The sequence below is a fragment of the Oryza brachyantha genome, chromosome 2 (assembly GCF_000231095.2).
Source record: "Oryza brachyantha chromosome 2, ObraRS2, whole genome shotgun sequence".
NCBI lineage: Eukaryota > Viridiplantae > Streptophyta > Magnoliopsida > Poales > Poaceae > Oryza > Oryza brachyantha.
Window position 1 is genome coordinate 21376636 of NC_023164.2, and position 120899 is coordinate 21497534.

The 120899-nt window shown below is 41.5% G+C and overlaps 15 protein-coding genes across 21 annotated transcripts; 6 read left to right on the forward strand and 9 right to left on the reverse strand.

Moving 5' to 3' along the window:
- Window positions 1-7553: 7553 nt before the first annotated feature.
- On the forward strand, window positions 7554-9532 carry LOC102721807. Its single transcript, XM_006647653.2, has 3 exons — window positions 7554-8694; window positions 8793-8840; window positions 8921-9532. Exon 1 carries the CDS (start codon window positions 7659-7661, stop codon window positions 8244-8246), a length of 588 nt encoding a protein of 195 aa, XP_006647716.1. The 5' UTR covers window positions 7554-7658; the 3' UTR covers window positions 8247-8694; window positions 8793-8840; window positions 8921-9532.
- Window positions 9533-12412: 2880 nt separating this feature from the next.
- On the reverse strand, window positions 12413-15279 carry LOC102722089 (chaperone protein DnaJ). The gene is made up of 6 exons (XM_006647654.3): window positions 14974-15279; window positions 13468-13545; window positions 13315-13390; window positions 13150-13223; window positions 13001-13071; window positions 12413-12701 (listed from the first exon to the last, which is right to left on the reverse strand). Exons 1-6 carry the CDS (start codon window positions 15004-15006, stop codon window positions 12668-12670), a joined length of 366 nt encoding a protein of 121 aa, XP_006647717.3. The 5' UTR covers window positions 15007-15279; the 3' UTR covers window positions 12413-12667.
- A 4608-nt stretch (window positions 15280-19887) lies between these two features.
- LOC102722370 (ubiquitin carboxyl-terminal hydrolase 21) lies at window positions 19888-25494 on the forward strand. Its single transcript, XM_006647655.3, has 14 exons — window positions 19888-20061; window positions 20836-20919; window positions 21057-21110; window positions 21209-21271; window positions 21921-21995; window positions 22167-22241; window positions 22523-22600; window positions 22701-22821; window positions 22919-23029; window positions 23336-23508; window positions 23590-23925; window positions 24013-24132; window positions 24215-24704; window positions 25016-25494. Exons 1-14 carry the CDS (start codon window positions 20005-20007, stop codon window positions 25294-25296), a joined length of 2118 nt encoding a protein of 705 aa, XP_006647718.1. The 5' UTR covers window positions 19888-20004; the 3' UTR covers window positions 25297-25494.
- Window positions 25495-27115: 1621 nt separating this feature from the next.
- Window positions 27116-29795, reverse strand: LOC102722648 (uncharacterized membrane protein At4g09580). The gene is made up of 4 exons (XM_006647656.3): window positions 29448-29795; window positions 28063-28333; window positions 27744-27914; window positions 27116-27658 (listed from the first exon to the last, which is right to left on the reverse strand). Exons 1-4 carry the CDS (start codon window positions 29606-29608, stop codon window positions 27494-27496), a joined length of 768 nt encoding a protein of 255 aa, XP_006647719.1. The 5' UTR covers window positions 29609-29795; the 3' UTR covers window positions 27116-27493.
- An 11989-nt stretch (window positions 29796-41784) lies between these two features.
- On the reverse strand, window positions 41785-50440 carry LOC102722930 (ABC transporter B family member 2-like). Its single transcript, XM_006647657.3, has 10 exons — window positions 50125-50440; window positions 49935-49989; window positions 49642-49817; window positions 45935-46135; window positions 45582-45841; window positions 44557-45483; window positions 43822-44482; window positions 43473-43720; window positions 42980-43392; window positions 41785-42878 (listed from the first exon to the last, which is right to left on the reverse strand). Exons 1-10 carry the CDS (start codon window positions 50407-50409, stop codon window positions 42319-42321), a joined length of 3786 nt encoding a protein of 1261 aa, XP_006647720.1. The 5' UTR covers window positions 50410-50440; the 3' UTR covers window positions 41785-42318.
- Window positions 50441-62270: 11830 nt separating this feature from the next.
- LOC102722653 (F-box/LRR-repeat protein At3g59190-like) lies at window positions 62271-64440 on the reverse strand. The gene is made up of 3 exons (XM_015833215.2): window positions 63275-64440; window positions 63045-63197; window positions 62271-62943 (listed from the first exon to the last, which is right to left on the reverse strand). The coding sequence occupies exons 1-3, from the start codon at window positions 64265-64267 to the stop codon at window positions 62653-62655; spliced, it is 1437 nt and encodes a 478-aa protein (XP_015688701.2). The 5' UTR covers window positions 64268-64440; the 3' UTR covers window positions 62271-62652.
- Window positions 64441-65655: 1215 nt separating this feature from the next.
- LOC102699375 (histone acetyltransferase MCC1) lies at window positions 65656-69555 on the reverse strand. Of its 2 annotated transcripts, none has more exons than XM_006647658.3 (5): window positions 69036-69555; window positions 68742-68886; window positions 68576-68675; window positions 68267-68495; window positions 65656-66115 (listed from the first exon to the last, which is right to left on the reverse strand). In XM_006647658.3, exons 1-5 carry the CDS (start codon window positions 69140-69142, stop codon window positions 65932-65934), a joined length of 765 nt encoding a protein of 254 aa, XP_006647721.1. In that variant the 5' UTR covers window positions 69143-69555; the 3' UTR covers window positions 65656-65931. The 2 variants fall into 2 exon arrangements, with proteins under 2 accessions (XP_006647721.1, XP_015689504.1); XM_015834018.2 differs by having other exon boundaries at window positions 65657-66082; window positions 69036-69553.
- A 4415-nt stretch (window positions 69556-73970) lies between these two features.
- Window positions 73971-77959, forward strand: LOC102699380 (E3 ubiquitin-protein ligase RNF14-like). Its single transcript, XM_015833589.2, has 7 exons — window positions 73971-74374; window positions 74985-75059; window positions 75145-75676; window positions 75772-76154; window positions 76770-76996; window positions 77079-77238; window positions 77634-77959. Exons 1-7 carry the CDS (start codon window positions 74153-74155, stop codon window positions 77766-77768), a joined length of 1734 nt encoding a protein of 577 aa, XP_015689075.2. The 5' UTR covers window positions 73971-74152; the 3' UTR covers window positions 77769-77959.
- A 197-nt stretch (window positions 77960-78156) lies between these two features.
- LOC102699841 lies at window positions 78157-81448 on the reverse strand. 6 transcript variants are annotated; one of them, XR_001549510.2, is made up of 12 exons: window positions 81239-81448; window positions 80553-80681; window positions 80405-80462; window positions 80224-80304; window positions 80052-80123; window positions 79741-79985; window positions 79581-79652; window positions 79375-79489; window positions 79191-79272; window positions 79052-79098; window positions 78801-78882; window positions 78157-78629 (listed from the first exon to the last, which is right to left on the reverse strand). XR_001549510.2 is itself a non-coding variant. In XM_015833354.2 (12 exons), exons 1-12 carry the CDS (start codon window positions 81406-81408, stop codon window positions 78540-78542), a joined length of 1251 nt encoding a protein of 416 aa, XP_015688840.1. In that variant the 5' UTR covers window positions 81409-81448; the 3' UTR covers window positions 78159-78539. The 6 variants fall into 6 exon arrangements, 5 of the variants coding, with proteins under 5 accessions (XP_015688840.1, XP_006647723.2, XP_015688841.1 ...); XM_015833354.2 differs by having other exon boundaries at window positions 78159-78629; window positions 78801-78894; window positions 79379-79489; XM_006647660.3 differs by having other exon boundaries at window positions 78519-78629; window positions 79379-79489.
- An 848-nt stretch (window positions 81449-82296) lies between these two features.
- Window positions 82297-83629, forward strand: LOC102699663 (mitogen-activated protein kinase kinase 10-like). Its single transcript, XM_040521338.1, is given in 3 exon segments — window positions 82297-82873; window positions 82875-82971; window positions 83017-83629. Coding segments are annotated over 3 exon segments (1008 nt in total). The 5' UTR covers window positions 82297-82393; the 3' UTR covers window positions 83448-83629.
- Window positions 83630-84523: 894 nt separating this feature from the next.
- Window positions 84524-86018, reverse strand: LOC102700119 (myb-related protein Zm1-like). The gene is made up of 2 exons (XM_006647661.3): window positions 85519-86018; window positions 84524-85418 (listed from the first exon to the last, which is right to left on the reverse strand). The coding sequence occupies exons 1-2, from the start codon at window positions 85785-85787 to the stop codon at window positions 84623-84625; spliced, it is 1065 nt and encodes a 354-aa protein (XP_006647724.1). The 5' UTR covers window positions 85788-86018; the 3' UTR covers window positions 84524-84622.
- A 13833-nt stretch (window positions 86019-99851) lies between these two features.
- On the forward strand, window positions 99852-101255 carry LOC102700404. The gene is made up of 2 exons (XM_006647662.3): window positions 99852-100215; window positions 100978-101255. Exons 1-2 carry the CDS (start codon window positions 99966-99968, stop codon window positions 101034-101036), a joined length of 309 nt encoding a protein of 102 aa, XP_006647725.2. The 5' UTR covers window positions 99852-99965; the 3' UTR covers window positions 101037-101255.
- A 194-nt stretch (window positions 101256-101449) lies between these two features.
- Window positions 101450-105620, reverse strand: LOC102700683 (binding partner of ACD11 1-like). Its single transcript, XM_006647663.3, has 5 exons — window positions 105468-105620; window positions 103961-104073; window positions 103804-103879; window positions 102726-102809; window positions 101450-102645 (listed from the first exon to the last, which is right to left on the reverse strand). Exons 2-5 carry the CDS (start codon window positions 104065-104067, stop codon window positions 101806-101808), a joined length of 1107 nt encoding a protein of 368 aa, XP_006647726.1. The 5' UTR covers window positions 104068-104073; window positions 105468-105620; the 3' UTR covers window positions 101450-101805.
- Window positions 105621-105769: 149 nt separating this feature from the next.
- LOC102700961 lies at window positions 105770-106188 on the forward strand. The gene has a single exon (XM_006647664.3). It carries the CDS (start codon window positions 105842-105844, stop codon window positions 106109-106111), a length of 270 nt encoding a protein of 89 aa, XP_006647727.1. The 5' UTR covers window positions 105770-105841; the 3' UTR covers window positions 106112-106188.
- A 259-nt stretch (window positions 106189-106447) lies between these two features.
- LOC102701236 (oligopeptide transporter 4) lies at window positions 106448-112304 on the reverse strand. The gene is made up of 6 exons (XM_015833846.1): window positions 111724-112304; window positions 111516-111613; window positions 108013-108591; window positions 107679-107931; window positions 107400-107582; window positions 106448-107298 (listed from the first exon to the last, which is right to left on the reverse strand). Exons 1-6 carry the CDS (start codon window positions 112231-112233, stop codon window positions 106678-106680), a joined length of 2244 nt encoding a protein of 747 aa, XP_015689332.1. The 5' UTR covers window positions 112234-112304; the 3' UTR covers window positions 106448-106677.
- Window positions 112305-120899: the final 8595 nt, after the last annotated feature.

Genomic DNA, 120899 nt, shown 5'->3' on the forward strand with positions numbered 1-120899 from the left:
TTATAATTTATTTAAGATTGCAATGACAATTCATTAACTACGCATAAAGATATCTGAAGCTAATGTTTCTAGTGGCTAGCATAAAAAGTATCTCTCAAGCTCACAGGAACCTAAGCTAATGTTTAGTCTTAGTGTAATTTTACCGTCCTTCAGAAACCTCTTGTTACCTAGGTATTAGGAGGTACCAAATTTTACGTTAAAATTTTGGTACCTCTGAGTAACTACTCAAGGATTAAATCCAAAATTTATGGTATTCTAAACACCTACTAATACTATATATAACTGACGTATTGGTCGGCCGGCCGGGCTGACATCCAAGCAGGCCGAACAGAACATGGGCCAAGTCAGAGCCAAATCAACATGGGCCAGAGTAGTTTTTTTTTTTTTTTTTTGCCCCTCTCCTGCTGATTAGCCTCCATCGCTCATGTGAAAAGCAGAACTCCAAATCTCCAAGTACATCTTGAATTGACCAATGAGCATTACATGTACTCTCCATCTCACTCAATAAGAAAACTTATGCCTGCTTCTTCTTCCTGCCTCCATGTTGAGCTGAAGTTCTAAAGCAATATGTTTGCCTTAGTAGCCTATTTTGACAAACATCATACTGTCAGTTTAGGTTTAGTAGGATAGTACTAGTACACTACGACACTGATAAAATAACGACAACCTTGTTCGCGAGTGATGATTCACTCTAGATAGCCTTGGTCGATGATTCGAAAAATACGACATCTGTTTTGTATGTTTTGTATGGTAAAGCTTTCTACTTTTACCTAAATTTATTTATTGATAAATATATATAATTTATATATGTGTCTAGATTTATTAGTATAAATATAAATTTAGTTAAAGTTTTACCATATAAAATAATGGAAGGAAGAAATAAATCGTGCTTCGTGCTATTATAGTCGACAGATTCGTTGCAGGACCAATAAAGAAATCGATACGTGTCGTATATGCCCATGAGTTCTCTGCTTTTTGGCTTTTCCCTTGTGTTTATCGGCCCTCGCCATACAATTTTTTTTGCCGGTTTTCGCTGGGAGCATTGTGCCACGTTTATCAGTTCCGTGGAGTGAAAAATAGGCGTCTTCTCTGGGCTTTCTTCCATGAACCAAAAGCACATGTGGCCTCGGTACTCACACGGTCATACGTCCCCAATCCGGACTCGACGTGCGCCGTCGCCATCCGTTACACTCACCACTCCCCTTCGCGAAGTTGACGACATTGAAACATGAGAATCAGCGCATGTGGCATTTAGGATAACAGAGAGCCACAGATGGCTGGAGTGGCAATGGGTAAATCTATAGTATTACTACCCTTCATTTATACCCACCAGTAAAATTTAGTACCGTCAAAACACTCGTACTCATATCCACCTGGGTAAATTTTACCTGTCGGGTTACCTATATAACCACAACAGTTTAAACGATCTAAATTACGTAGTTTTCGTGTAATATATTACAGTAGACACTAGATACTTAAGATCACATATTCCTACAGTATGGTGAAAAATAGATGGATAGCTTAAATATCTAAGGTTTGGTTAATTGGGATGAGCTAATTTGGTATGGAAATAGCTTAGCGTACAATACTTTTCATACAAACCGTGTACGACGCGAACCAAAGGAAGCAACGTATACGATTTGTTTCGGCGTTGGCGTGGACGGAACAAGGACGCGCATGCTACTCGCTACACGGATTGTACGAGGACTTTCATACATATATCAAGACTCAATTTAATATTGGGTTAGGACGTGTATTTAAACTTACGGGTATTTATTATCTATGGTTAAACGGGTATAGGGATTATAGGTACATCCCCATACCTATGTATCCGTGGGTGAAGAAATTTACCCGAATATCTACCCATAGGTAATATATTTAGTTCATATCCGTACCCTAATAGAGTAAATACTCACTGGGTCTCGGGTCATAGATCTCCATTGCTATCGTCGTAATAAGATGGTACAGTATTTAGCTAGCGGAGTACGTCCTCCGAACCAAGACACTCTGTCCGTCTCGTCGTTTTCATTTATTTATAAGCTAGAATACCGAAATCAGGCAGAATGAGAATATACACCTCTCGATGACCGAAGAACCAAAAGAGATGCTGGTATAATATTGGGTCTCCCCCCTCGTGCGGGATAAAAAGGGCTGTATTAAAGTTACAGTCGGTGAAGTTGAATTTAATTATTTTCATCATTTTTTATTTTTTATTTTTTACTTTTAGATCGATATAAACACATATATAAAAATATTTATTTATAAATTATTTTTTTACAAATATGTTGTTTGGCTCATTCATAAGAAAACGAAACGATGACCTTATAAAGTTTTAGCAAATTTGGTGTACAGACATTGAAGTGCTATAAAGTTTTAAAACTTTCGGATGATATAATAGGTAAAAAAGCAAAATATTGTATGAATATTTTTGAAACGTAGAAAGTTACATTGAATTTTTTTTTCATCTTCATAGACGTTCATATACATTGGCGAACGGCAAGTAGCAGATATCAGATCATGATGAGGGGACTGGACCGTGCGTGGACAAGCGGCGGCGTGCACGGATTGAGTACAGCAGCATGGATACTGGTCCATGGTTCGATTCTGGCGTGTGCCGTGACGCAACGCAGCAGCTCGTCAAAATTCTACCGTGGGCTCACCTGGTGTACCTGGTCTCTCTCATCATGCCGTGACTGCTGGGCTACCGGCCTCTCGGCGAGCTTATAGATGGGACTCGGTTATGCACCGTTGGGCCACTCAGGGTTTGTTACGGGCTCATGCATGGTTCAAGTCTTGAGGCCTGGTAGCAGTGTGAGACGTGAGTAATTACGGCCTACAAGCTTTTAGAGAGGAAAACGTGCACTTTACCTCCCTCATCTATGTATCGGGTTTGATTCGCGTTCTCATCCTCAAAACCAGGTACATAGTGACAAAAATTAAGTGTTCCAGATAAATTGAGTCCCTCAACAATTTCACCATACATGGTATCCATATGGCATTGAAAAAAAATACAAAACTTAATAGGACCCACATGCCAGTTGAGTAATTAAAAATCATTAAGCCCCTATGTTAGTTAATGTGCTCTCTCTTCTTTTACACTCTCCACTTAAAAGTAAATCTATGGTAGCGAAGGTGTAGGAATCGAGGACATTGAGGCTGTCACCACGTGGGTCTAATCCATTGTCCCTGACTTAGCCTCACCCGATCGACAAGTCATGATGCCCACAAGGCAAGATAGGAGACATGGTCCACTGGTGGCACTGTGGCACCAACATGATAGAGGATATAGGGATGTCATGGTAATTAGGGAAGTAGCAAGTGATACGATACTTGGCATCCACTGGAATGCAAGACTAGAATGCAAGGTGATCCTGAGGAGGCGATATCTTTAGCTCAAAGGTCGGGGTGGTCAACCATCACGCGAAGGCATGTGTAGAGGCGGTGAGTCAAACGGTGAGACGATATCGATATTTATGGATTGGCAACAGGTACAATGGCTCGTACGATATTGGCACCATGGTAACTAATATAAAGAAATAATTTATTTTAGATGATTATCTAAATAGTAATATGGATGATTAAATTTAGATAAACTATGGAAAAGCTCTGAGATAATCTTGTTCAGCATCTTCAGTTTGTCAATCCGTGTTTAAAGCTATCGATGCGATACCAGCCCGAAGTTTTTTAGATCGTCCCAGGCCTGATGTCTGCATGTGGCTGGCAATATCAAGGACAATCAGCCACCGTTAGGAATGTCGAGAGGATAACAATTAAAGTGTTGCCTAATCGCTGCCTAATCATCGAATCTCCCGGTGGTTAAGCGGCTAAACCACAATGTGGGTAGTCCCCCTAGTAATGCTAGCGCCTCCGTGCGAGCTAGACGACAGGCAGCAGCGTACGTGACGACGAGATTAGGGGGGTTGGATGGTTGATTAACTATCGAGAACGAAGGTGAGCCGGGATTAGACTAGTCGTCGATCCCCGTCGCCGTCGCGGGGTTATTTGACGCCGACGGGCCGCCCGGCGGGGCCGCTTGGACGTTGCGCCGTCCCGGCGGATTTTGAATATTAGCCGTCGCCATGTGCCGCGCGGTGCCCGCGCCGCCGCGCTCGCGTACCAGGCTGCCCAGCTGAATACTCTACACTACAGTAGCCAAATGATATTGATACCGCGGCGTCCGTCCATGGGCGGGCTGACACAAGCAGCCGCTACCACGGTGGTGGTTGGCTCTGGTTAGGTGGTTTGGTGGTCGCTGGTGCTGCCTGAAAGCCTGCACTTTTAAGGATTTGCATGCGTGTCTCTCTGAACTGGCAGAATTCTGTTACATTAGCGGGTGTTTAGTTGGTGAAATAAAATTTTTTGCATGTCACATCAAATATTTGAACGTATGTCGGAAGGGGTTTTCGGATATGAATGATAAAACGAATTTTACGGCTGGCCTGTAAACCACGAGACGAATCTTTTAAGCCTAATTAATCCGTCATTAACACAGGTGAGTACTGTAGCACGTATGCTAATCACGTACTAATTAGACTCAAAATATTCGTCTCACGATTTCTCACGTAACTGTGCAATTAATTTTTATTTTTATCTATGTTTAATACTCTTTTTAGATGTCTAAAGATTTGACGTAATGTTTTTAGGTGAAAATTTTTGGGAACTAAACAGCCCCTTATATGGGTGTTCCGTGTTCGCTTATCCATTAGCTGGTGATGGGAACAAATCGAGCTAGTGACTCTGTTGGTTGGTACAAATGGTAGCAAGGGAATGCTAGCTGAGTGGTGAGAAAGGGACGCGTTCTTGCTCTTGCGAAGTTTGAATCTGCACGTCTGGCATGATGGATAGCAGGGAAGACTTTGTGGCTTTCAATCTGCCGACGTTTTTGGCAACTGTGGACTGAACCCTCCGCATCAATGACAGTGTACACTCTCTCTGGTGGTGTACTGTGTTGCGGAAGAAGTTTTGGGACTAGTCCCTTTCGGGGCAAACTGGATGGTTTTGGAGGCAAGATCCAGCACTGAAGAGCAAGTCGATATATAGGCCATTATCTGAGAACGAAAGATGTTTTGCTTCTCCCTTTTTGTTTACCCTTTTCTAGTGTTTGCCTGGTACTAGTATAGCTAGTTGAATTTGGAAATACGGTGGAAATAAACATAGATGAATACTAGTGTTTGCCATGTTTAGTTTCCAAAAATTTTCTCTTAAAAACATCACATCGAATCTTTAGACACTTAAATAGAGCATTAAACATATATGAAACAAAAAAAACTAATTGTACAATTAGAGAAGAAATCTTGAGACGATTCTTTTGAGCCTAATTAGTCCATGATTAGTCATAAGTGCTACAGTAACCCATAGCGCTAATGATGGATTGATTAGGCTCAAATGAGTCGTCTCACGGTTTTCTAGGCAAGATGTAAAATTTGTTTTTTTATTCGTGTTAAAAACTCCTTCCGACATTCAGTTAAACGTATGACGTGACACTTAAGAATTTTCTTTTCCCCAAATAAACACCCTTATCGAGAGAGAGGAACTCTTACCTTCCGCGATCTGTACCTGGGGCAGGAGCAGAACTAGTAACTTATCTCGTCTAGGGCTGGTTTAGCATGTGGTTTACTATTTTTAGAATTTACATGATCAATTTATAAGATATAAATAGAATTATAATAGCTAAGACCAGTGCTTAAGCCCTGTCTACCCAACCTCCGCCTCCTCCTTGGGGGCACACTACAAATCGGGCATGTATCTTGTAAGAAACAATCCAGCTCAATTTCATCCCATGTAAAAAATACTTCATTATTCGCTGAAGAAATATTCTACCTATTAAAATGATGAAACACAACTAAAACATCACACCGAAACAACATATATTATTCATCAAAGAAAAAAAACATGGGAACATTTTGACTTAACATAAAGGGCATCAAAAAATTTTCATTACAGTATAGGAAAATAAACAAAAAATCATTTCAGATCTAGTTCTTTCTTTTGTTTATTGGCCATGAAACATCATCAATATACCCAATGAAATATCTTAATCCAATACAAGAAAACATCTGAAACATCAGAATCGCGAAATATACCGTGAAATATACCACATTAGTGCCTCCCCCACTAAGACACTAGGTTATCTCCCTACTCCTTCCACAAGATGTTGGTGTCACAGCTCACCTTAGGGTCTTCTCGTCCTAACCCGTCCACACCGCCTCCAATACCTCACCACGGCACCACCTCCGAACAACATGGGGCTGTCATGCCCTCCCGCGGAACCATTTCCTCGAGAGCTAACTCGTGATCGAGGTAGACAATTATATCCTCACGTCGAGTGATGCCGCTGTAGCTAGGGTAAGCATAAGGGCATCGTGCAAATGCCCTCCAACATCATCTGCTATAGCTATGACACGTCGCTACGGACGACGAATTCATGAAGATGCCACTCACATGTTTTTTGCTTTGGACCAAATTAAGATGGTTACGTGTACTTTAAATTTAAATTAATATATATATATAATAAAAATAAATAAATTATAGCTAAAAAATTCTAAACCATGTCTCTGAAAACCCCTAGCGTAACACAGCCCAACCCTGGCTACATTGACCCCGTCACTTTCGAGTCGTTGTACTACTTTAACCAAAATTTTGTCCGTGCCCGTACCCGTTGTCGTCGATCGCCAAGTTGCTCTTCTCGTCTTTCCATGAACGAGGCGGTGAGGTGGTGAAACATCTATCTCGTCGAAACGCAACCACGCACGTACGTAGGCGTACGCGGCTCGTCACAGCCGTGCACGCTTTGCACGGCTGGCGCGAACGACGCGCGGACGCCGCGCCACGGGACGGGAGACCGTCAGCCACACGTGCAGCACTCCGCTAGCGCTAGTGAATCCACGCGACGCAGCTGCTGCAACCCTCCCTCCGTGTACGACGGGCACGACACCTCGTCTCCTACGAGTGTGTGCTCGTGCGCCGCGCAAAAAGCCGTCGCAACTCCTCCCTCCGCCGCACGCGGGCGCTGGGCGTGGAGATTTGGGAATAATTAACTTTTACCATCCTTTAAAATAATAATAGTATATTTATCACCAGGAATCACATATCATAAATAACAGATAATAAATATGTTAAATAACATTTATAAAAATAGCAAAATGTTAAATGCACGGAAGAGTTGGGAAAGGAACCAACAAACAGCATCGGTCCCGTCCTAAAAGACCGACATGCGGGGCCCATGTAACTGACCCCGACACGCCTCATTCCCACCCCCGCACGTGCGCCGGCAGCCTTATCTTTCACTTCCCCCAGCCCCAGGTCCAGGATTCTCTGCGGCCAGCGACCCTCGTTCGCCTTCCACTCTACACGGTTGGGAGAAGTACAGCGAGTAGCCGCATAAGATCTTCCGGTTACGCAGCTAGCCGCCAGATCTACCGGTGGGCGATGGCACAATCGTGAATAACCGAGAAGTAGGTGTCCGTTTGGTGTGCCCGCGAAACTCACAAGCCGTTAACCTCCCCGGTGGCGCCTTCGTTTTATGGACTTCTCGTTCGCTCTATTCCATTCCGCTCTACAGCGACGCCGGTAACGCCTCCGCTCTCTCCTCTGAGAACCGCGGCGAGGAGGAGTTAAGAGAGGGAGACAGGGCAACCAAACCGCACGGAGTTGAGGGGATGAAGGCCGAGAAGGCAGCGGTCGCCGTGGCGGTCGGCGGCGGCGACGAGTGGCGGTGCCGGAAGCACCCGGTGGCCAGATCCGGTGGCGGGGTGTGCCCGCACTGCCTCCGCGACAGGCTCCTCCGCCTCTGCCCCAACTGTGCGCACGTGCGGCCGTGCCCGTGCACGTGCGCGTCCCCTTCCTCCTCGTCGTCGGCGTCCGGCGACGCGGTCGGCCGGGTCCACACCCTCATCGAGCGGGAGCACCGGATTGCGCGGTCACGCTCCGTCGCCGCGTCCTCCTCCCTCGGAGCGGCCTCCACCGCGTCAGCCGCTGCCGGCGCTGTCGGGGGGAGGCGGAAGGCGAGGGTGTGGGGGTGGCCGCCGTTCTGGAAGGCCGCGGCCAGGGATGGGGTTGCTGCGGCGGAGGACGAGGAGGAGGAGGAGGGGCTGGGGCTCGCGAGGTCGAGCTCGGTGTCCGCGACGGTCGTGGAGGCCAAAGCGGCGGCGGCGGCGGCGAAGGCGCGGTGGGGGTGGCATTTCCCGAGCCCGCTCAAGGCATTCCGGCACCGGAGATCGTCGGTGAGCATACCGGAGCGAGGGTGAGATAGCTCGGCATGGCCGGGAAAAGCGATCCGTAGGGATGTGTGTTGCGCTTTACTAGATGATTAAATTAATTAATTAACTAGACGGGGGATTACAGGAGATTTTTCCCTTTTTTTCCCTTTTTTGTGGCTCGCGTGCTAATCTTCTGATTAAATTAGACCAAACTCCAAAAGCTGTGATTTGGGCGTAATGTGTGCATATACCACTGGTGTTGTTCACTTGTTCTCTTCGTGTTGTAGTACTAGTTTGTAACCATCAGGAATTTTAAGGTCGCCGATTTGATCTGCACGGGAAATTCTCCTCCTTTTTTGACATTGACGGAATTTGTAGACTGCGCGTTGTTTTTCTTGCATCTTTCGTTTGCGTAGTGCCACAAGATCGGAACAACGGTGGAAACCCCGACTGCCAGGTGGGCCCATCGCTCCCATGCTTGCCCGCAGACACTGGTGTTAGTATTGTACTGAGCGCACTAGTAAGATTATCTTGAAAGAACTAGCAGCGTTAGCGTGAGGCTGATCACTTCATTCATTCGTTCAATTTATGCAGGACTAGTTCGGTTTGTCGTGCTGCGCTACCGATCTGGGAGCAAAAGCGGTAGACCATCGACGCCTCAAAAATTCCCCGTCTAAATCGAGATCACTGTTGGTACTGATGCGGTAATCATTGACCAACAGCCCAAGCTTTGTCCGTGGAATCTCTCGGGGGGAAAAAGATTGGCGACGCTCTGCTCGGGCGCCATCGCCGCAGTGGGCGTGTTACTGTTGGTAGCTGTTCAGCAATCAGTAGCCCCGCTCGTGCGACACACTCGCACACGCTCGTCTCGCCTGCGACGCGACGCGAGGCAGGGCTGGCTGCCTGCCTGCAGAGTGCAGAGGCGGCAAGCGTCCGAGATTGGGAACCCTCTGGAAGATCGACGCGGCCGGCGGCCACGCCCTCGTCCCGATCGGTAGGCGCCCCGTCATCTCAGGCGTGCTTGGATCCTTGCGGCCCGCTTGGGCCGAGGCCGCGTCGTTTCCTTCTGTGCCTTTGCGTTGTGCACCCTTCCAGCCTTGAAGTGGCAGTGCTGCAGGGGAGGGCGCGTCGCATGGTCGGTGCGGCCGCGTCTTGTTTCGGTGAAACTGATGTTTTCTCTAGCGCGCGACACTGAAACAGCACCAGCAACCGAAACAGCGCGTGTGGCTTCTGCTCTGCCATATTAATTACTCCCTCCGTCCCAGAACTTAAAATTTTATCTCTTTACAGCACTAATTGTCTTATAAATTACTTTTTATTCAAGACATTTTCATTATCAACCTATATTTTCTTGCTTATAAGCTAAAATTTAATTTTTTAACTTTAATTTTAGAGTTGATTTTGAGTTTTTTTATCATAGTTTATTTTTCAGTATTATTATTTAGATCGCTAAGAACATTTATATATAAATTATTTTCAAAAAGTATTTTTTATGTACAAATATGCTATATCCTCCGTATCCTCCACCAACTATTCTACCTTTATTTATTCCTCATTAATAATTAGCACTATAGCTCTTCTTTCTTCTTTAACTCTCCTGCTAAATAAACTACTAGCAATCTATAAATGATTAAATTCTGGAATGGGACGAAGGTAGTTTTTTTTTCTTTCGATAATCAGGTACGAGGGCCATGATTGTCTCAGCGACATTAAGGTGGTGTTTAGTTGTCAAAATTTTTTTATAAAAACATCACATCAAATGTTTGACCGGACGTCGGAAGGGGTTTTCGGACACGAATAAAAAAAGAATTTTACGACTAGTCTAGAAACCGCGAGACGAATCAAAGATTCGTCTCAAAATTTCTTTTACAACTGTTAGTTTTTGGTTCATCTATGTTTAATGCTTTATTTAGGTGTCTAAAAATTCGATGTGATGTTTTGGGACATAATTGCGCGGCCGAGGTAAGGAGTAAGTGTCCGCGCTCCACTGTAGATGCATCGAGTGCCCACTGACCGCAGCCGGGCGCCTGGTCCAGCGTCCCTGCAAGCAAAATGGACCGATGCAGCTTTTGTCCACGCAATGCACTGCATGCATGAGCAGGCATTCAATTACCTCACCCTCCCTCCCGTAGAGAGGAGAAACACACATTTGTGCAAACACGTTTAGGGGCCGTTTAGTTTAAAAAAAATTTTTAGAAAAAGTGTCACAGGAAACATTTTTTAAGCATACGGGTGTACCTATACCTGTGTGCTTTCATGTCATATAAATAAAAAATTTGATAAAATAGATTTATATGATTTATATCACTCCACAAACATGCAAGTTTAAATTCAACTTCTACAAGTTATAGAAAAAACAAACAAAACTAAAACTAAGTATTCACATATTTATAATTGTTTTTGTTATTTTTGTTACAACTTATAGAAGTTGAATTTAAACTTGCATGTTGGAGTGATATAACTCATATTAACTATCTTGTTAAAAATTTTTATAATTGTTTATGACTATTTAGATGGCATGCAAGCAACAGGTGTACATACACCCGTGTGCTAAAAAATTGTTTTCGAATTGTCATGTTAAATATTTAACCGGACGTCGAAAGGGGTTTTCAGATACGAATGAAAAAACGAATTTCACGGCTAAACTGAAAACCACGAGGACAAATTTTTTAGCCTAATTAATCTGTCATTAGCACTGGTTACTGTAGCACTTATAGCTAATCATGTACCAATTAGGCTCAAAAGATTCGTCTCAAAATTTCTTTCGTAACTGTGCAATTCAAAATTTCTTTCGTAACTGTGCAATTAGTTTTTTGTTTTATCTATGTTTAATGTTTTATTTAGATGTTCAAAGATTTATTGTGATATTTTTTAAAAAAAAATTTGAGAACTAAACGAGGCCTTAAGCTAGGTAGGAGTAGCATGGACAATTCCTTTCTGACACCAGCATGATGTTGCCTTGCTCATCCAGTGCTGTAGTACGGTAAAAGCCCACGGGCACCGTCCGATCCTATCAGCCGTCCATTTCCACTCGATATCGAGGCCCTACAAGCCATGGGCCAAGCGTGGAGCAGGTAACGTTGCTCACTAGTAGAACAGTGCGATTTATGTTTGATTATTTCAGCTGGGAGACAAAAGCTGGTACGGCATAAACACCGGCGTCACACGCTAACACGCTTTACAGGTCAAGGAATTGAAGATCATGGCCAGACCTTTTAAATCACAAAGGAACCGCTTCATGATTGCCGTTCCTTTTTCATGAGACGCAGGATGATTGCAGAGTTTAGCACGGCGGACTTGCCAGGAGGCCCAGGAACGACCTGAACTGCTTACAGTTTGGAAGAAAAATATGCATCCCTTTCTAGTTTCCTTCTGCCACTGATGACAAACAAGTATAGCTACAGAGAAAAGAAAGTATTCCCTCTAAGAAGTTTAAACTATGACTAGATTCATTTATTGATTAATATATATTATTTATATATGTATATAGATTTATTAGCATAATATAAATCTATACAATACTAAAAAAGTCTTATACTGTGACTGTGAAACGGAGGTACCAGGAGCACTAGAGACTGAGTGATTCCACCTTCCGTGTGACCAGTCTATAATCACACCAACCATGTTCTGCTACTACAAAATAATTGTACTGCAGGATGCTGTGTTGTACCGTTGTTTGAATAAATGGCATACCCCTAAAAAGGGTGGCTACAGGATCGAAATTTACATAAAATTTCCTCCTGTCCTTGGCCACTTGATAATATATGGTACTTGGATAGAGATTTTTGAGATACCAACACAAAGTGAAACTAGCATGATCTGGACTGAGCACCCTATATCTCAGCATAAACATCACCACAGATCTGTGATAGCACTGGAGCTCTCTTATTCTACTACTATGGCTGCGTTCGGTGGAGATGGGGATTATCCAGCGCGAAAAATATAGTAATAGATTAGTACATAATTAATTAATTATTAACTATTAAAAAATAAAATAGATTAATACAATTTTTTTAAAACAACTTTCCTATAGAAAATTTTTTAAAAAATACACCGTTAGCAGTTCGGGAAGCGTGCGCATGAAAAACGATAGAGAAAAGTTAACTTATAGCCTTGCCAAACGCGGCCTATATATATTAGTGCGTGGACTACATGTACAAAATATGGGAGGTTATATTTAATCAGAAAAGAGACTGTCATCTACTTCTGTTAAGCCATGTTTCATGAGAAAGGATAGGTTTAATTTGTATTTGTGAGAAGTTAATCACCACAACGGCACAAACCATATAGCTCATTTTTTGTGAGAAGCCAAAATACGTCTGGAAATTGAGTGCATGCATTCTTTGCAGCAAAATTACACTGGTATACGACAGAATACATTGTTGTGTTACAAAGAACAGACACATACCCTGTCGTATCCATGGTTGTGTTAAAAAAACAGCTAATGGACAAATATATGTACCTGTAGATCAATGAGGCTCCAATTCCCTCAAATGTCGGGCCCTGGAAAATGAAACCACAAATACATCGACAGCAACATCAGCTATAAACGGAACTTTTCAGTGTTCACACTACTAACAGGAATCATGACATGAAGTATTGACAATATTAGAAACAAATTACTACCTCCGTTTCACATTATAAGATGTTTTGGCATTTTCTATATTCATATGGATGCTAATGAATCTATACACATTTATAAAACATATACATCGATCCATTTATGAATATATGTAGGGGCAAAACATCTTATAATATGGAACGGAGGAGGTAATCATCAAGCTCAAATGAAATGTCTTTACCATTTTGAAGAATGGTCTATGCCGAGGCCATTGCAGGTAAGTATCATACCCTTAAATCTTGTAAGGTACTCCTAAAATTGAGGAAAAAACTGGCAAAAGTCATCACAGAGCGTGCAACGTGGAAGGCCAATTATAGAAGAAAACCTTACACGCAAAGTATATCGATTTAACTCGTAACAGCCAGAAAGGTCATATTCAAGACGCTTAGCCGGATCACTTAGAACTGAAAAAAAATAAGATGTTACCATATTTATATATAGAAAGCAGAGGGTAATAAGATCATCTGTGTCTAAACAGTCAAGAGTGGAAATAACCTGTGTAGGCTTCATTGATCTCCTGAAATTTAGCTGTGACATCATTATCCCCCTTATGCTTATCTGGATGCCACTTCTGTAGATGAATTACCAGTTACACCGAGCCAATTTATATTTATGTGCACACCGAAAAAATGTCCAATAACAGCATACCAAAGCTAATCTTCTATAACTCAATTTGATATTGTCGTCAGATGCATCGTAATCAACCTCCAGAACTTTGTAATAGTCCTGCCGTTCCAAATGAATATAAAAAATAAGACATATTGAAAAAATAACCAAGTGTACATGTGCAAAAAATAGTATAATGATTATGGACACTTTTCAGAATATGAATGCCATAGTATTCCACATCATTGGTATATAGATGATGCACTAGGCATGTTAAAACGTGCCCATATGATAGTCCATAAAGTGGATGAATTTTAGATAGGCACAACATTTTAGGAGTAAGTGCCAGCACGGCGCGTGCATAGCACAGGTGAATTGCATATCAACAGAGAGTGCTACAAACCATATAATAACACAATGAATTATCATATGTTATAGAGGCATACAGCTGGCAGGTAAATAGGACCAATGATATAGGATTAAATAGCCTAGCAACTTCGAGGTCCTCTAATAAAGATACACTCAATTGCATTCTGAGTAATAACTTGTTTGATTGTTTCACATCCTTTTAAGTTTCAACCCCCACAAGGCCACATTCTATTAAAATAATTTTCATATAGGAATTTTTGAACAAAAATTCCTAGTCATGAGTAGATAGCATTTTCTGAGAGGAGTAATTCAGACAAAGCAACACGATCGTTGAAACCTACTTTGTAGAATTCATAGAATTTGCGTTAAATGATATAAAGGACATCAAGACAACCAAGTTAGTATACACAAAATATAACACCACCAATGCATTGATCAGAATTTTAATGCAAATGAGTGCAAAGTTGAGTTAAACAACCAAATTCTTAAAAGGAAACAGGAAACCTATTTCCTATAAAATTACAATACAATGAGACCCGATAGACCGTTACAATACAACGGTGACACAGATTGAGCCTACAGAGTAAGGAGTCCAGTCTCAACCCCTCAATGGGAGGTTTGAACTCAAAGGCTGAATTCACCAGTCAAGAAACGTAGGGCAAAAGTTGATCTTGTGCAGAACCTACAAGCATTTGCGCCAATGTTGTGCAGGAAGATTAGCCGAAAGCTACAAATATGGAACTAGGCCACTCGCCACAGTTGAGCTTGACTAAATTTGGCCACCAGCCAAACAATCATATGATCTCCACTAGTGAGACCGCCGGCAAAGCAATGCTACTCTAGCCGCAGTGCAGTACTATTTGTAGCCATCACAGTATCAAAACGCTCCTGAAAAAAAAAAGGGGTTCGGCCCAGAACCAACCAACAAATTATTGGAAGGGCCTATCCGCCTTTTTCCTGGCCATGGTGCACGCCCGATAGCCATCAGCCCCTCCAATAATAGAACCGACTGGTTCGCGCAGCCGCAGCACAGCTCTCGTTTCTTCTAGACAACGCCGCCGCAGAACCAAATCCAGCCATAGACGCACGAACTGAAGCTCAAACGCTCCCGTCATCCCTTCCGCGGAAATTGACGGGATAATACAACCGGAACCGCGGGGGGGGGGGGGGGGCGCTTACCTTGTGGGGAGGCTTCTCGCTTGCTCCGTCCATACAGCGTAACAATTCATCACCCCGAGCTGATTCCTCTCTTCGCGGTCGCCTTGTTTTCCTTCCGAGCGGTGGAGGGGCGCGCGGCTCCCGTGCTTGGCTTTGGCTTGGCTTCGTGGATCCGGGAGGAGGAAGCCGAGGAACGAATCGATCGGCGGTGAGGAGGCGAGAGCGAGACCGGGGTGGGTGGGATCGGAGGAGCCGGAGGGAGTTCCTTTTCTTCCCTCCCTTAATTTTCTTTTTTTGTTCCTGTGTTCTTTTCTTTTTCCTAGTTTTCGCCCCCATGTGAATGGATAATAGGGCGAGGAGATGACGTGTATCCGACCCGGACACCTGTCCTTTGGCGTCACCGGAAGCGCTGCGCATCGCGGCGTCGCCTCGTCCCGCCACCGGAAGAATGGGGCTCCGTGGGCAACCGTCCAATGGGCCTGGTTGCAGGAAGTTTTTCGTGGGCCGAACGGAGGGTCAAGTCCTCTGCGTTTCTGCGCACAAATTACGCGAGAGATTTACATAGTACCACCTCCGTCCAAATTTGACTGCGTCGGTAGATTTACGTGTTTAACGTTTGTTCATTAGTTTTATTTTTAAAAAATTGACTTAATAATAATAAAAAATATTAATTTTATTTTTTAATAAGAGGAATGGTTAAATGTTAAATATAAACAGCGTAAAAATGTATTCTTTATAAAACAGGGGCAATAGTTGTCAGTTTGCCACTAAAATCTAGAGCATGTACAGTAATTCGGAGTATCTTATTCCTAGCTAAGTTGAAAAGGTCGGTCAATTTTTAGTCTCTCACTTATCGTTGAGTTCTAACAACGTCCTTAAACCACGTAAAACAAATCTCTCTCTTTCAAAAACAGTTTAAATGTGGGCCCCGGCACCATTGATTTTTGGTTTTGTTGCTGTGGCGGTAAAAGAATATTTTTGAAAATATTGATCACCTAGAAGTAGGGATTGAGACGGTTGGATACGTAAACAGGCAAACCATTTTTACATACATATTATTTTCACGAACGAAATCAAAATGGCAAGCCAGGAATAAGAACGGTTCGGAAATATCAGTATATTGAAAACAGTATTATCGAGCAAAAACATGCCGGTAACAGTAGAGGACTCCAAACCAATAATTCATTTTAGAAAATAAACTACATGTATATTAAATTGATAAAAAGTTCGAGAATTCAACGATATTAAAGTGATAGGTAGGTCCATAAAACACAATAAAATGAGATCCACTGTTAGAAAAGTTTATAAGTAGAAAAGTGTATGGATAGAAAACAATATATTTAAGTTGTGCTAGCGAGCTTGTGGACTAGTCCCTTGCACCTTGTGGGATGAGTAATCATAGTTGACCAGTTGGGTTTTGCGGTTAGGCGTCCGCTGTGCGAAAAACAATATTTTTTCATATTCCTAAACGGTAATTACCGAAATAATAGCGTTTACCAACAAACGGTTGGTAAATAGCAAAATCATTTTCAATACCATTTCCATATTATTATCATTTTTGTCTATTGTTTCCATCAAACCATTTACGTTTCCTGCGGACGGTAATTTTTAGAAACGATAGACAATATATCGAGAGTTTTCATGACCGTTTTCACCCCGACCTATAAGTGGGACCCACTTCCTCCACCACACCCTCTATCCTATCGTGAGCGCTACACCATTTGTCAACCGCATTCCTCCTCCTCCACCACCTACAACCGCCCTTGCCTCTGTCTACCGCCATGCATTATCATCCTCCTCGTATATCCCTCTCCTTGTATATCTCTCCCATTGAGTCACTGATCTTGGGTTTGAATCTTGTCCGGTTATATGATTTACTATCATTTCTAGGATAACGTTTTCTTTCGTGTAGAAAAGACTTAACCCATATTTTTCTGCTTATGTTCATATTTACGAGTTATAGTTTGCATTTATAATTATTTTTGAGAATTTAATCATAATTTATTTTTCAGTCGTCACATTTAGATTACTAAGAAAACACATATATATAGTCATCTTTTAGTTTTCTGAAGGAAAAAGACAACCGACATATTTACAAACGAAAAATAATTTATTAATGCAACTTTTATATATAAGCGATCCAAAAGTTAAGACAAAAAAATAAACTAAGATAAAAGACACTCCAAATAAACTCTAAATTTAAGGCTAAAAATTTAAAATTTGGCTTATAAACATAAATGAAGATTAAGGTGTAAACATTTTACTCACAAATTATTTTTAGCTATTAATAAGCCATTTTGTTTATGCTTAACTTCAGCCAACATACGGGGCTGACTCACAACAGACATAGACAGTGTAGAAAATTTCCAACAGTACATATATCATCTATAAAAAAAACTAATACAATAATATCTTTTTTAATTATGTTTGTTGTTAAAATTTAGTTTTTTTAAATGATGACATGGTATAGGTATCAACTAAATGCTTAAACTCATAAATATGAAATTTTCAACTGTTTTCGTAAGAAATAATAAAACAACGATATTTTCTGACTGTCTCCAGCCCGACACATCTACCACATCCCAGTGTCTTTCAATTTGTAGGCTAGAATGCGTGGTAAGACGTGAGCATGGGTGAGAGCAAGGCTAACAGTATAGTCAACAAGCTGACTATAAGTCATAAGTCTTCTTGTAGTCTTCTCTTATGTCACTCATATAGCAGTTAGCTTTTTATCATTAATGCAGGACCCATATGTCTCTCACGTAATCTTTTGGTTGTTGTGTCTAAGTTGGCTATAAGATTATAACCTACTACTCCTCTCTCTCCTCCCCTCTCTTCTCTACATAAGCATTTAGCCAGCTTATAGCCCACTACTATACTTGCTCTGAGAGAGTCAAGCAAGTAGAGCGTATGTTTCATTTATTTACTATAAAGCCTACTGAAACCGCTTCTCGAAGGTAACGTAATTATCGATGATAATTGTAAAAAACTATGTGAATTTGAGTTTGAATTTTTGAACAATATCATCATGGTTTTGAAGCTAGTGCTGCACGGTAGGGCACAATAATCGTGCGGTTTGGTGCGGTTATCGTGCGATTTTGAATACAATGATAATTATGGTTTCAATCATGATAATGACGCGGTTTGCTATGATTATCACGACGATTTTGAATTCATCCCCATTGGGCCTCACGAACTGTGCCATCTTTAATTTTTATCACATTTTAACCCTTTTTAATTGATTCATGTCTTATATTTTAAAATTTTCTTCGTCACTGTTTAGAAAGAACATAACTATCACTATCGCTATTTGGATTTTCTACTATTCTTTCAATATTTCTGAATTGGAGCGATACTTGTGGAACCGCGTCGCCAAAAGCCGTCACCTACTCTGGCGATACGTGCGATTACTGTGGTTTTGTGCACAATGGTAGAGGGTGCACTCTGGAAGTTGTACCTAGAAAAGATAAGTTTTATTGTAGTATTCCTCACTTCGTATATGTTCTTTGTAAAATTACATTGCATCTGTATATCACCATATCTGATGATAACTATCATTACTTCGATCCATCTCTACCATTTAAAAATTGAGTTCACTGTCCGTTCACACATTTAGTATGCCTCTATTTTTCTCGGTGGTTGAAGGATCACCCATTTTATTTAATTTAGTTATGATACTGAGCATTATTTATTATTTTTAATTATAAACATCCTGATACCACACATAGTTTAAAAAATATATGCTGATTATAATTACTATTCCAGACTCAATACATAATTTATTCTAATATACATAATTAAAATTAACTTGAGTATGTTACTACTTGAGAGTTTAACCAGGTGACTTTTAATAAAAAAAAATGTTGCTCGACAATACAATGATTCTTAGTGAACTAGTCCCATCGTTGACTCTTTCCATTCTTTTTAACCGACGACGTTGGGTTTTAGGTCTAACCATCCGTCTTATTAAAAATTCACATAATTATTAATTATGTTGTTATTATTTGTTTTACTAATATATAAAATTCAAACATAAATTATAGTTTTGCATATTAAGATAAAATTTAAATAAAACAAACGGTTAAACATAGATTTAAAAATCAATAACATTAAATAAAAAACCGAGGAAAATACTTTGCATTAAAAATTCTTTCTAGTGGTGACGGGTGAGAATAATCAAAATTAAAGGTTTATTAAATGATATAAAACGTACACTAGACTTTACTGCTGTGTTAGACAGGGTAAATTGGTTAAACATGCGAGATCAATATGACACGTTTATTCTTTTATTCTGAACTTGGAAATCGTTATTTGCCTAATAGGTTTTCGAACAAAAATTTTCGGATCGGAGCTCTGTACGTTCGCAGAACATGCGGGGGTCGCGGCTCGCGGGGTTGACCCACTCACACCCGCGCGGCGCGGGGAACGCGGGAGCGCGCCGAAAATACTGGCCCCCACCAGCCCCCGGGCGGGAAAACGCAAAACCACACACACACCACGCTGCCGCGCTCGGTTTCGGTTGCACTGCGCTTCTTTTTCGTTTCTCTTTATACTTATAAATTAAAATTTTTAATCTTAAATATAAATTTAATTTTAGACTTTTCATCAAAATTTATTTCTAATCTAAGATTTAGATCGCTAATAATGTATATAAATTTTATTTACAAATAATTTTCTATTATAAATATATTACTTTAGCTTTTTTTTTTATAAAAGCCGAACAATCCACGAATGACCCAAATCAGCCTCTCCTCCCATACCCCGCCGCGTCGTCAGTAGTAACGCGCCCCGCCCCCGTTTCAAACCCGAAATATTTTTCCGCCTCCCCACCTCCCTCCCAAATCGTTTCCCTCCTCCGCGCTCTCCCCGCCCACCCAACGATTTGCCCTACTTTTTGCTGCCCCGCCGCTGCGATTAGTCTCCGATTCCAACCAATCGACCAACCAAACCTTCCTCTCCTTCATCGATTCAGATAGTAGCTAGTAGCACTAGCCCGTGGCGCGCGAGCACCAACCTGCCACCTACTCCCGCGCGCGAAACCCTAGCGGTCTCATGGCGGAACAGGACGGCGCCCCGGCGGCGAGCGAGGCGGAGGCCGCCCCCGTTACGGTGAGATTCTCTGGTCGGTTTGTCTGTTTTGTACTTTTGTGCGGAGGTCCGGTGTACGGCAGTCGTTGCCTTGCCTCATTGGAGTCGCCCGTTCGGTCCGGACGCGCCGTGGTCGGGGACTCGGGCCACCGGCCGCCGGGGACGCGCGCAGCACATACGGCAAAGGCAGAGGCAGAGGGGCTACGGCGCGGGGTGCAGGCGCTAGAGGCAGGCAGGGCCTTACGGTGTGGGGCGCGTAGGCGGCGCAGGGCAAGGCCGCCGCCGCCGGCAAGCGCACGCGCAGGCCGGGCAGCTGTGCAGGGCGGTAGGGCGCAGGCAGCAAAGCAAGTTAGCAAGGCATGGGCTTGGTTTGATGATTGAGAAAAAAATGATTTCATTTACTGATTCATAACTCGTAAATTTGTGATTTCATATACTGATTTTGAAATTTGTGATTTACTAATTGTTAGGTCAATATATGTATCTCAATTATGAAATTACTAATACGTTGTATTTTTGTTTCGGAGTGGACAGTGGCAAATTATTTATATATCTATATATCTATCATATATGCCCCTCACAATCTCACATCTAGCTCTAGTGTTCAATCTTCATTTTAGTGAGGTATATTTCAAATTTCATTGCTTGCTTTATGTTTGCAAGTTGTATATTGTTTTCTTGCCTGCCTTTCGCATTCTGTTATATCCAATTTCTGGCAATACTTGTTACCAAAATGCAATTGTTTCTAGTTTTGGATCAGCTGCATTGTCACAATTCTGATGATTGACTTCTTAGGTTGACACTGGTGCTGAAAGTGAGGATGCAGAAAGTAAGCAATTCCAACCATTTTTCTCCATGTGCCAGCCGATTCGCTCTGTTGTAAGATGCTTACTAGATATACTTTTTTTTTGTACAAATCTGTGGCTCCACATGTTATCATCTCTTCAAAATAGCATGGCACAATATTTTTTGTGGTTGCTAATTTAACCGTGTTGGTTTCCTGGTTGTGTTGTCAGAGCTATTCAAATTCCTGGGATATGGCTTGTGCCTCCACAAATAACGAGCAAAATGTATGCTAGTAGCTTTCATCAGCTTGTTATCTGTTATCTCTTCTGATTTTTGTCTTTAGTACCATGTAGTTACTTAATATGCGTTGCCTTGTATACAGAGCAACTTGGATAAATGGATGCAGAGTGCACCTTTGCCGGAAAATAAGCAGCCCCAGTCTGAGGTATTTTCTATTTATTGCCAACTTTTCCAAGAATATGATCGTCACAGTCAGTCTGTTTGGGTTCCTTAATGCCGATGTTTGCTAAGTAGTGTTTATTAATTTGCACTCAGAGCATATCTGATACGGTAGATAGGGAAGTCAAGTTATCTTTAATAGATGAACCCACTTTGGTGCAACATCCCGTGGAAACAGAATTATTAATATTGCTAAGTATAAGCCTTGGTAGTTTGCTTCTGTGATCATCCCTAGGGAACCATGTGTATATAGTTTTAGTGTTTATGTTTCATTCATGAAAAATTCACTCAATAATCTAATTACTTAGCACTTAACCATCTTACCAGCTTAATCTCAAGACTTGCATATAGGACACCCTTTTGTTGTGTGATATCCTACTTCAAACATGCAATAAGCTTTTTCTTCGTTGAAAGCTAAACTAATAAATTTTGTATTGTAAGAACTTTTATTGGTTTATACTAACTTTTTTTGTGTAATATTTCTAATTCTTAAATTAGAAGCTTGGACTGCCCAAGTGACGTTTATGTTGCAACTGGCTCTTTTTATAATTATGATTATGATTATGCCATCCTTATACAGTGTTGCATCAAGTAATTTGCTAATTTTTGGATTCTTCTTTCTGCTGCTTTTTTAGGATGACATGGGTTTGTTAGATGGGGAAACAGACATGCAGTCTGAACTCCTCAGCAAAGAACATCTATGCTCCAATGTAATTTTCTATCTATTTTATCTGTTTCTCAGGCCCTTTGTAGGTGTGTGATCCAGTTATATCTTAATAGAGTACTAAATAAGCCTTGTACCGAAATATTTAACCAAAATTTCTCCTTAAACTGTTTTGAGTGCCTAGAGTTTTCTAATGCTACTGTTGGTGGTACTGCAGCATGAAATAGGTTTGTGGGATGTGGAAGCTAAGCAGCAATCATTGTCCCTTGGCAGCAAGTTGTGCAACTCCAGTGTAAGTGGCTTCACACTTATTGCCCCCTCCAATAAAAACAAGTGGTTTGGGGTAGATACAGTCAAACTTGGTAAATATTAGCTATTAATGTGTCTCCAGCAGTATAAAGAAACTATGCTTATACTGTGGCTTAAAAAACTTACTATAACTAAATTAGAAGCTAAAGTTATGTTTTAGAGACTTATGTTATCTTCAAAACAGTCATTGTAATGGCATAGTTCTATGTGGTATGTCAGTTTTGATTTTTCATAAACTGAATTGCGTATTGATAAAAATAACAGAGTGGTGCTGAAACTCATGACATGGAGGGCACACAACTTTCTTTGTCCTTTTCTGGCAGCATTCATTCTCAATTGGTGGTATGCAATATGCTCTGCTTTAAGACTTTGGTATGCCAATAGCATACTTTAGAACTTATTCAATGTTCTTTTCTTTGAAAAAAAAAATCTTGCTGTGCAGGGAGCTGGTCTTGGCAATATGGGGAACACATGCTTCCTAAATTCAATTCTTCAATGTGTCACTCATACAGTTCCGCTTTTTCTCAGGCTTCGTTCCACTGGTCACTATGCTCCATGTTCATGTATGGATAGTCTCAATAATGTTTTTCCACCTGAAAAAAAGTGTGTTAGCTCATTGCCTTTCTGGTTTAATGATCAAATACTGGTTGTATCCTGCAGATGACAAAGATGGTTTCTGTTCATTCTGTGCCCTTAAAGAACATATTGATGAATCAATAAGAAGGTCTGGATCTGTTATAAGGCCAATTAGGTTCCGAGATAATTTAAAGAGTATCCTTTGCTCTTGTTTTTCTTCCCCTTGCAGTTTAATTTTACCACACAACAGGTCTTTTGTGCACAAATATGTTAATATCACTTACATTTTTACCATCATTGGGTGTTTGTGGCTGAAAATTACAAGGTTATGCCTTCCATGGTTTTTGTACACTTGGATGTATATGCTTCCTCAGTTTTGTTTCAATTTTGGCACATCACAATATTCACTTTGTGCTGTCATATTATATCTTTTTTAGTTGTGCTATTTTTGTATCTGACATTTCAAATTATGTGGTGGAATTCCTTGACAAGATTATCCAGAATTATCTTCAGATTTCAGACCAGGACAACAGGAGGATGCACATGAGTTCCTACGCTGTTTGCTGGACAACTTGGATAAGTGCACCTCTGATCTCAATTCAAAAGATAAACCCTCATCTTTTGATGAACAGAGTATTGTTAAGCAAGTTTTTGGAGGCCGACTGAAAAGCCAGGTACTTAGTTTTGTCACCTTGCTTGTTTGTTTGTTCTCTCAGTACTAGAAAACTGCAACTGAACTTATTCTATGTGTCTAGTTGATTTGTTGCGAGTGTGGACATTGCTCGGAAACATATGAGCCCTTTCTTGATCTCAGCCTTGAGATTAATCATGCTGATCATCTTGTTGATGCCTTGAAATCTTTTACCAAGTTGGAGCAAATTGGGGATGCCGAGGAAAAACTGACATGTGAACATTGTAACGCAAAAGTTTGCAAGAACAAGCAGCTTATGCTTGACAGGTCACCAGATGTCATTGCGTTTCATCTAAAGCGGTTCACCACCCTTGATAGTTCTATTGAGAAAATTGACAAACATGTGGTTTATCCATTAGAGCTTGATTTGAAGCCATTTCATAGTGATCCTGATGCCGATGTGAGTTTCTCTACTATCTCCACTTTTTTATAAATAGCTTTACCCAACAGCATCTTTGATGTTTTGCATGTATACCAACTTATGCAGATGGAACTGAAATATGATCTCTACGGTGTTGTTGAGCATTCTGGCTCACCTAGTTATGGCCATTATGTTTGCTCTGTTCGTTCTTCACCCAGCACTTGGCACCTGATGAATGACTCCCATGTATGTGCCACAAGTCACCTGCTATTTTGCTTATACTTTTATCATGACATTAATCATTCACCAGCGCTAACCTTTGTTGCAGGTTGATTTGATTAGTGAGGCAAGTGCACTGAACCAGGAAGGGTATATTCTGTTCTATGTTAGGCAGGGCAAATTTCAGTGGTTTTCAAGTTTGCTGGAGCAAAAGGATGAGCAGCATCCTGAAAATACGAGTGGTGCATCTCCTGTGTCTGTACTGGAGAATATGGATGTCGATTGTCCAACATCCTCTGGAGAAGGCATCAACGGCACTACTGGTGATAAGTTAGAGAAAGACGAAACTAGTCCATGTAAAACATCTTTCCAACCTAAGGAGGCAGCTAAAGAAAGCCCGGTTGAGCCTATCAAGGTTGACCTAAAAGATGAAATCGTGCCATCCATATCATCGCATCATGATAACGTGATTATTAGCTGTCCTGGTAGCGCGGCTGACATTAACAACCTGGAGAGACCGTCAACTCCATCTCCAAGACGCAAACGATTTTTCTCTGATAACCAGTTAGATGTGTTTGAGTTTGAGGACTTTGGTAAAGGTAAGTCCACATCTTGGTTTCATTTTGTTCTGTGATCAAGTGCTCTGCAACACAACAAAAAATCTTGCACGCTACCATATGCAAACCGAATTATTGTCTAGTTGTCATAGGATACCAGTAATAGAGGAAGCGATTCTGAATTTCTGTTTCATCGATAGACATCATACTGTTTGCTGTGCTCCATTGATGCTGATTGTATGACATACTTTTTTGTTTTGATCTATTGGGTTCATTATCTTACATGCTGCATTTCTTCGCTTTTAAGCTATGAAAATTAACAAGGCTGACATTTCTGCTTGTGCCATTTGCAGAAGATGAAGAGACCCCTCTGCTTGGAAACCATAAATTCCAACCAAAAGCTAAGAAGGCTAAAGGTGACTCCGCATCTAAATCGATGAAGGGGCACAAGGGCCCTTGCATAGATAAGAACGTAACACGATTAGTAAGGAGTATGCCGTCCACTCGGAGAAATGGCTTGCTGGACTGCTTGAACACTCAGCTAAATGCTGCGCAAGATTCTCGAAGCTGCCCTCGCAGTGACCCTGTGCGGAAAAGAAAGAAGTTCAACGTCCCGGTTCCAATAAATTTGTAGCAAGGTTCGAGTGTCAAAAGCCTTTTTTGTTTCTGTACATCTTAGTTTAGCATTCATTCTGTTTTCCAGAACGAGCTAATTGTATCTGCTTGTCATAGCCTTTATGACCGGCAAGATGGTGATGGTGAAGTGCACATTTTTGCTGCCTTTTGATGTGAAACACTTCGCCTTCGCCTCTCTATGAACGGAACATGCACGTGGTCCTTTTTTTTAATAAAAAAATAAAACAACATATTTGTAAACGAATAATAATTTAAAAATAAAAATTATATATACACTTTTTTAACAATCTAAAACCAACGTTCAAAAAATAAATGCAAATTGTGTGAGTGAAGAATTTGCAAACAAAGCGGGTCAATCTTCTGAACAAGGATCGCCATCCCTTTATTTTACAGCCAGGAAGCGATGGGTGGCCGGACCGACCGGGAGACGGCTGTCTACTACGTGACGGTAACTAGAAAAGGAGTTCATGGAGAAAGCAGTCACCTGCACGGCCGCACTCGATCTTCTCTCAGGAGAGGCGGGTCGTCTGCCGTGGAGACGAGATCGCCGTCGAGAACGATGCGCATCTCTCGCCTGATTGCTTCACCCGGTGGCCACGACGGAGGCGAGGCGGTCAGGCGGCCGGAGGTTCGTCGGCTTGAAGTAATGGGCAAAGGTCCTATTATAGACTCGTTCTCCTCATAATGGATTCCTGCGATTTCATGGGCCTAGTAACGTGCAGCCATCTTATGACCCCAGAACAGGAGGAATGCCAGACTTGAGACCAATGAGTGGGGGGAGTTTGGTGTGGGCCGTGCTGTTCTAACGGCACGAACAATGCTCTACTTTAACGAGTGGCCTTAATGTGACACGTCGGATTTGGGTGGAGATGTGGAGAGGGAAGAAACCAAGGGCTACCTTATGCAAGACTTGGTTGCCTCGTGCTTGAATTGCAAGTATGTGTGGTCCCTCCATAGCAAGCCTTGGCAAAAAGCTATGGTGCCACTTGGCGCATTGCCTAAGCCTTATTGGTCCTGCCACCATGAGCCGCACCACCTAGAAGCTCCGCTAGCCCATCGACGCTCAATCCCGAGCCACGGCGGAGGAGTTCGGCAATGGATACCTGAGGTTGTCGCCGGTGAAGCCTCTACTCGAGCTGCCCTAGCTAGATCTATCGAGCCCAAGGCCAGACCTAGCAAGCTCAGTGGGCCGGTGGTAGGATGCGTGTCGACCTACCTCTGCCCCTCTTCTCCCCCCATGTACTTCTCCAGGTTTCTCTTGCCCTTTGTAATTCTTGCTTCTTCTTCTTCTTCTTCTTCTTCTTCTTAATATAATACCAGCCAAGTTGGTTTGTATTTCAAACAAAAAAAGGTATGATTTGAATATGCTTACGCTATGTAAGGGGAAACAAATGTCTTCATCCTAGGTGACATTTGAGACCACTCAAAAATTGTTCCCGAGTGTAGCCGAGATGCATCTGCACTGCAACGCACACCCACCAAACACTTCCACGGAGAGCGTGTGTGAGTGTGACTGACCGATTGCCAGGTGAGCTTCGCACCCAAAAGCCGTGGTCCATTGCAACGATGGAGAGGTCCAAATCCAAACGAACGGAGCATGGTCGATACTCGAGAGCGCGCGCACCTGCGCACCACCCACCTTCCGAAGCAGAAGCAACATTATGTGCATGTCATTCGGCAACAATATCTTACAAAGGATCGCCTCTCAAAATCGTTATGATCACAGCACAGCAAAAGGAACAAAGGGGTTGAGAGTGACAGGCCATTTGTCTGTTCACCTCCCAAACAGATTGTACTACTATTTCACAGACAGATCATTAAGGCAAGGTTCCATGGAACACTGAATTAGATCTTGACTTAAATCTGGTTAGCAGTGGAATGTACAATGATGATAATAAAGATCAGCTGTTCCTTCAATCTAGACAAGATGTTAAACAGAACAAATGGCGCATTTTGCTCTTGTATATCCCATCTTGTTTCATAGGATCATAAGGGTGTGACAGTAAAGGTGTCCCCTTCGTTGCACCATGAACAAAGGGTTCCACAAGTGGAGAAAGAAAGGGTCCATTACCGTGATCTGTTGCCCTTTGGCTGGCCATACGTTACATTGAGCCAAACAAGGCCATGGAAACACCCAAATGCACGATCTTCATATGTACAGAGGGGGAGATGTGAAGGGGTTGGCGTGTAAGTGATCAGCTACTGCTAGCTGCCACCTCTGACGCTTCGTCTTGTTGCTTCTCGTTCTTGCCCAACAATGTCGGTGTCACCGAAACAACCCCAATCAAGAACATCAGTGCTATTGATTGTGTATCATATAGGTCACTCAACGAGCTCAAGTCTCCCAAAGCTATTCCAGCCTATGTTTCATAAAAGAAAGAACAAAGCATGAGCTATGCATCAGAACTAATTAGGGAAGTATGCAATCTGAAGCAGGCACGTTACCCTGACAGTCACATAAGCAGCTGGGATGAGGCCGATACAGGTTGCCAGGAAGAAGATATGGTAGGGCACGTCCACTATTGGCGACGCAAAATTAATGAAAGTATTGGGCAATGTTGGAGTTACTCTAAGGAAAAGCATGTAATTCAACAGCTTCTCTCTCCTTTTCGCAACCTGAAAAGATGAAAAGATCATCAAATCGATGAATCAGCAATATGATCCGCAGCACGCTGAACATATCAAGAACATTACCATGGAATCAAAAACAAGGACAATCCTAAGCAATGTTATCTGACTAATATATGAAGGTTCAGAACTTTACCTGCTTCTGAAAGAACCCAAGCTTGTCAGGCCACAATGAGAAGACCAACGGTTTCCCAATCAACTTAGACAGGAAATAGCAGGAAGAAGCTCCCGCTGTTGCGGCAAAGACCACCAGAGCAAGACCACCAAGCTGTCCAAATAGTGCTCCGGCAAGGAGGGACATGAATATGGTTCCTGGGATCATGAATGTCTGCATGAAGATGTATACGGCGCAATAGCCCACCAGCACCTGCACTGTGTAGTCACTCGTGTAGTCCTCAAGATGGTCGCTGCAAAGTAAAAATTGCATACAAGTTAGAAGCACTGGACTTTGAAACATCCATTGTTCACTGAGACATCAAGAGTAAGGATGAGCAAGTGCATAGTTCCAGACAGATGAAAGAAAATAAGTTAAATCTGAATTCTGAACACTGTGGTACTGTTTGGCAAGTGCTGTTTAACTTGACAGATGGCGATGTAGGAAGAGAGAGCCCACATGTCAACAGAAATAAGAACATGGGCTGTGATCCAAGCGTGCAGTGAACAAAAAGGCACACATGAAACACGGTCTGACCAATGGCCAGGTCCGAAACGTACGACCGTTACAGCTGGCCAGAAAGTAAATACCGAGAAGAAAGCATTTCTTACTCCACCGACTCCGAAAATTACGTGATTAATTACGCTTTTCAATGGATTAAGGGGACCACGGGCAGCAATGCGTATGGACCATAATTGGGCTTGGATAATCAGGCCATAACTCAGAAGCCATGTTCTACCACTCCAGTATCTGTAGAACTCTTGCAAATTTCGTAGCTTCACAAAAGCAAATTTCTTGACTGATGTCTCATTGTTAGCTAAAACAAAGAACTCTCTTTACTTTATAAAAGTAACTAGTTCAAAAGAAAAGGATCCTGTTCAAACCAGTAGAAATCCATAATCTAAAACGAAGACTCTCTCAAAACACACAAAAGGGGACTAATTTAATATTCAGATAAGTAGGAAAAAAATGCAGCTTTGCTACCAAAAAAAGTTAACTAAAAGTCCATTCCATTACCAGGCAAGAACAATCTTTTACGGTACGAAATACAGTAACGCACCAACGCAGTCCAAGCGGCGGAAGAATAGGATAAAATTGGCAATAATATAAAAGATGATCCGGATCCTTATTTGGCATAAGTACGGAACATATACGATGAAATTTCGTACTTACATTCTATTCGAATAAAAGAATTAGGATTCGCTCAACAGGTAACTTTTGAAACATAAGAACACACACAAAAAAAGCGAACTCTTCACATGAAAAATTCCCCAGAAAAAAATGCAAGTTTCCGTCGAACAAGACAGTACATCATGCCAAGCAAATAAAGCAGCTAACACACTTATAAACGGTATCGGTTGAATTACGTGAGGATTTGGAGCTCCTGGAGGTTCCGCGGCAGCTTGAGGAAGCTGTAGTCGGAATGAGGCATGGAGAGGTAGACGCCGACGAGCCCCGTGGCGAAGGCGGCGGCGACGCCGGCGAGAAGTGCCGCCTCCCACACCGGGAACCTTTCCTCCCTCCCCATCTCCTATTCCTCCTCCTCCTCTCTCTCTTCCCCTGTAAAAGAAAAAAAAAAATCTTTGGAGCTGTGCGCGCTGGCCGTTTGGAAGAAGAGGGGAGCGGCAGAAGGGAAGAGGAAACCGGAGGGAGGGCCAGGAGGCACAGTAGTCTCCGTTTTATCCGGACTTCTCAACCTGTGGCTTCTCTTTCCCTCTCCTGCCCGCCTTCTTTTTTATGTTTTTCCTTTTCTTTTCAGTGAAACCGGTTCTGTTTGTTTTCTGTGATGAATTTTGCCCGTTTCGTATGGTTGGTTACTCGTAACAAACTAGGATTTATTGTTGTTTGTTATCTATCTGATTTAGATTATATCTATTTGGTTCTATATATGATACGTGTTCATATTTATTGATTTTTTATAAATCTATCGTAGATAAAATATTTTATAATCGTAAAACCTAACAACTTCATAAGTTTTCTAGATAAAGTATAACGGATAAACCATGTTGTATTAAAGAAACAACTTCATAGTTTATACTAATCATGTGCTTATTCTTCTTGGTTTCTACCAAAGAAAAATTTAGAGATCATTTAGTATAGGATGATTATAGTTTTAATAAAACTATCCAATTCTTATTAACAATATAAAATATTCCCCGCAATACAAACATGGAAAATCGAAGAAATACCCATTGGAGAAAATTAAAGAAAACACATTTTTTCCTAGGGTACTCCCACCTAGGCCTTGTTTAGTTGCCAAATTTTTTTAACAAAATGGTCACGTCGAACGTTTGACCGGTTGTCGGAAGGGGTTTTTGGATATGAATGAAAAAACAAATTTTAGATACCGCCTGAAAACCACGAGATGGATCTTTTGAGTCTAATTAATCCGCCATTAGCACATATTGGTTACTGTAGCACTTATGCCTAATCATGTCCAAATTAGGCTTAAAAGATCCGTCTCACGATTTTCCTTCATAACTATGTAATTAGTTTTAATGTTCATGTAAATTTAATGCTTTATTTAGGTGTTCAAAGATTCGATATGATGTTTTTGAGAAAAGTTTTTAGGAACTAAGGGCCCCTTTGAATCACAGGAATGAAAAAAAATAAAGGAATAGGAAAAACATAAGATTCTGACAGAAATGCAAGTGTAAAACAGAGGATTGAAAAGCATAAGAAAAACGTAGGAAAGGCCGTTTGATTGAACCACATGAAAACACAAGAATTTGAGGAGAGATTAAGACTCAAAGAATTTTTTTCATAATGTTCTGTCTCTTGTTAAATTTTCTCAATACTTATATGGAAAGAAACATTCCATAGGAATTTCATAGGGTTCATTCCTTTGATTCAAAAAGCTTTATGAAAAAATACCTATAGGAATAAAAACCTCTAAAATTCATATAAATTTCTTTTGAATCAAAAGAGGGCCTAAACAGGGCCCTGATCTCAATTCCCTTGTAGGGTTCCGTTTCCCTCTCATTGGTTCGGGTGGACGCGTGTTGTGGAAGCAAGGTGGGGTTATAACTTGCCTGTTGCCTCGTTTGAGTGAGCTTTTCGTGCCCTCCACAAATGTTCGGTGAGTCATGAACAAATCGCTGAGACCAGAGGCAGCGATTGTGCATTCAGTACGCCAATTGTTTTGTGCTAAGTTTTTCTTTGTAGAATCCCACCCCGTCTACGTGCAGCATTCACCTCCATGCCGAAACTCATTAGCCTAATGCCATTTCCTCTAGCAGAACGCCGGAACGGGGTTGTATTTGCTTCACCGGCTCTTATTATAAGACGCCAGGGAGAAAAACGCACGCCAGGTAGCCCGCTTCATCTGAATGCAAGCAACTTAGGACCTCCACAATATCAATCAAAAGTAGTTCTTATAACTTTAAATAAACTATCTTAACGTTAAAAAAATATTAAAAAATAAAATACGATGAGCTACGTTTAGCTATATGGACTAACCATATGAATTAAAATACATTATCTTTCTCGTCTCTTGAGAGAGCTGAGATTATTGGATATGATTTGTGGGTCGCAACTTATATTTATTTTTATCATTATACATTGTGTAAATTAAAATAGTAAAAAGCTACCTATGTGAATCATATCTATATGGATTGAGTAGTTCGTATACATTGAGGATACCCTCAAATAACAATATGTGTGTGCGGTCACGGGATTTTTTTTAACTGGAGCGTGTTGTTCTGAAATCTGAACATTGTTTTATTCAAATTCCTAGCTCTATTTTTTTTCTTCTGCTTATGCTTATAAGATCAAATTTGCATTTTTAACTTTAAATTTAAAGTTGATTTTAGAGTTTTCTCACCGTAGTTTATTTTATGAGCATTTTTTCTATCCTTGAGAAGGTATCATGAGGTACCACTGTTTTATATATATAATTTAGTACTTCTAGTATCTAAGGTATCAAGATGTATCAAATTTTACATAGAAAACAGTGTTACCTCCTGTTACCTTCTCCTCTTACCTTCCCAATGATGGTAAAATTGCTCTTATTTTATTGCTTGGTTTTTAGATTGCTATGAATACGAATATAAAAGTTTTATTTACAAATCATTTTTCATTCGCAAATAAGCTTCACCAGGTTCCCCAAACCGCGGTTACACCGGGGCATGGCTTCGGTATGCCGCGGTTTGCCCATACGAAATTGATCCGAATTTAAAAAATTTAAGAAAATTTGTGGAAAAAATATGATGTAGAGATTGATTTGTAACGATGTTTGGTGAAAAAAATGATGAAAAAACTAAATTTACGAATGAATAGAAATCCAATACCGAAAAATGGTTGGGTAAAATAAAAAACGGTATTGTTCACACTTCGTAGCACTAGTTAAATATGTATTTGATATATGAGATACATATTTGAATGTTTGCAACATTTAATTGATTGATACTTGATACATGAGGCATATTTTTTATTCCGTTAGCTATTTGTGATGTAGATAGCTGATAATATTTTATTGTAGCCTTTTTGTTAATTTTTAGTACCCATACTAAGGTAAATTATATATGTACTGATGTAGCCACATATTTGTAAACATGTATTAGTTTCATACAATTATACGTAATATTTGATTGTAAGTATACTTGTGATGTCAAAATTTGTTAAGAATTTTTAAAAAAAGTCATGTTAAAATTTTCTTTTTTTCCCCTTAAAACATGTCCTAAATGTCACAAATATAGTTACGTACTATTTTTTTTGTATTTTTACAATTTGTTTTCAAAATTAATTTGTATCTATCTGTCAGATTATACTAGCCGCAGTTTTTGGTTGAAACCGCACGATTTTGACCCAAAATCACGCGGTAACAGTAGATTTTAAATTTAAATTTTTTACATTCAAATTTGTTACGGTTTTTGCGGTGTACGCGGTTACCGTGCGATAACCGTGGCTCTACAGTGCCACGACACGGACGGGAGGGACGGTTTTGGGAACCCTCCTCACCCCCTCCAAGTTTTGTTTGGAGCAGAAAGTTAGAGGTAAAATCAAATGTTCAAGCCTGCTTTCCATGGCAACCTACTGCCGTTATGGATTCTCGCAATAAGGCTTTGCTGTTGCTTCATCTTGCAGTTGATCCCAACTGCTGCTGGATGGGGATGGCCCATGTTTTTTCAGTATTCGGACAAAGAGAGATTTCAGGCTAATCAGGTAGTAGTTGCAAGCAATAAGATGCCTTGCTGCATGATTAGCAGTTGTCGGAAGCTATTGTTTGTGTACGAGAAACGGAGCTGAATGTAAAGAAACTGCTTGGACAGGGTTGTTTCGTAATCATGTAGGCAGTCCTGTGGCTCCTGGGGCCTAAGCAGACAGAAGTAACGGCTTCTGTGGCTGCTGTTGCAAAGCAAGCATGGATTCAGACAAAATTCGACCGGAACTGCTGGAAATTGGAAATCACTTGATTTTATGAGGCCGAAGATTTTCAGAGCAAACTACTGTATTACATCCGTTCTTAAATGCAGGGTGGAGCTGCGTTAGTGGAGAGGGTTTCTCGGGAACACGGTTCACAATTTTTTATGCTAGATTTTATATTTTCAGCGTATAAGGTCATCCTCAATGCAAGTTTCATGGACACGATTACCTAAAGTGACATGTAATCTAAAAAGTTTGAAACTATAATAAAACATCTAAATCTCAATGCATAGTTTCATCTATCGTTGTTTCCTAGATTACATGCAAGACACAAGTTATCTAGGTAACAGAGTGCATAGAAGGTTTCATCCACATGAAACTCATTTCATCTACCTCTTCATTAAAACTTTGCCACATCATCAAAAATATTCACATAGCACTCTATTTATTACACATAAAACTTTCATTAAGATTGACATAAGCACTTATCTTTGTCTAAACTGAGTACCGGTAACGGTCCAAACTCGGTGCAAATCATAAAAAAAAGGTGAGTGACGTTCCATGTATTTTCTTATGGCTATACCCTGTTTTTAATGTGAAAAAGTTATTGATAGATTTGGGCAAATACATAATCCCATACATTTAAAGGCAGAAGCAGGCCGCATTCGCAGCTGCCTGTACCAATTAGGCTAGTTATGCACATAAAATAAAAAAAACTATTAGCACATGATTAATTGACTATTAGTTATTACAAACTTCGACAATAAATTAATTTGATTTTTTTACAACTTTCATGTTGTTTTTTAAAAATATAATATTTAACAATTTAAAAAGTTTATGCACAGTAAAAAAAAAAGCTAGCCTTAGTCGTCACTCGCGAACGCGCCAGTAGTGTCATTATGAATTGGACCAAAACATTCCTGAGCTAGTAAGGGCCAGTCCTTAATGGCTTAATATAAAGCACATGGGCAGAGAAGCTGGCGAGCAGCTGCACTTCAGCAACTCAGTAACCCCACCATTCCCCCGCTTTCGGCATTCGATTATGATTATTCCTATCCGTATGTGTGGTTATTTAAGAAATTATTGATAATTAGAGTTTTAATTTTTTTAAATCATGTCCTAAATAATATATTTTTTCACCAGAGTGAGTGCCATGTAATTTTTGTTTCCATTATCCGAATAAGCGAAGTGTTTTTTTTTCTCTTTCCATCCTGATTTTCATATATCATACATAGACAATCTCAATGGATGAGACTGATGCATAGGACTGCCATCGAGATCAAAATCCCTGTAGGGGACGTTTTTTTTTTATCTGTGATTTCTAAGGATGCTGAACTATGGCATATTTTTAGCATCAAGTGAGGAATATGCCAACAATAGAAGTAGAAAGCTATCTTAAGACGAAAGTGAAAGCGGTGAGATCCAGCTGTGAACTAGGGAAACATCGGTACAAATGTATCATCTAATGCTGCCTGCCGTAGTGGTACCATATTCCTTCTGAAGCATCTTATCGCCCCTTGGAAATTTCCCTGGGCCTTTTCACCCCCCTTTTCTCCTCGGTTTTTCTCTGTGATTTTTTTTTTATTCTTCTGTTCTGGCCTTCTGGGCATGTTTTGGACTTGTAAGCCTATGTTATAGATGTCCTCCTTCCACCTTAAAATACACGTTGTAGTTAATTAATACTAGGATTCAAATTTGTCCGAAAAATACAACACTTCTCTACCTACCTACTCTTTTTTAGACGGCCCATCATAATATTTCCTATTTACTTTTTTTTCATAATTTCTTATTTTAATAAATTATAAACATTTCTCAGCTTAACATTAATCCTCAAAAAAGAGCATAATTAGTTTATTTGAGATGCACGAATCACTTTTTAAGTTTGCCTATATTCATTAGTATATCAATGTATATGTTTTTATATATGTGTCTAGATTAATTAGCATATAAATAAATCTAGACAATACCAGAAAATTTTATAATGTGGAACATGGAGAATATTATCTTTGTTTCATGTTATAAGATGTTATGATTCTCTCTAAATCTATATGAATACAAATGAAACACATATATAAAACGTATTCATTGATTTATAGATTAATCTAATTAGGATAAATACATCTTTTAATATGGAACATACAGATAATTTATATGGGCCGGTGGACAAAGACCTCTTTAAGTCTTGTTTCGTAATCCCTCAATACGGCCCAACAAATTACTTCAAATTTACGGCCCGTCTTGAGGGATAGGGCCAGAATTTGGGCCTTGCCACACGAGCTCTCCGAGTCTCTCGAAGGGTGGGAGTTCGTTTCAAATTTGATCTGGATACACTTTTTTCTGGAAACAAAATCGAAACGAGTCAAATTGTAAATTGAACTTTCGCATTGTCCTGACCCGGCACGCTAGTTTGTTTCTACGAACAACAAGTATAAACGATATGATAGTAGAACTCCACTTTTGCTATTAATCAAACGTTTGATTTTTTTGTTTTTCTGTCAAACACGTGCGCAATACATGGGAGAGGGCGTGTATGACTTTTGAGCAATTTTACCCTCCTTGAGGAGGTAGCATGAGGTACCACTGTTTTCTATATAAAATTTGGTACCTCTCATGACTTTTTAATTTGGGTATACGTCTTCAAATTATCATCCAACAGTAGTGACCGGAGTTGATTGATGGAATTAAATTTTCAAACATTTGATCACTAAGTGGACCCATAGAACTCGGAGATTAACCATTTGCCACGAATCTGCATATGTAATCAACGCGTATCTACTAAATTCAGCTGTTTAACTTGTATAGGAAAAGAGAACACTTTTGCTATTTGACAGCCGACTGCCATTTCTGATATGTGTCAGTTGATTGTAGCAACCGTCCATTCTGAACCAACGTTAATTTTGTTTTGGGCTGCGGGGTCCGATGGCAAGCAACACTAATTCTTTTCTGGGCTTTGTTGGGCTGTGAGTTTTGAGAATAGTGACCGGCGGCCACATAAAAATCCACCTCGAACAAGCCGACATGGGGAATTTTTTGCTGTATCACATTTGCTTCCACCGATGCTTTTTCTGTGCCTCGTGATTCATCTGGAAGCATCGACGAATCTGGCAGAAGAGAGGTGACAAGGAGCAATTCGTTCTACTTCCACCGATGCTTTTTCTGTGTGCCTCGTGATTCATCTAGAAGCACCGACGATTTTGGCAGAAGGGAGGCGAAGCGGGGGCGATTCGTCCGGCGAAGCGGGAGAGCGCGATTCGTCTGCCGAAGCGGGAGGGACGGGGGGAGCGCGATTCGCAAGCTTCCTCAGCCGACGTCATTCTTCAGGTATGGCTGAGTGCTGACGCCATGCTCCTGGTAAGTTTGGAGATTTGTTTTGTTGCTCTGCCTGATTTGGATTTTGAGATAGGGTTTTATGTGGATTTGTTATGTCTCTAGCAGCTAGCGATTCCGTCGGTTAGTTTTAGAATCTCCATCATCTTGGGGGGAGGGCATACCTGGATCTCTTTTCGTGAAGAGGTAAATGTGCGATTCATGCAGTTTGGTTCTCCCCATAGTTGTGGGTTTGGGGATGATTTTGTGAAGAGGTGAATAAATTGGTCACAGACAACTCACAGGGCGGAGCACTGCTTCGTGAAGCAGTACATGTTGAACTACTCAACTCATGCGGTGTCTCCCTTGAGATGGATCTAGCTACTGAGTTCTAATTTGGGGGCATTGTTCAGCATATCAAGTTAGTTTGTGACCTGTGTAACATGTATGCTTAGCATTTGTGTCTGTTTGTCCCCTCTTTGCTAAGCATGGTGACATTGTATTAGCATATATAGTATTGAGATAGTGCTGTTAGCAGAAGCAAGACTCCTTTTCTAGGGTGATTGTTATTGGGGGCTTTTTGTGATATGTACCAAGTTCCAGGAGGGGGTATAGTTGCCTTTTAAAGCGGTACTGGATATATTTTTCACAAGTAAATATCGTGGCACTGTAATCTGGATGTCACTAAGCAATAAACCTCGCTGAGTAACATTTTTTGTTGGTTCCGCTCTTGCTTTTTACCTCAAGTTTGTGGAAATATGGAAGCATATTATGTTTTTGATGTAGTGCCACCTGAGTAGCGGTAAGAATTTTCTGGTTGACTGGTGAAACCATGATAGATTTTGGTTGGTAGTTTTAGAATAACCTAGAATATCATATTGTTCACTTGATCAGTCAATTGGGCTTTTATATTTTTTCCTTAACGATACCCCCAATGATTTTTCCATTTAGCTAAATAGAGTGTCCTTCGAGTAGAACACATTCAGGTCTGTCATGTCATTAAGTGTTTGTAATCTTTTTTATATAATTTTAGTATTGTCAACCAACTTATTTTTGTGCAGCTCATCAGTTGTTATATTGATTTCTCAAAATTACGTTATCCATGAAATTTGCATCCACTGGTTGTATCAATTGCTGATATTAGTGATGTACAAATTTAGCTACAGATTTGCTCGAGGTTTTACAGTGTGGGGGTGAGGGAGCAGCTACAGAGGAGCGTTGATGAGTTCCGTGCATTTTTTATTTTGTCTTAGTTTACCATGATTTGGGTGGTGTCTTCTACTTTAGATCTGACTGAAATTTCCTTGGTTCGTTCTGTGCAAATCGTAAACGACATCGAGGCCGTGGGTTCAGTTTCGTCACTTTTCGCTGCTATCGGTCAGTGCTCAACTCCATGAGAGAGATCGTGGTTCTGCGAATGAGAACCAGACAAAGGTGGTGCAGGGTATATATATGTGTATATGGGATTGTCTATTCATGTATATGGGATTGTCTATTGGTTTTGGTTTTGGTTTTGCATTTTTCACTCTTAGTGGGCATGACCTAGGTTTTTCTCAAGGTTTTTGTTAGTAGTTGGAGATAGCATCTAATTACTTGTTCATAGTAACCACAACTTGGTTTGCTAAAATCACAGAAATATTAATGTGCAAATAAATTTATCCTGTTCTGCATTTTGACTAAGCAAGTGGCAATAAGTTTAATTTTCTTATCAGAATCTATGAGAAAAGCAAATAGCCTACCTGGTAATTGATATCAGCATGATACTTTTGGCAATTTTTGGGCTAGAACTCAACATGTGCTCCTCCATAAAATTAATGTGATATAAACTCACGATTTTCCCCCCTCCCTTGATGATTTGTTTAGCTCATGATAGTAGATGGTAATAGTCACTAGAGTTGAAATAATGTGCATTTTTATATTTGCTCTATCTAATCTATTGCACTACCCATTTTATTATAGTTATCATTTTCAAATATGTGCCTCGCTTCTGCTTGCTTGCCATGCTAATGTTCTGAATATTTCTGCAACTATGAAATGCTAAGGTGCAGGATCTGCCTGTCCCTCTTGCTGCAAGGATTATTTTGCGTAAGTTTGGTTGCTAATTATTGGTACCTGCTAAGCGCCATTTTGAGATTCGGGTTCTATGTATTTGACAAATGATGAACCCTTTTTAGAGGGTAACGATTGAATACTCAAACTTTTGTTGCAGTGTTTTGTTGGGTCATTGGGTGAAGCTCTAAAAGCTCTAAAAGAGGTTGGATTCGTTTATGTGGGTTCGGTTGCGTGAGCTAGTGGACGAATTTGTTGGGGGCGGTGGTTTTGGTTGGTTTGAGCTGATTTGATCTTTTTAGCATCTCCGCAGAGAGCATTTTTGCTCCATTTTCATGGTTAGTGAGTTTATCCCCATCTGGGTGTTCGGCACTTGGGCCTGGATACAAAATTTATAGTTTTTTCATGCCAAAATTGGCCCCTTTCATAGGGGAATCATTGCTAGTTTACGGTTCATTTGACTGGCTCCTAACTGCGTTGGATGCATTTCTTGCTTGTTTTTAAGCTAATAAAAAACTAGTGATCCCTTTGTTGAAACTGAGGTAAGCTTGCCTCTTGTTCTTGGTTTGTGGTAGCTCGGATATAGTGTTGATGCAGTACCACCACCAAGTAGCAGGCTAGCAACAACAATTTTTGCCATGTGAAACCATGATCCCTTTGTCCGTTTGATTAGGACATAACTTAGATAATCCTATGTTTCACCATATTAGTCAATTGACTTACCTTTCCTAACGACAAACGATGAAACAAATTTGTGTGTTTTTATTTTCGGTAAATTTTTGTAACTGGTCGTCACACTATATATATGGTACATTATGTACACTATTTTTTTTGCACAAATAGCCCCTGATAGTTGCATAATATAAAATAAGTAACTTTAGCATTATGAAAGTGCAACCTATAAATTACACACTCTATATATAGGTAATTTTACATACTCTACATCAATCACTTATACTTGTACGATATATAGGCTAAATTTGCACAAAGCTTAACCTATATTTGCATAATTGGAAATGTGCAACTTATGTATAAATGAGGCGCAACTTTATCATAAATGAAGTGCAACATACTATTTACTTAGTATTTTTTTCACTAGTGCAAACAATATACATGCATTTAGATGTTGATCTAACGGTGTATAATCAATTTGATTGATGGATTTTAGGCTCCCATCGTTTTGCAGTTGCAACTGCTTATAAACCAAAATTTGAATTTTAGAACTTAATTTTGGACTTGATTTAATGTTTTTTTCATCATGGTTTGTTTTACACATTTTGCTTTTGAGTTGCTATTGATATGTATATAATAATTTTACCTGCAAATTATTTTTTGTTTGCAAAAAAGCGTTTTCGCTATTCCTCTAAAAAGTGAAACGATGGGAGTTCTGTTCTATTTTATTCTCTTATCCCTTTGAGTAATTGATGGTATCCTTCTGTTGCTTGATTGGCAGCAAAAATTACATGGCCATACACATTGAGTCATGAGATTTTTTTCCTTCTGCTTGTGTTTTTATGAGATGGGAGATTGGGAGTGGTTGCCCAAAGTGGATGGGGGTAAATAGCATATGGATTTTGATGTGTTTTTGGCCTTATGGCATGTGATTTTCCATGTTCGTCACATAGATGTTGTTATGGCATGAGACTTATGGATTTAAAGAAGTTGGATGTAATTCTCAATTACTCTGTACCTTGGTTCACAAAATTTGTAGTAACATTTTTTTGCTAGAACATGGTGCATCATGGCTTTTTTGCATCGCTATAATTTCTGGAAAAGTCTGTATTCTTTTTGTACGAAGATTGTTTTATCAACTGCTTAATATTACAGCCGTAGCTTTATTTATCATAACACTACTTACATTAGGTGGGTAATTTTTTCAGGTTGAGATTTTTTTCTCTGTCAAAATTTGATCTTATTTTTGTTATTTACTAGCTCTCTGGTTTCTATTTCTTAATACCAACCACCTATACTTGCACAATATGTATATTAAAATTGCATATAGCTTAACATATAGTTGCATAATGCTGAAATATGCAAATTTAGCATAAATGAAATGCAACTGCACCGTATATTATGCGCTACCATAGTTTTTATAAGTCTAGCTTAGGTGAAGATTATTTTTTTACTAGTTCTGTTCCTTTTTGTTTGTCACCAAGCACTATTCATGTGCAACTCTCGAACATATGAATCAAATTTTAGTAGGCAACTAGAGTTGCAATTTTAGTTATCTCTAAAACCCCTTATTTTCAAGTATCTACAACTTTAATTGCATAGTTCTTATCCTAGACTTGCACTGCCTAGTGATATGCAAGTTATATATCTATAAGTAGTAAGCAAATCACACGAATTAACTACAGATCTTTGTAATGGATTGTTCTGTTACTCTATTCATGGCTTTCACTGCAGTTTTCTTGGGACTAGAATTAATTGCATTATTTTTGCTTGGAAATATTTCTATGTTATATTTGATATTGACTGAAGTTGTTAACAATAACATCTTGTTGCACTGGTGTATTTTTGTAGAATGGCAACCTCCTACACTACTAACCGGTGATGAAGAACATTTGCCGATGAGCATACTATCATCATCGAATCGATGGATAAGATGATATGAAAGCCGGAGGAAAATATTGGTGTTTGGATTATAAATTTTGTAACTATTGTTAATTCACTAAGTACTCGGATTCTATGGTGGCCATTGTGGATATGATGGATATTTTTATATGTGAAGAGATGTTGGACTGAGCAGAGCCTTGCGTAGAACAATTAGCTCATTTTGTATTCAGATCTGTTTTAACATGGTCAGGATTTGGTGAATATCTATTATCCTAAGTGTTCATAATAATTTTAATTGTGTGTGTTTCAAACAATTTGGATAGAAAGACAAAGTCAATTGAACGAAACAAAAAGTTATCTTGGAAATTCAATGGAACCAAATCCTAGCTTAATCATAAGAAAAAAAATAGCATAAACTAAAAGACAAATGACTATAAAAACTAAACCCAATAGTGCTACCGGACCTCAGAGCAAAAAATAAAGCCCAAAAAAGCTCCCACTGAGGTGGAGATCCTTCAACGTGTTTTGATTAAGCCAGAAGCTAAACCAAAGAAAAAAACAAAGCCAAAAAAAAAACACCAAAAGCTCGTACTTAAGAGAGCGCATACTGAGCCCAGACTTTCTTTTTCTAGACCAAAAGGCCCAAAAAAACACCAAAAGCTCGTACTTGAGAGAGAGCGCATACTGAGCCCAGACTTTCTTTTCTAGACCAAAAGGCCCAAAACTATAGTAACTCACCAAAAAAAATCGACTGACATTTAAGTGAAAAGTCAGTCAGCTTTTAAATAGAGGACAGTCCCAAAAGAGAAACAAATCCAATACTCTCTCTTGGCACGTAACTCTGAACCCTCGCTTTACATTGGAAAAAAAAGAATGGTAGCGCACAGATTTTTCTTTGATTCCATGTACTTAGAAAAAACCATTACGAAAGCACAGGCTTCTTCAATCTTCAGAGAGATGAGATCAATGCCTCTGCAGCTGCTCCTGCTGCTGTTGCTGCAAGCTGACGAGCTTGTGGTAGGCGCCGCTCCTGTTCTCGATGAGCTGCTGGTGGGCTCCCTGCTCGATGATCTTGCCGTCCTGCAGCACCGAGATGACGTCGGCGTTCTTGATCGTGGACAGCCGGTGAGCCACCATGACGGTGGTCCGGTTCCGCATCACCCTGTCCAGCGCCTGCTGCACGACGCGCTCCGACTCCACGTCCAGCGCGCTCGTCGCCTCGTCCAGGAGCAGGATGGCCGGGTCCTTGACGATGGCGCGCGCGATGGCGATGCGCTGCCTCTGTCCGCCGGAGAGCTGCACCCCGCGCTCCCCGACCTTGGTCTGGTAGCCCTCCGGGAGCGCGCTGATGAAGGAGTGCGCGTTCGCCAGCTTCGCCGCGTCGATCACCTCCGCCTCCGTCGCGCCGTCCTTCCCGTAGAGGATGTTCTCGTAGATCGTCGTCGCGAACAGCGCCGGCTCTTGCTGCACGAGGCCAATGTGCTTCCTCAGCGACTTGAGCTTCACCTTCCTGACGTCCCTCCCTGCGACAAACGCATCAACGCCACACGGCTTTGAGATTTTTTTTCCCCTCACGATGCAGAGCAATTCGTCACTGAAGCTGTCATCTTTGTGCAGGAGATACCGTCGATCAAGACTTTCCCGGCGATGGGGTCGTAGAAGCGGAGGATGAGCGACAGGACGGTGCTCTTGCCGGAGCCGCTCATCCCCACGAGCGCCATGCTCTTGCCGGCCTTCATAAGGAGGTCGAGGCCTTTGAACACGACCACCTCGGGCCTCGCCGGGTACCGGAACTCGACGCCCCGCAGCTCGATCACGCCCTCGACTCTCTTTATGTCGTTGCCGGCGTCGATCAGGACGTCGGTCTTCCTGTCCAGGATCTCGAACACGGAGGACACCATCTGGTTCCCCTTGATGATGTCCGGCGCCATCGCCAGCGTCTCCCCCATGGCCAGCGCCGTCACTATCAGCACCATGAAGGACTTCATAACCGACTTGAAGCTGGCCAGCTCCTTGCTCATCAGCTCTGAACCATACCTGAATTCCAATTAAAAGCTTTCAAATGTTACTACTGAACACAATTTTGGAGTGAATTTACTGCGTTCCATAGCACTGACCATAATGCCAATGCGTAGGAAGAGAAGAGGAAGAACTGTGAGACTCCATAGAAGAGGCCGGCGCCCTGGCCTCGCCGGAATGACCGCTTCGCCGGCTCCTTCAGCTCGTCGGCGTAGAGCTTTATCACCTTCTCCTCGGCGCAGAAGGCTGCCACCGTCCGGATGTTGCTCACCGCCTCCGCGGCCAGCATGTTGGCTTTCAGATACGACTTGCCAAGGTTGCCCCCGTATCCTTTCATGAACATTTTCTGTTGCATCACGAATCAAGATTGTGAATTTGATCGAGATTCAGCAAGGAATCGCATGGTCATCTAACAAAATTCCGTGTGCGTTAGCCGTTAGTGCGTACCTCGCTGATGTGGCCGCTGACCATGAGTGGATAGGTGGCGAGAACGACGAGCGTGATCCGCCAGTTGATGATGAAGGCGATGATGAGCGACGTCACGATCATGCCGACGTTCTGCAGAAGGATGGTGGAGCGGTCGACGACGATGGTGCGCACGAGCGTGGCGTCCGTCTCGAGCCGCGACGACAGCATCGAGCTCGTGTGGCTGGTGTCGTCGAACCACCCGATCTCGTTCCGGAGGATGGCCGCGAACATCCTCTCCCGGACGCGCAGCGTGAGCCGCTCCCCCATGATGCCGAAGCTGAGGTGCTCGATCGCGTGGAACACCACGGTGAGCACCGCGCCGCAGCAGAAGAGCACGGCGATCTTCCGCACCTCCCGCCTCGTCGTCTCCCACCCCATGTAGTAGGACACCAGCGCCTGCGTGACGCCGAGCGCGAACAGCGGCATCTGGGAGCCGGCGACGAACGCGCTGATGGTGCCCGACACGCCGAAGAACCAGTCCGGCCGTATCATGGAGTAGAGCTTCTTCATCGACACAGGCTTCCTCTTGTGCCCTTCCTCGTGCGCCTCCACGGTGCCGCCGTACCGGCTGACCGACTCCTTCTCGGAGCGGAAGCTCCCACCCATGCTCGTCCTCGACAGCTCCCTCGAATACTTGGAGCTAGCAATTAGTAAGGAAGCCATGATCATTTAGCTCGCGGTGACCACCACTTGGAAGTTGAAATTTTGACATACCTTAGTGGTCGGCTGATGCTGGCGCTGTCCGACAAAGATTGCTTGCTCTGGAGCTGAGCCGCTTCCTGCAGTTGGATCAGCGAGGCGTAGGCGCTGCGAGGGTTCGCCATCAGCTGCTCGTGCGTGCCGGTCTCGACGATCCTGCCGCTGTCCACGACGGCGATCGTGTCGGCGTTCCTGATGGTGGATAGCCGGTGCGCGATCACCACGGTGGTGCGGCCGACCATGACGCGGTCCAGCGCCTCCTGCACGCTCTTCTCGGACTCGGCGTCGAGCGCGCTCGTCGCCTCGTCGAGGAGAAGTATCGACGGGTTCTTCAGTATCGCCCTCGAGATCGCGATGCGCTGCTTCTGCCCGCCGGAGAGCTGTATCCCGCGTTCGCCGACCTGCGTCTCGTACCGGTCGGGGAGGTGGTTGATGAAGGTGATCGCCTCCGACAGCTTCGCCACGTGGTTGATCTCGTCCATGGTGGCGTCGCCCTTGCCGTAGAGTATGTTCTCCCGGATGCTCGTCGCGAACAGCGCCGGCTCCTGGTTGACGAGGCCAATCTGCTGGCGAAGCCACTTCACGTCGAGGTCCTTGATGTCGTGGCCGTCGAGGAGTATCGCGCCGGTGAGAGGCTCGTAGAACCGCTCGATGAGCGAGACGACGGTGCTCTTTCCGGAGCCACTGCCGCCGACGAGCGCGACGATCTTGCCCGCCGGGAAGTCCAGGCTGAACCTGTCGAGGATGACGACGTCCGGGCGGGACGGGTACGCGAAGCGCACGTCGCGGAACTGGATGTGGCCGTCGACCGCCGGCAGCGTGCGTCCCACCTTGGAGCTCGCCTTATTGACGGTGCTCCTCTCGATCATCTGGAAGATCGGGTACGCCGCCGTCCTCGCCCGGAGGAACGTCGATATGTTCGGCGCCGCCTGGCCGAGGGAGCTGCATGCACGATACACATTCCAAAGCATTGGCCAATCATGAACGGGCGACATGGCCGTGGAATCCCCAATAGTCTAATGGCTGATGTATACACTCACAGGCCGGCGATGACGACGTTGAGCATGGTTGTGAACGACTCGCCGCCGTTTGAGATGTTCTTGTGGACGACGACGCTGGTGAACCAGACGAGCAGCGCCCAGGAGAGGAAGAGCACCGAGTGCATGGACCCGAGGCCGAGCCCTTTGGCGAGGCCGCCCCTCTTGCCGTACTTGTACGTCCTCAGCAACGCCTCCCGGTACGACCTCACCGCCTTCTCCTCGCCGACGAACGCCTGCACCGTCCGCACGTTGCCGATCACCTGCACCGCGGCGGGCGTCAGTACGCCCTCGAACAGCACACGCGTGGTCGATCGGAAAATCGAAGGGAATTAAGGCATGATCGAGCGACCGACCTCCTCTGCGATCTCGCCGGCCTTGACGTAGGACTTGCGGACGCGCGCCATGAGGCCGATGGTGACGTAGGCGTAGATGCCTCCGGCGATGGCGATGAGCGGGACGATGGCGAGGGTGACGAGGCTGATCTGCCAGACCTGCGAGAAGCCGATGGCGAAGCCAGCAAGGAACCGGCTGATGTAGTGCATGAAGTTGCCCACCTGCAACGCGCCATGAACAACACCGCGCTTCGTCAGCAAAAATGCAAGCACACTGCACACACTTGATAGTGCAATGGATTGGTCGTCGCCGTGCACCGTGGAGAATCTTGGCGACGGCGTCGTCGCCGGCGGCACTCTTCGATTTGGGGATTTCGAATTGAGCCTACTGGGCTTCAGAATATGGGCCAGTTTTGGGCTTATATTTTGGGCCTCAAGTTCTGTCAAATAGGCGTGCAACCTCTTTAGTGAACTGGGCCGTTCAAACTAGGAAGTGAGCTAAATTATCACCTCCTCCGAATAACTTTTGCATTCTATCTCATTTTTGTCCCCACCGTGCCAGAAAGCAAGCTCCATCTGGTGCAAGTGTTCCACCAGCAGTACAGTTGTACAAAGAACAAACAAGATGCTTATTGCTCTAAGTACCTAGAGGCTAGAGCTGCCACCATTCATTACACACCCCTATATTCATACCCATGTCATTTGGGTAAGATATTGGTAAAGAATAATTACTCATTATAATTCTGGGTACAGGCACGACATTACCTATTTTATCCACTTTATTCATACTTATTTAGTATGTATAAACTCAAATATAAAATTTATAAACTTATTTTCATACTATAAAAATTCTTAGATTTGTTTAAAATTTGTTGGAATGAGTTATTATTTATAAGAGCATCTTTATGTAAATTTTGATTCATTTCTATATGTGGAACCCACGTATATTTCTTGGGTTATTTAATACCCTTCCTAGTATCAGGTCTAACCGCAACTGTGTTACTACATCACAAACTAGCATTCACATGCTGATTTAGGAGACCCCAGAAAATGAATGCACTTCGCAGCTTGAATGAAAAAGACCATGCTTGAAAGATAAAACAATGGTTATTTCAAAGAAGTCGAAACCTACCGCTAATAATAAGCACATATTTCTAGTTTAAATTTAAACTAAGTTATAGTTATTATAGGACGGAAGGATGGAGGGAATAGTAGTTAGCCTTTGCTATCAGGGTAACTCTCCGATGCATTTTACTTGTACTATTATACTATCAGTAGAAAAAGGTACTGTGTATGTTGGTAATTACTTGACTAATAATATTTTGTAATTTTATTTTTTTCAATAAAGATCACAATAAAAAGGACGATATTACCCTTTAAAATTTCTTAATCATAGTCATAGGATAAAAGTAGATCAACAGTATAGACTGAATTCTACTATCAGTAAAATACATCGGAGTCAGCCACTTCCTATCAAAGTATCTTTTTTCATAACTGAAGAAGTATGTCTCCGAAAAGACAAGTTCATGCATCTCAGCGTTCTCGCCTATTGCTCATATTTGGAAAGTTAAGGTTACCGAAACAAATACCAATGTGGCAATGTCCAGTACTCCAGTGGAACTGGAGTAATGATCTCGATCGTGATTTGGTCGCTAACATAGCTGGCTCCATACGCTGGAGTGGTCGCAAAAAAAAAAAATAGTGCAACGGAGTATCATATCCCTTAAATAACCACTTGATATACCTAGAATTGTAGTGTATGCCGTGCCATATGGCAGGCTGCTAGCCTCTATCGAAATAGACGGTGGCTGAAGACAACCATTTATTGCGTGATTTATGTCAATCCTGAGATTATTGTCACCAAGACTCATTTATATCTCAGCGATAGTACAGTAAACGTACATACATGTGCGTTTTATATGTAGAGATGTAGAATATGCTACAACTACTTCAGGGGAAAAAGAACCCCTACCTACGTACTACAAATATCGCTTTAATGTTTATGATAGGATGATGAGGCACAGTATTGATAGCACTGTTTTCCTTGGCTAATTTTCATATTGTTTTCAACCGGAACAAAATTGAGCCTGCATCGTTTACAAGTGGCACAAAAATGAGCCAGATCAAACGTACATGCAGATGCTATAGTTGATGGGTATACAATTCATTACACGTTTCACTCTTTTGAAACAGATGGATTTAAAATGATCTTTAAGCGAAATGAACTGCTACTACAATCCTACAGAAATTACCCGTATCTTTTTATAGGATTTTAATATTTCCTTCACGGTCTTCTAAATCCTTTCAACACTATTTTATACTACAATATATATAACTATCAACAAACATATTATTTTATTGAAATATATTTCAAGATTAATCTATACATATAATATCATGCTTCTAAAGTAAATACCCCCTCCATATTTTTTTATATGACGCCGTTGACTTTTAAATTTGCGTTTGATCTTTCATCTTATTCAAAAAATATAATTATTAATTATTTTGTTATAATATGATTTATTATTATAGAAACTTTAAGTATGCTTTATAATTTTGCAGGTTTAGATATAAATTTTGAAATAAGACGAACGGTCAAACGTAGATTCAAAAATCAACGGTGTTATATAAAAAAATATGGAGGGAGTAGTTTTTAAGTTGTTATTCTTATTTAAAGTTCTAAAAATTTGACTTATCAAAAAAAACAAGCATTATGGAACCAAACTATCAACTAGCTAAGTTCTCGTAAAAGTAAAAAAGTTATCCACTCCAAAACAGGACTGAGATAATTTATAATATTCACCTTTTTCGGTTTTCTCTTATTCTATTATATACCCCGTTGTAACACAAGGGGATCCACAGAGCCACATGGCATGCATGCTACCGGTCATTAATTCGGGTAGATGTCCAGTAGCATTATGATTGGATCGACAAAGAAAATCACATCGAAAAATCGATGGGCAAAATTAAACAAATCGTCTAAACGCCTAACGCATTACGGCAAATTACTGCAACACTTCACATACAAAAAATTTTTTAGCCTTAACTTTTATTTCACTAAGAATTTATATATAAAAGTTTATTTATAAATTAATTTTTATTTATAAATATATCGTGGGACAATAACCCTCCTCGACTCAAACGGAGCTAACGTTAAGATTGGACAAACCTACGTACGGGATCCATTGGGTGGATTCGAGCTATTGGATTGAATACCGATGGATCCCAATAGCTACTACCACTAGCTAGCTAGAGCTGAATTCAAACACAGTTAACTCGAATCGATCGAAGAGTATGCGTACTCTACTCCTGCTACTGTTTCGCAGTAACTCCAGAGTTGAGCAGGCCAGCGAGGTGGCGAAGGCTGTGAACGATCTACTGCACCCGCAACGCCTTCAATGCCCCTCACCAACCCTAATAACTTCCCGGCGCCGCCCTGCCGGCCTATCGACTCCTCACCGGGGCCGTCCTCCTCTCCTCTCCCTGCCTACCGGCGTTAATCTCTTCCTCGCCGAATCTCCGGTCGCTCGCTTTTCCCCTTCCGCTTCACGTGAAAACGCTCTGTGTGTGCGCCAATGGCGTGCGTATGCAGCGCGCGGCCCGGCCGGCGGGAGGAAAAAAAAAGGCAGCGCGCGCGGGTTGCATGTTTGTTACACGCCCGTGGCGTGCGTGCATGGTGATGTTAAGGGTGCTTGTGTGTGTGTGTATGTATGTCAGTATGTGTGTACCTTCTCGGAGATGGCGTCCTGGACGACGAGGATGTCGCTGGTGATGGCGTTGATGACCTCGCCGGTGGAGGCCTCGGTGTCGAAGACGGCGATGTCCTGGTCGAGCATCGACCGGAGGTACGCCTGGCGCATCTTCGCGGCCTGTCGCTCCCCGGTGTGCATCCAGCAAGCCACCTCTGCACGCATGCGAGCCACCGATCAATTACCACGTACCACCGCGCATGGATGGACGCATGCACGCACGCACTGCTGCGTGTCGGGATCTATGTGTGCATCAGGACGTATACACGTACCGGTCCACGACGAGAAGAGTATGACGACGCCGAGGTACACGAAGTCCAGCGAGTACTGCGTCCACGGCGCACGATGCAAAGTAAGCGAACAGAGATCGTGACATGCACGGTGCAGTACATATGCTCGTCCGAGACAATGGAGAAAAGGAGGCTGTGAATGGGTGGATGGATCGAGGTGCGTATATGTTACCTTGGCGACGCGGCCGGAGACGGTGGTGGGGAAAAGGTAGGCGAGGCCGATGATGTTGATGAGCTTGCCGAAGAAGATGAAGAAGACGGGCACGGAGGCGCCGTGCGCGCACGCGCCCAGCGAACCCATCGCCATCAGCACGTAGTCCCAGCGGTCGGCGAACGAGAACAGCTTCAGGAACGGCACCTTCTCCGCCTTCACCGCCGCTTCCTTCTCCCCCGCCGCCTTCTTGTCACCGCCGCCGCTCCGACGATGATCCTGCTCGCCATGCACCGGCGAGCTCATCTTCGTTCTAGCCACTCCAAAGTCCCCCCCCCCCCCCCCCCCCCAACAACAACGTGATGACCGATCGAGGCCGGCGGCGTGCTGGTTCGACGATCGATATCGCGTTTGTGTGAGTGAGCCCAAGACGCCGGGCGCCTGCGTGAGGGGGAGCGAGGTGGCCGCGCGCGCGGCTTTAAAGACTACAACTACACAGCTCGTCTTGCTGACTTCACTCGGCTGCCGTTGGAATGGTGGCCGTAAACGTGCCCCGAAACTTTTAGCCGTGGCAGCAAGCAGCCCGGCCGCGTCGCGTGGTGGTAGAGCAACTGATCAGCAAGACTGCGGCCGTGTTATTTGTTTTAGTAATTGGCACATAAAATATATCAATAGATTAGTGCATAATTAATTAATCAGGTTTGCTATTTGTCAATCGTTTGAGAACTTTTATCTATCAATCAACTTTTTTGTCCATTAGATTTGTTTCAAAATTTATGCTTGTTCACATGCTACTTTATTTGTTTTCTTGAATTCAATTCGAGGCCATGTTTAGGGGTTGTTTAGATGGGGCTAAACTTTTTAGCCCCATGTCACATCGAATGTTTAGACATTAATTTGAAGTATTAAACATAGACTAATAAAAAAACTAATTTTATAAATAAGTGTTAATCCACGAGATGATTTTTTAAAGCCTAATTAATTCATAATTAGAGCATGTTTACTGTAGCATCACATAGGTTAATTATGGATTAATTAGACTTATTAGATTCGTCTCGCGAATTAGCCCAAGATTATGGATGAGTTTTTATTAATAGTCTACGCTTACTATTATTGTCTACACATTCGATGGGACATGGGGCTAAAGTTTAGCCCCTTGTCCCAAACAGCCCATTAGTTCTTAAATTTTTTTCCAAAAACATCACATCGAATATTTAGACACCTAAATAGAGCATTAAATATAGATGAAACGAAAAACTAATTGCACAGTTATATAAGAAATTGTGAGATGAATCTTTTGAGCCTAATTAACCCATGATTATCCGTAAATGTTACAGTAACCCACATGCGCTAATGATGGATTAATTAGGCTCAAAAGATTCGTCTCGCGGTTTCTAGGCGAGCCGTGAAATTCGGTTTTTCATTCGTGTCCAAAACCTCTTCCGACATCCGGTCAAATATCTGATGTGACAATCCAAAAAATTTTAATTTCTCCGACTAAACACCCCTTGAACCTCTAACATATTTGATTGATGGATTAAGTTTTTTTTTTAGCAATGACCAATAGGTGTCTCCTTGATTAATTATTAGTTATAAAAACTTAAAGATACAAATTTTAAAATAGTTTTTTTAATAAATTGTTATGTTATGCCTCAAATATTTTGATTTTAGTTGTAGTACTGGTCCTAACTAGTCCTATTTAATGCCTATAAATATAGACCACTCTTGTACGTGTAATCTCATACCGTTATTAGTGGATTTGTCTTTCGTGGTTTTTTTTCTCTATCTTAGAGAGATTTTTCATGTTAAATTCTGACTTTGATATCACTTGTTAGGAAAATTGAGACACAACTCTCGCATAAATTTTTAAATATATCACTTAGCAACTAAATAAACACACGGAACTAGTTTGAGAAGAGAGGGTAAAGAATGCGGCCTGCGGGGGTCAGATCGATCGGATGGGGTTGGTTGGTTAGGTGGTTAATGTGGCGTGCGAGGTTTGAGATTCGCCTAGTGCGAGAGCAGCCGCTTGGCTCGATGGGTGCTGGCCCGCTGCTGGTGCTGGGCAAGTTAAGTGCTGCAGTAAAGAGCGTTTGTCCAAATGCTGTTGTTGGATTTGACTCGAGAGATCAATGCATTGGCAGCAAGCAATTAAGTACGGTAACTGCCGTGAGTTTACTGGATTGACGGCAAGCAGTACTGGTACGGAGTAACGGAGTGGAACTCTAGTCTTTTCACATTGCTGACGCTGAGGTTGATAAAGCCAAAAGTTAAATTTTTAATTTTTAATTTATAGTTGACTTTAAATTTTTTTATCGTAATTTGTTTTTAGATTAATAAGAACACATATATAAAAGTTTTATCATGAATTATTTTTTGTTTGTAAATAACCTGTTTGACATTTTACCTAAAAACCCCCAAAAATGAACCCCTTTGCTTCTTGTGGCAGTTAATAGTATGAGATTAACAATTTTACATAGTATAACAGGGCGCTAGGAAACCGATGAGTGGACAATGCGCGCTTTGATTTCATCTTCAATTTGGTCAAGAGTCAGATTTGAGCAGAATTGGCTGGACACGCATTATGGTTTCACTTTTACTTATGCTTATACGTCAAAATTTAAATTTAGAGTTTACTCTATAGTTTTTATTGTAGTTTATTTTCTATGATTTACTTTTTAGATTATTAAAACTACATACATAAAATTTTTATATGTACAATATTTTTTAATTATTAATAAAATTTTCATTTATACTTACAATAAGAAAAAGACGGGGCTGCAGTTATGTCATTCTGCAGCCGCTTGTACCCGTAACGGTCTAACAGAACTGAGGCCGCGTTAGTTGGTGCATGGGTAAGTTAACTTACCCTGGCACAGAAAACATAATAGATTAGTACATGATTAATTAATTATTAATTATTAAAAAAATATAAAATATATTAATATGATTTTTTAAAACAATTTTCCTATAGAAAAGTTTTATAAAAAATAAATTATTTAGTAGTTTAGAAAACGTGTACGCGAAAAACGAGTGGTATAAGTTAGCTAAAGGAGGGGGACGAAAGCGGCCTGACTGATTCACCGTAGGTCACGAAATCAAGAGATGCCATTCAGCCCGCACCTTGACCTACCTTGTCTCTCCAGTATAACATCAACGTCGTGCAATGAAGTTACCTGGTGATAACATGAAGAAAAGGCTAAAGTGGCACTACTAGTAGCAAGGTGCATTGGTACTTTAGGCCTGGTTTAGTTCCTAAATCTTTTTTCAAAAACATCATATTGAATTTTTAGACATCTAAATAAAGCATTAAACATAGATAAATCAAAAAACTAATTACACAGTTATGAAAGAAATCTTGAGACGAATCTTTTGAGCCTAATTAGCACATGATTAGCCATAAGTGCTACAGTAACCAACATGTGCTAATGATAAATTAATTAGGCTCAAAAGATTCGTCTCGCGGTTTCTAGGCTAGCCGTGAAATTCGTTTTTTCATTTGTGTCTGAAAGCCCCTTCCGACATCCGGCCAAACATTTAACGTGACACTTTTTCTAAAAAATTTTTCAATCTAAACAACACCTTAGGTTCATCGCGATGAGATCAACTTTTTGCATCAGAGGTCATAAATAGTCTGAGAACAGAACGAGGGACATTCTTGCAACTGAAATGGCCCCTAACTTTATCATGGGTTACTACAAAGAATCGAGCATGCTAAAACTAAACTGAACCGATCAAGCAGGAGCCTGCCCTACTCAACAGTATCACATACGCATGAGAAATACTGCCTCACATGCCATGGTCTGTCCATAATTCTGTATGCAGAAGCAGGGCAAACGCCAAGAGGCCTTTATTTTCACTTGATCTGACACCGGAGCAGATTCAACTTGAACTTAAGGGGTATTTAGATTGAGAAAATTTTTGGGAGAAGTGTCACATCAAATATTTGACCGAATGTTAGAAGGGGTTTTCGGACACGAATGAAAAAACGAATTTCAGGGCTAGCCTAGAAACCACGAAACGAATCTTTTGAGTTTAATTAATCCGTCATTAGCACATGTTGGTTACTGTAGCACTTATGGCTAATCATTGACTAATTAGGCTTAAAATATTCGTCTCAACCTTTCTTCCGTAACTTCATTTATATTTAATGTTTTATTTAGGTGTTTAAAAATTTGATGTAATATTTTTTTAAAAAAAAATTAGGAACTAGACAAGACCTTAATGATATGTACCGATGCGAGGCCTTAAATGGCCACAAGGGGAAAAAGGGGTGGTTTAAATGTGGAAGGAAAATGCAGTTGAGAACGAGATAGATGGGGAGAGGAGGATCATGCCCTGAAGGCGACAGGTAAATTGCCCGAGGTCGGCTTACGTATACCGATCCTGAGCGCAGCTACAACGCGAACGTTCCGTCTTTTGTTCACGCTTACAGCTAAAAGCTAAAATTTAAAATTTTGATTTGAATTTTATTTCATGGTATTTTACAAAAGTTTATTTTTTATATTAACTTTTAAATCGTTAGAAATACATATATAAAATTGTTATTTATAAATTATTTTTTATAAATATACCGAAACAATAATCCCAACATGACAGGAGTAGACCGACTAGGGCTGTCCTGATCCGAAATATGCATTGAAATTTCATTCTAAAACTTTTTAAAACTAGAAGATAAAAATAAAATTATATCAATTCAACTAATTGAGTCCTATGTTTGAAAAAAAATTGGCTCCACCACTGCCAACATGCTTGGGACTTCTGCTGGGCGCAGCAACCAACATACAAACATGCTGATGTGAGAAATGCTCAGTTGCGATGGACACGCAACTGAGGCCCAATTTAGTTCGCAAAAACTTTTCACAAAAAATATTCAATTGAATCTTTGGACACTTAAATAAAATATTAAATATACATGAACATTAAAACTAATTACACAGTTATACGGGAAATCGTGAGACGAATCTTTTAAGTCTAATTAGGACGTGATTAGCCATAAGTGCTACAGTAACCAACATGTACTAATGACAGATTAATTAGACTCAAAAGATTCGTCTCGTGGTTTTCAGGCGGAATCTAAAATTTATTTGTAATTAGAGTACGTTTAATACTTTAAATGGGTGTCCAAAAACTTAATTTGATGTTTTTGCAAAATCTTTTTACAAACTAAACGGGGCCTGGTGGTTAGGGCTGGATAACGAGCCAGCTCGGCTCGTTAAGATAACGAGCTGGCTCGGCTTGGCTCGTTATCGTAACGAGCTAAAAACCTGGCTTGGCTCGTTACAAAGCTCGAGCTGGCTCGTTAGGCTTGTGAGCCATGTATAAAAAGTGAATTTAAACAATTTTTCAATAGATTATACAAGCAAATTTTCAGTTCAAACATAAAAATCATATGAAATTTTATCTAAATATTAAAGTTTGAACCAACATATCACATGGTGAACCTATGAAGTACTGAACACATGCATTCTGGGGTGGAATCAATGAACGCCGGCGAATCGCGTGTCTTTGGTATAGCTCGTTAGGCTCGCGAGCAGCTCACGAGCTAGCTCGAGCTGGCTCGTTATCTCTAACGAGCTAAAATGTTAGCTCGACTTGTTAGAAAAATAAAACAAGCCGAGTCGAGTTTGTCACAAGTTAAACGAGCTAACGAGTCACGAGCTTTCTGTCTACCCCTAAATTGACGCCAATAATAGTGTCTCGTTTTCCTTCTCCGTTCTCTCCGGTTTCCTTTTTGTTTCGATCTCAAATCTCCACGTAACCAGACGGTGACGCGCGCGATGCGCCAATTCAGGATACGCAACTACCGTTGGGGATTGGTGGTTGCAGAAAGCTAGACGGGAACGGGAAGTTGTCACACACCCAAGTGTGCAAGATGCCACTCTCACCGTCACCGAAGTACACCGCCCGCCCGTCCGCACTGCAACTTTGCAAGACATGCACAGTGCTGGAAACTGTAGGCGTATTAAGAGCAAAGGACGGGGTCAATAATAGTGCACGGACCCGTTTCCACGTCAAAAATAAATCATAATACGGCTTGATGCCCGTCAACTTAAGTGTTGGCCGAGTAATTAATGGGTACCAGCCAGCCAACTACGGCCTGCAGTCTGGAAACACAGTTTCTGTCCCATACCGAATACTTCGGAAAGTGTTAGAAGAAAGACGAGGTAGGGATTAGGGAGAGAGCTTGAGAACCAGGATAGAACGAGGTGATGGCCTGATGGGGGCGGTTGTTCGTTTTTTCGGAAAATAAAAACTGCATATTTATAAACAGAAAATAGTTTATAAAAAACTTTTATATACATGTTTCTAACGATCTAAAATTAAATGTTAGAAAACAAACTATAATAAAAAAACTCAAAATCTAATCTAAATTTAAGGTTTAAAATGTGCTACTACAGTTCACTAGCGCAGCATGAACCTTGAAACAACAGTACTGAAGCGCTGGGGACCAGCATTTGCTACCAAGGCCCAGGATCAGTCCATTATGAAGCCCAGGCTGCCCAGCCCAGGTAGTTGACTCGGAGAAGAATTTTTTTATTTATATATTTATTTTAAAAAATATTTAATAAAAATATTTTCATTTTCAACATTTGCGGTGATATATTCCTAAAAATGCGCTTATAGTGGGTGGTAATCCTAAAAAAACACTCCTAAAGAACCGTAAATATGACGTGCAGCCATATATTGATCGGTGTATAAAAAAAATTGCATTTGGACCCCTTAACTCTCTCCTAGAGGGCAGAAAGGGTCGAAACACCAAATTTCAAATATAGTTTGGCACATATTGTTTTTATAAATTTTAAACATGTCATATGAAGTCAGATTGGGTCAAACCATATACCAAATTTGAAGAGCTTGATGAGATATACAACTTTGTAGTTGTCAAAATTTTCATTTGAAATAACTATAGATCCATATCTCAAATATATTTTGTTAGATCTATGTTTCTGTTTCAAAAGCTCTCCATTGGAGATAAGCTATATACCGGAGTTCCAGATCTCGACAAGATCAATAACTTTGAGTTGATTATTTTTTCACTTTAAATTATTTGAGGTTACTAGTGAAAACTATCATTAATTTTTTTTTTGCATTTAGGCTCTTCCTACCGGTTTTTAAAATTATTTATGGTGTCAATAGTATTACTAGTATCGTAGTATTGAAAACTATCATTCAAACAATATTTGTCTTTGCATTTATACTCTTCCCGCTGTTTTTTGTTGCTATAAAACTAGTAATGCTTATATGATACTTAAATAATTTTAAATGAGAAATCAATCCGTTACAGAGTTGTATATATTGTTGAGGCCTACAACATTTATGTAGAGTTAATCTCCATCGGTCGATTGTTAGAAACATAGATCTAAGATTTTGCCAGAACACAATGAAATTTTGTAATGAATATTTGGTCCTCCAAATGTTTTTAAATGAAAATATTATCAACTACAAAGTTCCAGTTCGCGTTGAGCTCTAAAATTTTAAACAATTTGGCTCAACTCGACCTCATATAGTCATATGACATGTTAAAAAATATACAAACAATATATATAAATTACATGAGAAATTTTATAAATTTTCTTCTACAACGATGAATATACGAACGTAACGTCATTTTTACCTAAGGGCGTTAGGTACTCATAGTCTTTTTCATTAAAAAGCGCTCTCCTAGATAGCGTTAGGACTTAGGAGTACTTTATACTGCAAATGTATGTAGAAAACGAAAATACATTTTTTATTTTTAAAATAAATACATAAATACAAAATCATTGGAAGGCCAGCTAGCAGTTTGGTCAAGCTCTAGTGACATATGAATCTCAGGGTGAGGATCGTAATCGTATAGAACGTTTCGATGTGTCCTTTTAAACTATACCGACAGAGAAACTGTTATTTTTAAAAGGTAAGAGTAAAAACCTAGAATAGCCATAGGGAAAAAAAAGAAAAAAGCAATCCCTTAGCAAGAGAAACTTGCCAAGCATCTCAAGGGATAAAACACGATTAGATCATTCTAGTGTAAGATTTTATTGTACAGTTTTTTATAGTGCCACGTCATCGAAACATATTTGAATGGACGAATAAAACAAGTGCTAACAATACAAAAATTTCAGTTCACGGTTTCATATAACAACATATCACTTATACGTTGCATCTAAGTGACTAATAAAAGTTGGTTAAATACATGGAGATGAAACAAATTACCATGAGTGGATGTTTCAATTCAGTTTTATGGTTCAAGTAACCGTGTACATCAAGATTCATATCTTAAAATTCAACTCATCTCTTTTATCATAAATTTCATATCATTTAATAAGATTCAACCCAAAACTTTTGGTGAGACTTGCCTTGTTACCACCACATAAACAAATCACAACTCTAACCAATTAATAGCTACATCGACAGATCCAAATGTAAAATATCCATTTAGAGTTTGCCGTAAAGGTGTCACAGCGACCCCGACTTTACAAGTAAAGGTGTCACACCGACCCCAACTTTAAAAAACATATGTCATAGTTATCGAGTTTGCTGTCTAACGACATAACAACACTAATTCTACGAAGATCACATTATTACTGTAAAAAACATCGTTATAATGAACGAACAATGCCAACTTCTTAGAGCATCTTCAAGAGAATGATCATCTCACCTGTCATATTTAAATTTGATAATTTTACACAAAAATGTCCTCCAAGAAAGTGACTATTTGACTTGTCTTGTTATTTGAATGGCTAAATTTGAGTCCTTAATTAGCAAATCTGATAACTTATTCTCCCACTGGTAAAATTGCTATCCGTGAGTCCCACTTGGGGGAGACCCCATGACATTCTTCACTTGGTAGGATTTGAAGAGTAGGGATGGATAGTCTCTTTAAGATGCTCTTAAAATTCAAGCTGCCAAAACTAAAATAAATAACTAAATTTTAATTTAGAGGGTCAAAATTTAGCCATTCTGTTTAAGATGCTATTAGACATTAGCCTAAAGTAGCCATGAAGGCAACAACCTCAGCGCACATGCTAGACCGTCGGTAAGGTTCTTTTCAATGCGTTTACTTCACAATCGTGGAAAGAATTAGCAGGGTGATTTCGTAACTAGAGTATCAGACACCCGGGCGCGTTAAACTAACAAGACAAGTAAGTTGTCTTTCTTTGCCCTCTAACGAAATAACGGCAGGATGATTTCATAGCCTGTGGTACAATACAATACAATACAATACTATACATTGTCTTGCTCCAGTTTCAGCATGACATCACCCACACCATCGGCTAATCAAATCGAGCGGCATGCTGATTCGGAACGTATGGCGCAATTAAGCTGTTTTGGCCCACAGACAGAACTGAGAATTGTAGAATTGTAGATGGAAGAGGCAGAGCAGTGCAGAGATGCTGCTACAGTTGAAATGTTCCTACTGCTAGCCACGGTTTACGAGCTACTGCCAGGCGGGCGATAAAATCACGGTAACTGTCCTAGATTTAAATGGATTTTATTTTTTTTAAAGTTTGATCAAATTTAGTATGATTTTGCACCTTTTAACCATGGTTATCGCGTGATTTTCGCCGGTATCACTGGCGTGGTAATACTTCTGACAGCCTCTGGTCAAGAAAAAAGAACTTAATAACGAAATCTGAACCACCCTTACAACTGAACTGCTATAGTTTTAGCGGTCAACGGGAATTCAGAAACGCCATGGAAAAAATCAACGGTAAAATACCGTGGGATATGGTTTGTGTAGCCTCTATCTTTTCTCTTATTTATATTTAAAAATTAAAATTAAAAATAATTTAGAATTAATATTGAGATTTTTATCGTATTTTATTTTTCTATTTTAGATCATGAAAAACACTTATATAAAAGTTTTATCGACAAATTATTTTTAATTGTTAATAAATAGTTTTATTTGTATTTTATAAAAAGAAAAACACGAGGCTTGCCTGTTCTCGAGAGATTGCGGCGGCTGTGCAGCAGCAGCAAACGCAACATAAGGTCCTGTTTAGTTTTAAAAAATCACAATTTTTGGACATCTAAGTAAGCATTATATATACATGAGTATTAAAACTAATTACATAATTATGAAAAAATCGTGAGACGAATCTTCTGACCCTAACCGGACATGATTAGCTATAAATGCTACAGTAATCAACATGTGCTAATGATAAATTAATTAGACTTAAAAAATTCGTCCGGCGGTTTCCAGATAGAATCTGAAATTTGTTTTATAATTAGACCATGTTTAATACTTCGAATGTGTGTTAAAGATTTGATGATGTTGTTTAAAAAAATTTTACAAACTAAACGAGGCCTAATTTGTGTTGCTTCTAGCCTTCTACTGTAGCTGCAGACCAGCCACATGTACTCATCACGATCGAACCAGGCCTTTCTACAAAAGCGGCCAACGGCTGCATCTTCAACTGCAATAGTTGAAGTACTAAAGAATATACTAGCACACAAGTAACCCTTTAACACATTTTAATAATATTACATGGGAATGTTCCTACAATTTTCCTTCGCTGAAAGTCAATGCAGGATATATATATATATATATATATATATATATATATATATATATATATATATATATATACTCCTTCGTTTTTTCCCATGATGCCATTGATTTTTTTAGATATATGTTATGTGAATTGTCTTATTTAAATTTTTTATATAAATGTATAAAATTATAAGTCATACTTAAAATGCATTTAGGCCTTGTTTGTTTCCACTTAGGATTAGTGTAAGCTGGATATTAAACTAGAGTACTATAAGCTGGAGGAGAATAAGTTATAATCCGTTTGTTTACCAGATTATTGGATAGACTAGATTACTAGGTTTGCATGGCTAAAGTTCGTAATGCTCTCAACTATTTTAGGGTAAGCGGTGACAAGGTGCGTTATTACGTCCAAATGTCAAAGGACAGTGGGTCTTTAGCCAACCAATAATCTGAAAAAAACACCTATAAAAGTGTTTTATCAGATTATAGAAATCTAGCTTATAGATTATAATAAGTTATCACAATAATCAATAATCTATCGGTTTGTTTTAGATTATTCCTAATAATCTAGATTATAATAATTTTAAGTGAAAACAAATATAGCCATAGTAATACATCAAATCACAATAAAATAATTAATAATTATATTTTTTATAAGAAGAATGATCAAGCGTAAATATAAAAATCAACGTCATTGAATAAACAAAAGCAGAGAGAGAGAGTATTATTTTAGGGATGACAAGTTGTAGAAAGTTTCGAATCAACCTGATACTGGACCATATATAGATGACAGGTTGAACACAAAATGGAACATTAAGATTATCAACCAAACGTTTCATTTATACAGGGATACTGTTCACTATGATTTTTTTCGAATCCACCCCTTCGGAGCGCACTGACTGACCACAGGAAAAGGTCAGGAAAATTGAAGGAAAGTTTCCTCCATGACTGATTTCACGGGAAAACATACTAAAGAAACCATCCGCTCAAATCTCATTTTTATTTTACTTTGCGTCAATGGAGCAATAAGCATCTGATAAGCCACGAAAGAAACCATCCGCTCAAATCTCAATTTTATTTTACTTTGCGTCAACGGAGCAATAAGCATCTGATAAGCCAAATCTTTCATGCGCACATCCCTATCTTCTTTCATATCCTTTACGTTGTGCACATCCGAACGATCCCATCTCCTATATTACTATGCTTCTCAGTCCTCCATTTTTCACGTGAATTCCTACCGTATTTCCATATTTTTCATATTCAACGTTTTTCCTATTCGATGTTCTGAACGAGCCCTAAAAGCGTGCATAGGAGGAACTATATTTTTAGTTACTAAAGAAATAGGCATCCTAGTTCAACTCAAAAGGACTCAAAACCTACCACCGCACACCAACAGAATTAGTATCAGTTCCTTACTTCTCTAACAAGCAAGATGGGTACTTGATTTTTCCTGTTTCTACTTATGATTTTCTTAGGTGGACTTAACTCCTTTTATAGATGAGCTTGTCTTATGCTTAAGTATGTTAGCATTGTCATGAAACTCCATATGAAGGGCGTGAAATTAGTATGTATATGCTCTCTGCAGCAAATAATTGACAGAATAGCAATAGTCCAACAGCTTAGAAGTTTGATACTCTAGAGTATATCTTAGAATCCTTTTTGTTGATTAAATAGGTCAATAATTAACTTAAAATTATAATATCATACTATCATATGACATAAAAAGAAAATCCAGCGAGTATGCAAGTACTACACACTTTCCTCAATTTTTAGCTATTGAGGAAATTTATTAGCATGTACACCTAAGATAAAACTTGGTATCAGTATCCAACAAATATAAAAGTATATCTAAGGGTGAAAGCTACTTCACTAAAGGATTGGAATTACAAGTATGTCAAGCTACATGGAGCCCCGACGATGGATGAAAATTCTCATCAACTCTATAATTAATTAAAATGTAAAATTGGCCAGAATAAGACCAGAAGAACATAATCATCATCAATGCTAGGCAACTTACTTCTTCCAGGGCTACATCATGAGGCTTGATAAATTAACACAACAAAATTATCTCATCATCCAGTAGCAGAAAACTGGATGTCGGCATCTCGGGAGGCCTTTCTGAGCTTCAGTACCCTGCGCCGGAACTTTGCCTGCTCGAGGCCGTCCATCGAAGGCACAATAGTCATCATCTCCAACATTGGTGTGTTTTTGAGCAGAAGCTTAACCAGCTCCAATCCACTCTTGCTCTCATCAATGTACACCATCCTAACGGCCCTGAGATGCCTCAGCACGGCCCCTTTACCGCCCAGAACACCATGGTATGATCCATCATCACTGCCTCGTCTCCGCTTGCATTGCGATGGCTGGAGCAAGAAGAAATCACCAGATCACCTCATCAGCACTGTGCCATTGTTTGCTGAGAAAGAAAGAAAAAAAGCAGACCAGCGAAAAAATTGTATCTCACCACGACAGATACCGAGAGTTCTTCGACATTTTGGCAATTCGCAAGCAACGGTGCGATGGATGCAGCACCTTCTTCTCTCCTCTCTATTACGCATGCCAACTGCCTAACATTATTTAGCCGCACCTTGGACCACTCCTCGGGACGTGCAAATTGCTTCAAATTATTCACAGCTTAATAATTAGATTCTCACAAACAAAATTACTTCACCAGATCAAGAATATATGATATACCTCAATGCACCAGGGAGAAAGCATAAGGCTATGCACATTCCCAACCAAAGTAAGAAGCTCTCTCAGATTAGGCTCCTGGAGCTTGACCTGCGGCTGCTTAATGGCAAGAACGACTTCTTCTAAAGAATCGACATTGTCGATAATGTGTCTGCTTGCCATTGCACCCGAGTAGTGGAGGGTGCGCAAAGCAGGCATATCGGAGAAGGCAATAGAAGACTGTTGTATCCAAGAACAGTCCGTGATGGCGAGGGAGCAAAGCTGCATTGAGCCGGCTAGACAGAGCGCGCCAATGCGACATTTTTCGAGGACCAGATAGCGGAGCTGTTTGCAGTGTGAGAAGAGGTCTGCAAAGAAGTTGTCGCCAGCAAGCGTAATGGCGGCGAGGTGGAGGTGGGACAACCGTGTGAGCGAGCGGAGAGACGGGAGAGGGTGGGCGTAGTGGTCGAGGCGCAGGGTGAGGGACGTGAGGTTGGTGCAGGCGATCAGGGAAGGCGGGAGGACGGCGAGGCGGGAGCGGGGGAGGTGGAGCTCCAACTGTTCGACCCCGCGCACGGCGGCGGCGGCAAGCCAGGAAGCGAGGTGGTTGGCCGCGGAGGCGGCGAAGGCCTGGTCGAAGAGGCCGTCGAGGGCGAGGCGGATGCGGCAGAGCGGGTGGTGCGGCCGCGAGAGCGCGGCCGTGGCGGCCGCCGCGAATGCCGCCCTGCGGCGCGGCGCGGCCGGGAACGCCGCGGCGAAGTCGAGGTCCAGCACCGGCGCGGCCGCCGCCACGCCGCGCCACCGGCGGGAGATGGCCGACGCGGCGACCGCCGACCTGAAGGGCAGCTTGGACACGATCAGCCCGAGCACCTCCTCGGGGAACCGCTCGAACGGGTCGACACCTCCATCACCCCCGTCCCCACCGCCGCCGCCGCCGTATCCCCCGCCGATGGTGGGGTACGCGCGCGCGTAGGTGTACCCCGCGGCGTGGTGGGGTATCAGGTGCTTGGTGCGCATGGCCGCCCCTCTCAAACCCCCTCCCGTCCCCGGCCTCCCTCCCCCCTCGCGATTCGCAGATCAGTTCCTTTCCTTTCCCTTCCCTTCCCTGGAATCGGAAAGCCCACGCGACGCGACGCCGGTGGGAAGGTAAAAGTACAGCGCAAACAGGGGAAGGAACCGAAAGCGCAGGCAGCCGACCCGCGGTTTTGATGGCCTCTTTCCGCGGGTGCGAATCGCGAGGGCCGCACAACCCCGCGTGCCCCGCTGATACCGTGGGCGTGGCGGCGGCAGTACGCGCCTCCTCCTGCTGATGCCGTCGCTGCCGTGCCGTGGACAAGACTCGGCGACGCTGCAGCGTGCCCGGTTCTACTCTGCCCGCTCGTCGCGTGATGCGGGGGGGTTTCTTTCCTTTTTGTTTTGGCTCGATCGATGGGTTTGGCTCCGCGTGGCTCCGTGGCTTGGCCGCTTGGCGCTCGGGGTGCAGTTGCCCGCTTTCCGTGTCGTGGCCGCCGTCTTCGGAGTAAACCCAAGTGGTTTTTGATGACACGTGTGACCTGGGCCTTTTGGCGGAGGCGATGGGGACGGTCGCGCGCTGCCCACGTTTGGTTCTGACCTGGTTTTGGATCGGTTTGGACTCTTTGCATCGGCCAGGCCAAGTGGATCGCCAACCGAACTTCTTCTGCGCGAGAGAGAATCCTTTGCCTTCAATGATCAGTAATCCCTCCCTCTGTTTTTACTCATGACAGGGGAGGTGATGGAACAGTAAAGCATCCGTGGTCCACGCACCACGGCCGTCGTACGAAGGATTGGAGAGATCGTGGAGCTGATCTGGCGTCAGAGAGCACAGAGTGTACTTTGTTTTATCGTTGAAGTAGTAGTAGTTGCCTGACATGTACTAGTAACGCTCGATTAGGCATTTGGGAGTCTCTTGCTGCCTCCTTGCCTAGTTCCAGTATTGAATCCTTGTAGCCTCTGTTCAGTTCTCTGCTCATGTCAAAGGACCAACCTGTACTCTTGCTCTGAATCATCTAACAGAGCAGCATCCGAACAATGCAAAAGATGTCAAGCAACAGTTTCTCATGATCACTGCAAAGCTAGAGTTGACCTGCCCAAAATTTTTTCCCCAATTTTTTTTACATTGAATCGTTAGACACATAAATAAAACATTAAATATAGATTAAAAAATAAACTAATTACATAGTTAAGAGGAAATCGTGAGACAAATCTTTTAAGCCTAATTAGTTCATAATTAGCCATAAGTACTACAGTAACCCACTTGTGCTAATGACAGATTAATTAGGCTCAAAAAATTTATCTCGTGGTTTCCAGACGAGCTATACAATTTGTTTTTTCATTTGTCTCCAAAAACTTCCTTCTAATATCCGGTCAAATGTCTAATGACATCCAAATTTTTTTTACCCAACTAAGCACCCCCTAAATTCCACTGGAGACTTTCATTTAATGATCAACAAAACGTCACATAATTGAATGGGGCTATATTATAAGAAGCAGGTGACATTTATTTCCCTCTCTTTACAAATGAATGTGACTATTGACTATCGAGAAATTATGTACCTGGTTTGCTAACGTATCAAATACAACAACGTAGCAAGCTACTGTTTTTCAACAAACTGTGGTTTCCACAAAAACGAGAGAAAATAACATCCCAGCGGCACCTAAGGTTAGACATGACATCTCGTGTTTTCACCACCGACGATCCTCTTGTTGTTCTGGGATACCAAGAGAGTAGTCGACTCCTTACATCTGGACCATCTGGGTGTACTTCTGTCCTCTTTGTTCCAAAACTTGGCAACCACCATCTTCAGGAAAGCCCTGAAGTCAACAACAAATGAAGTTATGACCTCCCTGCACAAGATTGATATGTATTATTATTTATTGATATTGCAAGTCTACCATCATCTTGGCAGCATGATAATTATCAGAACACTGGGATACTTTGGCCATAGCAAGAACTAAAAAAATATCAGTTAAATTCTTCTGGACTGGATTTAATGTTTGGGTCATAAGCTCTGGGTATAAGTTCAATTCTTCTCAACACCCAATGAAAGATGTTGATTTAAACATGTTTGATAAAGTGCAATGCAAAATGACAAGAAAATATTACTGCCCACCAAACTGAGGCCCCAAACATTGCCTACATCAGCCATTCAATGATCGTGTTTTATGTCAAATAGTAAGTTAGGCCCAGACGCCCAGTTGTGTGTTGTGACTTTAAAGTACCTTATGTTCCACAGTGACTTCAATGCCTTAAGATACCCTGTACCAACACCATCATCCATTTCAATTGTTTTGTGAAAAATAAGGGTACCAAGATTTGATGACCTTCAAATAACCCAGGATAGGTCAAAAGGTCGCATGAGGAGGTGCTCACACCGCACATTGTATTTGTATTAATGACTTTTTGTCTTCACCAAAATACCCCAAACATTCAGGACTGGTAAAATGCCAGAAAAATTCTATGATACCACCACTTTAGATCGTTTTATCCCTCCTGTTTCATTTTCTCTGATATCTCTAACCCCTTCCATCCCTCCCTGCAGACCGGCAGCCTGCCACACAGCCTGCTGCCCTGCTGCCTCCTTACTTTAATCAAATTCTAATACATCCAGCACAGAATCATTGTGCACATATATGTGAATATGGTGGTCCGGAACTTCTGGTTTAAACAGCATGGACCAAATTAAACAACAATTATTATTTCAAATTGAATCTAGCTTCCAACATGGACAGTTTGAGTAGGATTGAAATATATAATATATCATATTTGAATCAGAAATTAAGAATTTAAGCCAAAGAGAATAATGAGTGTAGCAGAATAATGGATGCTTGGGTGTGATTTTGGCAAAACACATAATGACGGCTTTATGTTTTATGTGCTTGTTATCAGTCTGAAGAGTGGGGGTGGGGGCACTAACCCACATATATAGTTGAGAGCACCTGAAAGGGCTTCTCCCTAACGCTGTAGAGAGACTTTGAAGCTTAGTTTAACTTTTCGTTTTTCATTGCTTAGTGAAAGAGACACAATCTCATCCTTATACTAAAGAATATATGGTATTGACCAATAAAAGCTTATTCCAAAAGGAAATTAATCTTCGTGGTTTTACAGTCACCCCCGTGAAATGTATGTGGCGCTACAGTAAACCTATGGGCTGTGGTCAGAAATCATGCTTAGACATTGGCTGTGACACTTTGCATCATATGGCCTAATATGTTGAAAGTATCTATGATATTAAGAGTGTTTGCATTGCAACTTCTGCACCCATCTAAAAGTTGTGAAAACTAAACAAATAAACAGGAAAAAGAGTGAAAAAAAGAGAAACATGTGCAAGGATTTTTCTTTTGTTAAAGAGAGAAAAATCTTAGATGACCAATATCAGTTGGAACTGGTGGAGATGATACAAGGTCAGGTATATTTTATCCTGCTGGACAATCTGAAATCCTCATAATATAATCATATCTGCAAATAGAAGGCTTTCCGTACAAGCTTGGAAGAAAGAAATTGTTGGTTGACATAGCAAGTCCAGCTTTAAAATACTCTCTTTGGTTAGTAGCTTTTATTAGTTTTATGTTGTCTAAATACCACATGCATCCTTTAGTTTTTGCATAAATATTCCTTTAGATATTTGATATATTAACAGTTGAGGCATCTTCCCCTGTTTTCCTTAAATAAATGACTGCATGTGATTTCACATAGACAATTCATTGGAAGCAGTCAGAAAATAAAATGCTCTCCAATGTAGACATGTCAAGGTCTGTGCTGAGCCCATGGCCAGGCCATAATCAACTCAGGCATTACCAGTTCTGGAGCTAACTAGCAAATTAAGCACAATAAAGAGTTCATGTGATTGATTCATCACAGGCAGTCGAGTTTGCATATTATCCTAGCAAGAGTTAGGATGAAGACTCCTATGGAAACATAGCATTGGGCAACTAGTGTTAAATACAAAACTTGGAAGCTTCTCCAGAAAGGGGAAAAAAAGGACAGGAAATACTTACAGCGGTGAGCAAGGTGATCGGCCCCCATTGACATAATACACAAACAAGTACGAGTCATAATGCTGCCCTCTTATGTAATAGAACTGTGGAAGTCGTCTGACAAGCTTAAATAGCATCTTATTGTAAAAGCTTATAGCAGGCTGGTTATATGAAATGACATGCAAATAAACACCCCTGCAATTTGAGATACTTGCAGCATATTTAATCACCTCTCGGACCAATGAAGATGCTGCAAGTGTGAATGCTTGTGAGGATCAATCAGATCATAATCACAAACTGTAACACTAAGTAGGACGAGTAGGTAACAACCTATGCCAAGGTTTCTGTAGCTCTCCACTACACCGAGTGTCAGGATATACAGAAGTGTCAGACCTTTGCGCGAGCTGTTATACCTAAACAAATCCTCAATCTGCAAAGTCAAAGTATTAGCTCCACCAAGCTCACTAGTTAGATCAGGGAATATTACATACTATACCTCGCTATCTTGTGCTGCAATCATTCTCGTGGTTACAAATCCTATCAGCTCATCCCTGCGGTCATCCGATCTGCTGGTATCCACAGCACCCCAAGAAATGATACCATTACCGTTGACTACGTTCAAGAAGAACTCTCTCTCGTACCTGAGCAAACAATAGAAGAATTAGGGGATTAAATGGTCCAAAAACAGGGAATCCGCAGACAGGCTGCAACACTTCTACGAGCAAACACGTAGGTGGGGGCGATAGTCGGGTAGTACAAGCACGAGGCAGCACGGGGGAGCATTCGTCACCTTATTGGAAACAACGCGAGGTGAATATTTTCGAGAACCTCGAGATCGGAAGGCTGTATAGGGCGATACTCTATGGTGGGGTAGATTTCCGATCTTGGGTCCAACATGAGTAGCTCCGGCGACGAGGAGGAGGGGGACCAAACAGGACCTCCGCGGCGAGGCCCTCGACCCCGCGCCGCGTCGCGCAGGGCACGGGAGCTTCCGGAGGGCGTCGAGGCGCGCCGCCGCGTCGGTGCGGTTGACGCGCGCCACGGCCGAATCGCGGGGCCAGCGCTCGGCGCAGCGCCCGCCGAGGAAAGAAGGTGGGGTGGGGGTGGGGGGAGAGGGCAGTACGGCACCGGAGTACGACCGATGCGTGAAAACCGGACAGAAGCGGGAGCGATGCAGGCAGGGGGAGGTGAGGTGAGGTCTGGGGTGGAGCAGGGAGGAAGGGGATGGCGATGGACCAGCGGCGGCGACCGGAAGGATGGCAGGAGGAAGCTAATCGGCTGATTTGGATTTGATTAGTTGAAGCTATACTGTCGGGGGATTCTCAATCCACCAAATAAGGTGCTCTTTCTCTCTAATCACCGGTGTTGTGAAAGATGCAGCCAGCCAGCCAGCCAGCCACGAGACCACGCTCTGGTTCACACTGTATGACTTGTTTATTGTTTATTTTAGTTTGACCAAAATATTAAAAAATGTAGTAATATCTATACATCAAAGAGGTTTATAAAATCCAATGTTCAACGTAAAATGCAATGTGAGCTATATTTTATTACCTCAATTTCATATTTTAGATCACCCTTGAACCTATCTTCCCACTTTAAACCGAGTAAATTTATCGTGGTTGCAATTTGAATCGCCGTAAACAATATCTTCAGTACATATCCATGACCTTAAACATCAGTCTAGGTACACCGACAGACTCCCATGTTCATATATTTTATCAAATGATGATTGAACATAGTGATAACAGTTATTAGGATGGTCAAAAACACATCAATAATAAATCTACACGATCCAGAGTAAAAAAATATATATATGGTTAAGGACAGTCCAAACTAAAATTTATGTAAAAAACGATGACCCAAAGTACAATTTATTCTTAAATATATGTGTAGTATACCTGTTTTGGGTTGAAATTAATCCTATGTTTTTAGTAGATTTGGTCAAACTTAGATGAACATGACTTTATTACAGGTTAAAGAGGGTCATCACCGGACGTTTTTTAAAATGACAAAATAATATATTTATAAAAAAACAATTCATGAATTAAATGGTCTAAAATAAATATCTAGAAAATAAACTATCGTAAAAAATATCCTAACATCAACTCAAAATTTAAGATTAAAATATAAAATTTAGTTCATAAGCATAAGCATAAGAAAAAAATATGCCAAAAATGTTTTACGATATGCAACAAATTAAAAATTTTTCATCATTACGTCATCTCCCATGTAAAGGATTACAGTAAATCTGTAGAAACATGCCAGCTTTATCCTGTCACATTGGATTAAAAGGGTGTTAATTCTAAAATATAAGTGCGTTATGCAACACATAGTGGATTTTTTTATATGTAATTTTAATTAATTAACTGGTCTAACCACTTAAGAGAAGGTGTTTAGGTTAATTCTATAGACACCATCTGAGGTGGAGGGCCCAACCCATAATACTAGATATAGTTTCTATAAACTTTCCAACATCAAGAAACTAGTACTAGACACTACTCTTCCAATGCAAACATCACTATCACATTTAAATTTAATGCTACTTATCTCACATGATATCTTGGATGTTGTGTAGAAACCATGTCTCATGCAAGACATGGTTTTATTTTCTTTCCTCATTTATTCACTTGTCACATTATTTTTTATCCTATGTAACAACTTATCTAATGATATGAATAATATCCTAGTCATTGGGTTGGGAATGCCCTAATACCTCTCACCTATCCACCAACTAACATTATTTTACATTTAATGATGGATGTTTTGGGAATTTGGCTAATTACTTAACTCTTTCTTGGAAAGCTAGGAATTGTTTTTTAGGACACAAGGAGTAGGTGTTTAATCACATGAACATCTTATTGGTATTTATGTATTGGCACTTTTGCAGATGCTCGTGGTGGTAATTAGAATGAAATGGGATGAGCAATAGTCCTATATGGCTTGTTACATGTAATAATTTTATATGGATCATAAACGCAAAAAAAGATCATAAAGATTAAGAGATAACTTACATTTAATTAAAACAACATGCTAGGCTATAGAGGTTTTCTCAAAGGAGTATAACACCCTCATCTTTCACCTCTGCTGGCTTATAAACCAAAATTTAAAATTTCAACGTAAAATTTGGATTGGTTTTAGAGTTTTTTTTACAAAAGTTTACTTTTTAGCCTTGCCTTTTAGATTGATAAAAATATGTATATAAAAATTTTATTCCAAAATTAGTTTTTGTTCATAAATATGTTGGTATGATCACCCTTATACATCATATAGCTCTTAAGAGATACTCGTTCATAAATATGTTGTTATTTGACGCCGGTAACTATTGAATCTACGTTTAAAAATCCATCTTATTAAAATATATATATTAAAGTAATGATTTAATTTATTATAAGAAAACTTTAAAAATAACTTATAATCTTGCATATTAACCCAAAATTATTTAATAAGACGAATGATAAAAAATATATTAAAAATCAACGGGCTCAAGTAAAAGGAAGCCGGAGAGAGTCTCTCTCTACAACTCTCTCTATGTTAAAAGTGAACTCCAAAATAACTACAACCATAAGTTACAGAAAATGATAAAATAGAGATGAAGGATCATAGCCGTGGGATGAGGCTGGACAATGTTGCTAATTCAATTGATTCTCGTGGTTGTTCGGGACAACGTAACATGACATGATATTGAAATATATTATTACAATATATACACATTAATTTGCATAATATAAGAAAATTGGTGGCATGTATACACAAAATAAAATTCTATATTTTTTGTTTTAAAATAAAATTTACAAATTTAGCATAATCTTATAACTTAATTTATTTTTATAATAATACGCAAGAATAGAGCCCTAGCCAGTTAGCCTTAACACTGCACCACACCGTTTAGTTTAGCTGAAATATTGAATTGTGCATTACTGGAATGGCACATTTAGAAAATCAAAAAAAGAGGTAACAATCGCGGTGATGTATAGTAACTTATTTGTTGTTTTGGTAATATTCAAATCAAGATAAATTGTTGTGTTATCTATATTTCATACAAAGTATGTTCTATAAACACTTTTTTATATTCTTAAACAATAAGTTAATATAAATATAATATAAAGGAGGTCATTGTTGTGCGAACGCGTGACATAATAGGCTAGTGATGTATGAAAATTGATCCTAGAAATCAGAGTAGTATTAAAAATCCATATCTGTATATATTCTTGAGTTTTCATTCGATCATTAAGCGTTAGTGGTAAGTTCAGTCTCAGGAGGTATTACTAATATCGTGAGCTATGAGCTATATATACCTTTCTTTGTCTCCGAAGTATCAAGGGAATTTCACTTGTATTATGTTTAGATTAATCAACTTAATTTTTTTACCTCTTCAAGTGGTATATGCCTCTTTAAGCATGGGAGAAAACCCTCTAGGTTATAATGTGATTTTTTGTGAGCGTACTCTCATCAATTTGAAATTGTGCATAATAAGGTAATTTAATGTGTCTATAAAATTAGCAAAGAGACATTCAATTTATCGCACATAATAAGAACATACATCAATATTATAATTTGGCTTCTGAAATCTAAAAGCATATAAATAGATTGTTCAACCAGTGATATCGATACAAAATGGCATTATGGAAGATTAAGTTATGTGTTCGTGCACCCTAATTTTTCTCTTATATTTATACTTATAAACTAAAATTTAATTTTTTTTACTTTAAGTTGAGTTGATTTTAGAGTTTTTTACGGAAGTTTATTTTTTAGTCTTGGTTTTTAGATCAATAAGAATATATATATATATATATATAAAATTATTCATGAATTATTTTTCGTTTGCAAATATATCGTTTAGTTTTTTTAACGCAAAAGCTACAGCATCATCCCATGGTTTTGTTCATGCGAGGGTTGTTCACGAGTGACCTTGGAGACTAACTTTTGCATCTTTTCCGTGTATACGCTTTCTAAACTACTTAAATATCACGTATTTTGTTTAAAAATGTTTATATAAAAGTCACTTAAAATAAATTAATTTATTTTTTAAATTTACAATAGTTAATATTTACTTAATTATATACTAATAATATTTCTGGTTTTACGTTGGCTGTTTAGCATCACTCTCGCCCAGGTCGCGAACGAGCCCACAGTATTGTCTACGAGATTGGACCCTTCCGTGGGCGGTGCAATATTCAAATACCTTCAATCGCTGCAAAGCATCAGTGTTGTTTTTAATAGTAATTTAACTATATTTTATAACTAACTTATATTCAAAATATTTATCAGTCTTACTGTTTAAGGTTACCATACACAACACTCTGTTCTGCTAGATCAAGGACAATTAATCACATTTTTATTCAACATGTACGTGTTTGTTTTCTCTAAATAAATAGAACTTCACCTGCTTTCTGAGCTTCTAAACCGTGTTATTTTCACTAAAACTTTATCATATAAATTTCTTAAAAACTGGTTCAATATTCTAACTTTATAGCAATTAATAATTTGTTTGTATATTCAAGTAGTTACATATATCATTCAGTTATTCAGCTTAACTATTCTAAAAAAACTATTAGTACTATTATTCTGCTAAGTATAGTAAGAAACGTAGGAAAAATAATTTATTTTAAGATTATACTGTATGAAAAATATCCAAAACTGAATCGGGTCTGCTACGTCATATATTAGAAATGGGGTTTTGGGACCCTAACGTCCATGCATAAAAGGCAAAAATCTAAGCAAGCGGACGATACCTGGTAAATTCCGTTGTCGAGCGAAGCTTCCTCCTCCGCCCGCGTCCGAGGCGGTCGCCGCGGCGGCGGGAGTGGCTGCGAGGGATATCGGGGTCGGAAACCCCTCGGCGTCGGCGGAGGTTGACACTGGGCAGCGCAGGGAAAGAGCAGACAGTCCATTCCCTCGGGAATTCCGATGTCGAGCGAAGCCTCGTCCTCAGCGGCGGCGGCGGCGGCGAGGGTGGCTGTGAGGGATGAAATCCCCTCGGCGTCGGCGGAGGTCGACATCACCTACTGGGCGGCGCAGGAAGAGGCGGCGGCGCGGCTGGAGTCGATGGCGGCGAGGGCTCGTGGGGAGGACGACCTCTCCGAGTCCGAGGAGCAGCTGCAAGCCAATAATCAACTGCAGGAAGACGAGGTAATGCTTATTAGTTTCCTCAGTGCGCTAGAGGGCACCGATAAGTTGGCAAACGATATGCAGAATCGTCAATCATGCTTATGGTGCAGAAATTTTTGAACTTCTGTTTATTTCGTGTGAGGATCTATTCAGGATTTGCTGCACGCAGTAGTATTCAGTTCTCTTAAGCCAGATATCAACACCTGCATAGCATTTTGGCTTCTCTGGGAAACTTATTATCTGCCCAACCGTTTTGATGCAGTGCATCACTTTCAATTAGTATGCGAGATATGTACTCCCTCCGTTTCATATCGTAAGATATTTGATTTTTTTAGTTACAATGTTTAACCATTTATCTTATTCAAAAAATTATGAAATATCATTTATTTTGCTTGTGATTTACTTTATTATCCAAAGAACTTTAAGCACGATTTATTATTTTTTATATTTGTACTAAATTTTTAAATAAGACGAATAGTCAAACGTTACAACAAAAAAAGTCAAACATCTTACATTATAAAACGGAGGTAGTATTTGATAGGATCACTCAATTTGTATGTAGCTATTGTGTGGAGTGTAATCGACACACAACACGTTCAAATAGCTCACTGCTATATTAAATTATGTTCAGGTAATAGCACTGCAAGCTATTTTTGGCGATGACATGGTGATCTTGGAGAATAAGGACAGTCTACGATTTATTCAGGTAACATAAGTTTCTTTTGAAGCTACTATTGTCGTTAGCTTCTATTTTTTTGAGAAGAGTGTAATGGTCCTGAAATCTTCCACAGATTTTTGTGCATTATACACTTCCTGATGGTGGTATCCGTGTGTTTTTGAATCTTCATCCAAGTGGAGCTATGGTTGGGACTGATGATAATGACAACCACAGTGACGGAGAACTCTGTTATGCTTGTAGATTGCAGCATTTGCCACCTATTGTGCTAACATGTTTGTTGCCACGGTCATATCCAAGTATATGTGCTCCATATTTTACTATCTCAGCTAAATGGTTGGATGAACCAAAAGTTTCATACCTGTGTGCTGCGCTTGATGAGATATGGGCTCAGCGGCCAGGGCAAGAAGTCATATACAGATGGGTGGATTGGCTGAATAGCTCTTCGTGGTCTTTGATTGCTTTGAATGATGATATAGTATTAGATCCAGATACAACCTCAAAATTTGGAGATGAACGAGCTATTGCGAGAAGAATTTTAGTTGATTCTACTATTCCTCTTATGCAGAGTCACAGTGAGAAGAGGTCTCATAAGATATTTTTGCAAAGCCTTTTTGAATGTGGAATTTGTTTTAGTGAGGATGCTGGTAATACTCTTGAACTACTAGTATCTAATTACCATGCCATTTTTTACTTCTGTTATATATATATTTTTGAAATTTCTACTATTGCACTTCCCTAGGCATAAATTTCATCAAGCTCCCATGCCATCATTTTTTTTGTGTGAAGTGTATGGAGTCTCACTGCAAAATTCATGTGAAAGAAGGGAACTTAACGCAGCTGGCATGTCCTGATACAAATTGCCGCAATCCACTTCCACCATCCGTGTTAAAAAGCCTTCTCCGAGATGATGGATATGCACAGTGGGAATCATTTGCTCTAAAGAAACTGTTAGATACAATGCCTGATCTAGTCTACTGCCCCAGGTGTCATACTGCTTGCTTGGAAGTTGACAATGATGCTCAATGTCCATGTTGTTTCTTTACCTTCTGCACTTTGTGCAAGCGGCGCCGCCATGTGGGGGATACATGTATTACTACAGAAGAAAAAATTAGCATTTTGAAGGTAACAATAGTATAATATGTTAAGAATTTAGCACTTTTCTTTAACTCTTTAGATTTTATTGTAGTTAATTATTAATATGGGATTCTCTTTATATGGTTATAAGGTTGCCATGTTTATCTATAGTAGTTCATAGTTCCAAGGATTCCCATGTAATTTTGTTTGAATGTTGATTATTACATGTATGCTACTTTCCTTTCACATGATGATGTTCACATGAACTTTTGTGGGTGCATGAGTTTATTATTATACCAGTGTAGATCTTTCTCAGCTACATCATGCTTATGTAATTGAAGAATAAAATGGCCTGACAATTATGTCATCTAGGCCCCAGAGTAGTTTCCCGGTAATTAGCTAGTGTTACTGAGCTCACCAGCGTACACAAGGCATGGCATTTTGCCCACTGCCTCTCTCTTTTTTTTTTCCATTTTTCTTTCCCTAGAAAGATTGCTTTAACTGTAAAGTTTTTTCCTTCATGTTATATATACACCCAGCTATTCTCTATTTTTTCAAAAAGAGAAAGAAAAAGAATGAAAATGACACTGTATTTGATGGTGTGAATCAAATGGCCTACATCCCTTTTTTCTCTATTTAATGTTGTTCACAACTTTATAACAGGAAAGACACAAATTGTACTCCATACCTAAGGAACAATTGTTGAAAGAACAGAGGGAAATAAATGAGTTGATAGATATCCAGGAAGCACTTCGTGATGCTAAGCAATGCCCCCGTTGTAAGATTGCTATCTCAAAAATTGAAGGTTGCAACAAAATGACATGTTCGAACTGTGGGAGATTCTTCTGCTATCTTTGTAATAAGGCAATTGGAGGATATGATCATTTTTGGTATGATGTTCATTTATGTGCATAATGTTGAATTCAATTTTCTACACATTGAGCTAGCGGCTGAAAAGTTTTCCTACTGAAGGAACGGAAATTGTGTGATGTTTGATGGGGACCAAGATCAAAACCCGCAACAGCAGGGTGATGAAAATGATGGTGACGCTGACGAAGATGCTGAGCTCTTAGAGCCTGAATGGGTGCGGTTAACTCATCCTTGTCCAAACTGTGGCCATCGGAATGAAAAGGTTAGCAGCAGTTAACTTGTTTCACTGGATTAATTTGGTGTGTTTCTTTTTTTCCCGTTTCCATCTAGAGCACGGTAGCTTTCAGTAATACTATCTGCTTAGCTTTTGGTTTGTAAAATGTTTTATGTTTGTCTCATCCTATAAATTAAAATCTTTATGCATGGAAATTCACCTCTATAATTAGTATATGTTCTCAAATGCACTGATCTAATATTTATGCTGTTCCTTACCTTACATGTGCATATTCATTTCAATTTACACTTAATATTCATATGACAGTTATACATGTGCAAACTCTTGCTGTAATTAACACTTCCCTTAACTTTTAAAAAGCTAAATGAAATCTACCACACAAATGCAGTTTACTAACATCTCATGTTGGATCTTGCTAACAGCTGGGCACCAACAATCATATACTTTGCCTGGGATGCCGAGGCCATTACTGTGCATTGTGTCGGAAAAGGGTCTTCAGGGGCTCCCAACACTTTGGACCTAGAGGCTGCCAGCAACACACTGAAGATGATTGGTAGAGATCTCATTTGTCGATCGCTGCCTACTCCAATGCCATACTCATACCACTACTGTTGACACCCGCTTTTTAACCAAAAATAGAGCTTTACTGTAGACAGACACCATGTACCTGATTTGAACGAAACAGGTCTTGTCTTGTAATCAGTGAACAGTTCGATTGTCTGGATAATGATAATCCAATTTATTCATTTTAAGCATGTCCAGTTGATTTTTTTTCTCACTTCTCACAAAATCGCACAATTCATTCAAGGTTCAACTCTATTACTTGTTCAGGGTACAGTCTGCTCAGGGGACATTTTACCGTGTAGTACTATAAGAAATCCGAAAGGAATCAAGGGAGTTTTACTATGTAAAAAAAAAGATGATCAATGACATCCAATGGCATTCTATTATGTAAAAAAGGGTAATCACGAAACTTTCTAAGATAATCGACAGTTCACCATGGTCCTAGTAGAGCAAAATTACGCGCCAGTGTTGCATATCAACGGCAAGAAGAGGCGTCACCTCGAGCGAACCCGAAAAGGAAAGACGACAGCGTCCGTCGTTGCGTATGAGTATCAACGATCCAGACAGTTTCAATTACAGAGTATCATGTTGCTTTCTCATACAGGATTCATTAACTATTTACATCGTTCCAATCCAGGTAGTGTAAGCACAACTCAGCATCCGGTTTCATGAAATACTTCTAGATTTCATACATTTCTTCCATAAAGTGCAAACGTTTGCATATACAGTAGAGCACGAATTTGCCTTGTCGAATCTTGTCACTTTTAGTTCCATAAGACAGCACCAGTCAGAAACCTATGGTTCAGTACAGCCTCCGCAATTGGACGTTTACGGTAATCTGGATTTAGCATTGCCTATGGAAAAGAAATTAGAGTCCGTGCCCTTTCTGAATTTATATCTCGGTGAAACAAATAGTTGGATTATTCAATCCTGTGTTCTGCAATACTACCATGCATATTCAGATATTCCACTGCAGAATTTTTTAACAGTATGTTTAGTCAGGTAAATGATTCATAGAGGCAAACCTGCAACAACTCCCAGCCGGCACCATCACCCAAGTCTAGAAAATCAACAGCTTCTGATAACCGGTCATCTGCTAGAAAGTACCTACAAAAATTCCTGAAGCTGATAATTATGCCTATTGCAGTTGAACATCATGACTCAAGACCAGTCGAGGAATAAGCAAGAATAGTTTCACAAGTGGACTTGAGAAGGGAGTATGCCAGATCTCTCTACAACTAAACTATGAAAAATCTTGTGTTCTAGAAAGACATACTCTCTTGCAGCGTACATGTCAAGACGGAACGTATTCTCCAAAAGTCTCTGCACAGTACACCTATGCTAAATTAGTTGTCCCATTGCTGCGATGAAAATAACATTTCAATTATGAATTATGATAAAATATCCTTAGTGACCTGCAAAGAAATGCCATCCATAGTGCCTGCTTCGCAAAAAGGAACAAATGACATGTATGCAAGAAGCAGTCCAGCTCCATATCTGTTTTGTCGAGCACATAATAATACATGAGAATGACTCTTTGTCAATAGAAGGGAAAGAAACCTTTCATAAAAAAAAAAAAGAGGAAGGGAAAGAAGATACTTGCATGTCATCAGCTATTCCAAAAGCTCGCTTCTCCAGAGGAGTTGATGCTCCAGCAGCAGATGCTCGACGCCACAGTCCGTCTGACAATGCTCCAGCCCCAACAGAAGAATACCTGTAATTGTCAAAAGTATAAGTTTTCGACAGTGTTCTCTCTTTTTCTCTACAAAACAAATGTATAATGCAGGAAGGGAATGGACATATACCCAATATCTACAGAGAAAGCCAAATCACGGAGACGTGGAACTAAATAACGCCCATTTTTCTCTGCTACAGTACTAAAGGACACTCACAACAGCCAGTAGTTAGTTGAATTGAAATGTCATAAACTGAAAATGGAAGCTAAAGCAGGAAAGCGTGGCATACTTGAGAACAACAGAAGAGGGGCCAAGGCTTTGGTGCAGTCTATCATGATTATGCATGTGAACAAGACCACTCATAGCTCCATTAAGCAGCTTAAGAACAAAGTATCTCCTTAGTTCCAATTTGTATGCTTGGTCGTAAGGATTCCAGAACGATATGGAGCCGGATTGCTCCTTCAGTTTTCTTTCACTGGTTAATTTTGCATAGTCTGCAGCGCTATATCTTCCATCATCACGGAAGGCAAGCCACTGTACAAAGCGGTATCAGTTTCATAGCATTATATTTGTTATAATGGACAAGTTTACGGGGTAGACCTGCTCTCCAGTAGACGTCTCGAAGGCTCCTAATAGAAACTGAATGTTCTCAGAGATGTCACTAGCATCATTCTGTGAGTGTAATCCAAGAAAAAAATATTTTTAGAAGTGTCTTGTCTAACAAATCATTGAGACTGCAGATTTCTGATAGCAGTTCTGTGAATTTCCTAACCTGAAGAAAAACATGAGTTCTTAGCTCATTAACTGCCATTAAATCAGCTTCAGATGCACCAAAACGGGACCCAGGATATACCTTTGTTTCAAAACCTATGTCTTAGCACACATAAGATAGTCAATAGATTCATACGTCTATGGCGAAAAAATGCAGTACCATCATATAATCTAAGCAATACCTTAAATACAGCTTCTGTACCCTTCAGTGGACCTTGAACCACTCTTCCCTCATAAAGTCTGCACTTAACTATGACAAGAGAATAAAATGAGTGGACATTTTCTATCAGGTAGCATATAAAATCACTATCTCAGCTGCAGTGAAATAACCTAATATTAACTTCTCCTTCTCCAATATCTTGAGCTCTCAATCGCTCAATCTCTTCTGATGAATATCCAAGACCAAGGTCCTGAATACCAGCAACATCTGGAAGCCCTCCAAATTGAGAAGACGAATAACTATTTCACATGAAAGGAAGTTAGAAACAGTGAGCGTTAAAGAAAACTCCCTGTCCATTAATTAATTTATTTATAAGTAGATATCAATATGCTAAAAATATATTGCTCAAGGTTGCAAAAATATGTTGATTCCTTGGCCTCGGAAACCCAATCTGATTATGCTCTTACCAAACTAAAATAAGAACTATTTGCAATAGAATCAAAAGTAGTAGAATATGAAATAATTGCCACTGCATTTTCTCTAGCTCATTGGACTTTTTTACAGTTGTAAAATCACATCACAAGGTACCAACAAAAGATAGATTGAAATTTTGTCATAAACTGGTCATCTCCAAGTGATTTTAACTGGACATAAGCAAACTAGCCTAAGGACCAGTACTATGCTTGAAGCCTTGAACCAATTCCACTTAGACAAATAGACAAGGAGTTTAATGTCTACATCTTTTGTTCTAAATGTTTTGCTCACCTCTACTAGTGTGTAGCCAAGGTACTTAGTTTTCACTTCTCAGAGACATTTAAAAGGACTACGAAATCAAGAACCATTCAGAAATGCTGACCTTGTGATATTCATGAAACCATAGCCACCCAAGTATCTGCCCACCTCGAAATAAGCGGGATTGGTCATCAGAGCCGCCGAAATCGGCGGCGGAGATCGCCGGAAAGGCCGCCGGCGCCATCCACCTGGCTCCAGCGAGGAGAGGAAACTCGCGGGTGGAGCTTTCAGCATCGTAACCGACGGAGCAGCTCAAGCCTTCAGACTGACACTCCCACTAGTGTGTTCGGGATAAGGCAGCAGAAGCCTCCCAGCCACATAAGAGCAGAAACAGCTAAATTTGTTATTTTTCAACAAGGTAATTCAAAAGCAGTGGAATCCTTCGGTTTTTTAACGGACGATGGATTGATTTTCGAGGACGTGTTTGACAATTTATCATATTTATAAAATTATTATAAATAAAAAATATAATTAATAATTAAGTGTTATGAACGATAAAAGTCACAACAAAATAAATGATACTATATAAATTTGTTAAATAACATGAATTATCAAGTAGTGTCATAATCTATTAAAAATAAGAGCAATATGTTTTATAAGTGAAAAATATTGTATTCCAAAAGCTCATATTATTAAATTTTTGCAAGGTAGTAACTCACTAGCCCTCCATCCATAAATATAGGTTGTGTTTTTAGATAGACTATTTCTTAAATTTTGCCCACGCGCTTACTAACCACTAAACAGTATAACATGATAGATTTCACTAATTTTATTATTTATACTATAAAAAACTGTCATAAAAATTAGATACTTTTTCATCATTTATCTTTGTTGATCAAAAGAACGCAGCCATAATAATGTAGGCTTAGGATCCTCCGAAACCATGAGGCCATATATCAGTCGCTAAGTCAAATAAATGTTTTACTGGTAGTTTGGGCCGGTTGCTCTGGGGTTTTTATTTTTAGAGCATTAGCAGTGAAGCCGGTGGCACGTGGTCTGTGGATCTGACACCTCCCTCCCGTAATACAAGCAGTCTCTCTCCGTTACGCCCCTGATCAGGAGAGAGAAGCATTGCCCTGCATTACGGGGAGTGGTAGGTAATCCAGTACATCTCCCGCGTAATTCACTCTCCCTCTCCGCGGCTCGGACCACCTATTGCTCCCGATGACTCCTGCCCCCCACCACCATTGTTTAGTCCAATACAAGGATCGGATTTGCAATGGCAATGGCGAAGCTGCGAGAGCGCACGCAGCTGCGGCTGTCCGTGCTGGCTTCACCGCCATTTTTTCCGAACCAGGAGCACGGTGGCCTGCCGTCCACGCCGCCCGCCCAGGCCGCCAGCTGCGTGACGGAGCTCGAGATGCTGTCCGTCCTCGGGCGTGGCGCGGGGGGCACGGTCTACCAGGCGCGGTGCTCGCGGTCAAGGTGATGCGCGGAGGCCGGCGTGCACCTCCGCGTGGCCGCCGCGGCGCCCGACCACCCGTCCGTCGTTCGCCTCCACGGCGTCTCCGTTGGGAACCCCGTCGCTGGCAACCGGTTCGTGTACCTCGTCCTCGAGTACCTCCCGGAGGGCTCCCTCAGCGACGTGCTCAGGCGGGGCCCACTCCCGGAGGGCGCCATCGCAACGGTCGCGCGGTGCGTGCTCGGTGGCCTGAGCCACCTGCACCACCTCGGCGTCGCGCACGGCGACGTGAAGCCAGTCCAACCTCCTCGTCGGCCACCACGGCGAGGTCAAGATCGCCGACTTCGGCGCCAGCCGCCTCGTCACGAACGAAACCCGCCACCATCACTCAGCCGGCACGTGCTGCGACTGCGACTGCGACTGCGAAACCCACCCGCCAGCCGGCACGTCGGCGTACATGAGCCCCGAGAGGCTGCACCCCGAAGGGTTCGGCGCCACGGCGCCGTCGCCGGGCGTCGACTTCCCCAGCGCCGTGTGGTCCCTGGGAGTCGTGCTGCTCGAACGCCACACGGGCAGGTTCCCGCTCGTGGCCGCCGGGGAGAGACCGGACTGGCCGGCGCTCGTCCTGGCCGTGTGCTTCGCCGGCGCGCCGGAGTTGCCCGCCGCGGCGTCGCCGGAGTTCAGCGGCTTCGTGCGGAGGTGCCTGGAGAAGGACTGGAGGAGGAGGGCCACCGTGGAGGAGCTTCTTGGACACCCCTTCGTCGCGGGAAAGCCGTCTCGCTGCGGCGCCAACGAGTGGCTCACCAGCTTCCATGACAAAACCGGCCAAGTGAACACGAGTATCTGCGGCGAAGATGAAATTGAAGTCTAAAAACAAATTTGCCCTTTAACGTGGGAACATCCCTGCATGATTTGTGATGAGTTGTTTTGGTTCACCGGGATTAGGAACATTTTTTTAACACAAGTTTTGTTAGGATTTTCAGGGAAATAAGTTGCTAAGATAGAGTGTGTTTTTTTATTTATAGTGCTTTATCTAATAACATTGCCCTCAATGTTGAGTTTCTTTATAAAGTTTATTCGTAAAATGATAAAAACTTATCATGATTTATGAACTATGTGTGTAAACCCCGGGTAACCCTGAACTTCTCAGGGCAGAAGGCCTGCGGGAATGTGACAAATGACCAAGGTTTGTGCTGGTCCATGAACCCAGGCATGTTTCTGTGTTAGCCATAAAAGCCCATTTGAACTGGCCCAGCTTAAGCTGGAGGCTTTTGGTAAGCCAGGTAATTAAGCAGGTGGGGGATGTGTGAGTAAAGATTGAATTTCTGTACTTCTAAGAAACCTTAAATGATTATAACCATATGGAAAGATCAATGAATAGAAAGGGAGCCAAATGCAAGGAAAGGAAAGCAGGGAGAACAACACAGAAAAGGTTACATGCATTAGCAAAAGCAGGAGCTTTTGATCGCATAATTGAGATCCGGTGATGATTCTCAAAAGGAGGCTACGCACATAGGTAAGTGGTAGGCCTTGGGTGTTGGTCGTGATGACCAACCACTTACGTCACGATGACGGCATGTGGTATGCGTTGTGCAAACCCATTGGCACTTCTCAAATAATACAGTACAAATGGTACTACTACAATATAGGAGTGTGTGATATAGCACTTCTCATTGGCTCTTCAATGGAGTGCCGTCCCATGCCCAAACAAAAGCTACGTTTTCTTGGGTTAAAAATGTTAAAAAAAGGGGAGTACTAGTAGAAGGTAGTAGCACTTCTGTTGTGTTTCTACTACACTTCGCCTTGTATTTTGACGGCTTGACCCATTTTGTATGTGCATCCTAATTAATCTAGTAGACCTTTGCCATTTCACTGCAACACCAAACAAATTAATCACTATGCGTCGCGTCAAATATAGCGGGTAGATCGGATTGCTGGAGTAGATGATAGTGCAATGGGAGATCGATCTCGTCCGTTGGATCAGATCACTGTTGATTTAAACTCAGCCGTCTGGTCCCGATCGGACGGACGTGATCCACCGGGGGCTCATGACAGAACGGCGGATGATGACGCGATCTCCGGCAGCGGAGAGGCGGTGGGCCCGGACTGGAAGTAGGTGGAGACTGGGTCCCCATCTGTCAGCTCCGTGAGTGGGCCCGCGTAACAGACCTGTCCGAGTGGGCCCGGGTGGGCCAGGGACTCGTCCATGGGCCCCCACAGGCCGAGCTCCTTCTCCAAATTCTCTACCCACCACTCCGCTCCCTCCTCTCCCGGGCTGGCGCTCGCGGCGTTGGCCGTCGTCGTACATGGCACTGTTGCGTCGCCTGCGCCTGCGGCGACGGGCGCGCCGCCGTAGCCGTCGATGATGCTCCATATCTCTGGCTCGATGTCGATCTCCGGCAGGTCCAGCAGCTCGTCGTCCGACACGGCGCCGATGCACGCCGTCGTCGTCAGGGAGGACGACGAGCACGGGGACGGCGGCATTGGCGCCGCGAGCAACGCCTCCGTGGGCGCGTCGTCCACCAGCAGCATGTCCGCGATGTCGATTTCCGGTTCGAGGAGGGATACGTCGACCGTCTCGGGCTCCCTGCTCGTGCCGCACTGCTCGCCGCTGCTGGAGCCGTTGTTGTTGGCCGTCGTCGTCGAGGAGGAGGACGCCGACGACGACGGGGAATGCGTGTCGGCGTCGCTGGTGTCCACGGCCTTGTCCTTGCTCTTGGTAGCTCCCGGCTTCTGTTGCTGCTGCTCCCTCTGAGACGCCCTCTTCTTCAGGTGGGTGTTCCACACGTTCTTGATCTCGTTGTCCGTCCTCCCGGGCAGGCACGACGCGATCTTGGACCACCTGAGCAAAAACCAAATCCGATGAGACCGCGAGAACACGCAAAGAACACCGACCACCCCAAGCATTGATGACGCAGCAGCAGCAAGGGCAACAAATTTACTTGTTGCCGAGTAGGCCGTGCAGCTTAATGATGGTCTCCTCCTCCTCGGCGGTGAAGTTGCCGCGCTTCAGGTCCGGCCGCAGGTAGTTGATCCACCGCAGCCGGCAGCTCTTGCCGCACCGCAGCAGGCCCGCTTGCTTGGGGAGGGCTCGCCAGTTGGCGTGGCCGTGCTTCTGGATGTAGGCGACGAGGCGCATGTCCTCCTGCGGCGTCCACGACCCCCTGTTCAGGCCAACCTTGGCGCAGCACGGTGCTCGTCCTCTCCCCATACCAACCCCGACCCCTCTCCCCCTCTCTTCTCCGTCTCACTGTTCGTGGTTTCCTGAAGCTTCTGGTCAGAGCAGCAATGGCTGGATGGAACAGAGGGCAGGCGAGACCGGGAGCCGGGGTGCTATATATGTGCACGCGCTGCTCTGACGCGATGATGACAGGATGAAAAACCTGGCGGTTGCTACGCGGGGTCGCTGGGCTGGGCTGGCTGCTCCTGCTACCTCTGCCTCGTTCGTCTCCTCTCCCCAGCTCTCTTCTACCTCGGAGACTATTGCGCTTACCAAACCCCTGTCCCTGGAAAGCAACGCCGATGTGGCCCCTGGCCGGCGATCGACCGCGTTTCGTGGCTCAGGTTCGTCGGCGGTGATGTGCACCGGGGGGTTGTTAACCACGGCGTGCTCCCAGGCACACCTGGGCGTCTTACACGCGTACTCGGCGAACGCTAATTTTAGCTCTGGGGACAGGCCTTTTGGAGTAGTTGTGGGAGAGATTCATTCAAGTGGCTGCCTTTTGTGATGATAATGTATACATATCTTTTTGGGATGTTTTGAATCCTATCTCCTGATTACAAATTCAGTAGCTTTTAGTCTTATTGATGCATGAAAGTGTGTTCAACTAATTCTACTACCCGTGCAATGTAATGTTCATTCAAATATATCTCCTCTAGGGGGGCTACGTAAAGTAGCAGTGGGCTGCTCATCGTCTATCAACGTTTTTGTATAGTCGTAAAGGGTCTGGTTCACCGGGAAAGTGGCTGAATTCATAGCTTTTTTTTTTTCTGGGCAAAAGGTTGGCCGGAATGTGATGGCATGATTTCTTTGGTCTCCGGAGAGCTCGTTGCTGTTTTCTTCTTGTATTGTAGTTTGTGAAAAAAAACTCACAATGAGTACCATTTTATGGTGTGTTACTTGCGTTCCCTTCATCTCCTTCAGACATTGAAATTGCTCTGTTTTGTGTCTAACTGAAGTCAGCTTTTGGTGGAAGGCTAAGATTGTGTTCTCTCTCTATATTTTTCTCTGTCTTTTGCACAAATGCTTTCTAAACAATTAAACGGTAAGTGTGTACTCACATTTCTAGAATAGATTTTAACTATATAGCTGTTAATTTCTACTATTAAATAGTTATCACAAAAATTAGATAATTTGTCGTCTACCATCTTCTAGTGACACAAAAACGCAACCTAAATAGGTGTTTCACTGCATTTTCACTACTATTAAATAGTTGATTTTAGGTGTATTTTATCATAGATTATTTTTTGTAGTGTTAGCTTTTGAATCACCAAGGACACACATACAAAAATATTTAAGAGAAATGCTGAATGCTGATCAATTGTGCAAATGCACGTTTCTCCTAATCAAGATTAGTTGAGAAGAAAATATATCTATAAGAAAAGCACTTCGCTTGAAATTATGTGAGCCCTACTTCTTCGTACAGGTTACAGAACACACATACTATTACGTATGCAAAAAACATATCGTTTATCAGCTTGGAAAACGGATGTGTGAAAAACGAGGGCAATCTAGATTATTAGGAGAGACAACCGAACGCAGCTGCCTTAGTCAATTACCCAATAGTAGTATGAACACTTCAATGCCCTGCCAAATAACATCTGAATCCTTACGAAGACAGTGACCTTGCTTTTATTTTGGTAAAATAGATCCAATGTTGAAGGATGTGTTATGATTTCACAGTTTCTGACACTAGTTTGTGCACGTTACTGAGACTAAACCATGAGAAATTCTATAGCATGCACTATTTAATTATTCTAAGAAATTACACGGCAACTAGTCTGCTGAAGGCTGAAGCCTACGACAGACCGTTCAAACAGGTGGGAGAAAAGAAACTACCTAATCACCCTAAAGTCGTTTTTAAGCAAATGGCTGATGAAAATTTTGATTCTGTGTACTTCAGTGATCAGCGATCGAGCTCCTACACACGATAGCGATTTTAGCAATTCTCCACACTTTTGGCAAGAAGCCAAGAACCACCTACAATAACTCTAGGGTGCTACTCTGCTTGATTGTGATATCCTATTGTCTTACTCCTGACGTGAAATATGTAGGTGGCCACAGACAAGCTCAACGTTTTACAAATACTCACTCCGGTCATAATATATATTATCTCCGTTTTACAACGTAAAACCTTTATAGCTTTATCTAAATTTATATAAATACTAATAAATATACATATATATATATAAACAATATGTATTGATCAACGGTTAAATCTAACATAGCTAAAATATCTTACAATATAAAATGGAGAGAGTAATGTTTAGAAAAAAAAGATTCAATCAAACTTTTAAAACTTTAAGCATTCATTTTATTACCTCCACTAAGATATTACAAATCCTAACATTCAAAATGTGTTCCAAAATATAAGGATCCCAGAGTACTACTTCTTGCACCTAACCGTCTCTCATTTAATTTCGCCCAATCTTATATAGACCCAGTCCCCATATACCCTAATTTAATTAGGGGCATCATAATCTTTTTTTTAACCTTAATATCTCTAAAATAAATTTTAGGTTATATTATATTTTTGAGATGGATGTAGTATATTATAAAAAGTTTGTGATTTTTTTACTTTTCAAGGCAAAGCTATGCATAACATTTTTGCTTTTTGTACTAAGTATTTGAGAAACTATTGATTATCGATTTTTTTTCAAAATGAATCGAGTAAACCTTGTCCTAAATGTCAATTATTCGAGAGGAGTGGTCCAGAAAGACAAAGTAGACAAAGTAACGAAAGCATCGATGAGGCAAGCCACTTGAATAGATTCCTGTAGCAAGGCCGACAACAGTGGTAGAACAAAAATGATGGAGCTATACATTAAAGTATCATCTGCTAGCACCATAATTCTAAGACTAAGGCCTTGGTTAGTTCCTAACTTTTTTTTTTCAAAAACATCGTATTGAATTTTTGGACATCTAAATAAAGTATTAAATATGGATGAACTAAAAAATTAATTGCACAATTACGAAAGAAATCTTGAGACGAATCTTTTGAGCCTAATTAGTCCATGATTAGCCATAAGTGCTACAGTAACCAACATGTGCTAATGACGGATTAATTATGCTCAAAAAATTCGTCTTGCGGTTTCTAGGCTAGCCGTGAAATTCGTTTTTTCATTCGTGTCCGAAAGCCCATTCCGACATTTGGTCAAACGTTCGATTTAATGTTTTTATCAAAAAAATTTGGCAACTAAACACCACCTAAGTAAAATTTTACATCACAGGAGCAGTTGTGAATTGTGACGCATATCCAGACCTTCAGATTGCAATCTCTGTCCGGATGTATGGGCTCTGCATACTTTTGGTTATTTATTGGAGCTACCTCCATCTTTTCTTTTGTATCTCGAGGTATCAGTACCTTAAGATATCAAATCGTTTCTCACCATTGAATCTAGCTAAGTAGGATGTGCACTGTTAGATCCAACGATCAAAAATAATTTGGTATCTCGAGATACAAAGAAAAGGATGTGAGTAAAACTCTATTTATTGAGTATTAGCAATTCGATATATGCATATAGCTCAACAACCCGTCCTTTTCCATGCCAAAGGGCTTGAGAGTTTTGATTCCATTGTGTCACAAGCTCTCTCAGGTCTATGAGATGGGAGTGTTACCAGTACACTGGACTACCAGACAACCAGTTGCCGTTTTACCTTCCTCGCACCTAACTCTTGGCATGCTTTTCGATCGAAAGGTCCCTGTAGGCAATTCGTCATGTGTCTGAATTGGGAGTCTTTAAGCCACTGTACGCTCATCAGCTTCGCACTGCCGCACTAGCCGGGCAGACCAATCAAAACCCACGGCTTTAACCGAGGGCGTGTTTAAGTTCGCGAAAAGAAAATTTCTAGGTAGTACGTCGAATCGGATGTTGGAAAGGGTTTTCGGATACGAATGAAAAAAAAGAATTTCGTAGCTCAACTGAAAACCACAATACGAATCATTAGCAAATGTGGGTTACTGTAGCACTTATGACTAACCATGTACTAATTAGGCTCAAAAGATTCGTCTCATGATTTTCCTTCTAACCGTGTAATTGGTCTTTTTCCATCTATGTTTAATAATCTATTTAGATGTCTAGAGATTCGATATGATGTTTTTGGAAAAAAACGTTTTGGAAACTAAACTCCCCCTAAAGTATCCTTGACAAGCAGCTAGCTATATAGTTCAGTCCCCCCTACCAATACCCAAGTGACGTTCTAGCTAACCTTATTGTCATTTTGACACTATGATATGAACATGATTGGTTGCGCTCAATAGATTTGGAGATGGAAAGAGACGCTCCGTACACAAATGGTGTGTACAAGTCAACAACATGCATGCATCCATGACTATAAGGTGGTGTTTAGATTGAGAAAATTTTTAAAAGAAGTGTCATGTCAAATGTTTGACTGGATGTCAGAAGAGGTTTTCGGACACGAACGAAAAAACGAATTTCACGACTAGCCTGGAAACCACGAGACGAATCTTTTGAGCCTAATTAATCCGTCATTAGCACATGTTGGTTACTGTAGCACTTATGGCTAATCATGGGCTAATTAGGCTCAAAAGATTCATCTCAAGATTTCTTTCATAAATGTGCAATTAGTTTTTTGGTTCATCTATGTTTAATGTTTTATTTAGATGTCTAAAAATTTGATGTGGTGTTTTTAGAAAAAAAATTTGGGAACTAAACAAGGCCTAACTTGAAGGTTCAGTTTTGTGCGTGCGTGCGTGTAAAGGACATATCAGTGTGAACAAACTCGGGATTCAGGAATAGTAATGCATAGAGCTGTCGCCTATTCCAGGTAAAAATTTGTTGAGAAAATTAGAAACAAAATTAATTTCCAGTTAACAATGATGGTCGAAACAAAATTTATTATTATATTTATTTATTAAGACAGCTTAAGATGATGCACCACATTTGCCCTGGAGGCCTAGAAATCACCACACGAACCAAATAAAACAAAAGCTATGAGTTGTCCATCATGGTGTGTTTGGTAAGTTCAAATTTGCAAGCAACAAAAGGGGATGCCAAATATTTGCCAATATCTATTGTACACAAATACAATTATACCTATGTACAATGTACGGAGAAAACTAGCTCTCGCAAAATTGTAGATATTTCTGACCAAATTATATATTGAGTGAATTGCACATTGGGATAGATATTTTAACCATAGTTTCATGTCGGACCAGGGTATATATAGTCATTATTTTCACGTAACACCACTGACCATATGATTGGGTAATTTTACCATCTCTATGTACCAAAATTGCACTTAAAATATTTTGGCATTATCAAAATTTTTACACTTAAAATATTTTATCAACGACGGTAAAATTGTTCTATGAATTTACATAGGTTTGCAAGTTGAACCAGGTTGACTGAGTAAAAACTGCAAGGATTTAGTATACTCTGTTGTTAGGGGTGCTAATTAGAGCATTTCAATTGGTGTTGATTAGAGTGATAGAATGTTTAAACTGATATGTTGCATAGGCTTGGATTGCCAATATGTGGATTGACTGTGCAATATTGTCGACCCATAGTCCAATATGCAAAAATATGTGAATTTTTGTGGTGTTAAGTCAAAAGGATACCCAGCCCAAGTCCAGCGTGAAACTGTGATCAAAATATATATGGTCGATTGTGCAATTTACTCTTATATATCTCACCTTCTCACGAATTATAAAGCACGGTCGCAGCCAAGGAACGTCTTTTCCGCCCGCACGTACGCGCGAACTTCGCCACCGATCGACCTGCGCGGCCGCTCCGCCGGTCTGCGTACGCCGAGAAATGTACGCGCTCGTACGACGGTCGACGGGACGTGCTGCCTGCGCGGCTGGATCCATCCACCGTCGTCCACTCGTCCTCTAAACGCACATGTAGCAGCTACGTGTACCGTGTTTAGTGTGCGGACTGGGAAGGGATGGGAGCTCGTGGTTTGAGCTCAGCTCGATGGATCGGTGTTTAGCTGGTGAAATGAAATTTTTAGACGTCACATTAGACATTTGATCGGATGTCGGAAGGTGTTTTCGGACACGAATAAAAAAAACTTTTTTTCACGGCTGGCATGTAAATCACAAGACAAATCTTTTGAGCCTAATTAACCTGTCATTACTGTAGCACTTATGGCTAATCACGTACTATCTGGGCTCAAAAATTCATCTCACGATTTCTCATATAACTGTGCAATTAGTTTTTCTTTTTATCTATATTTAATACTCTATTTAGGTGTCCAAAGATTTAATGTGATGTTTTTAGGTGAAAATTTTTGAGAACTAAACAGCCGCTTATTACTTTTCCACCTCCATAATAACACATTTTTTACCCATTCCATACGTACAAATTAAGGCCAGCCTCAACGAGTGTTTTATGAGAGTTTTAATCCTATTAATAGTAACATATCATATAAGTAAAAATAGTTACATGACATAGAATTTAGGATGAGACAGATGAGTTGAGTTTCATGAGTGATGAAACTTGGTGTACATGGTTATCTAAAACATGGAACTAGATTTAAAATTTCAATGAGAGTAATTTGTTTCTTTACACATTTACACCCTTATCTTTTCACTCCTACCTATACTTATAAGTCAAAATTTAAATTTTAAATTTTAAATTTAGAGTAGCTTTTAGGGTTTTTTATTGTAGTTTATTTTCAACTTTGTTTTTAGATCGTAAAAACACACATATAAATATTTTATTCGTAAAGTATTTTTTATTTACAAATACGTTGTTTGCCTGAAAAGTCAAACAATTGCCTCTTAATCAATTTGACAACTTCTATTAAAGTATTAGTCACTTGGATACAATATTTAAGTGATACAATAACCTATAAAACCGTGAAATAAAATTTTACATTGAGAGTACTTGTTTCATTTATTTACTCAAATATGTGTAATTGATAAGACATTATTGAAAGGCACAATAAAATCTTGAATTGAGAATAACCTAATACAAAAGAAAAGGACTAAAATATTCTTTACTTTATCATAATATAATGCAATCATTCTCCACTTTATCTTTTATCTATATTGTTTCATATTCTCATAAACTCAGATAAAATTATTAGTCAAAATGGACAAATAAGACATAATAAAAAATGATAGCATGAAGGTAGTATTTGCTGCACTGACTTTTTTGTGGGTTGCGTTAAGTTATTATAGACCTGACTTGTCGATCGTCCATGACTTTCCCGTGCTTGCCTTTTGTCATGTCATCATCTTGTATCCACGGTTTGATATCGATATCCTTTTGGATGGTGAGAAGCATGCATGATCATTAGGGGCTCTCATGTGGTCAGGTTAACCTTGCCAGTCATCGAACTGGATGAGCTGCATAGTGGTGTGTATGCGTGACCGAGAGAGCTACTCAGAAAGTCAGAATAGTCACAACACGGGCCTTGTTTTTCAACATGGTTAGTCCAACGAGAGGACCATGTGTGCTGCAAAAGCATCCGGTTCACTGCATCTTAGGGTTGATTGTAGGATATATTTATAAATAAAAAATAATTTATGAATAAAAATTTTATAGTCTTATTCTTACTGATTTAAAAAAGTTAAAAAATAAATTTTGGTGAAACAACTCTAAAATCAACTCTAAATTTAAGGCCGAAGTTTAAATTTTGACTTCTAAGTATTTTAGACTGAGTTATTTGAGCCGCCAAACTACAATATAAGTTTGGCATGTAAAATCTGTTAGAGCATCTCCAGCAGCTCATCTAAATTTGGTCATCCATATTTTTATTTGGATGATTATCTAAAACAATTTCATCCTTTATATTCATTTGTACTCCAACATATCATATTCATATGAGTTTTACTCTCATTCTTCCTTTTGTACCTCGAGATACCGGTATCTCGAGGTATCAAATCGTTTCTCACCATTGGATCTAGCTAAGCAAGATGTGCACTGTTGGATCCAATTATCAGAAACGATTTGGTACCGCGAGGTACCGGTCTCGAGGTACAAAAGGAAGGATAGGCGTAAAACCCTATCCATATATAACATCCTCTATATCTCTTTAGAGGATGAAGAGAGATCATCCAAATATGGAGTTTCTCTCCTAATATGGATGACATCTAAAAATAGATGATACGATAGATGTTCTGTAGAAGCTTAATTTGTAGCTTCCATCCTCTATTTTCAGGGTGGAGATAGGATAGATAAACTGTTGTAGATGCTCTTACTACTGTTCCTGAAACTGGAAGAGCTTTCTTGATTCTACACACTTCGAATTTCAATGCAGATTATGAATGAAAATATTACTCTCTCCATCCCTAAATATTTGACACCATTAACTTTATACATGTTTGACTATTCGTCTTATTCAAAAATTTTACATAATTATTAATTATTTTTATACCATTTTATTTATTGTTAAATATACTTTTGTGCATTTATATACATACATATAATTTTACATATTTTTTTAAAAAAAATTGGATAAGACGAATAGTCAAACGTGTATAAAAAAATCAATGACATCAAGCATTTAGGAACGGAGGAAGTATAACACTGGAAGTTTTCCTGTAAGAGAATTGAAACCACGTGTGAGCATATCTTTGCAAGATTCAACTCCATTTCGGTGTAATATGCATCGCATCTTGATCGTTAGCTTTGGTATCTTATGGGACCGATATTTGAATCATCGTCATGGCTGCTTGTCTAAGTTGTCTTCTAGCTATCACTCATCCTTTTTCTTCATTTTGACCAGTTAGTATAAAGAAATTTTACTTCGTTGAAGTCCATTGGTAAGGCCAGTTTTCAATAATATCATACTTCACTGCAGAAATCTGAACAGATCGTTGAGTTGATCGGTTAGCATTGACAACGAGATCTTTGAATTTTATGTATTTTTTCTTTTGAAAACAGGGTATGCCGAATTTTGATGTCACCTTTTTGCTTCTGGATTGAAAGCTGACGCTTGTAATAAAATACTATGATGTTTTGCACGTGTAATTCGGTAATTCCGTCCTCAGATTAGGAGTCATGTATTTTACCTTAATTACTCTGCCTTTTTGTTTGATAACTCTGATATTTTCACGTATTACTCTGCCTTCAACTCTGATACTCCGATCCAGTGGTGGTAGCACTGGATTTCCTCCCTTCCAATTAGAACATTCTGGACATTTTTTTTGGTACAAGCCAAAAATATCATGTCAATATCGGTACGGATAGGTTTGAAAAAACAATGCCGCTAGGAATCATACAAGTAGACGCAACAAAGATATTGCGCTCGGGATGGGTAGACTTGGGGTGATTGATTGGCCAAACGGTATTTTTTTAAATAAAAAATAATTTATAAATAAAGCTTATATATATATATATATATATATATGTTTTCAGTGATCTAAAAGTAAGATTGAAAACTAAGATACGATAAAAAAAGTCTAATATTAACTTTAAAATTAATGTTAAAAATTTAAAGTATGGCTTATGAGCATAAACATAAGTAAAAAGATGAGTTTGGTAGACATCATGTTGAATAAGCTTAAGGATGCATGTGTAATTTTCTCTAAGTGTACAAGCAGACCAGACTGCAGACTAGAGAAATTATTTTGTAACTATATATACTCATTAGTTGACCTAATGGTCCTAATCAAACAACCAACTTGGTCTACTTTTCTACTTGTTGTCTACTCAACTTAGGGGCTGTTTGGATCCAGAGACTTTTTTGTAGTTCTTTCTCACATCGGATGTTTGGACGTTAATTAGAAGTACTAAATATAAACTGATAACAAAACTAATTACATAAATAAATGCTATTTCATTAGATAAATTTTTAAGCCTAATTACTCCACGATTAGCAAATGTTTACTGTAGCATCACATTCGCTAATCATGGACTAATTAGGCTTAATAGATTCGTCTCGCAAAATAGTCTAGAGTGTGAGGTGGGTTTTATTAATAGTCTATATTTAATACCTCTAATTAATGTCCAAACATTCGATGTGACAGGGACTTAGAAAAAAGTTAGGGATCCAAACACGCCCTTATAGAGGCATGTGCTTACAAAAGCTTCACAATCTGACCTACAAACCGAAACGATAAACCCACATGAGTGTGAAAGATCATGCAAAGGTTTTGCAGCTATCTGACACTGGCTGACCACCTGAAAGAGATTTCAGAATTGCTGCTCTCCTTAGCGAAATGACCAATCCAACAAGTACACTTAAGTACTCAAACACAGGTGTAGTCACTGTTGTTGTCGTGATGAGTCTGACAAAGAAGAGTATTGCTGATTTTTGCATGCATAGTCACGAGGTGATTGCCATTTATAACACTCAGACACAGTGGCTGCGCCTGATCGTCAGTACAGTACAGATCTTGGTTAATCCTAATACTCCAGCTGAAGTTAGCCGCGTCAAAATAACCACACATACGAAATGCTTGCCAGAAAAGTCTAGCGAATTGATTGATACTGAAGCCTAGACCTAATTAATGTCCTTTGATCTTTGGCTTCCAGTAGTAGTATATACTTTATGTTTTTAGAAGTAGATGGAACCTGTAGAGCTGTTTGGTTTGACTCCTGCTCAAAACTTGACTACTAAACCTAACACTGTTGCATCAGAATAGGTATAATGTCATTTTTAATGGTTTTCCCTCAAGGTAATTGTCATATTTGCAGGAGTTAGCTTAAGCTAAAGCTAATTAAGGTACAACAACTTGAGCATTGAGGCTTCTCCCTCTAAAATAAAAAAGGCAAGCTTATATAAGAAATTTATAAGCATAATCGCAAAAGTTCACTAAAATTAATCATGTGAGTGTCGTATGTCTGATGCCTTGTTTAGTTGTCAAAAGGGTCACATCAAACGTTTGACCGGACGTCGGAAGGGGTTTTTGGACACGAATGAAAAAACGAATTTCAGATTCCGCCTGGAAACCGCGAAACAAACCTTTAGAGTCTAATTAATCCGTCATTAGCATATATTGGTTACTGTAGCACTTATGGTTAATCATGTACTAATTAGGTTCAAAAGATTTGTCTTACTATTTTTTCCATAACTGTGTAATTAGTTTTAATGTTCATGTATATTTAATGCTCCATTTAAATATCTAAAAATTCGATCTGATGTTTTTGGAAAAAAAAATTAGATAACTAAGGAGAGGCTGAATCAACGTCTAACAACAACACTACTACTGACAGCATGTCAAACTATATGACCGAGAAACATTGCTAAGTCATCAACTACTCATTTTACGTGATTCATAAGAAAAGGCTGCGGCAAGAATCTAGCTTTGTGTAGCGTTTGAACAACAGGGCCTTACCCCTAGCTGCCTCTTCAACCACTGGCTTAGCGGTTATTATCGGTGAAAATTAGGTAAGGCCCGTGATTTTGGTCCTGGTAAAGTCCAGAGTTTCTGTCATCTTTGAGGAATTTGGTATGGCAGTCTGTTGGAAGGATGACATCCTGCTGTTGTAAGCCAAGCGTCGGTAATGACGAAACGGAGCCCAGCAGACAGGACATGACAGAGCACATTATCACAAGTACGAGGCTGTAAGCCTGTAACTATTACGGGGTTTCGAAGGCAACCTTTTTCCATTCTTGCAGAAGCTTTCTCGAGAGAGAGGAGAGGGAAAGAAAGGACCCTTTTTGAGTGGTACCAGCGCATCAGCTATCCTGTTAAAAGAGAAAAAAATAAAGGACGCAGCCATCAAGCTTTGCTTCTATGGTTCTGTGTGTTCTAAGGTGAAAGATTGATGTGCGTTTTGAGCCTCACAAGTTAAACTAATATCGCTTTGTTTCCAGTAAAAAGCGTCACCCTTTTTTCTTCCTGTGCAATTTGTGGGTCACTGGATCTCCCACCTTTTAGCTACTTTTACATTTGTGTGTCGGTGACATATCGACGTTGACCTAACAGGATCAATATCTCAGTTTCATCTGGGTGTAGGTGGCAGCTTACCTACACGATAATGCCCAGAAAACTAAAAAAATCATAAACCTGCCGTTTTCTGGATACTAAAATTATTATGCGTGTAGATAGCGCGTCATGCACCCGTGGTACGCGAGGCCCTGCGAGGAAAGGTGAGAGGGTGTGCCTGGGAGAGGGAAAACCCGGCGGCCCTGGGCCGCCGCTTCGTCGGCGCGACGTGGCGGTGAAGAAATTCTTGGATGGCGGCGGCGGACGCAGCGGCGGCGAACGCCGTGGCCTGTGGCTGTGAGATGGGCCGGGACGGAACTGCCAGTATGGGCCGGAACGGGACTGTGGTTAACGTGAGGCCCATGCGTGTACAGGCCGGAACGGGAACTGTCGCTAGCGTGCGGGCCGAAACGGGACTGCGATGAACGAACGAATTGCGTATATGATATGGGCCGCGTTGGGCGGCTGTGGCCTTGGGAAAGTTTCCTTTCTTGGCAGGAGAGTGAAGCTCGACTATGTTCCGGTACATGGCTCTCGTGGCCGTCGGCGAGGATGTGCTATGGACCGGACTCCGGGGCTGAAGGGTGGCACCGTGGCGGCATTCCGCACGAAAAAGCCCTCTCAATTAGTGCTCGAGTTTGATTTGGCTCCCTTTACCGTTAAATCAGATATAACGTATCCTCGGTTATATCCATGTTTATCCAAAGTGGCATCTACATGGCATTGACGTGGCATCTACATTATCTTTCTTTGATCTTCCTCCATCGTCGCTAGCAAGAACTGAAGAACAGTCATGGTTGCTTCTGTCAAGCGAGCTGGAAGACGACGGCAAGTGAATGGGAAACATGGATCCAGGAACACATTTGAAGGGACTCAGGAAGGGTTGGTTGAGCTCGAGCTCGAGTTCATCTGCATCGAGCTCATGAAGAGATACGGTGGAGATGGAGACCCTCCTCTGTGTTAACCTGGTCCTTTCCCTCCCCCTCTCCTTATTCTTTACGTCTTTCGCACCAACAACCAAAACTACAAAGTTTGTGGCAACTGCATTGACTATTCCACCTTCTCTTGCATCTAGGAGTATCTTTGTGAAAGTGGATGAAAACAACTGTGAATTAGGCATTCGAGGAATCGACGAATGATGTAGGCCTACAGCGAGGAGCTTTTCCTTGAGAGTTTGGTGGCGTGTGCAAGAGGGCAGAGGGCAGAGGCAAGTGAGGTGGATGAAGAAGATCAATCGTCACATGGGTCCCACTATATCTACTAGTTTTTTGTTGCCGGCGTCACATTGGATAAAACCACCATAAAAATAATTAGAGAGGTAAAAGTGCACCAGTATTTGACAATTGATAGGTCTCTCATAATCAATTTTATAATTTTGGGAGAGAAATCGGGCTCAAGAATAGTTAATGGAGTAAAATAGATTTTTTTCCCTCTTATGCACATTAGGACAATATTGAAATGGGTAGGCTGGTATCCCATATCCGAAAATAAAGGTATCAATATAAGCACAAACACAATGTATTATAAGTACTATCGTACAGTTTGCCAATTTAGCACAAAGCCAGTCGAGCGTGTATTGTGGAGAGAAAAACATACGAGCATTTGCGTGTTGTCTCGTGTATTCTATTAGGACTAGGCTGCATTCTTTTTATTAATGAAGATGAAAGATTTTGATTTTTATGATACCTATTTAATGGTATAAACGATAGTATTAACTGTTCTAGAGTTGAAAAATCTATTTTTAAAATACAAAATGATGAACTTTTATATAAAAATATGTTTTATTAAAAATACACGGTTTAATAGTTTAAAAAATATGTACTTGAAAATAGAAAAAATTATACGTAAAAGAGCACCGACTACGAATCAACGAGAGTGTTCAACCTCAGCCTCGGGTGCGTGTCCACTGCGGTAACCTTGAGAGACAAACGCGACCTCACCAACTATCCGGGATCCGTCTTCCCACCGACACTCCAGCATGCATAATGGGTTTTTTTTTTCTCTCTTTTTGCAGTCCATGCTCCACAACCGCAATGGTCACCCCCAACCGGCCAACCCCACCAGCTTTCGCTCGGCAAAATCTCCAAAATCTATCTATCCACCGGGATGACTGACGCCAGATATTTGCGTCCCTTTGCTTGCGATTCAAACCACACCGAACGCCCGCTCCGGCTCCGCTCCCTTTCCGCTGCATTTAATCTCTCTCTCGCTGCTGTCCGGCCTAACTGTCCTCCTCTCCGCCTAGTTGCTCCCGACCAAACACGACAGCTTCACTTCAGACGCCGCCGCCGCGCTCCCCTCCACCCTATACAAGAGCCCAGATGCATCGGCAGCTCAGCCTCTCACCGGGGCCGAAGCAGCAGCTGCAGCAGCAGCAAGAGCACGACGGCGTCGGCGTCGGCGGCGGCGGCAGCGACGCGGCGGAGGTGATGGCGGTGCCGGAGGAGTCCACGGCGGCCAAGGCCGGCGGCCGGCTGGTCAGGGAGGAGAGGACCATCCACCTCATCCCGCTGCTCACTTTCCTCTGCTTCCTCCTGCTCTTCCTCTTCTCCCACGACCCTTCCTCCTCCGGTACGCACAGATAAAGGCCTTTTTTAGATCCTAATTTTTTTTTCCAAAAACATCACATCAAATTTTTGACATCTAAATAAAACATTAAATATAAATAAAAAAACTAATTGCATAGTTATGGAAGAAATCTTAAGACGAATATTTTAAGCCTAATTAGACCATGATTAGGCATAAGTGCTATAGTAACCAACATGTGCTAATGACGGATTAATTAGGCTCAAAAGATTCGTCTCGCGGTTTCTAGGCTAGCCGTGAAATTTATTTTTTTATTCGTGTCCGAAAACCCCTTTCGACATTCGGTCAAACATTTGACGTGACACTTCTCTCAAAAAATTTCTCAATCTAAACAGCCTCGTTTAGTTCCCAAAATTTTTTTCCAAAAACATTACATCGAATTTTTGGACACCTAAATAAAGCATTAAACATAGATGAACCAAAAAACTAATTGCACGGTTATGTAAGAAATCTTGAGACGAATCTTTTGAGCCTAATTAGTCTATGATTAGCCATAAGTACTATAGTAACCAACATGTGCTAATGACGGATTAATTAGGCTCAAAAGATTCGTCTCGCGGTTTCTAGGCTAGCCGTGAAATTCGTTTTTTCATTCGGGTCCGAAAACCCCTTCTGATATCCGGTCAAATATTTGACGTGATCCTTCTCCCAAAAATTTTCTCAATCTAAGCTCCACCTAAGTGTAACGTGATTCCATTGTTAGCGACGTCTTGTGCTGATTCCTGGCATTTTGATTTTTTTTTTCAGATATGTCAAGCTTCAGCGATGCAGGGAGAACTGGCAACCGGAGGCTGAGGATGCTGTGAACTTCTTCTAGGGGCATATATTATCACCATGTTTTCCTGATCCGTTTTGGATCGGATATTGCAATGTATTTTGCTCTCAGACACTGCAGCTGCATAGTATTCAACTACTGAATCAGCGGTATTAGTGATGTAATCTGAAATTGTATGCTCGCCTTTGGTGAGTTCTTGATCATTTGAGGTGCCTCTGAAGAATAAATGAGGGGCCATGGCTTAACAGAATAACAGATCTACTCCTATGCTCCTACCGTTCATTCATAGTTGAAGTGACCTTAGGTGGAACAGATGTACGAGGCTTGGCCTAATTGCAGTATCTGCCAATGTTATGTGCTCTGCTTGATGGAGGGTGATGGTCCAACTAAGCTTAAGCCTTATCCACACTTCAACAGCTCAGGTAGAAATGCATGATGTCCCACATAGACCATGTTTGCAGAGGAATTGGATACAGAGTGTGTTTGCAGCAAGAGTCCAGGAGAAGAAATACAATTGCAAGGGCAGCAAACAGACGGCATACTTGATTTGTGCTAAGAATACAACTGTTGGCACAGTTTTCCTTTACAGATAAGAAAATAGTGCATAAACAAGGACCTAGAATACAAATGTAGATCAAAACTGAACAAAAACAATAAAAAAGGTGATTATTACAATCTTAAAATCTGGAAACAATTGAGAAAGATATCTGAAAGATTTGAGAGTTCCGCAGTATGAGCCGAATCAAAAACATCACTGGCATCCCACATCCATATTTACATTCGTTGAATCGGACACATCATCAGATGAATCCCTGGGCATGCTCAGGCTTCTTTGGAGTATTGCTACTAGTATTTCCATCAGTAGTGGCCGTACAGACAGGAATAGTTACAGGACTTCCTCGGACATGGGTTTTTGACAATTCGCTGTCCGGGTGCTTGTGCTCCCGTTCAGTCTGCTCGGCCTTTGGTAATTCAGCCTCCTCATGATTATACTTCTTCTCAGCTATTTCAGCGTTTTCTTGCGCACGGGCTGTTGGGATTTCACCCTCCTGATTTTCCATCTCCTGTTTACCCATTTCAGAGTTTTCTGGCGTGTTACTCTTTGGTCCTTCATCTTCCTGATGCTTGCCTTCTTGTACGCCCTCAGAGTTTTCAGGAGAATGGCCCTTTGCCGGTTCATCATCTTGATGTTTGCCATCCTGCTCAGGCACCATCATTTCCTTTGCCTTTGCTCCAGCATCAGTTGCAGTGGTTGCAACCTTGCTGTAGGCATCAGTTACCCATGCTGCCCCTGTAAGGATATATCTGTTACTCATGATTGCAGAGCCAGCAGTAGAGACGGTCTGTTCTGCAGCTGCTAATGCCGACTTGGTCTTCTCTGCAACCTGGTATTTCTGATCCATTTCTTCCATTTTCTCAATTACCACTAAGGTACCAGTATTGAACTTCTGGCTTAGACCCATCTTCCTGTCGAGCGAGGAGACTTTCGCAGTTGCAGTGGACGTGAGTTGATGCCTTTCATCAAAAGACTTGGCTTTTTCAAGGGCATCCTTCCCAAGGACAAATCCTTTGGCCAACATGGAACCAACGGCATCCTCAGCCTTCCGAAGGGCAGATTCCACTCCACCAATATTTTTAGACTAACAAGGTCAAAGACAGTAAGTCTCAAATTACTGAAAGCAAATTGCAAACTGGAGATGTAAAAACTGCATAGTTCTACCTCCAAATCAGCTAAAACAGCTGCTGGTGGCTGATAATTAGTTGCTGGTGTTATGATGACAGCCATATCCACTATAGTCGCACCCTGTACCAGAAAGTAATACTTTTACATAATGCAGAGTAAGTAGACCCCTTCCAACAAGAAAATTCGAACCCACTGTTTTTTTTATTACATAAATAAATTAGGTGATGTAAGTGGTAAAGCACTAAAGCTAACAACATTTGATTTTGAAAGGAGCCACCACATTTGCTTTGAAGGCTATAAATTCTCGCATTAATCAAAGAAAAGGAAAAATATTTGAGCTGCCTGATCATAGTGTGCTCAGATTATACTGGTGTTGATTGATCAATATAGTTGTATTTGTATATCTTACAAAAGAGAAGCTAAGAGTTGTATACCTAATCTTATTCCACTTCTAAAATACGTTGTATATAAATTACAACCATATGCATGGAAACTAAGATTTATATATAAAATTAAATTCTAATTCCGTTTTAATCGTTGTATATGAAATTCAATTATACTTTCAGTTTCATATACAAACAAGAATTGTATTTAAAGAGAGAGAATATACAAGAGATGTATATCAAATCCGATTCTATTTTATCTAGTTCTGAGCAAAGCACGGGGAAGGGGGAACCCTCTAGTTAAATTATAAAAGACAGCTTTAAAAGAAGCCACCACATTTGCTCTGGAGGCTAAAAAAACCACATTAATCCAAGAAAAAGAAATCTTAACTGTTATGTCATGGTGGATCCAGATTATAACGGTATAGATCTATATAGTTTTTTATAAAATGCAATTATATATATATATAATAGCTAAGAGTTGCATATAAAATCCAAACCTATAGAAATATAATCCAAGAGTTATATATGAAATCCGAAACCTTATAGAAATAGTTGTATATGAAATCCAAAAATCCTTCTACGGTTCTACATACAGTGGTATCTAATAAATAAAATTTAGGAGTTGTATATTAAATCTAACTTGACGTGAATTATCTAGCTCTACACAAAACTATATGGGGCAATCCCCTAGTTATCAATGACTGGGAGCAAAGACTGTTTAAATATACCGTCAGAAGCATAGCCCTCTCTGATCCTTCGTCATCTTTGAAGGTGATGTAGGCAAACTGAGACCGCTCATCGCCACTGCAAAGCAATGCTAGATTAACACAGTACATTCCTCTGTATAAATAACAGGAGATGTCATGAAGGACATATGGCACTAACCTTTGCAATTCAACATGTAAGATAAAACCAGAAAAGGAAAAGAATTCCCTGATATCTTGTTCTGATGCTTCAAGCGAGACATTGTGGACCTTTACTGTGCTAACCATGCTTACCTTCAAAAGGAGCATAAACAGAAAGGCACTAATCAGCACACTGGTTATTGTTTTCCATATTTAGATGCCTCACTAGTTAGAGAAACTTGACAGTGGGGCATTAACTTCCTTCCTTGGTAGACAAATGAAGAAAAAATGTGGATCAATCAATTTGAGAGCTTTCTAGACACAAACAGCAATGTTCACCAGGCATACAACTGACAAATGAACTTTATTGCAAAACTGTTACTTGTCAGCAAGCACTATCTGTGGACTAGATTAATTATGGTTTGGAACTCACCCAATTTCATAACAGTAATACAGTATGAAAAGTGATTAATATGTCTCAAGGGAGTATCAGTTTTACATGAATTATTGATTCATCTGTTTGTAGACAGCATTTATAAAGAGTTTGAGACTAAAGGAAGAATGAGACACTAAATGGTTTTCTAAAATTTATTGTTTTTTTTAAGACGCGGCAAAAGCAGGTGCAATATATTAAGTAGGAGAAGCAGTACGTACATGAGGGCCGAAACCCTGGAGAATCAAAGATAGAAGAAGAGGAAACCAGAGGACGAGAACCTCTGATCCTGCGCCTTCAGTGCCACAAAATGGTTTAATGGCTAATTCTCGCTAGATGCTTAGCTCCACATAATGACCATGTGTTGATTTCATCCCTGATTCTGCTGGCAATTTTAAGGATTCTACTAATTTATGCAGATGTTTTGTCTCCAGAGTCCATTTTATATGCACAGGGTTTCCTTTGTGTTTATTGTATATAAAATTGGTTTGTCCTAAAACATAGATTTTTCATGTAATGATCCATGGTCTCCTCGCCAATACATTGACATCAATAGCTCATTTTCCAGATAAAGAACTTAAAATATGATTAGAAATTACGATAAATGGCAGGCAAGCTCCACCTACGAATACATAATGAAGTGCATCTTTTGGTGCAGCAGAATGCGTGTTATTATTCCACATTTCTATTGTCTAAAGATGAACAGCAGTGTAGCACATTGTGTGCTTTGCCTGTTTTTCTCCTATTTTTTCTCCAATGCACAATAGAGCCACGTAACATATCATTATCATTAAAGAAAAAAAAAGATGTGCCACGAGATGTTTAATCACGGTACTACATATTGCAAAATGGCAAACCAATAGTCCAATACTCATATAACCATATAGGAGCATTCTTCCTCGTGGAAAGAAAGAGAATTTTAAACATCACAACAATATTCAGACAAATATCACAATGACCAGATAATACGAGTCCTAAAATGATGTGTAATCATGCAATCAAATGTGTTCTAACACAGAATCAGAGGATGAGTTTCGGCCCAAGAAAAGGGAAAAAGCATAGTTCGACATCAGAAATCGGTCTCAAATGAAAAGGGAAGTAGCAGGATCCTCACCTCAAACGAGGGACTGGGCGGGCGCTCGCCGCCACGGCGGAGATCCAACAACAAGAGCTCGTCGCGTCACTCCAAACCGCGCTGGGGACGGGGGGAGGCCGAGAGGAACGGGGCGACGGAAATGGGATCCGTTGCGCCCCGTTTTGCCGCCGGTTTCGTCGGAGCAGGGGGTGGTGCTGCCGAAACCTGGTGGATGGCGACGTGGCGAGCGACGTGCGGGCCCGTGGGCCGTAGTCCTCCGTGGGCCTGTATTCTCTTGGGCCTTAGAGCCCAGTGTCCGCTCGGCTACACTTTCTCCTCGGCAAACCCCCTCTCGTCTCGTCCCAGCGGCCAGCGCTCTTTGCTCTGCGGCGCGGCGGCGGAAGCGGGGAGGGATGGCGAAGGCCGGTGGGGGGATAATCTGGGCGACGGCGGAGGACCTGGCGCGGAACCGGCCGGTGGTTCTGTCGCTGTACCGGCAGATCCTGCGCGCGCTGAACTCGCCGGCGCTGCCGCTGGGGCACGCGGCGCGGCTGGCGAAGAAGGCGGAGTGCCGCGCCGTCTTCATCTTCGGCGCCGAGGAGAGGTCGCTCCACAACATCCGCGACCTCCTCGAAGCCGCGCGCCACACCGTCGGCCTCCTCAACCGCGGCCGCCTCCCTTAGGTTGGGAAAAGCTCGCGAGCCACCAGCTAGGGTATTACGTCTATTTCAGTTTTTTTTTTTTTGCTTAGTCGTTCTGATAGAAATAGTCAGTTCATCCTTGTGTTGGTGACTTGTTACTGATATGCGGCATCAACTGTGTTCTTGTGAACTAGTATATGCCTGGTTTTTTCCGCTATGTACACATGCAGAACTTATCTATTGCAAACCAAAATAAAGGAAGCTGTCCTTGTGAATTTATTTGCACTTGGAATCAATGTGCGGTTGTTCTTAGATTTGAGATATAAAGTTTTCGGTAATATGAACTGGTAAGAAGAAAGAAAATTAGAACATCCAAGCACTAGCATATGCCTTTTCATTGCCCAAATGATCTGGTGTACTACAACATTTTTGTTGCAACGGTTTTCAATTCTTTTTGCCTTGTGTGCAATGCACTATCAACCTATGGCCTTTACACATATGAGAAGATTTACTTCCATACACCAGAAATCTAATGACTTTAAGCATAACTCGAACGGATCATAACTATTCCTGCAGCTGTACCTTGTAGCATGGAATAACTATTTGGCTTAGAGCACAGGGCAAACACTTGTTGGACCCAAGTCAACACCTTTCGCAGTGGGACATGTGGCCAGAGGGCAGTGCTCTCCTGCCGTGCCCCACCAGTTGATACTCTTGTTCTCCATGGATAGCGAGAAGTACAGCAGCACCCCCATGAAAGCCACACCGGCATCTAGCGCGGCGGAGAGAATATAATTGTACCTCTCCCACCATTTCTTCTGGTACCGGAACACAAAGAAGTTGAAGATGATTCCGACAAGCAGCCAAGAGTTGTAATTCAGAGCCGTCGCCGGTGGCATCATGGCTGTTGCGCCGATGAGCACTGGCAAGTTAATCAGTCTAATCCATTTCTGGTTGGGGAACATCTTGTGAAAGATGTACACAATGACAGGGCCAGCCGCACCGATTAGGAAGAACCAGTTGAGGGCACCGTAGTTGCCATGTGGTCCAAATATGCGCATTGGGCCAACAAGGCCCCAGATGACTGATGCATCGAAGAAGACTCGGTCGTTGGGGCACGTCCATGGGCTGTCATCTGGGAGTGAGTCCTGGCAGATGTTCTTTATGGAGCCGAGCAACCACCATGCCACCCCAAGGTTAACTGTGCCAGCCACCATTGTACCGATGAACTGAGTGAAAACAGCATCTCAAGGTTAGAAAATTTACTAACATACATGGTAACATGGTAATACATTATTCATTATGAGTGGGTTGGGAATTCAGTTTATACCTGAACAAGGAACATGGACTTAGGTGGGATCTTCATATAGTGGCCAAGCTTGAAGTCCGAGAGGAAGGCAATAGCCTGAGACATGCTCATGTAACCATACACCTTAAAGCAAACATTAGCGATGGGATAACCAGGCATTATCAACCCGATGGCGTACTCTGTGATGACGTTCAGACCAGGTGTCTGTAGATCACATTATAGATCCTTCTGTCAGCTTCTGTTACTTAAGACATTAAAATGCAGTACAATGCATACGGTTCTGTTGTTCTAGTAACTTGCCTGGTTGGTTGTCGCAGTGATGATGCTGATGGGAAGGGTGAAGATGAAGGCCATGCCACAGGCGAAGAGGAGACCCCACCATGGAAGCTGGACCTGGTGCTTCAGGACAGTGCAGAGGATAAGGGCCACTGTCATCGAAAGTGCCATCAGTGAGTAGAACCACCACCCTGGTATGTCATCGTACTTCTTCATCAGCCTAGTATGGATATCAGGCTTCTCCTTCTGCGAAGCTCGGAAGCGGTGGTATATTTCCCTGCATATTTGAGTCTGAATCAGGCATGGAGGATGCATTTGATTGTTTCATGTATTCATGTACTGATCATAGATGTCTTACTTTCCATAGAAGAGGCCGACGTGGGTGATAGTGGAGGCAATGGTGGCAAAACTGAGCCCATAAGCGAGTGCGAAAAATACACTGAGGTTGATCCTGCCATGCTTATTGTAAGCATCCAGATCAAGCTGAAACTTGTCGTTCACGATGGCTGTGATATCATAGCCCGTGCCGTTGGACATGAACAGGTGTGAAGAGAAGATGGGGAATGTCTTGGCATTGTACAGGTCAAAGCCCCAGTACGATATGGGAATGAGCACGTAGACGAAGAGCACGAAGCCGATGAAGATGTTGGCAGTGGCGAAGAAGGGCGAGATGAGCGGGCTGAAGAGGAAGGATGAGACAGCCGTCCAGTCGAGTGTGAAGGCGCCAATGCCCAGGCCTTTCATGCCGGATCCCAGCTGCTGCGCCGTGACGGACTTGGAGAAGACCCAGCACACCCATGAGATGGATGTCAGCGTTGGGAAGAGGTAACCCGGTACGGCGTACCATGCAAAGCTGCAGATGAGCGCCACCAGGAAGAACTTGGAGCGGGAGATCTGGCGTGAACCGTTGGGCTGCTCTTCCTTCTCGTGAAGTGCCCTGATACAACATTTGAGGTGCGTTAGTGTCATTTTGTACAGCCAAGATACGAAATCATGAAAATATCAATTGTGTGTTATGTGCTGAATGGAATGGATGAATAGATGAATGGTTTGTGATAGTTTATTCGAGTACAAATGAACAAATTACCATAACAAAGTTGAAAAGTTGTTTCAAAAAGATATCTAGAAACTCATATAGAAAGCTTTTGCAAAATTTGTACTGTTTATGAGCTTAGAAGCCTGGGAACTATGCCCATAAACGATTTCTGGTGAAGTCTACCAGTCTAGCTGCATGGTTCACAAATCACCACAGATGGTTACTGCCAACGTTGCTCTGAATAATGTACAGAGCAGCCCGCAAGAAAGGAGTAGCCTGCAGAAGCAATACGAAAATAGCAATAAGGGGCGTAAAAGTGTTGTCTTTTTGTGTTTTCACATTGCTCTATCTACGTGATGAGCCGTCTATGTCATCAGTCGTCAGTCATCACCGCTGGTCATTTGTCGTCAGGGTGCGCACACGCAAGACATCCTCGTCCAGAAGAAAAGGACATGCATCTCTATCCAGTATCGACGCATCCTCGACTCCACCGTAGCACCAGCCGCTCCACGCATGGGATGGAACGCGCAGCATGCGGCTGCGAGCGAGCGAGCAGCATGTGCCGCAATCGCGTCTTTTCCGGGGTTTGGGCCAACTTGCCGCTGGAGCCAGCCCTGGACCACACGACGGCTACCGCTGCATGCTCCACTGCGCCCATCCAGCAATCGTTGCACGCACGGCCGCGCGATTTTTCAAACACGAGTCTCCCAATCCGTCTCCACTCCCTTGGATTTCCGCTGTGCAGCCGCGCAAGTTGGGCGTCGCGGGGCCAGCCCACACGCCGTGCGCGTTCACATCGCGCGTCGGCGCGTGCTGCGTGCAGCCTCCGTGCGAGATCGCTCGCTCGTCTGAAGAAAAACTGGAGCCGGAAAAAACGACCGTGCCCATCACCCATGCAAGCGCCAGTCTGTCTAGCGTAGACGAAAAAACGATCGTGCCCATCACCCATGCAAGAGCCATTGTTTCGTTTCTTTCCGTTTCAGTGGACTTTGACTCGCCGAATCCCTGAATCTAATGTGGAAGTATCGCATGAGTCCAAAGGAATCAACGTTGTCAGAAAGCTGGTGCTGCTGTTACATTTCGTACGTCCCAACCAGATCATTAGTCTAGAATATCCAGTGAGAGCAACGATAGAGTTGACGGGATAGGGTGATAACTTGCCATTTAATGTATTATTAGTACTAGTATACTGGTGGCACACAGTCGGCGACGTAATGGTGTGTCATGTACTTAAACTACTGGTACTGCGTGCAGGATCACTAGGGAAAAAAAGGATCAGCGTATTTGACAAGGAAAAGATTATTGTGAAACAGAGAGGCGAAATATAAAAAACAGAGATGATTGATGCCAAGCAGCCCAAGCTTAGGTGAGCCTAACCGATAGTACAATGTACCACTGGAAAATCGAAGGACGGGTCCCCCAGATTAATAGGAGCCGTTTGGTGTGAATTATGGCAGTTTGAGTAACCGGTTGATCTAGACAAGAAACCTTTTTTTCTCAGAGGATAAACAAGGAGCCTTTATTAATTATTATGGAGTACTCCCTCGCATGTAGACTGTACCGCATAACTAAAATGAATGAACCCCTTTCTTTCTAAAGTACTCCTATATATCGTTATCTGATCTCCAATCAGAGTCTGAACAAACCCGATCCTCTCCTTATTATAAACCATGCGTGCACCACCATCAGTCGGCTAGATAACGCCTACCAAAGCTGATAAAGAAAGAAAAGCAACAGCGCGATTGCATTTGTGCTTTGCAGTGCGTGTTTTAAAACGAAACGTGTCATCGGTCGTTGCTGCGTGCAGATACAGTATATATATGCTGAAGTCTAGCCAGCTTGCGTCGGAGAATCAGGAGTAGTATATCTTTCTCCAACCAGGCAACCACACATTAGTCAGACAGCGTAATCCCATCATCGGCTGCTTTATCCATCGGCTCATCCGGTCGCAGCCCTACCACGTTCATGGTGGGGGGCTCCCACATCAGTGTCGATGATGACGAGAGAAAAGGAGGTCATCTGTCTACTACTAACTGAAATGCCACTACCTCGCGAGCTACTCAATGCCCCAGATGCTCTTTCCCTCTCAACTTAATCGCCTAGCTCCACTTTTGTTTCTTTAATGGCGAGTTGTATCAGATTCTCAATCTGAACGGGCCAACGCCTTGTATGCAGCTCTAGTTTTTGGCACTAGCACTTGTACGAAACTGCAAGCTGCACGTATGAAAATCTTCGAGAAAAACAAAGAAGCTGGGTTTTGGGTTCCATCGCTGCCCCCATTCTTTTGTCAGGTTCACGGCCTTCCCCGTCTACAGTGCTACTGCTGGCTACGAGTCTACAACAAACACATGCGTCCACAGCGAGACGGCCTTGCGATCTGCTGCCCATGCGCGCGCGACGCGAGACTTCAAGAGTCAAAACAAACCAACCTAAGCAAAGATTTAAAAACTACTAAAATGATATAAAATTATTTAAAGAACGCAATGCTATGGTCGCCGGCCTCCGAAATTCCAACCAGAATCGATCCGGACTGGAACTGAAGCAGCGAAAGGCAAAAGAAACGTATCGTGATGGAGAAAGCGCATACTTGCGAACAATAGTTTGTTAACGATCTTTAAAAAAAGCCAACGATAGAAAATAAATTTAGTTAAAAACTATAAAATCAACTTTAAATTTAATATTTAAATTTTGGTTTATAAGTATAAGCAAAAGCGAAAAATTAGGCTAAAAACCTACTGCCCGTTCTGTTGAGAAGAATTAACGAAGGGGAGGAGAGACACCGAAGCATAGAGAAGCTAGAAGTAGTGAGGGCGAAGATGGCTCACCTGAAGAGCGAGACCTGGACGAGCGTGCTCGGCCACCACATGTGCGCCGGCTCCACCACGTACTTGCGCATCAGCCCCGCCCATCCGTACCCAAGCACCTAAATCAATCGATCAGCCATGTCATGAACTCGCAAGAACAAGAGATTTCTGAGCTAATGTTGGAATCAGAAATGGATTAATTGGTTAGGCTGAATGGGCTTGTACGTACCTGGGTGGTCATGATGAGGAGCCAGGCGGCGATGAAGGAGATGGAGCGCTGGTAGAAGGCGCGGATGATGTCGACGATCATGACGGCGTAGGCGTTGCCGTTGCCGAAGGCGCAGCCGGCGTTGGCGAAGATGGAGATGAGCACGTGCTCCTTCATGTTGAAGGGGCCCGGGTTGAGGCTCCACTCGCCGCCGCCGAGCGCCGCGGGCGCCCGGAAGGCGCGGCGCGGCAGGGCGCGGGCCATGAAGTGGCCCAGCGGCAGCGACGCCACCTGCACCGTGATCTGCGTCACGATGAGCGGCTCGGTGCGGTAGGAGAAGAACTGGTTGAGGAAGCTCATGAGCGCGCAGGCCAGCAGCCCGATGCTCCACATCCGGAACGTCCACACCGGCAGCGTCGGGTCGTCGCCGGCCGGCACCGTCAACCGCACCTCCTCGATCGGCGACGTCTCCTCCTCCTCGTCCTCCACGCCGGCGGCGAGGCCGCGCTCGTCCGCCGCTGCCTCACCCATTGCGCGTGAGGCGGGTTAATGCCTTCGCTTAGGCAGTGAGGGAAGCCCGCGTGTGCTGTGTACGCTTAGCGCAGCCTCCATTTATAAATCTTGGCCTGGCCCTAATTAGTAGGATTTGTTCTTTGCATACCAAATATAACGTACGTGCTTATCTCAATTAATAAATGGAAACAATTGATAGACATTTACTAGTACCCTTTCCAAACATAGATGTGCATGACAGACAAACAATTATTGCCATGAATATTCCCAAAAAATATATTATTGCCATGAATATACCCACATGAAGAGATATTATATAATTATGTGTGGAAAAATATTGCATAAACATTTATAAAAATGCAGCAACTTTTGGCTATGTATCTGGATAAGTGTTTGACCAGATACATGGTCAATTTTTTACTCGCTCTAGTTTCATGATATATGTTATTTTGGATAGCATTGGAGACAATCTTAAAACTCTAAATATGAATACCTTTTAAAATATTTGCTTTAGATCCAAGGAGACTGTATGTGTAAATTAATATTAAAATGTTAATGAAACTATATATTTATTGATATGTCTATAAATATTGTAATAGAAACTAGTTTTTAGAGAGACCATATACTTTACCAAAATGATAAGCATTTTCAAAATGGAGTGGGTATATTTAGAATGGAGGTAGAACAATTTAATTATATAGTAATAAATGGAAGCAATTGATACTCAAGTATCCTTTCGAAACGTAGATGTGCAAGTCAGAGAAACAGTGCAAGAATATCCCACCATACCCCACACAAAAACTATTTCCATGAATATACCCACAAGAAGAAATATAACTTACTTGTGTGTGAAAAAAAAACAATAACTTTGCTTCCCCAATATAGCAACTTTTGGATAAGTATCTGGACAACTTTTGGTTATTATGATGTGCTTGACCAGATACATAGCCAAAGTTGATATATTTTAGAACGAAAGTAGTATAATTCAACTATTTATAAAAATAAATACCAACACAAATCTTATACTCCGAACAAAATAAGCAGCTTTAGTTTACATGTGCAAAGGTGGTCGATAGAAAATGGGAATAAACTAACACACCCTTAAACCAAAGACATCACCTTTTGACAACCTGTTACACATCGATATTAACGACCTATTGACAAGTGTGTTATCTACCACTGAAAAAATAATTATAAATATGAGTGCTGATGTCAAGTTTAGAAGTTGAACTCGGACTATGGATCCATCACATGTAACCTAAGTTGTTGAGCTTAGCTGAGATCGTTATATAGCCTGAACATTGGTATTTCTTAAACGCTAATTTTAAATTCTACATTAATCTGTGCCTTCTAATTTGAATTTTTAAATATAGCAGGTGAGATTCTTCCTCTAGCTCACCATCGTTACAGACAATCATGTTCATGACAGCAGGTTCAAAATAGTATTTATTTCCTTCTTAATGATCTGGTGTTGCTTTACAGTTAAGACGAATATCAGCTGTTGGATTAATTAATGTGAAATGGATGGCCGAAACAACCTTGGAGCCCCGGACTGTGTATCTGACTGTCTGTTCCGTAGCCTTGCTGGGCCTGTGATGAAAGCGTCACGTGCAGACGTGCCGCAGTGCTCACAACTTTAGACACTGTGCACGTTTGAGACCAGGCCGGAAAGAAAAATGCAACATCATCGTCCACTATCTCATTTTGTTTGGGTCAGAAAAATGGCTGGAATCTGGTGACGCTGAAATCTAGCTGGAGCCTTTGGAATTGGAGCTGGGGCTGGATTCCATGCTCGCTTACTACAAACTTTCGTGTTGGTTCGTCTGAACGCGTGCGGTCCCTGTGCACGCGGCCGCTTGTCATCACACAAAAGACAACGGTGCAAGGTATGGTATGTAAATGCGACGAGGTGTCCGGCCGACCAGCTAACCCACGGCGTTTGTTTTTTTGGGTTCCCTGGTTGTGCGCCGTAGACTGAACCTGGACGATGCAACAAAGCAAAGGTAGGTTTTTTTTTTTTTTACCTCGACGTGCTACGCGAGATGCACGCTTATTGGAAGTAGGCATACTGCATATCTTAGTTTAAACCAGGATTTACGCCAGAGAGTGATCTCGTTTGTTTAAAATCCGATGATGCGGTCACCGATTCGCCGTGGTTTTGTTTTCTTGGCTGGCATGCGAGCGACAGGGCAAAAAAGAAAAAAATAAGTTGCAGATGATCCGTGCAGCTGATCGAGTGATCGTCAGATCCAGAACTGCATGCCGCATTTCAGGTGCGCGGGCGTGTGCGTGATACTCCCAGCGCTTACGGTTGCAGGCTGGAACCAGCACGCCTTGAGACGGCCGAGAATTGAGGGGCGATTGTTTATCTTTTTCACATCAAATTTATAAATAAAAAATAATTAATAAATAGAATTATATATATGTTTTTTATTGATTTAAAAAGTAAAAGCCGAAAAATAAACTATTATAGAAAGCTAAAAAAATCAATTTTAAATTAAAAGTTTAAAATTCAAAAATTGTTTATAAACATAAGCGATAAGGTGTTGAGAGTCGGCAACTCTGCGTGCGAATAGGATGGCGGCGCTGACTTTACTCGGGGCTGTAGCGAAGAACACGGATAAACATGGCTGTACAAAGCTGGAGTTATGGCATGATAATCACTCCATCACTCCAACCGGAGAGAGATTTTCTTTCCTTCTATTCCGAGCACCATTGGGTCCTTTCGTTTGGTTGGCGTGGAAATGGAACTGAGGATAACCTCGATTCTACATGCAGATGATCCTCTCGCACGGTCCTGCTTATCAGTCCACATACATCATGGATCAGATTAGATAATCAGTACCGTGCAGTTATTCACTAGGAAGGCAGAAATTGATGAGAGGTTTAAAAATCCGTCAGGTACAGCTAAGGCAGGCAGTTTACAATTTGCCTACTTTTAGTGTGCATTAGTGCATAGCAGCTCTCATATATACTTTTAGTAGTAGAATATGCAAATAGAGAGGCAAGAGTGATTTATCTGATCATTCTCCCTTTCCAGGTTTGTTCAGCCAAAAAAAATATTTTCGTTAAATTGCATTTACTACCTACTACCTTCGTTTCATAATAACTTTATTTTTCGTTTTTCTGTGTCCAACGTTTGATCATTCGTCTTATTTGAAAAATTTGTAGAAAAAATTAAAAAAATTAGTCACGCGGAATAAAAATATTAATAACAAAAAAATTTCAAATAAGATAAAAAATCAAAACATTGTATAAAAAATTAAAAAATAATCTTATTTCGGGAGATGTTAGTAAAAAGTTTAAGCTGAACAAGACAGCTATTTGCTTACATCTGAACTTTGGAGATGTAGCTTGTCCTGTTGCCTTGGTGGTTGGTTGGGTACCCATTGAATGATCGTTATACATGCCAACTGATAATCTGAATCCAGCTGCGCTGCTGCAGAAAAGGATTCAAGATATATACTGCCTTCATTCCAAAAATAAAATATTTTTTAGTTTCTATATAAATAGAGGCAAGAGTGATTTATCTGATCATTCTTAGTTGTGATGAGACATTTCAATAACGGCTTTGCAAAGACAGCGCAAATCCATTTGTTGTTGATCGGAGCAGAGAACAAACCGGTCAGCTGTTCATCTGAATGCTCGCGGTGGGCTAATTTGGCAACTGATGAGGACGGCTGATTCTGGTTAAGGATTTCGGCCCGACGGGTTCACCCACATCTCCTACGCGGGCGTCCAGAACGATCCAGACGCATACGGTGCCGTGAGACTCGAATGGGCCCATATCGGCCTGTTCGTTAAGGGCCAAACCTCTCTCTCTCCATCTCACTCATGGGCCTCACAGGCGTGAAATCCGACAAGGCCCAGGCTCCACCGATTCACCCGGAGAAGCGGCATTTTTTATTATTAAATTTATTTCAAAAATATTTACAGAAATATATTTTTGTTTTGAAATTTGATAAACTAACTGCCCAAAGTCCAGCATGTGAGCGTGATTTATAAAATACCCACTAGCTGAGCACGGTAGATGACGTGGCTAATATCCATTAGACCAGGGTACACAGCCATTCAAGGGCGGCTAGGAATTTTGGAGGCAGCTCCTTGCCACTTAGCTGGTGGTCATTTTTTCATTGGCGGGGCCACTTACAAAATCGCCAAGCCGGTCAGGGGCCAGGGGTTGTGCCATTTTACAGGCAGGCCTCTTACCGCTCAACTATTAGGTGTTTTGAAAATAGATGTATGGTTAGTTTATATATTAATTGAGCTACAGTAAACAAAATTAAAAAATAATTAACATAACTTACCGTGGATGTTTCACTCCCATGTTTTGGATATAGACAATGTATGTTAGGCATACTTAATTAGGAATGTTAATATTAAATTTCAAGTTGATTGTGTTTTATTCTCAGCGTAATTTAGTTTGCAGCGTTGGAATTTAGTTTAATATGAACATATATATATATATAATAGTTATAATTGCAAAATATTTTTGATTCGTAAGTATGCCATTATCTCTTTGCAGTAACATGGCGGAAGATAAACACTTATGTACGCATGTATATGACTATATTAGTACTAAATCGGTGAAGATCGGATAAGTTTATAAATCATTTATTACTAATTTATTTGTTTTAACTGTATATTTAAATGATGAAATTAACTAATTCAGGCATTATAACCAATAAACTGAACGATAATTAGTGCAAATTAGTGAAAACATAGAGGAATAAAAATGCTAAAAGAAGGCAAAGAACGGAATGGGACGCGGAATCTCTCGATTAATATGTAAATTAACTCCATATCTATTTTTAAGACACTCAGTAGTTGGGTGGCGAGAGGGTCGCCTACAAAATGGCATGCCCCCAGCCTCCTCTACCCAACTGGCTTGGGGACACATAACACTAACTAGCTGGGCGGTAAAGGGCCACCTGCAAAATTCCGGCTGAGCCACAACGTCCGTCTGCCTTGCCGAACGGTTGTTAGCCAAGTCATCTATTGTGTCTAGTTAGTGGACATAAACCGCGTTTGTTTTGCAGTTTTTTTTAAAAAAATACATTTATGTAAATCTTTATATTTACTACTATAAAAGGAGAGTTCTGTCCGTCAGTCCTCTCCTCGTCCACCCACATCGCATAGAACTGCTGCTATCCAGTCTGGGTCACGTGACGGGTTAATTCAATTCACGCTCAACTTCACATTCAATTGGCTTCATGGCCCAGTGTACAAGGTCCTCTTCTAAAGAAGAGGTTATGGGTTCGATTCTCCGGGAAGCATGTTTAGCGGCAGAGGGAGGCAACCTCGGTGAGAGGCAGCATCGTTGGTGGAAGGACACAATGCTGGTGGAGGACAGCGCGCACAGGCTCGGCCGAGGAAGTGCAAAACCGATGCGCATGAAAGCGGGAGCACGTGGGGAAGTACGGCTAGAAGAGGCGTCGATGACGAGGAGGCATGGGTGGAGAGCAAGGGGAACGACATCGGTGGGGAAGGAGGAGAGGAGTTGGCGATGGGGAGGCATGGGAGGAGGGCAAGGGGAACGAAAAGAATGTTGGTCTAATGGTTCAAATAAATACGATTCCGTCGAACGGAAGGACGTGACATAGTAACTCTATTTTTTTATCCGCTCCCTTTTGATTGATGTAGTCGAAAAACATAAAACAATACTATTTGGAAACAATGCTCATTTGATTACGTCTATAACTCTTAACATAAATTAAATTTGTTGTCTATATCTTCAATTTGATCTTGACTGTTAAAATAAGAGATCGTCATGATCTAATAGCATTTTTTTTGGTTTATTAATGTGATAATTTCTAGCCTTCGAGGTGAATGTGGATGCTCTTTTCAAGTTTGTCGGTTTTATATTATAATAGATAGATAAATAGATATTTACGTAAATAGATAGATAATATAGATATAATAATAATGGATAGATAGGTAGATAGATAATAAAAAAATCGAGCACAGGCGCAAGGGTGTTCGCCAATCCGACATGGTGTTCACGCGGGGCATTTGGACGACGGAACGAACGAATTGTATCGCCGTTCGATGAGGCTTTCGGCCGTTTTCTGCAACGCTCGTCACCGCGGGATTCCTGCATCTGTCGTCCCGTGCCCGAAGAAACTGCTCACTCTCACTTCACCTGTTCCTTTCCGTGAGCGTGAGGGCTAAAAACATCGCAGCGTGCGTGTCAGCTGACTCGATGACAAACCACCACTACAGAGCCCTGCGTGTGTGCTTGCCGTGTGTCGCCTAGCGGGCGGCGTTAATGATGGGCCAGCACTGCGCAGGGGTGGGTTTGCGAAAAGGGCCAGTTACGTGTAATCCACGTAATGGCATTATGACAAGCTGTCCAACGGCGGAGCTGCTTCCCTGCACTGTTGCACGCTCGCACATGGCACAGCTGTGCAGGTTAGTGGCACCCAGCTGCACACACACAGTCACACTCGTCACTCGCCGTTGATCCTATCTCTCTCTCGCCAAAGCGTCTCCGGCTAAGCATGCATTGGACCGTCACGGTCGTGGCACAATAAGCATCACGTCGATGCATCGCCAGTTTGTTCCGGAGTAAATGACGATCGGTACGATGCGTATACAGGAGAAGCTTCTAATGCCAGCCACTTAACAACGACATACTAGCTGCTGACCATGTGCCATGTGGTCTTCAGGGTAAACGTGTATAGGATACATACTCGTATATAGATGTATACGTACGTCTGCTTGTAATCTTTTGGCGACGAAAGGAACATGGCATGCACTGGACAGCGTGAGCAAATGGTGCGGTAGGCAGTTTTGTCGATTGTCAGTGATTGATCAGGGAGCTTCACATGATGCCTTTCCGATGATTTAACCCGGGGATTAAGCTGCTCTGGGAAAGCCTTGCGCATACTAGGCTAGTGGTGGATGATGAGCACGGTGTGGGGTTGATCTCCACATGCTGTTGTTCTAGCTCCCCTTTGATTCGTGTGCCCAGCCCGAATCCAATTTCTGAAATCTTATCCTCTTATCCCTGCTGTGCAAGGTAAGCTCAGGAATGGGCATCTGCAGGGGAAAAGGTGAAAGAAAAGAGTCGATCGTGCCGGGTAATGTTACAGTAAATAATGGTGGCCAAAACGGGGTAGTATCACTGTAGGTAATTAACGTGCATGCTGGCATTGACCGGCACAACTCATGACTCGGAGGTTTTAAGTAACCGGTGACTGAAATGAATTAGCTACCTTGTTGCGTCTACGAAACCTGCTACAGCAGCAGCCAGACTCGTCTATCAGGCCAACAGATATCGGCGATTGGTAACCACTAGTAGTACCATATATGCGACATGGGGCATGTCGTGTGTTCGCTTCTTTTCAGAAAACCTTGCTAGGGCGTGGGGCTCCTCAGATGATCCATCGAACCTGACTATTTAAAACTACTGAAAGTTGAACAATCTGAATCGTAGCTACCCACTAACAAGACCACCCGTGAAACGGAGCGATCCTATCTCTCGCTTCTCTCATTGACCACGCAGCAGTTCGCGTTCACGTGAGCCCGGGTGCGTAAATTTTCACGGCGCGGGGCAAGAAGCCAAGAACGCCATCAACCCACTTGCATAAACAGACGAGGGGAGATTTCACAGGCGATCGAGGAGAGAAAACACCGAGGGGGCGCGGCTATCTGCAACCGGAGCAAAGCCCGACGCGGCCAATGCCGAGGCGGGGCAGTAGCCTGTTTGACGCTGGGGCGAAGCCGCCTGCGCTGCGCGCGCGTGCTTCTGTCTAGGCGTCTTTGGGGACGGCGCACATGAGGGACGGGGACCCGTGTGTCGCACTGTCGCGTCGAGTCATTGGTCGCATCATATGTGTCCTCATTGCGGCCGTTTTTTAAAATATTGGGTTCCCTTTCCGGTCTTGGCGGCGGGTCGGAAAAATTAAACTCCGTATACTTGATTTAGCTTTGAGCCATGTCGTTCAACTGTTGAAAGTGTTTGCCGGTATGCCGCTGAACACCTGCATGTGATCGCTTGGTGGTTGGCAGAGCTCGGCGTGGGCGGGCGACCGGGTATACGCGGATAGGATTTGTTGAAGTTGCAAAGGTGACCGTAAGCTAAGACTGCATGAAGTTTCATCCGTCTATTTCGAAGATCAACTGTTTACATCTTATGCTATAGTATTTCGTGCTACAGTATTTTTTGCTGCAGTGCTTTGGACTAATTTGAGTTATCCGATTTATATCTAGTGGTAATAGATACAACTGTTAAAGTTACTATTGCTGTGCCACCTTCAGCCGAACCGAACCCGGGTATACGTCCGTGTTGCCTTTGGAACTGCTGCTGCTGCTACAGTGATATGCCACCCAGTTTGATACCGGGCGAAGGCGTTTCGGTTAAATTTGGTTTGGTTTGGTTCGGTGACCCAGCGTGCACGGCGCAATGTTCTATTGCTCGGGACGGCCGCACGGCGCAGCATTGGAGCAAATTGCCGGTGAAAGCAGTAGGACAAATGGTCAGGAAAGCAAAACGCTGCGATTGCTGTACAGCTGGTGCATGGCTGGAGACGTACAACGCGCCCATACTGGCAGGTGAAAGAGCGACAAGACTAGCGAATCGGACGGAGTAAATACGTGGCCGAGTAATCCGGCGTTCCGGACAAATGCAGTTGCTGGCTCGACCTCTCACGCACGTCATGTCATCTCCGGGTAACTCCAGT

What these genes read in the sequence shown, in the direction of transcription:
- LOC102700961 (XM_006647664.3), top strand. Translation starts at nt 105,842, where the DNA reads ATGGCGAAGGCCGGTGGGGGGATAATCTGGGCGACGGCGGAGGACCTG.
- LOC102700404 (XM_006647662.3), top strand. Translation starts at nt 99,966, where the DNA reads ATGCATCGGCAGCTCAGCCTCTCACCGGGGCCGAAGCAGCAGCTGCAG. An exon ending in CCACGACCCTTCCTCCTCCG is followed by an intron (nt 100,216 to 100,977) that starts GTACGCACAGAT and finishes TTTTTTTTTCAG; the next exon opens with ATATGTCAAGCTTCAGCGAT.
- LOC102699841 (XM_015833354.2), bottom strand. Translation starts at nt 81,408, where the DNA reads ATGCTGAAAGCTCCACCCGCGAGTTTCCTCTCCTCGCTGGAGCCAGGT. An exon ending in CCCTCTTCTGTTGTTCTCAA is followed by an intron (nt 79,653 to 79,740) that starts GTATGCCACGCT and finishes AGTGTCCTTTAG; the next exon opens with TACTGTAGCAGAGAAAAATG. An exon ending in TTTGGAATAGCTGATGACAT is followed by an intron (nt 79,273 to 79,378) that starts GCAAGTATCTTC and finishes TCGACAAAACAG; the next exon opens with ATATGGAGCTGGACTGCTTC.
- LOC102722930 (XM_006647657.3), bottom strand. Translation starts at nt 50,409, where the DNA reads ATGAGCTCGCCGGTGCATGGCGAGCAGGATCATCGTCGGAGCGGCGGC. An exon ending in ACTCTTCTCGTCGTGGACCG is followed by an intron (nt 49,818 to 49,934) that starts GTACGTGTATAC and finishes GCATGCGTGCAG; the next exon opens with AGGTGGCTTGCTGGATGCAC. An exon ending in AACGTCGTCATCGCCGGCCT is followed by an intron (nt 45,484 to 45,581) that starts GTGAGTGTATAC and finishes TCGTGCATGCAG; the next exon opens with CTCCCTCGGCCAGGCGGCGC.
- LOC102722370 (XM_006647655.3), top strand. Translation starts at nt 20,005, where the DNA reads ATGGCGGAACAGGACGGCGCCCCGGCGGCGAGCGAGGCGGAGGCCGCC. An exon ending in GCCAGCCGATTCGCTCTGTT is followed by an intron (nt 20,920 to 21,056) that starts GTAAGATGCTTA and finishes TTGTGTTGTCAG; the next exon opens with AGCTATTCAAATTCCTGGGA. An exon ending in GCATTCATTCTCAATTGGTG is followed by an intron (nt 22,601 to 22,700) that starts GTATGCAATATG and finishes CTTGCTGTGCAG; the next exon opens with GGAGCTGGTCTTGGCAATAT.
- LOC102722089 (XM_006647654.3), bottom strand. Translation starts at nt 15,006, where the DNA reads ATGGACGGAGCAAGCGAGAAGCCTCCCCACAAG. An exon ending in TAAATCGATATACTTTGCGT is followed by an intron (nt 13,072 to 13,149) that starts GTAAGGTTTTCT and finishes CCTCAATTTTAG; the next exon opens with GAGTACCTTACAAGATTTAA. An exon ending in ATAGACCATTCTTCAAAATG is followed by an intron (nt 12,702 to 13,000) that starts GTAAAGACATTT and finishes TTCATTTTCCAG; the next exon opens with GGCCCGACATTTGAGGGAAT.
- LOC102722648 (XM_006647656.3), bottom strand. Translation starts at nt 29,608, where the DNA reads ATGGGGAGGGAGGAAAGGTTCCCGGTGTGGGAGGCGGCACTTCTCGCC. An exon ending in TTGGGTTCTTTCAGAAGCAG is followed by an intron (nt 27,915 to 28,062) that starts GTAAAGTTCTGA and finishes TCATCTTTTCAG; the next exon opens with GTTGCGAAAAGGAGAGAGAA. An exon ending in CTGCTTATGTGACTGTCAGG is followed by an intron (nt 27,659 to 27,743) that starts GTAACGTGCCTG and finishes TATGAAACATAG; the next exon opens with GCTGGAATAGCTTTGGGAGA.
- LOC102700119 (XM_006647661.3), bottom strand. Translation starts at nt 85,787, where the DNA reads ATGGGGAGAGGACGAGCACCGTGCTGCGCCAAGGTTGGCCTGAACAGG. An exon ending in CACGGCCTACTCGGCAACAA is followed by an intron (nt 85,419 to 85,518) that starts GTAAATTTGTTG and finishes GTTTTTGCTCAG; the next exon opens with GTGGTCCAAGATCGCGTCGT.
- LOC102699375 (XM_006647658.3), bottom strand. Translation starts at nt 69,142, where the DNA reads ATGTTGGACCCAAGATCGGAAATCTACCCCACCATAGAGTATCGCCCT. An exon ending in TTGCAGCACAAGATAGCGAG is followed by an intron (nt 68,676 to 68,741) that starts GTATAGTATGTA and finishes TTGACTTTGCAG; the next exon opens with ATTGAGGATTTGTTTAGGTA. An exon ending in CTACAGAAACCTTGGCATAG is followed by an intron (nt 68,496 to 68,575) that starts GTTGTTACCTAC and finishes TCACACTTGCAG; the next exon opens with CATCTTCATTGGTCCGAGAG.
- LOC102701236 (XM_015833846.1), bottom strand. Translation starts at nt 112,233, where the DNA reads ATGGGTGAGGCAGCGGCGGACGAGCGCGGCCTCGCCGCCGGCGTGGAG. An exon ending in TCCTCATCATGACCACCCAG is followed by an intron (nt 111,614 to 111,723) that starts GTACGTACAAGC and finishes CGATTGATTTAG; the next exon opens with GTGCTTGGGTACGGATGGGC. An exon ending in GTCCAGGTCTCGCTCTTCAG is followed by an intron (nt 108,592 to 111,515) that starts GTGAGCCATCTT and finishes ATGTTGTATCAG; the next exon opens with GGCACTTCACGAGAAGGAAG.
- LOC102722653 (XM_015833215.2), bottom strand. Translation starts at nt 64,267, where the DNA reads ATGCGCACCAAGCACCTGATACCCCACCACGCCGCGGGGTACACCTAC. An exon ending in TTTCTCCCTGGTGCATTGAG is followed by an intron (nt 63,198 to 63,274) that starts GTATATCATATA and finishes AATAATTTGAAG; the next exon opens with CAATTTGCACGTCCCGAGGA. An exon ending in AACTCTCGGTATCTGTCGTG is followed by an intron (nt 62,944 to 63,044) that starts GTGAGATACAAT and finishes TTCTTGCTCCAG; the next exon opens with CCATCGCAATGCAAGCGGAG.
- LOC102699380 (XM_015833589.2), top strand. Translation starts at nt 74,153, where the DNA reads ATGTCGAGCGAAGCCTCGTCCTCAGCGGCGGCGGCGGCGGCGAGGGTG. An exon ending in AAAAAATTAGCATTTTGAAG is followed by an intron (nt 76,155 to 76,769) that starts GTAACAATAGTA and finishes ACTTTATAACAG; the next exon opens with GAAAGACACAAATTGTACTC. An exon ending in GGAGGATATGATCATTTTTG is followed by an intron (nt 76,997 to 77,078) that starts GTATGATGTTCA and finishes TTCCTACTGAAG; the next exon opens with GAACGGAAATTGTGTGATGT.
- LOC102700683 (XM_006647663.3), bottom strand. Translation starts at nt 104,067, where the DNA reads ATGGTTAGCACAGTAAAGGTCCACAATGTCTCGCTTGAAGCATCAGAA. An exon ending in AGAGGGCTATGCTTCTGACG is followed by an intron (nt 102,810 to 103,803) that starts GTATATTTAAAC and finishes TTTCTGGTACAG; the next exon opens with GGTGCGACTATAGTGGATAT. An exon ending in CTGTTTTAGCTGATTTGGAG is followed by an intron (nt 102,646 to 102,725) that starts GTAGAACTATGC and finishes TGACCTTGTTAG; the next exon opens with TCTAAAAATATTGGTGGAGT.
- LOC102721807 (XM_006647653.2), top strand. Translation starts at nt 7,659, where the DNA reads ATGAAGGCCGAGAAGGCAGCGGTCGCCGTGGCGGTCGGCGGCGGCGAC.